At 40.1% G+C, this 144,179-nt stretch overlaps 1 protein-coding gene and 1 pseudogene across 2 annotated transcripts; both read right to left on the minus strand.

Moving 5' to 3' along the window:
• Positions 1-14,979: 14,979 nt before the first annotated feature.
• On the minus strand, positions 14,980-15,587 carry LOC127677381 (60S ribosomal protein L23a-like; annotated as a pseudogene).
• A 45,177-nt stretch (positions 15,588-60,764) lies between these two features.
• Kif20b (kinesin family member 20B) lies at positions 60,765-112,656 on the minus strand. 2 transcript variants are annotated; one of them, XM_052186799.1, is made up of 32 exons: positions 112,559-112,656; positions 110,480-110,627; positions 107,833-107,919; positions 107,637-107,753; positions 106,965-107,103; positions 104,932-105,116; positions 101,919-101,955; positions 101,252-101,473; positions 100,636-100,747; positions 100,045-100,116; positions 99,814-99,960; positions 99,372-99,534; positions 98,325-98,609; positions 96,971-97,110; positions 96,664-96,802; positions 95,429-95,537; positions 94,298-94,332; positions 89,796-89,937; positions 86,513-87,749; positions 85,874-86,012; positions 84,322-84,441; positions 82,536-82,596; positions 81,249-81,374; positions 79,215-79,342; positions 77,230-77,385; positions 71,623-71,799; positions 69,314-69,424; positions 67,469-67,666; positions 64,839-64,940; positions 64,333-64,480; positions 62,680-62,822; positions 60,765-61,009 (listed from the first exon to the last, which is right to left on the minus strand). In XM_052186799.1, the coding sequence occupies exons 2-32, from the start codon at positions 110,624-110,626 to the stop codon at positions 60,932-60,934; spliced, it is 5,202 nt and encodes a 1,733-aa protein (XP_052042759.1). In that variant the 5' UTR covers position 110,627; positions 112,559-112,656; the 3' UTR covers positions 60,765-60,931. The 2 variants fall into 2 exon arrangements, with proteins under 2 accessions (XP_052042759.1, XP_052042758.1); XM_052186798.1 differs by having other exon boundaries at positions 95,429-95,657.
• Between the last annotated feature and the right edge of the window lie 31,523 nt (positions 112,657-144,179).

Genomic DNA, 144,179 nt, shown 5'->3' on the forward strand with positions numbered 1-144,179 from the left:
AGCTCAAAGCTTCTCCCTAGTATACCTCCTGAACTCCCCAGCCTCTGGGTTGTGGTGGTCTCCAGGTTCCATCCCTCTGTAAAAGCCAGCATGTTGGAACTGCCTTCACTCTCCTGAACAGCAGCACCTCATCTTTATGCCTTTACCAAAGATCTTTCCCAGGGGTCCACAGTGGGTCATTTGGTGATGTCCTGATGATACCTTCAAAGTGAACCTAGAGTTCATCTGCATATTATGACTCTGAGCTCCCTCAACAAGCTGCCTCCTACACCTTAAATGTCCTCCCTCTATTAAATCTATGGAGAAATAACACAGGGTTTGTGAGGACAGCCCGCCACAATAGTGATGTCAGAGTCTTTGGAGACACCTACACTGAATATAGAGATGAAGACCCAAAAGCTATCTACCTAGGATCCATATGCCCTAAGGGGAAGAGAAACACAAGACTGGGTTGGGAGAGGGGACCCAGCTCTGAGGCAAGTGTGCTCTGAATGCTGTTTTGCAATGAGAAAACTGAGTCATTTCAAAAGTTAAAAAGCACTCACCAAAACCCACCTGGGAGCCAAGACCTGTCTATGGCCTTTGACTCCAGAGATCAGGCTCTTAGGTCTCTCACAATCCTCTCCTTCTGGTATTGTGAGGGGTTTGGTTTTATTGTTGTGATGGTGGAGGTGGAGGTGGTTTTGTGGTGTTTGTTGTTGTTGCTTTCTCTTTCTACTTTCAAGGTGTGTTTGTTGTGCTCAGTACTGCTAAGATGAGAAAGGGGTGAACAGGAAGTGCTCATGTTCTCCCTGATACTGAAAAGCTCCTAGCTAACAGGCCTGAGACGGACAGCAGAGAACAAGGGCCACAAGGACTGTTATCTCCTCGAAACTCTTTCGAACATCATCTGAGTTCAAAGAACCAGGAAGGAGCCTGAAGTGAGTGTAGCTCTGGCCCAGAAGCCCTTTGTATCCTAATCACTAAGTTCTTCTTGGAGTAGAGAAGTTAGGGCTGAGCCCAAACTACCATGAGACTTGCGGCCAGTTGATTATAAGTTCACGATGAGAATTCACAAGAGGTTATGATTCCCTGAACAGGTTCCAACCCCAAAGATTTATTATGTAATTCAAGTTTATTATCCTCATCTATGTAAAGCAAAGTGTTTGTTGATAAATTTCACTATATCACAACAAGCCTCAAAAGTTCTCTCCATTGGCTTTTTAGTACATTACACTTTTCCAGTGAGCTCATGTAATGACAGGCTTTCAATAAATGTGACAGGTGTATAACTGTCATAGTTATAAAATGCTCCCCATCCCCCATCACGCTAGCCTGAAAAAGAAATCAAGGTCACCATAAGAGAAGCAAAAGACAAAAGAAATGCCCTATTTCTCTGTCACCATTTCCTACCCACAGTAATGATCCAGCCCTGGCCTGCCTTCCTCCTACCTGCAGGTACTTTTTGGAAGTCAGTGAAGTGAACACAGGATTTCTCCTGCTCCAAGCACACATCTGTAGAGCGTGTCCTTATCATAGATCCATGATGTCTGCTGCCTTGGTCTTTAGCTAGACCACTCTTTTCCTCAGTAAAACAGGGATGGAGACTTCAAATTTATCCTCTGTGTGTAGTTGAATTCACATGTAAGAGAAGCCTCAGTCTTCACTGCTTGGCACCTTACACAAATTTCTAGGAATGCAAAAAACAGAGCCCCTCCTCCCTCAGCACTCTAAGTATTTTCCTGGGACTAAGCACATGTCCTCTCATTTCCTTTTTCCATATTTTAAATGATTTCCATGGATACTTCTGTAAGTGGATTCTCCCATGTATACCACCTGATAAATTGGTAAAACCCATAAATATGCTATTTTAGTTTGCTGTGATGAGACAATATGACAACAACAACTCTTATAAAGGAAAGCATTTAATTGGAGGATGGCTTACAGTTTCAGGGGTTTAGTCCATTAGCATCATGGTGGGAGCATAGCAGTGTGCAGGCAGACTTGGTGCTGGAGGAGCTGAGAGTTCTACATTTTGATCTGAAGGCAGTAGATGGAGACTGTGTGTCATACTGGGCATAGCCTGAGCATTGGAGACTTCAAAGTCCCCACACACACCCACACACACAGAGGCACACTTCCTCCAGCAAGGCCACATCTCCTGATAGTGCCATTCCCTGTGGACCAAACATTCAAACTCATGAGTCTATAGGGACCATACCTATTCAAGCCATCACATATGCCTTTGGTAAGACGTCCTCCTCCCTTCTCTGAATGAAAATTCACTTTCACTTGCCAGAAGAAGCAAGTCTCTGTGAACCTGTCTGTAAAGACCTGAGAGCTAAAGAACGCTATTTGAACAGGAAGAGAGGTCGTAAGTGAGGTAGGGGTAGGGATACAGTAGGGCACATGTAAAATGAGAGAATAGTAAGAGGTGGCAAGGTTTAAACAGAGATAGGGGTGGGAACTAGGTTTACTAAAACCGTTTATGGAAAAGACATGCCAACTTACTACTTTATAAGCTAATTTAATTTTTTTAATGAGGGTTAAAATGGAAGTACTCTGCATGGGTAAACAATGCTACTCCCAGAAGCCAAAGGTCATTATGAAAACCCCAATGCCAAGTATGAAATATGTCCCTGTGGTGTGATAACTGAAAGAAAGGTTGCCGTACAGCCAGGATACTGACCGCAAGAATGCAGTGCTACTTCCTGCCCAGGTTCATAAACCACCTGAATTCCCTCAGAGACCCTTATGTGCTGATTCTGTGCATCTCTATTCCTGCCCCTGTGGCTGTGATAATATACCATGACAAAGGCTGTCTAAGCACAGGAGGGTTAGTTTCAGTTCACAGTTCAAGGTCATAGTCTATAATGGCAGAGGCAACACTGAAGCGGGATCTCTGCTGAACTAGTCACATGGCATCCAGTCAAGAAGCAGTGAGCAAGGAGTGTTTGTGCTCACCTCATTCTCCTCATTCGGTTCAGGACCTAGTCCAGGTAAATGGTGCCACCTAGATTTGGGATAGGTCTTCCCACTTCAACTAAGCCAATTACACATGATGGCTCAGTGGTTAAGAGCACTGACTTCTCTTCTGAAGCTCCTGAGTTCAAATCCCAGCAACCACATGGTGCTCACAACCATCTGCAATGAGGTCTGATGCCCTCTTCTGGTCCATTTGAAGACAACTACAGTGTACTTAGATATAATAAGTAAATCTTAAAAAAAAAAAAAAAAAAAAAAAAAGGAAGATCCCTCAAAAAGCATGCGCACAAGACAACCTAATCAAGATAGACCCTCATTGAAACTCCCTTCTCAGGTAATCCCAGATTCTTCTGTCAAGTTGACCAAACAAAAACAAAAACCACCACCACCACCACCACCACCACCACAACAACAACAACAACAACAACAAAAATTAGCCATCACTCCATGATTTGAAAAGGCATGGAGGCTGGATTTTCCCCCAGCTTTCCCTCAGGAAACTCTGTCTTGAGGAGTTTGCTATTGTCTTAGAAATACAAACAATAGCTGTCAAATCAGTTTTTCCCCTTCTCCCTGCTTGTCAGGCACAGGACAGTAATGTCAACCCATATATTGCTGCTCAGTCAAGCTCTCCTCCCTTGTCCTGGGAAACACTTCTCCATTGACAAATATGCTCTACTCTGTGGTCAACTTGGTGTAGGACATGCTACCTCACCTCTCTCCTTAAAAATCCACAGAGAGCTGTTTCAGACTGTGCTCAGAGTTGATCCTGTGCCACAATTCCCAGTGCTGATCCTGTGATACAGCTCTCCATGCCCAAATACTGCCAGGAAGGATCTGGGCTCCCAGGGGTACTGGCACACCTGTGAGCATAGGTAAGACCACCACTTCTGTTCAAATTCCTGGCCCAAGAGTGATAGCCCAGAGCTATCAGGACACAGGAACCAAGGAACAGACAGAGACAGGATCCTTCCGGTTTCTGTCTGTACTCTGGAGCTGACCCTGTGTCACAATTTTCCATACCCAAATTCATCTTGAAGAGATCTTGTCTCCCAGGAGTACAGACACATCTGCTTGTAGGAGAGACAAGAAGACCAGCTACATCCAGAGATAGCCAGAGGGCAAGAGGCAAGAGCAAGAACAAAAGCAACAGAAACCAAGGCTAATTGGCATCATCAGAACCCAGTTCTCCCACCACAGCAAGCCCTGGATACCCCAACACACCAGAAAGGAAAGACTCTGATTTAAAAATCACATCTCAAGATGATGATAGAGGACTTTAAGAAGAACATAAATAACTCCCTTAAAGAAATACCGGAGAACACAGGTAAACAGTTAGAAGCCCTTAAAGAGGAAACAAAAATTCCTCAAAGAATTACAGGAAAACACAATCAAATGGGTGAAGAAATTGAACAAAGTCATCCAGGATCTAAAAATGGAAATAGAAACAATAAAGAAATCACAAAGGGAGACAACACTGGAGATAGAAAACCTAGGAAAGAGATCAGGATTCATAGATCACCAGCATCACCAACAAAGCACAAGAGATAGAAGAGAGAATCTCAGGTGCAGAAGATAACATAGAAAACATTGACACAACAGTCAAAGAAAATACAAAATACAAAAAGTTCCTAACCTAGGACATCCAGGATGCAACGAAAAGACCAAACCCAAGGATTATATGTATAGAAGAGAGTGAAGATTCCCAACTTAAAGGGCTAGGAAGTATCTTCAACAAAATTATAGAAGAAAAATTAACTAACCTAAAGAAAGAGATGCCCATAAACATATAAGAAGCCAACAAAACTCCAAATAAATTGGACCGAAAAGAAATTCTTCCCATCACATTATAGTCAAAACATCAAATGCACACACAAAAAAGAAAGAATACTAAAAGCAGTAATGGGAAAAGATCAAGTAACATATAAAGGCAGACCTATCAGAATTATACCAGATTTCGCATAAGAGATTATGAAAGCTAGAAGATCCTGAGCAGATGTTATACAGACCCTAAGAAAACACAAATGCCAGTCCAGGTTATTATACACAGCAAACCACTCAATTACCATAGATGGAGAAAGCAAGATATTCCAAGACAAAAATAAATATACACAATATCTTTCCACAAACCCAGCCCTACAAAGGATAATAGATGGAAAACTCAAACACAAGGAGGGAAACTACATCCTAGAAAATGCAAGAAAGTAATATTATTTCAAAAAACCCAAATGAAGATAGCCAAACAAACATAATTCCTCCTCTAAAAACAAAAATAAGAGGAAGCAAAAATCACTTTTCCTTAGTATCTCTTAGCATCAATGGACTAAATTCCCCAATAAAATGACATAGACATAATGGATACATAAACAGGACCCAGCATTTTGCTGCATACAGGAAACATGCCTCAGTGTTAAAAAAGACACTTCCTCAGAGTAAAGGACTGAAAAACAATTTTCCAAGCAAATAGTCCCAAGAAACAAGCTGGAGTACCCATTCTAATATCAAATGAAATCAACTTACAACCAGAAGATATCAAAAATGATTAGGAAGGACACTTCATACTCATCAACGAAAAATTCTACCAAGAACTCTCAATTCTGAACATCTATGCTCTAAATGCAAGGGCACCCACATTCCCACAATCATAAAAGAAACTTTATTAAAGTTCAAAACACACATTGCACTGCACACAATAATATTGGGAGACTTCAACACCTCACTCTCAAAAATGGATAGATCATGGAAATTGAAACTAAACAGAGAAACAGTGAAACTAACAGAAGTTACAGACCAAATAGATTTAACAGATATCTATAGAACATCTTATCCTAAAAAAAAAAAAAAAAAAAAAACTTCTCAGCACCTCATAATACCTTCTCCAAAACTGATCATATACTCTGTCTTAGTCAGGGTTTCTCTTCCTGCACAAACATCATGACCAAGAAGCAAGTTGGGGAGGAAAGGGTTTATTGAGCTTACACTTCCATGTTGCAGTTCATCACTAAAGGAAGTCAGGACTGGACCTCAAGCAGGTCAGGAAGCAGAAGCTGATGCAGAGGCCATGGAGGGATGTTTCTTACTGGCTTGCTTCCCCTGGCTTGCTCAGCCTGCTCTCTTATAGAACCCAAGAACACCAGCCCAGGGATGGCACCACCCACAAGGGGCCCTCCCGACTTGATCACTAATTGAGAAAAATGCCCCACAGCTGGATCTCATGGAGGCACTTCCAACTGAAGCTCCTTTCTTTGTGATAACTCCAGCCTGTGTCAAGTTGACACACAAAACTAGCCAGTACATACTCAATCATGAAAAAAATCCCATGCATCCTATCAGATCACCACAGACTAAGGCTGGTTTTCAATAGCAACAAAAGCAACAGAAATCCCACATACACATAGAAGCTGAACAATGCCCTACTTAATGATAACTTGGTCAAGGAAGAAATAAAGAAATTAAAGACTTTTTAGAATTTAATGAAATGAAGGCACAACATACCCAAACTTATGAGACTCAATGAAAGCAGTGCTAAGAGGAAAACTCATAGCTCTAAGTGCCTCCAAAAAGAAACAAGAGAGAGCATACACTAGCAGCTTAATAGGACTCCTGAAAGCTCTAGAACAAAAAAAAAAAAAAAAAAAAAAAAAAGCAAATACACCCAAAAGGAGTAGATGACAGAAAATAATCAAACTCATGGCTGAAATTGACCAAGTAGAAACAAAAAGAAATAAGCAAAAAATCAACAAAACCAGGAGCTGGTTCATTGAGAAAAATCAACAAGATAGATAAATTCTGAGCCAGACTCACCAGAGAGCACAGAGACAGTATCCAAATTAACAAAATCAGAAATGAAAGGGGATATATAACAACAGAAATTGAGGAAATTTAAAAAAAAATCAGATCCTACTCCAAAAGCCTATACTCAAGAAAATGGAAAATCTGGATGAAATGGACAATTTTCTAGACAGATAACCAAATACCAAAGTTAAATCAGGATCAGATAAACCATCTAATGAGTCCCAAAACCTCTAAAGAAATAGAAGCAGTCATTAGACATCTCCCAGCCAAAAAAAAAGCCCAGGACCAGATGAGTTTAGTGCAGAATTCTATCAAACCTTAAAAGAAGACCTAACACCAATACTCTTCAAACTATTCCACAAAATAGAACCAGAAGGAACACTACCCAATCCATTCTATGAAGCCACAGTTATGCTAATAACAAAACCACACAAAGACCCAACAAAGAAAGAGAACTTCAGACCAATTTCCTTTATGAATATTGATGCAAAAATACTCAATAAAATTCTTGAAAACCAAATTCAGAAACACATCAAAACAATCATTCACCACAATCAAGGTAGGCTTCATCCCAGAGTTGCAGGGATGGTTCAATATATGGAAATCCATAAGCATACTCGACTACATAAACAAACTCCAAGAAAAAGCCACATGATCATTTCATTAGATGCTGAAAAAGCATTTGACAAAAATTCAACAGCCCTTCATGTTAAAAGTCTTGGAAATATCAGGAATTCAAGGCCCAAACCTAAAAATAGGAAAAGAAATATATAGCAAACCAGTAGCCAACATCAAACTAAATGAAGAGAAGCATGAAGCAATCCCCCCAAAATCAGGGACTAGAAATGGCTGCCCATTCTTTTCCTATCTAATCAATATAGTACTAGAAGTTCTAGCTAGAGCAATTAGACAACAAAAGGAAGTCAAAGGAATACAAATTGGAAAGGAAGAAGTCAAAATATCACTATTTAAAGATGATATGATAGTATATTTAAGTGACCCAAAAAATTCCACCAGAGAACTTCAACAACTGATAACTTTAGCAAAGTGGAGGGATATAAAATCAACTCAAACAAATCAGTATCCTTCCTATACACAAAGGATAAACAGTATGAGAAAGAAATTAGGGAAATGACACCCTTCACAATAGTCACAAACAATATAAAATATCTTGATGTTACTCTAAACAAACAAGTGAAAGATCTGTAGAACAAGAATTTCAAGTCTCTGAAGAAAGAAATCAAATATGACCTCAGAAGATGGAAAGATCATCCTCGCTTATGGATTATCAGGATTAAGATAGTAAAAATGGCCATCTTACCTAAAGCAATCTACAAATTCAATACAATCTCCATCAAAATTCTTTTTTTTTGTTTTTTTAATGTTTTTATTTTCTATATTCTTTGTTTACATTCCAAATGATGTCCCCTTTCCATCAAAATTCTAACTCAATGCTTCAAAAAGTTAGAAAGAGCAATTCCCAAATTCATTTGGAATAAAAAAAAAAAACCCAGGATAGCAAAAACTATTCTCACAACTTCTGGGGGAATATCCATCCCTGACGTCAAGCTATACTACAGAGCAATAGTGATTAAAAATTGCATGATATTGATATAGTGACAGGCCGGTAGATCAGTGGAATAAAACTGAAGATGCAGAAATGAACCCACACACCTATGGTCACTTGATCTTTGACAAAGGTGCTGAAAAAAGACAGCATTTTCAACAAATGGTGCTGGTTCAACTGGAGGTTAACATGTAGAAGAATGTAAATTGATCCATTCTTATCTCCCTGTACAAAGTTCAAGTCCAAGTAGATCAAGGATCTCCACATAAAACCAGATACACTGAATCTAATAGAAGAGAAACTGGGGGAAAGTCTCAAACACTTGGGCACAGAGGGAAAGTTCCTGAACAGAACACCAATGGCTTATGCTCTAAGATCAAGAATCAACAAATGGGATCTCATAAAATTGCAAAGCTTCTGTAAGGCAAAGGACACTGTCAATAGGACAAAACAGCAACCAACAGATTGGGAAAAGATCTTTATCAATCTCACAATTGATAGAGGGCTAATATCCAATATATACAAAGAACTCAAGAAGTTAGATTCCAGAGAACCAAATAAACCTATTGAAAAATGGAGAACAGAGGTAAACAGAGAATTCTTAACTGAGGAAACTCAAATGGCTGAGAAGAACCTAAAAAATGTACGACATTCTTAATCATCAGGGAAATGCAAGTCAAAGCAATCCTGAGATTACACCTCCCACCAGCCTAAGACCAAAAACTCAGGTGACAGCAAATGCTGGCAAGGGTGTGGAGAAAGAAGAACACTCTTCTGTTGCTGGTAAGATTGCAAACTGGTACAACCACTCTGGAAATCAGTCTGGCAGTTCTTCACAAAATTGGATATAGCACTACCTGAGGACCCAGCTATACCACTCCTGGGCACATACCCAGAAGAGTCTCCAACATGTAATAAGGACACATACTCCAATATGTTCATTGCATCCATATTTATAATAGCCAGAATCTGAAAACAACCCTGATGTCTCTCAACAGAGGAATGGATACAGAAATGTTGTACATTTATACAATGGAATACTACTCAGCTACTAAAAACAATGACTTCATGAAATTCTTAGACAAATGGATAGAACTAGAAAATATCATCCTGAGTGAGGTAACCCAATCCAAATCACAAAAGAACACACATGGTATGTACTCACTGATAAGTGGATATTAGCTCAAAAGCTCAGAATACCCAAGATACAATACAAAGACCACAAGAAGTTCAAGATGGAAGACCAAACTGTGGGTGCTTCAGTGCTTCTTAGAAGGGGAAACAAAATACTCACAGAAGGAAATATGGAGACCAAGTGTGGAGCAGAGACTGAAGGAAAGGCCATCCAGAGACTGCCCCACCTGGGGATCCATTCCATATACAGCCAAACCCAGATGCTATTATGGATACTGGGAAGTGCTTGCTGACAGGAGCCTGAAATGGCTATCTCCTGAAAGGCTCTGCCAGAACCTGACAAATACAGAAGTGGATCTTCACAGCCAACCATTGGACTGAGCATGGGGTCCCCGATGGAGGAGTTGGAGAAGGGACTGAAGGAGCTGAGGGTGTTTGCAGCCCCATAGGGGGGTAGTAACAGGGTCAACAGGCCAGATCCCCCGGAGCTTCTGGGAACTGGACCACCAACCAAAGAATACACATGGAGGGACCCATGGCTCAGACCTCATATGTAGCAGAAGATTGCCTTGTTGGACATCAATGGGAGGAGCAGCCCTTGGGCCTGAGGAGGTTCCATGCCCCCACTGTAGGGGAATGCCAGGGCAGGAAGGCAGGAGTGAGTGGATGGTTGGGGGAGCACCCTCATAGAGGAAGTGGGAGGGGGCATGGGATAGGGGGATTTCCAGAAGGCAGACTTGGAAAGGGAATAACATTTGAAATGTAAATGAAGAAAATATCCAATTAAAGGAAAAAAACACAGAGAAATGTCTTAGAAATACTGCAAAGTGGTTTACCAAGCCTAAACATAGCCTAACCAGATATCCATCCATCCCCATGTTTTTCTGTTATACTACCTGTTTCACACATCACAGATCATAGGACACACCTTGGAAGTTACTGGTTTATGTGTTAAGTCTCTGTCTCCCTGTTTCTCTGTATCTCTCTCTCTCTCAAGCACACACACACACACACACACACACCATCATAATCATCATCATCATCATCTTCATTTCCCTATCCAACCAAAGTAAACTGGCTTCAAATTGGGCCCATGGACTTTCGCTAGAACAAATCCAGAGCACACTTTAATAAGAAAAGGAAACGGTGCCTGGGTAGTTTCTGTTGCATAGTCACACACACCCTTAATGAAAACTGTCCTCTTACTTGCCAACAAGGAGCTCCATGCTCAGCCACTACTGCTCTTAATCGCCACTAAGCCATTGAGGGCATAGCAGTTTCCAATGTAATTTTAATAATTGTTTGTTAGTACTTCTGTTTAATCAACAGAATGCCTGTCATGGCTGCACAATAAGATAAGCAGGTACCTTATGAAAGATGGCAGCCAGGTGACACCCACATACCTTGGAAGGCCATGGGTCCAGAGGCTGGGATGCAGGACACCTAACACTCTCCCCCAGTCCCTCTCTCTGTTCATCTCTGCATTCATTGCATCCATTCAACTATACTTTTGCTTTAACAAATGTCCTGCTCTCTCCTTCTTTTCCTTGGATGGCTTCTGTCTTGCATTACATAGAACAGACTGGCTTCTTCTGATTTACCAGTACATATGGAAAAAAAAAAAACAAAACTAGTCCAAGCTTCCAAGTTAAAGGTTAAAGTACAGCCATAGCCCAGCTGGCGGGAGCTCTATCCCCTGGCATGTTTGAAAGAATGCTTAGGATGTTGGGAAGAAAGGGTGGGGGGCAGAAGAGAGATGGAGTCATATCCACTGTGAGTCAAAAGAATAAATACCCTACATGTGGTAGTTAATCTTGAATGCCAACTTGACAGGGTTTAGAATTGCCAAGGAAATGAATCTATAAGCCTGTTGGATGGGGATTTTCTAGATTAAGTTAACAGAGGTGGGAAAAAACATTATAATGGTAAGTGGCACAATTTCATATGTTGGAGCCCCAGGTTGAATAAAAAGCTTCCTGCAGATGGATAGGATGGAAACATCTGCCTCATACATCTGGCATCCTACCTTCCATACCATGGTTTTCCCAAACGTTGAACCAAAATAAGCTCTTCCCTCCCTAGGTTGCTTTCACCGAGTATTTTGTCACAAAAACAAGACAAGCAACTAATACATAACCTATGTCTATTACACCTGAGAAATTGTTCAACAGACAAAAGACTTGCTCAGTTAATCACAAACATGTTATGAATTTCATGACTGTTAATCTAAATCCCAGCCTCAGGTTAGAATGTAATTAGAAATCTGTGAATGTGACAAAAATACATTCTCTCCCCTTCCAACTAAATACACAGACACAGGCAACTGGGAAGGAAGGAGGAAGGAAGGAAGGAAGGAAGGAAGGAAGGAAGGAAGGAAGGAAGGAAGGAAGGAAGGAAGGAAGGAAGGAAGGAAGAGAAGGAGGGAGGGAGGGAGAAGCCATTAGGCTAGGTGATAAGCATTAATAAGTAATAATTGTTCTACCCCCACATCAGGATTCTATATAATTCATATGCTAAGGACCAAAGTGTTACATTTTTCTGTGTATATTTCTCTACTTTTCTCCTTAAGCATTCTATAGTTATCTCAAATTTCATATAAGCAAGAACCTCCAGGAGAAATTCTTATTCTCTAAGATGTAACAACATGGTCCTAACATATCTCCCAACACAGCTCTGCCACCACTGCACACCATCTCTGTTTCTGCCACATAAAATGCCCTAACCCTCAAAGACCATGGGACATATTAAAGGTCATTGATTGTTTGCCTGAAATTCAAGTTCTACTGTATATTCTATTTTTACTTATTAAATCCTACCTGACCGCAGGTGTCCAGAGCCTCCTGAAGTCACTCTGTGCCATTTCTTCAGCTAGCCTAGGCCTTTGCTGTAGGCAAACTCATTCTCCAAGAATCGCTTCAAGGCACTCCAAGTGCCTTCTTCTCTGAAAAATTCTCCCCAAGTGCTTAGATGATCCTGTGGTGTTCTGACAAGTTTCTATTAACGGTTTTCAACAATAGATAACCTGCCTGTTTCTCCCACTGACCATGAGGTTATCAAGACCTGTCAGGCTTAGATGGCTCAGTACCTTCTTGCCTAGTATGTAAGAAATAATTAATGTTTGATAAGTGAACAAAATAACACATTTCTTTATAAATGTAGGTGCCAGTACCTAAGAAAAACTACCTTATGCCTATTTCCTTCTCGCCATTGTGATGCAAACCTTAAAACAGTATTTTTCAAATTTCAGGACAGTCCTCAGTAGGCATTCCTTGCCTCGTTTGGATGAACAAAAACCAACAGCATGAAAGACTGAAGCAGACTAGAAAGAGATGAGGAAATGGAAGACATAAAGTAGTATGCATAGTAAAATCTCCTTTTATGAAATGGATGTAAGTATCTGTGTGGTATGTGTACATGTGTATGTGTGTATTATGTATGTATTGTATATGTGTGTTGTATATGTGTATGTGTGTATATGTGTTGTATATATATGCATATTTGTATATATGTGTCATGTATGTGTATATGTGTTTTATATATATGTGTGTGTGTGTGTGTGTGTTCTATATGTATTTAGGTGAATGTTGCATGTATATTTATATGTGCCTACATTTGTTGTATATATCTATGTGTGTATGGTATATTTGTTCTATATGTAAGTGTGTATGTATATTGTATATATAATGCATATGTGTGTGCATATGTGTGCTTATATATGTGCATATATGTGTATTCTATATGTATGCATGTGAATGCATGTTGTATTTGTATCTACATATGTATATATGTGTATATGCAAATACTTACATTGAGTGTGTATATGTATATATTTTAAATGTGTGTATGCATTTATTCGATTTATATGTGTATATATGTATGTGTATGTGCATATGTGTGAATGTATATGTTTTATGTGTGTGTATATATGTTCTATGTTTATTTATGTATATATGTAGTTGTATAGATATATGTGTGTGTGATGTATGCGTGTGTGTGTGTGAGTGTGTGTGTGTGTGTGTGTGTGTTCGTGTGTGTGCATGCATGTGTATATGTATGCTAAGCTTCCTGACTGAATGTTAGGATTGACATATAAAAGCCCCTGCTGTTAAGAATATCAGGATGACTGTGATTAGCTGCTGCTTTTTCTTAAGGCTTCCTGGAACTCCCCCTTAAGGATCTTCAGTGCTTCTGCATTCTACCCTTCTAGATCTTCCATAAACTGTGTCAAATGTACAAATCATCTACCCTACATGAAGTCCTCTTTCTTCATTGTCATGGACCCCTGACTTAGGAGTCGTATTCCCCTTCCTCCTCAGTCATCTCACTTGCCATTCCCCGGAGTCTCCCGCCTCTTTGCTTTCCTAAAAGCTCTTACTTGAGCCAACTTGTGTTTTCATAACTTCATTACTCAGCTCGTTGTTACTACAATGAGCTGGCTGAAGCAGCCTACTTATAATAAAGAGTTTTATTAGTTCAACATTCTGGAAGGCTCAAGGGCATAGCATAACACTGGCACAGATTCAACTCTAGTGAGGACATTCTCAGCTGCATCCCATCATGATAGGTGCATGCATGCAGAGAAACCACGTCTCAGGAAGCCTTAGAGGACAGGCTCCAGCTTTCATAGCAGGTCATTCTCTTAAGAGTCTCCTCTAGCAGAACAGTTCCTTCTTCTGAGGGCAGGGCCCCTAGGTAGTGGAGCTTTCCTTTAGGCCTCACCTCTTACATGTTTGTACCATCTCACCATCCCAGGAACAAGTCTCCAACACAGGAACCTTTGCAGGGCATCACACATTGAAATCAAAAGAAGTCACCTTTGACAAGTTGTCTACCATTGAACACTGGATGGAAACAAGGACTGTGCTAGCAAAAAAAAAAGTAGGGGATTATTCTAAGACACCTGCCCAATCCAATCTGAGCATCATCCAAGCATTCCAAGTTCTTTTATTCCAAGAAAGCTGGAGCTCAATCCAGAGTCCAACCCTTCCTAGTAGCATCTGGGCAGTGTGTCCCCAACACTCACCAACACTAGTTAGTAAAAAAAAAAAGTTTCCATACACAAATATTTCTCTTCAGCCAAGCAGTGATTCTCTAAGAAACTCCTACTGCATCTTTCCATGTCCAGTACATTTTTGATAGGAGATTGGCCTAACTCCATACTTGAGTCTAGGGATTTCCAGAAACTAGCTTCTTCCTAGGTACTTACAATTACTCTATCCCACTGATTCCATTTCACAGAACATTAATAAAGAGCTAAGATATTCTGATCACAGTGGGTCAAGATGAAATTGAACTTCACAGGGCTGGAGTAATGAATGGCTCAGTGGCTAAGAGCAATGGCTGCTACTACAAAGGACCTAAGTTCATTCCCAGAACCCATAAGGTGGCTCATAACCATCTACACCTCCAAATCCAGAGGATCTGACACTTCTTTGTGGCTTCCACAGTACCAAGCATGCACATAAACACGCACAAGAAAACACTAATGCACATACATTAAAAATATATAAAGCTTTTTTTTTATGGTGAAAAAATGTGTATATTTAGAATTAGCCATCTGGACTCAGTTTAGATGATCCCAATCTTGTTGGCAACATCTAGAGCATCATAATCAGGAGCCAAGCGAACATAAACCTTTTTGTTTATAACATAAACAAACCACTGAGCCATTCATTACTCCAGCCCTGTGAAGTTCAATTTCATCTTCTCTTTCTTCTTTTAACACCTTCTTCTCTCTGTCAGGCTTTATCAGGGTGTTGACTTTGACCACGTCAATGTCATAGAGTTTCTTCACGGCCTGTTTGATCTGGTGCTTGTTGGCCTTGACATCCACAATGAACACAAGCGTGTTGTTGTCCTCTATCTTCATGGCTGACTCGGTGGTCAGGGAGAATTTGATGATAGCATAGCAGTCAAGCTTGTTTCTCCTGGCTGTGCTCTTTCAAGGGTATTTTGGCTGCCTCCGGAGCCGCAGGGTCTTGGGCTGCCGGAAGGTGGGTGACGTTCGGATCTTCTTCTTTTTGTGGCTGTGGACGCCTTTTAACACTGCCTTCTTAGCTTTCAAGGCCTTCGCTTTGGCTTCTGCTTTGGGAGGGGCAGGAGCTTCCTTCCTCGCTTTCAGCGCCATCTTCTATATAAAGCTTTTTTAATTGATCTGCAATCAGGAAGGGTAAATAAGAATATTATTCAGGACATAAAATCCCAAATATCCACTCTGTCCAGCTAATGTGATCACTACTTAACTACAAACATCTCTAGCCTCTGCCATATGGTATGGCCTCTTCATGAGTTTCATACTGAAATCACTGGTTCTGGAATTATTCCCTGCTTTCTGAAACATTCAGAGAGGGGGAGGAGGGAGAGACAGAGAAAGAAAGAAAGAAAGAAAGAAAGAAAGAAAGAAAGAAAGAAAGAGAGAGAGAGAGAGAGAGAGAGAGAGAGAGAGAGAGAGAGAGAAAGAAAGAAAGAAAGAAAGAAAGAAAGAAAGAAAGAAAGAAAGAAAGAAAGAAAGAAAGAAAGAAAGAAAGAAAGAAAGAAAGAGAAGGGAAAGAAAGGGAAGGAAGGAAGGAAGGAAGGAAGGAAGGAAGGAAGGAAGGAAGGAAGGAAGGAAGGAAGGAAGGAAGGAAGGAAGAGAGGGGGAGAGAAAGGGAGAGAAGAAAGAAAGGAAAAAAAAGAAAGAAAGCACGCAGGCAAGCAATCTTTTCCTTAATTTGTCTACAAGATCACCCACAAGTCACACCTTATCTCACTGAGAAAGCCCTTGTTTCAGGTAGTTGCTTCAAGTAGTAGATTCTGACACTATTATAAAATGTTTGGGGTAATTAGCTTAACAAAGAAAGAAAGAAGGTTATTTTAGCTAATGATCTAAAGGTTGCAGGTTTAGTCTGAGATCTGATAGTTCTGTCACTGTGGACTTTGGGGTATGGTAGCACACACAACAGGAACACTTGTCAGAAAGAAATCACTCCTCTCATGACTCAGGAAACAAAGAGAAGAAACTGCTTCCCACAATCCCCTTGGAGAGCAAGGGAAGAAAACAGCTCCCTCTGTGTCCCACTTCTTAATATCCACAATACCTCCCTGGGAAGCATGCCCTTTATACTTAGAGGCCTTTTACACACCCAATACCCAAATTGTGGGAGTTCCTTAGGGCATGCCTTCCTCTCCACAATGAGGAATAGACCCACTTACTTAACTACAGACGTGTTCCTAGTGGTCTCTGGCTGGAAGGCATCCACACTCCTACAGGAATGGCTCATCTATTGTACCCACTGAAGAAGCACTAGGGTCTTTGAAGTCCAGAAGAGTTCTTGTTTTTCCACATGGTCAAAATTATCTGAGTTATGTGGTAAATACTATTTAAAAAGCAGAGTGAGGAATTGATTTTTATACCAGCTACGTTACAACTGTCAAGTTTACACAAAGGGGATTAGGCCGACTGCAGCCTAAAGGCCTTTTTAATTGGCCACAGTTCTCCTAGGCTCATAAATGATAAATGTCTGAAAATGCTAGTCCCAGTTCTCTATGACTGATGCCAGTAAATGGCAAGAACTGGGAAAATGAATTTTTGTTTTGTTTTGTAAATTGTGTTGAAATTCTCTGCAGAGATTGAGCCAGTGACTCAATGTATTTCCAAACACAGTATCATCTACTCATGTTCTGTTTCATAGATCTCAAAGCTCTCTGACTACAGTTACTCCCTGCTCAAGGCTAGACTCATCAGTCATGACTAAAAATGGCATAACCATTGATGTTCACTAGCAAATGAATCCATATAAATTCTGAAAGCAAATGTGTTCTTGTCAAAAACTGGTACATATTCTTCCTAAACACACACACACACAAATCAAGTTCTAGCTTGTGTTAAATACTTGTCTTCTTGCTTTGACAAAGTACGAGAGAGAAGCAATGTGAGAAGAAGTTGTTTATTCTGACTCACAGTTTGATGGTTGAGTAGCAGGGATGTCATGAGAGCAGGGCCTGGCAGAAGCACAGGAATGGAGAAATATCAAGATTAAAATGAAGAACTGTTGTCAGAGAAATCACAGCAATATGTGTAATAGCACACAAGAAAGGCACATGAGATCTGTGGCAGAAGACAAGTGTAATATAAGTGACCTGTAAGACATACAGGTCACATACCTTTGATTTTGCAATATGGACTGTCCAGGCTCACTAGCCGACTTCCATTGGGGGGGGGGGGGCTTTCTCTCCTTCAATAAACTGTTTCTATTTGTATCACTATCCATATGCTCTGATCCAGTTCTTTGTTCCAGGACACAAGAAACTGGGAATCTAAGCCAATGCTCTGATCCCTGCCTATTACAGGAGCTGGAGGCAGAGAGTCACATTATAGAGCTTAACTAATTGTCTCCTATTTATTCCATCCAGGTCCTACTGTCCATGAAATGGTGCTGTGGGAGATCTCTGCTGTCATCAAAGCCAGCAAAGGTGTCTAAGAGAGTTAAGAAGGTAGTTCAGTTCATGTCTTAGTCAGGGTTTCTATTCCTGCACAAACATCATGACCAAGAAACAAGTTGGGTAGGAAAGGGTTTATTGAGCTTACACTTCCACGTTGCAGTTCATTACTAAAGGAAGTCAGGACTGGACCTCAAGCAGGTTGGGAAGCAGGAGCTGATGCAGAGGCCATGGAGGGATGTTTCTTATTGCCTTGCTACCCCTGGCTTGCTCAGCCTGCTCTCTTATAGAACCCAAGAATACCAGCCCAAAGGTAGTACCGCCCACAAGGGGCCCTCCCCACTTAATCACTAACTGAGAAAATGCCCCACATCTGGATCTCATGGAGGCACTTCCCCAACTAAAGCTCCTTTCTCTGTGATAACTCCAGCCTGTGTCAAGTTGACACACAAAACTAGCCAGTACAGTTCAACTCAACTCAGTAGCCAAGAGACTGAGTAGTTTATATATTCTAGGCATATTTAAGCACAGCACAATTTGGGGAAAAAGTTTCCTGGTGATAATTAACTCAATTTTATGTGCACAATAAAGCTTAAGACATGACTACACTGAAACTCTGTACAGGTCACATTTTCTATGAACATTCTGTAGGTTAACATTCTGTAGGTTAACTGAGAAAACAGATTCAAGACAAGGGTCTAGGGAAGGATAGGATTATAAATAAAATGAGGCAGACAGCTCAAAAAATGGTCTGGAGGAAGTATGGCCTTGGCTACAAAGGTCACTATTAACTACATCAGTTTCCAGCCTTCTGGGTGGAAAACAAGTGGCTGTACATCTTACCCTTTGAAGAGCAACCGTGTGTGTTTCACATTCCTGATTCCCCTAGTGATTATCTGTGAGCACAAGGACCTCCATGCCTCCTACAGAGCTACCACAATTAAAGTGGGTCTTTACATTTCTATTAACAAACTAGAAGCTCTCTCACAGATATGTCCAGAGATTTGTTTCCATGGCAGTTGTTTTGTTGTTTTTGGTGGTGGTGGTGGGAGTGGTGGTGGTGGTGGTGGTGGTGGTGGTGGTGGTTTGGTTTGGGTTAGGTTGGGTTGGGTTGGGTTGGGTTTCAGTTGAGTTTGGGTTGGATTTTGGGTTTGGGTTTTTTTTGAGACTGGGTCTCACTATATAGCCCTGGCTGTCTTGGAATTCACCAAATAGATCATACTGGCCCCTGAACTCACAAAGATCTTCCTGCCTAAACTTCTCCACTGCTGGGAATAAAAGCATATGCCACTGTGCCTGGAATTCATGGTGATTCTAAATCCCATCACATTAGCAATCAATATTAGCCATCTTATGAATGAAGTTTAAAGCACATCTCCCAAAATGTGTCACTTTGGCATAACTTACTCATTTGAGCTTAAGGTAACTCAAAGACGTAGGTAGGTACAGGGAACAGTACTCTCCCTTCCCCACTCTCCTGAGATTCATCAGAGCAGGAACAACAAACTTTTCTAACTGTCCCATATCATTTATTGGCTTCAAACAACAAATTGCTATCCCTAGAATTTCAATAATCTTTCCTTTGGCTTCTCATTTCCCTACAATATTGTCCCTTGTTAAAATGCTATATAAACCCCAAGTTCTAGATCTCCAACCCCAAGGAGTTAGTCAGCACTGAATACACCCAGACATAAGCATACATCACATATTAGTAATTTTTCTTTCATGCTTGTTAATCATCTTTTGCTAATGTAATTCACTAGTCCTTGGATATCAAGTATAACACTGCGAGACAGGGAGCTTTTATTTTCTTCTATGCCTAAGCATACATGTAATAATTCACTCAGTTCATTCATAGGAATTCTAAGTTCTTCCATCCATGGTCTAATAAATGTATTAGTTCGCATTCAATAAACAAGTGGTACTAAATGTCTTATATGTGTATTCCCTGTCTTATCATCAAGGCATCCAAGGAGAGTGCACATGCAGAAACCAAAACTAAGCAACATTTTCAGTATAGACTAAACTGGTTCCCCATCCCCCAGTTCACACAATGAATGAGCGCTAGAGGGATGGATGAATGGTGAAAAGCATGTTGCTCTTGTAAAGGACTGGAAAGTGATCCCAGCACCCACATTAGGCAGCTCATAACCTCCAGGGAATCTGATACCCACCCAATTCTGGATTTTGCACACACTTGCACACACAGACACACAGACACAAATGTACACAAACAGACAAAATCTTTTAAAGAAATTTTGTCTGCTACCATTAAAACAATACATCCATTAATGTTAGTAATTTTTCTGATCAGTGGAGTATCCCAAACAAGTTTAAAAACCAAAGCTTGTTGAAATGATGAAATGTCTTGGTGTAATAGTATATATTTTCCTATTTTTACTCCTTTCTTTTTTTTCCTATCATCAAACTTTGTTGAATTGATGTGAAGACTTAAAGCAATAACCCCCTGCATCTTTACCTATCCACTCAAAAATATCTCAGCCTGCCTTTCCTTCAACTCCTTGGAAAGATAAATCACATCAGCTAAAACCATATATTATGTGCTGCTGTAGCTGTTATGGTTTCACTGAGAACAATCTGTCGAACAGCCAAATGCCCTTCAAAACTGAGTTTCTAAAAACATGACTTCTCAGAATTACCCTCACAATGATTTTCAGGCGATGAGTTGCTGTGTTTCCCACCAGGTATTTCAGAAAATCTGAAGCCATCTGAGTCCATCACTGATCAACCACAGATAATACTACCAGCTGCTATTACTTATTGGGTGCTTGCACTCCCCCCTCCCCCCCTACAGGTGCTGTGCCAAGAGGATTTATATGTGGAATCTCATTTTACCTTTTCAACACACTTCATCACAAGAAATGTTTGGTGATTTCCTGGGAACCCAGTGGCCAGCCAGGGAGAGAGCAAATCAGTGCTCTGCTCAGCCTTCAGTAGAGAGGCTTCTTCCTGCATCGGATAGAAACAAATGCAGAGACCCACAGGCAGAGCATAGGCAGGGAGTGAGAAACCTCAGAACACGCAGCAGCCCTTAAAAGGATGTCTCCACCAAATCTCTTCCCTAGACCTCAGGGAACCCTACAGAAGAGGAAGTAGACAGAGTTCTAGAGCCAGAGGAAAACAGAGGACACGAGGGAAGCAAGGGCTAATCACAACAGGACAGACGCATACGCAAACTCACAGTGACTGAGGTGGCATGCACAGGTCTGCACCAGATGTGGTCTTAAAGATGAAAGAAGTGGACACAGGCCCACATCCCTAACCCAGAAGCTATTGCCAATGGATAACCACTTGCAAATGAAAACTTAGTTTTCTCCTAGGGAGTCTCAGGGTGGAAGCAAACTACTCTTAAGGGTAGGCTGCATGCCCAGCAATAGATGCCAACAGAAAATGAACCCAGTGGCATCTTTGGAGGTTGGCATCCTTGCCTCCTCCCTTTCCCCCATAGGATTTCAGTATCTATTGTGGCTTCTAATCTTGTGGGGGTTTTGTGGGATTCCTGAGTGTGTCTCTCTTTCTTGTGCCTTCTCTTAAGCTATTTTCCTTCTCTTTGTTATGCCCTATTGCAATTTATTTGGTTTTGCTTCATTTTATTTTATTTTATTTTATTTTATTTTATTTTATTTTATTTTATTAGCATCCCTTAGATGAGTGTTGGTTTTCTAATGAGAGACAGAACGGGGATAGATCCAGAAGGAAGAGAGTTGGGAAGGAACAAGAAGGAATAGATGAGGAGAAACCATAATCAGAATATATTGTATGTGGGGGGAAAAGTTCATTTTTATAATTATTTTATTTGTTTACATTTCAAATGATACCCTCCTTCCTGGTTACCCCTCCACAAACCCTCCATCCCATTGTCCTCTCCCCTCTCCCTTTTGCCTCTATGAGGATGCTCTTCATCCACTCACCCAGTCCCCCCTCACCACTCCAGCATCCCCTTACACTGGGCCATCAAGCTTCCACAGGACCAAGTGCCTCCCTCCCATTGATATCAGATAAGGCAATCTTCTGCTACATACATATCTGAAGCCATAGATCCCTCCATGTTGGGATCTCTTTGCTTGGTGATTTAGTCTCTGAGAGCTCTGGGTGGTCAGTTAATTAATATGGTTCTTCCTATGGGCTTGCAATCCCCTTCAGTTCCTTCGGTTCTTCCCCTAGTTCTTCCACTGGGGTCCCCAGGCTCAGTCCAATGGTTGGCTATGAGTATCTGCATCTGTACTGGTCAGGTGCTGGTAGAACCTCTCAGGGAACAGTCATACCAGGCTCCTATCAACAAGAACTTCTTTTTGATAAAAGAAAAAAGAAATGTTTGGTTGTAAATAGGAAAGATTCAGTCCCTCCAAAGTCTTTTATATAAAAGGCAAATAATGGACGTATGTACTCAGAAGTCTTGGGATACAGTTAGTTGAGCATATGGCTATTTCTACAATATACACGGAGTTATCCAGACTTGATCTCTCCACTCTTAAGTTGCCCAATTCTGAGGCTAATACCCATTTGTTATGAGATACATGTTCTTATATCCTAGTAACATCCTAGCAAATAAAAAACTGCTCAGGACTGAACTGTGTCTTCCTAAGTTCACATTAAGTCCTAACCCATACAGTATAACAGAAGTGACTTTTGGGTATTAGATTAAATGGTTTATAGAGTCAGAGCTTACTCTGGTGACCTATGTCAGATGGAGGTAACAGAGGACGTTGTTTCTCTTTTTACCTTGTAACGACATGGTGAGAAGGCAGCCATCTTCAAATTAGAACAAGGGTCCTCACCATAAACTAAGATGGACAGCTCCTTCATATTGGACTTCTCAGCCTAAGAAATCATTCTGTTTGAGCAACCCAGTCTGTCATATTTTGTTATGCCAAAAAGCACAGGCTCAACTAACTGACTAATACATAAGCCTTAGGATGTCACTCCACCAACCTTAAAAAGAGGTCCTAGCGTTGACTATGATCTTGTTCAGGCCACACGCCCACCACTGACAAGCATTAACAAGCCCAAATTACCTGCTGTTCCTTTATCTGGAACATGAAGTCAACCTTACTTCAGTTGTTCGCACCAAGTTAAAGAGAGGCATTACTAAGTGCAACAAGAAGAAGAAATGTTATTAAAAGAAAGGAAAAAACTATACAAAGTAAATAGAACACCATCTGGTAACCTAGGATACTATGAGGATGGTACTGGCATCTTTCCCCATTTGCAAATGGAAACTGAGACTGGGGGAGGTTAAGCAGTGCTAAAAAGTTCCTATCTGGTAGACAGGGGATAGACTCACTTCCCATGTATGAACTCAGAGCTAATATATGGTTTATTACCAACTCCCTAGACATGGGCTGTAGTGCTATTTGAAGCCTCTTCATAGCAATGTGCCACACCAACTCCAGTGTCGTCTGTGTGACATGACACTCATCATCATGGTGAAAGGGAGATACGTGTCCTTTGGGACTATGCTCCCTGGAGGCCTCTAGCAGTGTGTCCACCCCTGGCCTCGAAAAGGGCCTTGAGGTGCTCCAAAGGCAATGCGCTTCCTGGGTTATGGGTTCTGCACTGTCTTTCTTCGCATTATTCTTATTTCTTTATACAGCAGGATCCAAGACAACAAGCTGGTTAGTTGATAAAGGAGGATTTGTTGTTCTGGTGGTAGGAAAAGAGGATGTGGTGGTTATGCCTCCTGTTTCCAGTCCTGAACTCAGTGAACTCATGATGAACCTTAGTGAAAGAAGGTTTTGGAACATTTCTCATCAGTGACCGCCTTTACTACCACCTTAGTATTTGCTGTCCAAGGCAGTACAGAGAGCTCTTGTAAAGAAAGTGTACTCATTCCTAAGACATTCTGAATTTTGGTAGCAGTACATAGGAATGGGTAAAAGAAGGCTTACAGCATACAAATTGGCCTGAAGGCCCAGGTTCCTCTACTGATTAATAATGAAACTTCAGTGAGTAACCACAAGTTAGATTCGAAAGCCACATATCTAAGGTTCATGACCATAGTCTGCTTTTGACCATGGTTCACAGGGCAAGAGTTCCTGTGGGGACCATGACATGTCTACTTACTGTTCCAATTAAGATGGAAATGTACCTTGCTTAGTAACTGTTTGAGTGTTCCTGGAGGTGTGCCAACCTCAATATGTTCCTTGTTGCTGTATTATAAAAATGTCTTGCTAACACTCCTCCACTGCTGGTGGGGCTGTAAGATGGTACAACCACTTTGGAAATCAGTCTGGCGGTTCCTCAGAAAACTGGACATGACACTTCCAGAGGACCCTGCTATACCTCTCCCCTAGGCATATACCCAAAGGATTCCCCGGCATGCAATAAAGACACATGCTCCATTATGTTCATAGCAGCCTTATTTATAATAGCCAGAAGCTGGAAAGAACCCAGATGCCCCTCAAATGAGGAATGGATACAGAAAATGTGGTATATTTACACAATGGAATACTACTCAGCAATTAGAAACAATGAATTCACAAAATTTTCAGGCAAATGGTTTGATCTGGAAAATATCATCCTAAGTGAGGTAACCCAGTCACAAAAGAATACACATGGAATGCAATCTCTGATAAGTGGATATTAATTAGCCCAGAAGCCCTGAATACCCAAGGCACAAATCCCATAACAAATGACCCCCATGAAGAAGTATGGAGAGGGTCCTGATCCTGGAAAGGATTGATCTAGCCATGGAGGGGAATATAAGGACAGAGAAAAAGGAGGGAGGTGATTGGAGAATGGATGGAGAGAAGAAGGTTTATGGGACATATGGGGAGGGGTATCCGGGAAAGGGGAAATCATTTGGAATGTAAACAAAGAATATAGAAAATAAAAATATTAAAAAAATTTTAAAAAAAGTAAAGTTGCAGCATATTCAAACTGCTTCTGGTGTGTTTGTCTGTCATTACCTTGCTGCACCTGTGCTCTCCTGAGTACCAAAGCCCTGATTCTGCCCCGGTCGTGACTCCCCTGGCTGGGTCAGTCCGTGGCAGCAATGAGCTCACTTCCCTTCATCATTATGATGTTTACAATTTCTCTAGAAATTATAGATTTCTTAGAAGGCTAAATAAGTAATATTTTAATTACTGTTACCAAAACTATATGTGACTGTTATCAAAAGATTTAAAAAAAAAACATTCCAGCCAAGACAAAAATAATAATAATGACTTTTCCGGATGGGTTACTGGTTCATTCATCCCAATAGCATCTCAGCAATCCACACGGGGTCTAATTTGCCCCTTACAGTCTTATTAAGAACTTCCCCAAGCATGTCAGGGGCTCTTTCATCCACGAATATATCAAAGCATTTCTAACCCCTTACTAACCCTTGACTTATTATTCACTAGAAGAAGTGCTATTTCTTACTTGTCCTAAACATTTTTTAATTATTCAATAATCCATTGTGATGATTGGTATATGCTCATCCAAGGGAATGGCACTATTAGAAGGTGTGGCCCTGTTGAAGTAGGTGTGCCACTGTGGGTGTGGGCTTTAAGACCTTCATCTTAGCTGCACAGAAGCCAGTCTTCCACTAGCAGCCTTCAGATGAAGATGTAGAACTTTCATCTCTGACTGCACCATGCCTGCCTGGATGCTGTCATGTTCCTGCCTTGATGATACTGGATAGAATCTCTGAACCGGTAAGCTAGTCCCAAGTAAATGTTGTCCTTATAAGAGTTGCCTTGGTCATGGTGTCTGTTCACAGCAATAAAATCCTAAGGAAGACATCCATCAAGTCAATTAGTGCTATCCATGTGCTTCTGGCTATGAATCCATCCACCAATGCATGATTGACTAACTAGAAGTCACCTCCTTGCATAAAACAGAGGTTTTTTTTCACCTAGTAGTCACTAACTAACTTTAGCCCCTGAGTTATGGGTGAGGGATCATATAGCCCTTTGCCCTCTATGTTGAAATTTTGATTGGCTTGATCTAGCACAGGTCTGATGTAGTTTATGAATTCAGCTGCTGTGAGTTCATGTGTTTATCAATGTCCAGAGTACACTATTTGGCTCTGGTCCTTATCCTAAACATTCTTCACTGAAACTGCCAAGAAACCAGCTCTCTGTTTCTCTCTCTCTCTCTCTCTCTCTCTCTCTCTCTCTCTCTCTCTCTCTCTCTCTCTCTCTCTCCTTCCTTCTCTCCCTCCCTCAGTGTGTGTGGGAATGTGTTCAGAATTTGGTGAAAGAGTATGTTTCCGTATTCAAATCATACTGACAATGATCTTTTAGACTAGTTGGGCATCTATCTTCCTATGCATCCCCTTTTTTTTCTCAGGCTAAATCTTGGACATTTAAGCCTATTAGCCTATCCTCCTGAGAAAGCTCTTCGATGACCTCCTGCCCAAAACAGGCTTCCAGTAGGGGTGTACTGGCTAGTTTTGTGTGTCAACTTGACACAGGCTGGAGTTATCACAGAGAAAGGAGCTTTAGTTGGGGAAGTGCCTCCATAAGATCCAGATGTGGGGCATTTTCTCAATTAGTGGTCAAGTCGGGAGGGCCCCTTGTGGGTGGTACCACCTTTGGGCTGGTGCTCTTGGGTTCTATAAGAAAGCAGGCTGAGCAAGCCAGGGGAAGCAAGCCAGTAAGAAACATCCCTCCATGGCCTCTGCATCAGCTCCTGCTTCCTGACCTGCTTGAGTTCCAGTCCTGACTTCCTTTAGTGATGAACTGCAATGTGGAAGTGTAAGCTCAATAAATCCTTTCCTCCCCAACTTGCTTCTTGGTCATGATGTTTGTGCAGGAAGAGAAACCCTGACTAAGACAAGGGGGCACTAGACTATCTCAGCATCTCAGGTTCAGATCAATTAGAAATACCAACCAACAAAGGGTGAAAGAAACAGTGGAAAAGACAAAAGTGGTTTGCTAAGTTATATGCAGTTTGCAGGATGCACAACCTAAGGATTTATAATAAAGCTGTGTTCTATAATAGAGATAATAGTCTGGAATGTGCAGGAGACAAGTCAGTTCAGTTTTGAGCACGTCCCGGGGCTATTAGGTTTATTGCATTCTGCCTCAAGAGCACAAGCCAATCAAAAATCCATTCCTTGTAGGAATGTTTGATAGGGATTTTTTTAAAGAGAGAAAAAGAATAATAATTAAAAGTTATTAGCTTGTTTAATGCAAATAAACAAGGTAAGTAAATGAGTCATTTGCCAGAATAAAACTGTTCATTAATGTTTACAAGAAATTTACTCAAGTATTTTACTGTGGATAACAAAATAACATTTTCTGAAAACATTCCTTTAAAGGCAATGATTATAGAATTCATATGGTAATGTTAGGATTTAGAACTAGCATGTAAGGGTGGTTCTAGCTATCAAATTTGCAGGCAGACAAGTATTTAACTTTAAACTTTAATTTATTCATGTGTAAAATAAAGGTAATAATAATTGTTTGGGGGAGCAGAAACTGATAAGTAATGGCTTGTTCTTAACATTTTCTCTGAACTTTTACAATCAATCATTTTAATAGTTACTTTCTGTCCTAATATACAGTCATATGTATTATTAAAGTTTATTATTTAAGCAAATCTATTAAAAATTGTCATAGCTCCCAGTGTGGTGGCACATGCCTTTAATTCCAGCACTTGGGAGGCAGAGGCAAGTGGATTTCTGTGAATTCAAGGCCAGCCCAGTCTACAGAGATGCCCTGTCTCAAACAAACAAAATCAAACAAACAAAAAGAATAATAATAAAATAAAATTTGTGATAGCATTCTAAAGTACACCTCCATTTACCACTCACCCATTTCAAAGTCCTGGGATAAGTTTAAAATTCAGAAAGTGTTTAGATGCCAGAATTTTAGGCTGTCTATTTAAAACATAAAAGTTTCTCGCACTTTCAGAGAAGTCAAGCAAGACCCTAGGAACCAATTCAGTTCTGCATAGATTTTTAAGATGCAAAAAAAGCAAGAGAATTGCTCAATACCCCGCTGCTATGGTAGCTAATATAATAAACAAACTAGGGACAGAGGAAATCTCTCTAGCACTCAGTTGTTCAGAGTTCTTGACTCATGGCTGCCTCCAAAATGGACAAGTTCCTGGAACTCTATGTCACCAATGAACATTTGGACCAACTCACCAAAGAAAATAGACTTTGTTCCTCATTTCTATTCTCAAGCCTGGGTCTGAGGATCACAGAAGACTAAGACTAGTGGGCTTCATTTAATAGTAAAGCCCTCAGTAACATAAAGAAATAAAGGGAAACTTTACAGCATTGTGTGGGCCTGTGAGGAGCACCCAGGGCAGCCAGAACAGAAACATTGCCAGGCATCTATATATTCATATCAGGTTGCTGTTTAACACAAGCAATGTCAAGACTTTAAAATATAAGGTAAAGGAAATTTCTAATCAGAATATGAGCATGGTGTTTTCAGTACAGAGTTGGACTTTTCTGCTTCAGAATCGATGAGTCGTCATCATCATCCATTCAACGCTCAACCTATTCAATGCTAATTGATCATCTGGGGCAGGTCCTAGACCCAGTTTCTCAGGGCACTGGACAATGTGAAAGTACTTCTAAGCATTACAAAAACCACTAATGTTAATAATGTGCCCATATTGAATGACACTTTATTTTTCCCATCCAAAAAGGTGTGGGGTGATTTGACTCCCTAAGTGGTGATTGTTGCACACTTCCTGGTGCCTGGCTGCCTTGAGCAAAGGACAACCAACCAAGAAGCCAATGAGATTACCCTCAAGGAAGGACTGTCTGCTCTAAAACACTTACAGATGCTTTGAGAAAGCTACATAGTGATCACGGCTGCTTGCTGCCAAAGAATAACTCTAGCTCACGAAGCTATAGCCCCATCTGTGACTATTTCAAACAACACACACCAGACTTCTTACTCTCAGACTACCACAAGTGTTGGTGAAATTAGGACGATGCTGCAATTGCTTCTACTAAGAACAGAAGAAGAGCAGTTCTCTTTGTAGCTCGGCACTGGCATTAATACAACTGGTACAAAGGGAACAATGTTATGTTTGGAATGAACACAATCCTTCATCTGCATGAAGTTCTGCTGCCACTGGTGCAAACATTCTGGGCACATAAGCAGGATAGATAGCTTATTTTGTGAGCTGTGTAAAAGACACCCTCCTGCATGTGCTTTCTGGTGTTGCAACATGAAGCCTAATAAAACACTTCTTTGGGGGAGGGGGGTTGTTTTGGTTGTGGTTGTTTGTTTTGCCTACTTTTGTTCTTTGTCACTAGTAGAGCAGGCTAAGGTGGAAGCACGCAGGAAGGAAGGAGCAGGGAAGAGAGTAACAGTGTTGGCAGCTGCACCAGCAGGGGCAGTAGTGGTGGCAGAGGAGACAGTAACAGTAGCAGCAGCTCTGCCCTAGGAGCAGTAGCAGTGACCGTGGCAACAGTGATGAGGGACAACTGAACTGTTGTGGAAATGCACAGAGCCGATAGACCTTAAGGACCCAGAGTCTCAGATCCCTTATATTGAGAAGCTAACACCAGCTGCTATCAAGGACAAGGGAACTTCGAAAACAAGGGCTGAAAGCTTCGATGCTAGATGCCATCAAGATCTGGAGAATCCTGAGGCAGGCAAGATGACTGCATAAAGCCACTTGCTGTGCAAACCTGATACAAACCTGATGAACAGAGTTTGTTCCCTGGTGAGAGCCAACTCCACAGCTATCTTCTGCCTTCCATTCATGTAATCCATAACATGCAAGTTTGCATGTGCACACACACATTAATAATAATAATAATAATAATAATAATAAATTTGTAAATTTTTCGATATAATTTTTTATTTACATTTCAAATGATTTCCCTTTTTTTATTCGATATATTTTTTTTATTTGTAAATTTTTTGAGCATTATAATCTAAAAATGTAGGCCTAAAGTTTTAACACTGGCATTTCTTCAAAGACAGGGAATCCTGGTACCTAGACCCAAAGACTGTAATATTAGCACCTGCCCAAGGCTAGAAAATACCAACTCCTTGGTATCCACCTCAGTTTCTGTATTAATACTTCCCTCTGTTTTGTTTATGGTTTTTGAAACAGAATCTTCTCATGTAGCCTTGAATGGCCTGGAAGTCACTATGTAGACCAGGCTGGATGGAAATCTCTTTGTAGACCAGGATGACCTCAAATTTACAGAGATACACCTGCTTCTGGGGCTAAAGGCATGGGCCACCATATCCAGCTTTATATAATGAAATCGGGGTGGGGGGAAGAGAGAGTGGGAGAGAGAAAGAGAGAGAGAGAGAGAGAGAGAGAGAGAGAGAGAGAGAGAGAGAGAGAGAGAGATCTGCCACTACCACTCACTGTTGCTAGAAGTTGGAAGCCAAAACATTAACAAGTGCCTCGGACCAAGTCATACTAATCTCACACTCCTCAAAGGCTTTGGGTTGGGATTTCAAAAGAACACTATGGCTGCCTTGCTTACAGCTGTCCATCTTCAAGCCAGGATGGTGCCCAGTGAGCAAAGTTCCAAGGTAGAGCTGATCATCAATATATTTGATTATAATTGATTATTTGAAATTATGGAAGACAAATATGCATCAGATGATTAAGCAAACTACTTATTTTGACTACTATAATAGGAATATGTTCATTTAGTAAAAGAAATGAAAGGGAGTCTTCTATGCAGCTGGGTAAGCAAAAAATGTCTTCCACAGGTCTTCTGGGAGTCATGAGGAAGGATGGTGATGAAAACTCAGCTTGGAATATGTGAGAGCAGAGTGATCCTTTATGGTGAGCTACATCTAAAAATGCAAAACAGCAAGAGGAATTTTCTACCACTCCTACTTTCTGGGGAAAAGGCTTTGGAAATAAAGTTCAACATTCCAATAAAGTACGTAGAGCAGTCAGTGAAAAGACCAAGAGTTCATAATAGGAACATTTAAAGGACAAATGTTGCCATTTAGAATGAAGACAAAGGACAGCCCCACTTAGGTTGCCATCAGCAGCAGTGTCTTAGGGTTTCTACTGCTGTGAAAAGACACCATGGCCACAACAACTCCTATTTTTAACCTTGTGTTAAATGATTTATTTAATTTTATTGTATGTGCATTAGTGTGAGGGTATCAGATCCTCTGAAACTGGAATTACAGACAGCTGAGAGATGCCACGTGGGTGTTGGGAATTGAACCAAGGTCCTCTGGGAGAGCAGCCAGTGCTCTTAACCACTGAGCCATCTCTCCAGGCCCCACAGCAACTTTTATAAATAAAAGGAAGCATTTCATTGAGGCTGGTTACAGTTTCACAGGCTTAGTCCATTATTGTCACCTCAAGAAAACTGGTGGCATGCAGGTAGACATGATGCTGGAGAAGGAACTGAGAGTTCTACATATTAGTCTGCAGACAGCAGAAAGAGATGATGTGCTCTACTGAGCAGAGCTTGAGACCCCAAAGCCTTCCTCTACAATGACAAACTTCCTCCAAAAAGGCCCCACCTCCTAATAGTGTGGGCCAAGCATTCAAACACATGAGTCTATGGGGCTCATTCCTCTTCAAACAACCACAAGGCGCTTCCTATCAAATCTATTGCTACCAACACTTCTTGTCTGGTATGACAGGTCCTTGTGAGTCTCCACAGACATATTGACACTCTAGTGTCCTTTTCCCTTTTCCTGTGTTACAACCATCCTTTCACACTTTAATGTTTGGTCTGTGTAATACATTATACCTGTCTACATTTAGAGACTCACCTATCATTGGAATCCATTAGCACAGCTTCTACATTTTCTCAGCAGTTGCTACTCATCAATTTTCCTTCTCTATAATAGCTCAGCATTAGGTGCAGATGTGGGAGGCTTCACTGGGCAATCCTTTCACTGAATCATTTATAAAGTATTAAATAAGACTGGCACAGGCAAATCCCTGAGGACTCTCACCATATTTACACTTCTCCTTTATAACAAATGTGCCTTTCTACTCATTTTGCTTCCTGTCTGCAAGCCAATTCTTACATCTGTAACAAAATATCCTTATCCATCCTACCCTGAAAACAGTTCTCATTAAGCTGCACTTTGGAGGTTTTATAAAGCACAAAATGCCACCAGGGGACAAGGGTAATTCATAGTGAGTTGATGTGACACCATCCTCTTCACTGTGGCATTTAAGAACCATTTAACCTAAAGGTTAAACATTGTCCCCAAGACACTCAAGCAGATGGGCAGCATATCTGAGGTCCAATACAAAACTTGGAGCCCAAATCTCACCAATAAAATGTGTCAAATAATATTCGCTTTATATTAGTAGAAGGGGTTTCAGAGTTCTGATGATTCTGGTCTGAAAATGCACCCACTTAGGAATGGTACTTCCTTCTGAGTAAGGCTTTTCACTCTGTTTTGTAGGAACCTTGGAGGACTCTATGCAAAATCCATGTTCTTTATATACATGAGTCAACGATAGATTAATTTGCTGAAATGAAATTGGCCTATGTTGGTTCTTCACTATTTACTAATTAATATTCAATAGCTACTTCTTACATAGGGTTCTCTGCTATCCCTATCCCTACTGAAACAACTCTCATTCCTTGAGCATCTCCCACTGTGATGTATTTGTTTAGTTATGTAATTCTCAATTCCCAGAATCTATAAGCCTATTTGTGTCAAGGAACGTGTTGAATCCATCTCTAGATCATTAGATCCTGAGTTATAACAGGCACATACTACATAACTGAGTGAGTAAATTAACAAATGCATAAACACATAAGGCACACAGCACTTTCCCCCAAACCTTATGTCACCATTGAACTTGAAGAAGGAAGTGGAAGGAGGCTAGGTTTGAGGCAAGCTGCCGAATGGTCTTTGTGTTTCAACTCAAGAAAGCCAAGAGCACTTACCTAAGTAAGAAGATATATCTGCACTCTTTAAATAGTAAGTTTCTAGCCCATTTCTCTAATGCACTTCAGTGCCCTCTGATAGCACTGCTCAGGGCAAGGACTCTCATGTCAATTCTGTGTTAATTTCCTTGGTCTTCAATAGCAAGGCATCATGCACTGCTGCGTGACTCAAACAATAGATATTTGTTTCTCAAAGGTGTAGGGCCTGGATAGACCAACACTAAGAAAGCAAGCAGGCATGGTCTGCCCTAAGGCTTTGCTCCTTGGCTCACACCTTCTCGCTGTGCCTCCACATTTCTGGTATTTTCCTTCTTTATTCAAAAGGCATCAGTCTTCTTGGACTAGGGTTCTATCCTGATGATACCCATTCAACCTTTATGACCTCTTTAAATAATCCGTTGCCAATGGGGCAATACTGGGGGTTAGGACTTCCATGTGTGAAATGGAGGGAACATATTTCGGTACATAACACTATTCTGCCCTCTCTCCACAACCTCTGGGTTTAGGTTCTAGAATGACTTCTTTCCCATTCTGAGTCCCTGCTCAACCCAAAGAAGAGCCCTCACTTTCAGAGAAGCGTTCGTGCATTTGCTTCTATTCATTCTGTGCACACTTACTGTATATGCACTGTGTGTCAGGCCTTTGAAATCCATCCATAAACAATGTCACAAAGATACCTGATCTCAGTAAACAGCCATGATGGGGAGGGGAAGACAAACCATACACAGAAGAAAGCTTTAAGTACTCTGTAAGAACAGAAAAGACAGTAAAAGACAATTGTCTTACTTAGGGTTTTCATTGCTGTAAAGAGACGCTATGACCAAGGCAACTCTTATAAAGGACAACATTTAACTGGACCTGGCTTACTTGTTCTGAAGTTCAGATCATTATCATCATCGTAGGATGCATGGCAGTGTCCAGGCAGGCAAGGTGTTGGAATAGCTAAGAGATCTACATCTTGTTCTGAAGGCAAACAGGAGAAGACTGGCTTCCATGTGCCTAAGAAAAGAATCTCAAAGCCCATTCCAGCAATGATATACTTCCTCTAACAAGGCCACACCTATTCCAATAATGCCACACCTCCTAATAGTGCCACTCCATGGGCCAAACATATTCCAACTACCACAAAGGTGCTTTGTAATAATCCAAGAAAGCCTCACTGAGAAAGTAACATTTAATTAAAGAAGTAAAATAGATAAGGTGAAACTTAGACCCTTTAGTTTGTTAAAAAGTAGATTCAGGGAACTTGAGATAGCCCCTGGGCAGCTATTGACTCTACTATTAGACGTTCAGTGCAGCACCAAGACTGTTGGACAAAGGCAAACACAAAGGACTTTCCTCTAGGAGAAATAAGGCATATATTTGACATGTATGTAGGTGTGCAAACATAACATATTCTACACATCTCTAAATTGAAGGTTAGTTTTCAGCAAGACAGCATTTTAAAAATATTTGAGGTACTGTGGAGATGGCTCAGTGTATAAAAACAGTTACTGTGAAAGAAAAGCAGTCTGAATGCAAATCTCCAACAACTGTGCATAAACTGAGCCTGGCCAGTGTGCTTATAGCAGCAGAGTTGGGAAGGTGGAGATGGGAATTTTGAGAACTCATGGGCCTAACCAAAATAGTGAGCTTCAGGTTCATTAAGAGATCCTATCTCAGAAAATCAATGTAGAGAATGAGGTCTTTAAAAGGTCTTCCTTTGGGCTCTGAATTTCCTACACATAGGCATGTGCAACTACACTAATGCATGTACATATGCCATGCACACAGGCACATGCAATGCTTGAAACTATCTTCCCTTAACCTCTTCAAGCATTACGCTTGCAGCTTCCTGATGCAGCCAGTTTGGCATGACTGACTCTCCACCTCAGCTTAGGATAATACATTGCTTCATTTTAAAGGTAGACTGCCCTGAGATAGCCTACTTTTCCAGGACTATTCCAGGAAAAGTTTACTTTTGATAGGACTTCCTTTTAGAATGCCTTGTGTGCCTCAGAGAACAGGGATTTGATCCAGCAGAACCCAAGATACCTCATTTAACACACCTTTGCTTACCTGCCCTATCCCTCCATCCCACACCAACACAGCTGCAATGCCCTTCCTGAGCTGGACTAAGTTTAGAGAGACTTCTTTCTGACTATATGCCTCTGACCTACCATTTCTTAGAGGATTTGCCTTAGGTCTGCTGTAAATTTCTTTCTCATCCCAACTCAAGAACTTGGGAGGCAGCTTTCTGAAATACTATTATCAAAATCCATCTCCCAGTATCTTGGGAAAGGTAAACACTTAGACAAATATAGATGACTTAACCATGCGGATTAACCTCTCTTTTAAAGCCCCCCACCCAAACACTTGTCTAGTAGCCAGTGGGACCCAGCATTCAACACCCTCTAGCCTTTGGTTCTAGAGGGGTTGACTTCAATCTTTCCCTCTTATTGTACTAATCTGTATTCTGTTTAAAACAACTTTAAATCAAAGTCTCCTTTGTGCAGGGATAAGGAAAGGTGGGAAGTTTAATACATTAATAGCTATTTTACCTTACTGAATATATGTTAAAACTTTAATTTGAATCCCATAATAACTATCTAGAGGCTGGTGTGTCCTGCTTACAACTTCATCCAATGGAAAATCAGTAATTGTTCCTTCTAATGAACAGCCCTCCTGCCCCAAAGCCGTACCTGCTAATATTACCCTGCTTCTCCTCTCTGTAGTCAATGCTGGCTCAAGACAAATAACTTCATGTTTTTTTCTATGACATTTCTTATTATAAAAGATGTGCTTAGCTTAGGATCTAGCAAAGGTTTTTCTAACTGTTATAATAGGCTTGCTACTATAAGATAAAAAACATCATATCTGGTTCTTTTTCTGACTTACATCTATAACAGTTCAATAAATCCTTTTATCTAAAGATCACTTAGTCTCGGATCTATTTCTTTCACATGTGTTTAAGTCTACTCAGGGAAGAATTTTTTTATCTCCTCCTCATCACAGTCCTCTTCTTGAGACTATGGACAATGCCCAGTCTGTTTTTCACAGGCCAAGAGTTGTTTCTTTCTGGGCCACATTTCCCAGCTGCTATTGTACAACTTAACTAACAGTCTGGGTGATGTACTTCAATTCCTTTTTCATGAGCAGACAAACAGGAGAGCAGACAAAAATTACATTATTCCACGTGAAGATTCACTCTTCCTTTATTTCTTTTTATCTAACATTCACTTTATCCAGAGTTCAATTTACTGTATGTACACAAACAATTCCATTCCTGAGTTCTAATATCCTGTTCAAAACAAATAATTTCTGCCTTAGCAAAGAAAACACATGAAAGAGAGGTTCTTATCCTGACTGTGCCACTAACCTGATTAGCGTCAGGAAAGCTATTACCTTGCACCAGGCACACTTCTCTAAAAGATTAATGGGAATGCGGAATGAGAACACAGCTTCTCCATTTCTTAGTCCTGTGTCTCACTAATTGCCAGGTTAAGTAAACAGATTCCCACCGTGAGATGGGCCAAAGCCAAATTCCTCTGAGGAGAATATTTACACAAACATGGGCCTCCTGTTGCTATATTGATCATTTTCTGTGTTTAAACTTTGCAGATGTAGAGTTCAGAATGCATTTTTATTGCAATCGTTTGCAAGTATGAGGGGGAAATACTTAATCCTATTAGTGACTAACATTTGTAATAATCTTACTGGCATGTACTTTATTGAGACAGTGACTCTGAAACAAAAATACTTTGAATCCTGGTGAGAAGACATTATAGTATGAGGAAACTGATTTAAGAGAAATGAGAAATTAGAAGTAAATAAGTTTTAGTAGTTGTATTTAGATGTAAACCTTGGGTTTGCATAACTTATGTAACAAAAAAGAGAACAGCCTCTCTCAAGACCCAGTCTTCCTCTGCAATAAGCGCCTCGGCTCCCTTCGAGTTTCTCCAGGCCTCAGTCCCTTACTCGCTACTGTTCTGTTATGCAGAAAAGGGCAATGATGAGAAGCCAACGTGAGTGTGTTAGCGGTTGGTCCTGCGCACTGTGTGTTCTGATGCTGATCTCTATGCCCAGACCTACAGTCTGCATGCTCAAGTATCTCCCAACTCAGTAGTATGTAAATTTATTAGGCAGAGGAGATGGGAAGCCTGGACTTCTGATCCCAGGCAGGGATCTCGGGGAGAGAAAGGGAGAGGAGAAGGACCACAAAGAAGGTAGGCAGAGAGACCAAGTGGGGAGACCAGGAGGTGGCCGGCCATGAGGCAGAGGGTCCAGGAGGAGTCAGGACGAGCAGGTCACCAAGGGATTTGCCATGAGGATACACAGGGAGCAGAGCAAATAAGAGCAAGACTCGGACTGAAGGTAAAGGACCGTGTGGCTGTGAAATAGAGAGCTGAGAGAGTTAGAACAGCTCAGGGCCTGCCAAACCTAGGCTTGCAATTTCTTAATAAACTTAATGGGTCTTTATGACAATTTGGGTTGGAGGGGGGGGAGCTTGAACTAGAGAAAATAAGAGTTTCATGCTTAAAGAATGGACTACCTTGGAGTCTAGATTGAGAGACAAGGGGAGGGGTGATTTGGTTTGGGAGATGAGTAGAAATGGAAGCAACTTCAGACTAACCATGAGGATTATTTTAAAGGGGGCAAAGAATAGGTCAGATATGAGTTCAGCTACACGTTAGAAATATGCTTAGATCAGCATAGTGGCATATGCTCATGACTCCAGCACTTGAGAGGCAGAGGCAGGAAGAGAAGGAGTTCGAAGCCAGCCTAGGATATATAGTAAAATCCTGTCTCAAAAGGTGGGGAGATGGAGATGAGGGAGATAGCTCAGACAGTTGGGTGCTTGTACTAAAAATATGAGAAGCTGAGTTGGATCTCCAGTGCACACAAAAGTCAGGTGTGATGGTGCAAACTTGTCACACAGGAGTAGGGAGGTAGAGGCAGGTGGGGCTTACTGGCCACCACTCAGCCTGGTATAATTTGCAAGCACCGGGTCTCAGTGAGACATCCTGTCTCAATTAAAATTAAAAAATATGATGACAAAGGAACCACCCAAGGCTGACCTCTGGTATCCACAAAGACATGTACTCATATGCATCTACACACACACACACACACACACACACACACACACACACACACACACACTAAATAGTAAATACAATCCTAAAAAAAAAAAAAATTCAAAATGCAGTGAAAACTCCTAAGTACCACACTTCCGCTTTCTGTCATGACAGCAAATGCTTAATACTGACAGTTCTCATCTGCTCTCCCAGAGTGTTGTTACCTTAGGAACATTGTAACTTTATTTTTTTTCAAAACCTATTTTTAATGATGGCTCTTAAACACTTTAATCTCCTTTGCAGCCCACCACCCACCAGAGGTAGCAGAAAAGAAAGGATATGGGGGTGACGGGACACGGACCTGTTTAGAAAGGTTGTTTGGAGCAACTCCTGTCTGTGTTGTCTGGAAATCAGCAATTCAGTTTACAAGTTAACAGCGGCAGCTCGATTCACTCACAAATACTTCATGGATATACCAGTAGTCACGTTTAGTAGAACTGGGTTACCAACAGCGCTGACACGAACTAGTAGAGAGAGCCAGGCCTCAGCCTCAACAGAAGTCAACATAAAAGACCAAAAGGAACTACAAGAAAAATTCTTGGTTGTGTCTCTCCCAGGGAAACAAAGATCAGCAAAGACATGAGACCCACAAGCATTGTAGAGCTAGCTCTTTAAGCAAGCCTAGTTCAGCCCCCCATCACTATCCCTGGAGTTCCTATTTATACCCTCCAAAGATCACGTGTCCTCCATGGGCCTTGCCTCAACACCTGTCTTGTCTCAGCATGTGCATCTGTCTCAGCTGACATTACTCTGCCAATCAGACCAAGTCCTCGAAAGCGACAAAAACTACAACACATCATCGGAAGTTTTTTGGTGCATTTCTCACCATAGAATCCTAACAAATACAACTCAACTACACAATGTAAGACAGACCAATACATATATGTTGTTAATAAAGAATCCTTCATCTCGTGTCCTTTCAAGTGCTTGCTTTAGCAGAGCATCTGTCACCTGTGCCTGCTTCAGCTAAATGTTCCTTCATGTGTTTGGCCCTGCAAAACACCATCCAATGACTTCCAAAGAACCCTTAAATTTCTACTTCAGAGCACCACTCTTCAGGTGTTTGAAGCATATAACTTAAATCCATGCCCCAGAGATGACTCTAACGACTGTCTCAATCTTAGAAAATGATAATACAAAGGATGTTAGCATTGCCTTTTCCACTAGTGAAATGAATGTCCTTCCAGATATTTGCATTAGATAAAAACACTATAAAGGCTCTTTGTGTGTTTGTGGACTGAACTAAAAAGACCTAGGAAGAGCAGTAGTCTCTGTTCTTTCAGACATACTCCAGGCTTTATCCTGGATAGAACAAATCCTGATTCAGAGGACTCTTGCCTTGGCTTGACTTTAAAGTTAGTTGAACCTGCACATTTACAGTAAATTGATTTTTTTTTTATAACAGCGCAGGAACACACAATGAAGATGATCTATCCAATAAGTGATGTCAGGACAACTGAATAGCCACATGTAGAAGAATGAAAATAAACTCTTATCTTGTCTCATCGGTCAAGATCAACTCTAAATGGATTAAGGGCTTAAATATGAGACCTGAAATTGAAATTCCAAAAAGAAATATAGGGGGAAAGCTCAGTGGCGACGGTATACGCGAATGGATTTGGAAATGTGATTCAAAGGCATAAGAAACAAAATAGAAATATGAGATTATGTCAAAGTAAAAAGCTTATCCACAGACCAGAAAAGAATCAAATGTGAAGAGTCACCCCACAGAGTGGGGGGAAGCCGCTGGGAATCATGTATCTTACCAAGAGTTTGTATTCAAACCACATGAAGAAATTGAACAAATAGCAAGAAAAGCTATTGTAGAGATGGGCAAAGAACGTGGTTAGACACATACAAATGGCCAACACGAGATTTTAAAAGGTCCTCAGTATCACCAGAGAAATCGCACTAAAATATCACCTCATGCCTTTGATCCCAGCACTTGGGAGGCAGAGGCAGCAGATTTCTGAGTTCGAGGCCAGCCTGGTCTACAGAGTGAGTTCCAGGACAGCCAGGGCTCTACAGAGAAACCCTGTCTCAAAAAACCTATCACCTCATCCCTGTCAGATGGCTTTTAGGAAAAGAGTGCAGAGAAAGTGAAATCTTGCATACTGTCACACAGAATGATCAGCGGTCTCACACTGAACACATAGCCACAGGAAACAGCAACCTTGTGTAGAAGAGTTGTGAAAGAACAAAGGTGCTGATCATTCTGAAAGCTCTAATGCTTCACTGTGGATATCTGATGGATAACTAAAAACAGAATAAAACTCGGGCATTTCTGCCTTCAGTGCGTATCTGTCTCCTCTGCCTTAAGCTTCAGAAACCTGCTGATCTTATGCACATAATCATACTAATCGTTAAAGGTACATTAACTTTACGTTGGTCATCTTCTTCCCACAAAATTAAAGGCATGAAAACAAGAGCAACTTTGGCATTATTGGCAGATCTCCGAACATCAACTTTGACAACATCCTTCTCCCAATCCCAGGGGGAGCTTCCAGAAGTCTTCTGCCATGACCTGAAACATTCCAAAAACAGCAGGCAAAGCTTTGCAAACAGACCACCTCCTTCCCTGTAATGAGGCTGCCCCCTTTGAGTAGAAGCATTTATCTCATGAGAGTGAGGGCTTGTCTCTATTCCCCAGAATCACAGTCCTCTTAGATAAACATCTCTTGGATCATAGTGAGACTGTCATTCACACAGCCAGATAGAGCAATTCCCTTTACATAGAGATTCTGTGTCATCAGAACTGAGATAAGGGTCAACCCTCCCATAATCTGACCAAGACTGCTTGACTGCACACACTTCCAGCCTTCCTTCTTCTCATACATACTCTTAGAGTATTAAGCCAGAGCTCAGTGGCTAATCTGATTTATTTATTTAACAAATAAATCTTTTTTAAAAAGAAAAAGAAAGTGTGTATGTGTGTGATGTGTGTGTGTGTACATGCATATATATGTATGTGCATGCATGTGTGACACAGTGCTATTCTGTTTTTTAAAAGACACATATGAAGTATTTACAAAAGCAAACCACAGAATCAGGGCATACAATGCTGGATACTAAGAGTTGTAACTGGAATTGACTGGGTAAATACTGGTCAGAGGACACACTCTCAATTCCATAGGAGGAACATTTTTAATAGACATATTAGGCAACATGGAGACTGCAGTTAGCAGTTTGTTATAACCTGAGAAATGCTGAGGGGTTTAGGTATTCCCATTATTTTAAAATGATTATTTTTGAGAGGTAATTGAAGCATTAAGAAACTTTATTCAGTACTTTCGCAGTGTATATATGGTTTTTAATATGCTACAGAGATGCAACAAGATGGCTCAGTGGACAAAGACCTTGCAAGTCTAGTGACCTGGGTTTGATTAGCATAATTCACATAAAGGAAGGAGAGAATGGACTCCATGGTTGTCCTCTGACCTCCACATGTGTACTTTGACATGTACATCTACACATATCACACACACACACATATATATAACATAAACAAATATGCTATATGATGTGTCTATACTTTTCATAATTACAAGTGAAATATGAAATATACTAAACATATTAACAACAATGCATAATGAATCCAGCTTCCAGGATACCACTTTTTTTTTCTCATGACCATCTACATCAAATTTGATCAAGAATTTGAAACAGAAGAGCTGACCATGTGGGAGCCATCTTGTTACCCATCAATATGTGGCAGAGTTTGCTTGGAAAGCTAACTACCACCATAGTGCACTAGGCAAACGTAAGGAGGATGCTTACAACCCTCACCAGCTTCTAATCCTAAGCGACCACTGACATTTACCCACAAGACCTTAATGACTATGCTTGAGCAAATTAGTTTGAATCATTTCACAGCAGCTTTGTAAAGCATTCCAACTGGGATTTAGAGTCTTAAGGACCTCCCCTGACTGCAACTGTCCACAGTTCTATAGTTTATCTAACCCACGTGGTGCAGCAACTCCCGAGCCAATAAGCAGTTGCACAATAATGAAAGACTTCCATATCTTTCAATCTTCATTTTGACATTAATTTCCATCAACAGCAGATCCAGGGACTGACTAAATTTTTCTAAAGCCAGCAATCCCCAGTTCAAAGGTATTATTAAACAGTGAGGGCATAATTGGTGTTAGTAAAGAACTAACACCAATGGAACTCAACATAAAGGCCCCTAGGAAAGCAGGATTTGTTCTCTTACCTCCCCATCCAAAGAGGCTCCCGTGAATATGCCACCCGAGGGGCTAGATCTATGGTCTGAGCAATGGTGCTGGTCGACTCCCATCTGCCTTACTTGTCCAGAAAGAAAGGCTGTTAGTGCTGACTCCTGCTGCTCTTTTCCATGATGGAGTTCTTTCTCTTGCAGCAGGAGCTCAGCCAGAAGAAGACCAGCTGGAGACCAGCAAATGGGTTTTTAACTCTCTTTGGGGACCTCTCAGTGACAGGTGGAGGTACTCACACGAACTGCTCATTTTGTTTCCATGGTAACACGAAGCTGGTTAGACAAGCCATGTTAGCATTAACTAGAACTACTCCATAGGACAAACTAGGTCTCCTTTTTAAGTAGGGGCCTAAAATTCAACTCAGAGCAGTATTTATTTTATTGAACATTTACTACAGGACAAGCACTACCTTAATACAAGTACAAAGATAGATAAAATAGACATAATCGTTGTCTTTCTATAGACTGGTACCCTCCTGAAAGGAAATAGCCAAAGTACACAGACCTCTGAGAACACTGGACCATTCTAAAGACTTTCAATTTGCTCTATCTGTTTCCATTACTAAGCAACAGGTATGGGAAAGATCTTCAAAAAGACAGATTAGAATTCCACACCTATCATCTGGTCCAGACAGAGGTGACCACAGTTTACCCAATGACTGTCACCTGGTCCACACAGAGACCACAACTAACCCAATGACTGTCACCTGGATTGGACCAAACTGACCATAGCTGACTCAATGACTGAGACCTGGAGAGAATAGAGGTGACCACAGCTGACCCGATAACTATCACCTGGATTGGACAGAGGTGACCACAGCTGACTCGATGACTATCACCTGGATTGGACAGAGGTGACCACAGCTGACTCGATGACTGTCACCTAGATTGGACAGAGGTGACCACAGCTGACTCAATGACTATCACCTGGATTGGACAGAGGTGACCACAGCTGACTCGATGATTGTCACCTGGATTGGACAGAGGTGACCACAGCTGACCCGATGACTGTCACCTGGATTGGACAGAGGTGACCACAGCTGACTCGATGACTGTCACCTGGATTGGACAGAGGTGACTACAGCTGACCCGATGACTGTCACCTGGATTGGACAGAGGTGACCACAGCTGACTCGATGACTGTCACCTGGATTGGACAGAGGTGACCACAGCTGACTCGATGACTGTCACCTGGATTGGACAGAGGTGACCACAGCTGACTCGATGACTGTCACCTGGATTGGACAGAGGTTACCACAGCTGACTCGATGACTGTCACCTGGATTGGACAGAGGTGACCACAGCTGACTCGATGACTGTCATCTAGGAAAGTTGATCTGCATACTAGGACAACTTTTGTTCACCTCACTACCTTCACTGACCTACCACAACTTGCATCCTCCTGCCTGCAAGCAGTCACAGTTCCTCTATTTCTTGGTGTAACCCAAAATGCTATTAAAACCTGATTTGACACTCATACTGAGCACGAATAGGCCCTATGTTTGGGCACATAATAAAATCTGTTATTTTTTCCCAGTTAATTTTTAAATTTCTTCTTTAGACTAAAATTAATCAAAGCATCAGAGGCAAATGAGACATTTTAACCCTTCATAGCAGGTGTAAACAGAAATGGGTAATAAGCATAGCTAAGATAAGGAGCAAGAACCCGTTCTTCAGAAGTAGACTTTAACTGCTAATGATTGACCGTGGAATTCACTGTCCTCTCACAGGACCCCTTCACCCCTCTCAGCTTGGCATGGCCAAGAAAAGGCTCTCAAAAGCACAGAAGTCAGTAATGGGAACTCCCAAGGGTCTCACTTCCTCTGAACAGCACTGGAGGGCAAGAACAGTAAGTGTTGATTACACTTATAACCATGAGCACAGCAAAAGTATGTGCACAAGCCTTCTATTTCTACAGTGTCTCTGCTGCCTGGGTTAAGAAATAGGCTTCATGTTCAAATGGATAACAGGGATTTTCAGATTCTTACAATTTGAGAAACATTGTAAAAGCAGAAAAAGTTCAGTTTATAGCTAGTTTTCTAGAATGACTAAGATTAGAGTTGTGGCATCATACCTAATTTCTTAACTCACATGAGTCAAACTTTGTAAATCCAGCCGGCCTCTCTTCTCAAAATGGAGGAAACACTGGCACCAAGTCGCATGTTTGCTATTAGTCATCTGTTGTATAATTATTAATCTATTTTTTTTGTTTTTAATACAGCCTGACTGCAGTTTCCCCTCCCTCCATGTCTCCCATTCCCCAAAACTTCCCTTTCCCCCAGATCCATTTCCCTTCCTCCTCCATTCCCCTTCAGGAAAGAGCAAACTCCCCAGAATAGTCACTGAATATGACTTAACAAGATACAATAAGACCAGGCGCAGACCCTTGTATCAAAGCCAGGTGAGGCAACCCAGTAGGAGAAAAAGGTCCCAAGAGCAGGTAAAAGAGTCAGAGACACCCAACTCTCTTATTTCTTTTAACATGGGTGTGTTGTTATCCAAGCTGATTATGTTAGGAAAAGATTAGCCAAAGCATGTTTGACTAAGAGGTTGCTTCCTGAGCCACAGCATCTCTAATATTTGGCAGAAATATCATCCTTCACACTGCATCCAGTTGAGGGCACAGTCCAGTTTCTTTGAGCTTGCTGCCAAATTACCTATAAGCCTGAATTCTTCAAAGACATGCTTACTAAGACACACTTCCTCTCTGTCCCACATTCCATCACGGTGTTTATTATCTGCCTTGGGGGGGGGGTCAATATTCTCAGTTCAGTTTGGGAATAATTGTGCTCCTCGTGGCTGGCCACTGAAGGCACTGGCAGAGTATAAGTAGATGGGTTCCAGGCCCAGCTCTGTCTGGCATTCAGTAACCCTGAGTCCTTGAATAAAATTCACTTCTTTTCCCTGAGCCCCGTTTCTTACCTGAATATAGGAGAGCAGATATGACTTGAGGCAGTCATAAATAACACACAATCATGAAATGTACCTTATTTTTGTCAATATTTCAATGTCTCTTTTATGAGTGTTCATTTGTTTTCAGAGGAAACACAACTAAATATAAATCAATGCAGAAAACTTAACCCGGTAGAGCTTCAGGTTTAAAATGTCATCTCCAAGGGTCTCCCAGATGCCATACAACTGTCCCATTTCATCACCTCCATGTTCTCTCAGCTGCAGCTCTCTATACCTAGCACTCAGAGATTCCAGAGGCAAAGCAAGACTTAGTTCACATCTCTTGTGTAAGACCCACAAAAACCGAGGGTGCCCCAGCACCCCACGCCTCGGAAGGCAACACCCAAATCACTTGCGAGAAACGATCTTGATGCAATAACATGAGGATTTCTTTATTCCAGAATTCTGGGTTCCACGGCCATACATCGCGCAGGGTTAGAGGACTGTGGACCCCGAGTGCCGAATTGCTACAGCTTTTATAAGTTTACAACAAAGCCCTCGAATCACAAACCAATCATTTCTTAGCATGGAGAGCCCGCGAAATTCGAGCCAATTGATTTGTACCACTCCATAGTTTTTAGGCCAATCAGTTTAAATTATTGGAGCCCACGCTCAGTGGACCAATTAGTTTCCTATTTTCTTGGATGTCTATAGCTGCGTGAACTCCTGGATAGGGGTAATGGTATAAGCAGTTTACAGAAGCAAGATAAGCTTAGCTCATTTCCAGTTACCTTATGGGGCCAGGATCACCTATTCAAGGCCTTTCTGCCTAGCTCTTAAAAGACAAGCTCTGGACTGTGACCTTTTACCTAGTTTCTAACAAAGAGCACAAAGAGTGAGCTCTGGAATGTGAAGAGTTTGGGGCTCCTTAGAAGGCTGGAGTTAGGCTGTATTTTCTATTCTTTCAGTAGCTCTAGGTTTTATGACTTAGTTCTGGTTTCTATATTTGTCTGAGAGAAAGAATCAAGAGAAAATAAGGGTCTCTAATATTTTGTTGAAGTTTTGTTTCTATTGTTCTTCAGGAATACTTGTCTGTAAATTTGTTATTGTTTTTCTGGTCTGTTTCATTTATTTTCTCTCTAAACTTCATTGTGTTCCTCTTTCCGTTAGTTTTGGACTCCCTCTGTCTTTTTTTCCCAAGTTTCCTGGGTTGTAAAATTAGGGCTTTTATTTTTAATACAGACACTGACTACTATAAAGTTCCCTCTCAGAACTACTTCTGTAAGCTGGGCGTGGTGACGCACGCCTGTAATCCCAGCACTTGGGAGGCAGAGGCAGAGGGATTTTGGAGTTCAAGGCCATCCTGGTCTACAGAGTGAGTTCCAGGACAGCGAGGACCACACAGAGAAACCCTGTCTCAAAAAAGCAACAACAACAAAACAAACAAACAAATAAACAAAAAAACTCCAGTGGTTAGAGCACTGACTGCTCTTCTGGAGATCCTGAGTTCTGTGCCCCACTCCCACCCCCCAGCTTTTGAGCGGGAATTCCAGACCTCAGTGCTAGTGGAGCTCTTGAACCAAGGTGGTGAAGTCCATTGTCCTTCAAGGATGCAGTTTCCGGAGAGGAGCCAGCCACCTGCGATTTTGTGGTTCCCAGCCCTGGGGGGGAGGGGAAGGGTTTTTCCCCCACCTTTAAATTTGGAGTTCCCTATTAAACATTGAGCCTTGATTAGAAATATATTATCTTGGCTCATTATTTCTCTCTCAAGCCCATTCTATTTCAGTTCCAACTTTCCTTCCAGGTGACCTTGCTTCCCCATAGCCACAGGCAGCTACAGAGTTCAATTCCCAGCAACCACGGTTCACAACTATCTGTAATGGAATCTGACGCCTTCTTCCAGTGTGCATGAGAACAGAACACTCACTGACATTAAATAAATAAATCTTTAAAAAAGAAAAAGAAAAAAAAAAAAGAACTACTTCTGTCAATTCTACCCATTGTGGTCAGTTGTGCATTAGAATTTATTTTTAGACTCCTTAAATTTCTCTTCTAACTTGATTCTTCAGGAATATGTTACTTGTTTCCATACATTTGTGAATTTATTACTGTTACTAAGTTCTGGGCATCTGCTTTTGTGACAGGAAAAGATGCTTATAATATTTTGGTTACTTTAAGTTGTTTAAAAGTTGTGTTGCAAAGTAATAAAGACTCTGAAAGATATTCTGTGTGCCCAAGAAGAATGTGCATTCTACTGGGTAGACTGCTTTGTATGTGCCTGTTAACTATATTTGATCTGAAGTATATTACTGGGTAGATTATTCTGCCCATGTCTCTTAACTGTATTTGATCTAAAGTATATCCCAAGCACTGTGGTTACTTTCAATACTTTGATCTTCTTATGGTAGAGTATAGAGAGTTACAGTGTCAGATACTGTGAAGATTACTGCACACTACTTTACCCATGATTTTCATATTTTCACGGTGTTTTTCTACCACTGTCTCATGTGCCGTCATCTGAGCTTGAAGGGATCTCTTTACTATTTCCTCTAAGATGTGTCTAGTGATGATAAATGCCCTTGAAGTTTGTCTAGAAAAGCCTTTTCCATTCATATCTTGAAGGGTTTTTTTCAATATTTCTAATGTATTATCCTACCCCGTTGAAGTAGAAAATCAAGGCAACAAGCAAATAGTGGAAAAAATTCTGCACAAGGCAGACTATGAACAGAAATGGCGTCAGGGGTTGAGCCAGGACAATACATACACTCACTTCACCTGCAAGACCCCAACTCCTAAAGTGTCCATGACTTGCTGGTAGTCTATTAGTCTATTAAGTAATCAACCCATAAATGAATCAGGCCATTCGTGAGGTCAGAGCTATCATGATATATATATGGAACTGAGACTTTAATACACAAGCTGTGAAGAGACATTTAAATGTAACAAAATAAGATGGAGACAAAGCATCCGGAAGTACACCCATGTGTCTCCTGCAGGGTCCTGTATACTTCTTTCCTTCCCTCCTGCAGAAAAAGACTAAACTCTGTCTTTTCTCAATTTTGTGAAGCTGGTCTGAATATAAGGAAATAAAATGAAACTTCTCTCTCTGTGGCTAACTGTCCCAGGAGACAGAGCAGTCTTGGTTATTCTGAGCTTCTTATGAGGTAAGACAGAAACCACCTCACAGAGACATCCTGAAATGTGGATAGTAAAATACCTAATAATTTTTTCCTCCCCTGTGGGAGAATAATGTCAGGTCTCTAACTGCTTTCAATTTCACAATACCAGTTGTACACAGAATGGGGTTCCCTGGGACAGCTAAGAATAAAGGGAAATGCTAGGTGAATTTGTAGCCCATCTGGAATCCCAGTACTTGGGAGGCAGAGAGGATTCGTGAAGCAAGCTTTACTCCTAGCTATTCCAGGGAAGATGGAAATGCACGCTTCAAAGTGTACTCCAAGCGTCCAAACTGCCACATGCACTCACTAACCTCATAGACCACCCAGCACCCACAGAAGTCACAGGCTGGGGCCATCTTCTCCATACTGAGCTAAGCCAGCCTGGGAAAGTAATTAATACCGGTAATGTAAAAATGTTCTTTTTCACATAACCATGGGTGTTCCTGCTTTATACCTTTCTAGGGCACCTCTGTTTCTGAGCTGAATTCTGAACTTGATATTTTGTTTGTTTGTTTTGTTTTGTTTTGCTTTGTTTTGAGAGAAGGTCTCACTCTGTTACCCAGGAGAGACTGGTACACAACCGATATAGCCTATACCACCCAAGCTGGCCTTGAACTCTTGGCAATCCTTCTGCTTTGGTCTTCTGAGTACTGGGAGTTTAGACATTACACTTGGCATAATCTTTGTATTATAGACAAATTAGTGTGTTTTTTCTCCATCTTACTGATACAGAAACAAACAAACAAAGGATGGAAAAAGGACTGGCCATTATAAGTTGTCAAAAGATGAACCCAAATGGTTACCTGGGAATTGTCAATCTCTGAATCATAAGGGAAATGTAGTAAACTGAACTGTTGCTGTATCTTTCAAAATATTAAGGGAAGAGGCAAATAGGCCTCATAAAAGAAGATAGCAATGGAGGGGCTGAAAGATAACCAGAGTTTGAATGGCTCAGGAAGAGAGACAATGAAAGTAAGGGAGGGAGGGAAGGGGGAAGGAGGGGAGGCAGGGAGGCAGGAGGAAGAGGAGGGAGGGAGGAAAGGGAGGGAAGGGGGGAAGGAGGGGCCAAAAGAGGGAAAGATCAAGAGAAGGAAGGAAGAAGGAGTGGAGAATCCCACAGAGCAAGGAATAGCAAGAATGTGATGAGTAAATAAGAATAATGACCAAAGGAACCTGGAGACTTTAGACCTACAAGTTATCACATTGTTAGATGGCTGATTTTAAGAATGGTGAATGTGAAAGAGAACGTGTGTGTGTGTGTGTGTGTGTGTGTGTGTGTGTGTGTCTGTGTGTGTGTGTGTGTGTGTGTCTGTGTGTCTGTGTGTCTGGTGTAGGGGAGTGGATTGTGCCTGTGCATTCACAGGAGCCAAAAGAACATGTGCCCACAGCTGCTTCTATCACTTTGCACCTATTCTCAAGACACAGGGTCTCTCCCTGAACCTGGGGTTTGTGGTTTTTCTGCTAGGCTGCAAGTTACCAAGTCCCAGCCATCCTGCTAGCTGTGCCTTCCTTAGAGCCAGGGTTACAAGTGTTCACAGGACCATACCTGGCTGTTATGTGAGTGCTGGGCTCCAAACTCTGCTCTTCAAGACTGCGCACCAAATGCTCCTGACCACTGAGCTATCTCTCTAGCCCACAAAGAATGTTTCTTGAGACAAATATTTCCTGAGATAATCATCCTAAGGTTGAGCTAAGGTGTGGTGTTTTTCTAGAAAATCAAACCAAACATTTAAACCAATCACATAAAAACACAGATTAAAAATAAGAAAAGGAATCACCTGCTGATAAGTGTCAGAAAATAATTTTTAAAAAACAAGGTTTGTGGAAAGGAACAAAAAATTATGAGTTGAGTCCAGTGTTTGCACATCTATTTTTTAAGCTGTAAGCAATAAAATCTTAATACAAAGTAAATCTTAATAAATAATAGATATTATTACCTCTACACAAAATTTAGCTCACCTACCAAATATATAGGTGAGTTTTTTCTCAGTAACCCCCCCTTCACACTATGTAATATATTGTTCTACTTATAATAAACAATCAAAAACATGTGTGTCAGGCAAGTAAATGAAGTAAATAATTCAGAAAGACATGTGTAGGAAATATGTAAATTCCTTTGGCTTTTTCCAAGTACAACAGCAGCGTCCCCTAGGTCATTCATGAGGCAGAACCCCATCTGGTAGAAGCCCTGAGGATAGGGATACAATTCTATCTTTTATTACAGAAACATCCTACTTTTTTATCATGGCTTTATACTGTGACACCATATGCTGACTCTCTCTATAGGTAGGTAGATAGATAGATAGATAGATAGATAGATAGATAGATAGATAGATAGATATGTATATGTATATATATTCTTCCCTCCATCCCTCCCATTGAGAACGAGTTTTCCAGTTCTATGAACAGCCCATGTATTTGGTGAAATACTCCTGAGGTGGACCAGGGAATAGCTATTATTTTGACTATTCTGTTCGTTGAATACTCATAGAAAATACCATTCTGGCTAATCAAAATGTAGAACTCTGTGTGAGGTGGCTCATGCCCATCATCCCAGCTACTAAGAAAGCTGAGGTAAGAGGGTCTCAAGTCTGAAGCCAGCCTACATGACCACTCAGCAAGAGCCTGTCATAAAATGAATTTTTTAGAGGTCTGTTTCTATAGCTGGCTGGTGGAGCGCTGCCCCCAACCCCCAGTTTGATCTTGCATGCTGAAAACTTAGACATCTTTTTTTAACTAAGCCGCTTGTCAACACTCCACTGCCATTGCTATTTCACTTCCAATTTTTACTCAATTGTCATTTGCATTTGTCAACAGCAGTGATCGATGAGCCCTGACTTCCATTCCCTGAAGAATCGAAGGCTGTGTCAAGGAGGGTAACGGGGCAGCTTCCATTTTCACACACGGTTCTGTTAAAACAACAAAAATTCTCTCTGTAATAAGGTGAAATGTTAAAATGTACATTTTGGCCCAGAAGTGTCAATAGGGGCAGAAGTGTTTGGCAGATGGCCTCGTATTTACTGTCAGGCATTTAATTCATGCTGTTTAGGAATAACAACAGCAGTAAGCAAGGATGTTGAGCTTCCAAACTCTAAGCTTCATCTAAAGGGTTTGCTTGGCTACAAAGGCCAGCATCAAAATTCAACATTACAAACGTACTTACAGTAGTAACTCCCCAGTGATGGATCTATTAGGAAATAACTTATCCCCAAACAATGAGATTAATTAACAGCAGCTTTCCTGTTTCCTTACAAGTTCAGACCTAGACAGTCTTCCCTGGCATAGGAGTGGTCACAAAGGAGGGACCCTACCTGGCCTCTCTGGTATCCTGTTACAATAGCCTTTGTCTTCATGTTTGTCAGCTTAGGGAGAATTAATGATGGCAGATGCACCTGCAAGCATCCTGTTCCCAGGGGGATGGGGCAAGAAGAATGAACAGGGAAGCAAGGGAGAAAAAGTTCTAGTGTGAAAAGTTTTGCCATTTTATATGATTTTCCCCCCACCTACATAGTGTTAGCTGACTCCATTTACAAAGTGGGGGAGGGGCGGGACTTGCATTTGTGTGTTTTACTTTTATGCTAGAGGTAAGCAAAAGAGACAGGAAACTAGCACTCACAACCAAGTACTTGAGATCAAAACTGACCCACATTGTTACCCACACATGCTTCTTAGGTTCATAAGGAACAGAGTCTTAAGCTAATTAGTTTATTTGTACTAATGCTGGTTGCTAGCTTCAGAATTCTTGAGGTAATCATATTTTCATGTTTTCTATTGCATAATACATGAGCAATGATATTCTTCACGTTTCCATGGTCTGTTTCATCAAAATGAGCTAAAACAAGAACTGATGATTATATAGATCCCAGTTCTGGCAATTGAGTGAATAAGACTTATTTTAGCCAAACTAATTTTAAAATTAGTTCCTAGAATAGTCCTCAGTAGTAACAAGAATTACCTGGTATGGAAAGAAATAGTATTGAAGATAATTTTTTACCTTCCTTCCTGTAGTTTTGCCCTGTTGGTATGTTACATAAATTAGAATTGGTTCAAATGCAGAGTCAGAAAACAGACTGTGGGAACTGGTCCAGCAAACAGTGTTCTGTCTCCATCTGGTGGATGATGTTAAGGCTGCAATGTCAGCTGACAGTTTGCTCCTTCCTGGTCTAGTCAATGAGCAAGGCCAGGATTAAAACTTGCTTTGTGGGGTCAACAATGGGGTGATAAATAAAAATCCTTGCCTGACAAGCTGGGTTCTATCTCCAGATCCCACCAGACGTCTTCTCTGGGTCATATAGTCACACACACAAGCATACAATAATAAAATGGAATTTTTAAACTTGGTTTAAGTAACCTGCTTCTTTCTCACCTTACTTTTTCCCAGCTGATTAGAGATATACTTAATACTGGTGTATCAGACACATAGATGATAATATTGAGATCACAACATATCCAAGATGCATAAACCATTATAGTTTATGTTTCATGAGCACATGCCTTATTTTATATATATTTTATATTTTAGGATATTTTTATTTTATATTGTATATATTATATTTATTTTATATATTTTATATTCTAGGAGATATTTCAAATTCAAATGGTCACTATTATCAAGTCAGTTTTGATCACTCAGTCTTTATCATGACATATGCATGACTGCTATAAAATTTGTATTTTACCATATATATGATTTTATGTATTAAAAAGATAGTTGGCATTAGACAGTTCTGAATACTATGAGAACCTAAAAAATTAATTTATCATTAAATTAATGAAAAGGAAGATGTGATTTATGTTTACAACATACATAAATGTTGGAGAATTCATATCCAGAACGTAGAGTTCAGGAGATTCAAACAGATAATAAGAGGACTGTGGAGATGGCTCAGCAGCTAAGAGCACTGCTTCCTTTTCCAGAATACCAGGGTTTGATTCCCAGCACCCAGATGGCAGTTAACAACTGTCTGTAACTACTCTCAGTGGACCAGACAACCTTTTCTGGCCCCAAGGACACTGAGACACAGACATACATACAGGGGAAAACATCCCATACACATAACAATAAATTATAATTTTTAAGCTAATAAGAGTTTGAAAGACAGGCTGTCATGAGGCTGTTAAAGTGGGTCTGTGGGTAAAGGTACTTGCCAGGCAAGCCTGGGGTCCTGGGTTTAACTGTCAAAGCCCATGCAAAGGTGGAAGGGAAATACTGAATCCACAAAATGGTTCTTACACTTTCATGTGTGTTCATATCAAACACACACACACACACACACACACACACACACACCAAGCATACACATACATACATATATATACATATATACATACAGCATGCACATACACAATAATAAAATACTATCAGTAATCAAAGCACTACAAATAAAAAAAAAACACAATATATAATCTGAAACATGTTCAGAATATCTAAAACCAAAAAGACAATACTAACCCATGCTGAGCTAATGCCACGACCATATTCCACTGGTAAAGATGAAATTTGGTACAATCGTCCTGGGAAAGTGTCCAGTGGTAGTTGTTAAATTTGAGCAATGTTATGCCTTAGCGATTTCAACTTCTAGGTATGTCTACAGATATGCAGAGAATGTTTATTTGGCAGCATCGCTTATAAATACTGAAAGAAACCTAGATGCCTAAAAGCCTCCTCATGGTAGAATGGATCAGTCATGCTATACACTCATATGATGTAATACTGTAATAAAACTAAAAAGATATAACTTTTTAGAACAAATGTAGGTTTACCCAGATGAAGTCCAGCAGTGAATGCACATAGTTTCAGGCATTCTTGGTACTGGAAATCAAAATAGCGATTATCTTTAGATGAGAGAGAGAGAGAAAAAGAGAGAGAGAAAGAGAGAGAGAGAGAGAGAGAGAGAGAGAAAGGTTGGGCATTGGTAATTTTATACATTTTATTTTTTTAAACCAAGGTGCTACTCAGAATTTTGTAAATAACAACAACAATAACAACAACAACAATAATAATGATGATGATAATAGATAAACAAGTATTCTTCACATTCTCACCTTAGGTAGGGCAGCATTAATCTAAGAGCTATGCACCTCTGAACTTCACCTGTCACTCACTGAATGATCTAGTTACAAAGCAGATTTTTATCAAATAGTCTAAGAGAGGGTCCACAAAACTCTATATTTCTTGAAAACTCCAAGATGAGCCAGTGAGATGGTTCAGCTAGAAGAGCCGCTTGGTCCCAGCCCCGATGACATGACTTCCAGTTCCACGTCCTACAAGGGGACAGGCATGGACCAACTCCTTAGAGCTGTCCTTACAGAGGACATATACATCTGCACACACACACACACACACACACACACACACACACACACACTACTGCAAAGTGAGGGTGACCCTGGTCCATCACCACACTTGGAGTACTGAAGCCCTGGGGCAGAGCTTTCCTGTTATAGGAAAAGTAAGGTATCGCAAGTTATCGAGTATCACTAACAGCTGCAGTTTAATGATATTTTAGATTTAAAAAAAATACTGTTGGGACCTTTCTCTTGCTTAGTCAGAATTTGCTCTTAAACATAATCCCATATGTTTATGTTTACTAAAATAAATAGCTAGTAGATGTACAATGCACAAGCTATACATCAAGAGCACTGTCAACACTCCCTCTTAATTCAGGATGCCAAAATATGTCAGGAAAGATGGCTTGGTAATGAACACAAGATGTTTGGCACTGTCCAGGATAAGCTGCACTTAGCAACTGGCATCTCTTCTGGATTGTCAACTGCAGTGGCTGGCAAACTTTCTACATAGGGCCAGATGGTAAATATTTTAAGCCTTGCAGACCATAGGGTTTCTATCATAACCGCTCAGTTCTGCCAGTGCAGCACAAAAGGCGCTACAGACAATATGTACATGATTGAGCCTATGGGGGGAGGGGCTAATAGATCCCTTAGTCTACTAGACATCATCAGTAATGATACATAGTTTATCTGCAGTTTCCATATAGTTTTAAGAAACCATCCTAGTCAAATAGTGATCCAGATGTATAATTACATCCTTTGGGAAGCTAAGGAAGGACAGGCAGGAGAATGGTGTGTTGTAAGCCACGCTGGCTGAGCTACCTAGTGAGATTCTGCCTCAAGATGAGGAAAGGAGAAGAAATTAGAGTGGAGGAGAGCAGAGCAGAGTGGAAGGGGGCATAACAGGAACGGGGATGGAGAAAGGATGAGATTAAGCTGTACCTCAACCGTGACATTTTTATGTTTTTTTCATAGCTATTCACTGTCAAATAATTTCATCAATGGCAAACAATGGGCAAGAATTCCAAAGTAAATCATAAACCGAAGTGTCAACACAGGGAGAATCTTGTTCTATAATTTTCATCCTCCTTGTGGGATGCTGGCCTATCTGCCCTATCACTTCACAAGATTAGCAACTACCAATCATTGTATTGCCAAACTGGCACAGAAATCAATTATATGAATTTAAATTCCATATAGCACTTAATCACATTGAGTTTGCACTATAAAATTCATTTATTTTACATGGATCTATACGAATAGAAGATACGGCCAAAAAATGTAAATGAACTTTTAAATTTAGGCAGACGTAATGGTGCATGCCTTTAATCTCAGCATGTGGGAGGCAAAGGCAGGCAGATCTCTGTAAATTGGGGTCAGCTTGCTCTACATAGTAAACAAGGACTATGTAGAAGAGACACAGTGTCAAAACAAACATAAATACATACATACAAAACCATACAAAAAAGACTACAGTTGGAAGGTAATCCACTTATTGGTCATACTATTTTACTGTACACACAAAATTTGGCTATGTTAGCTCAGCCCTCCCAAAATGCTGTCTTTTAAGAAAGAGGTCTCAGGCCGCAGGGTCAGGAATTACTCTTCCTCAACTCATTTTGGTCTCTTCTGGGGGTTGGTAGAAGAAAAGCAGGGAGGAGAAAAGGTCTTGTGAGCTGGAAGGCAGAGAGGGTGATTCTGTCCCAGGATTGAAGTGTGCAGAGCACCTGGTCTTAATATCCTGCTGGGTGGGCTGCCTGCTTTGTGGGCTGCCTGCTGGGCTCCTGTGGAGAAAGCTCCCTGGCCTAAAAGCTCATTGTAGCTGATTCCACCTGACCTGCTGGAGACATTTGTCTCGCAGAGAGCCTCCCATTGTAGGAAGGGCAGACAAAAGAATTGCTATCCCAACAATGAGATTCAGTCCAGGGGATGCCTGCCTGAGTTCTTTTAAATCTCTAGCCTGATAAGGATACTGACTTAGAAACTTAACCTGGGTAGGGTGGATGTCAACCAGAGATGCCTGGATCTCTGGACCCAGAGTCTCAGAGGTACCAGAGCTGCTGGATAGTGGAAGGAGGGACAGAGGGACTGTCCTGCAGTGCAACACAGGGAGGCAAGGGAAAGGGAGGTAGAGGGTGGACTGGGTGTGGCCAGAGTGTGCTGAGGAAACAAATCTCCTCTGTGGCCTTTTCTAGGGCTATGAGGTCAGCAATAGGACCATCCTCAGGGCATCCATCATCACTGTCATCTGATGGGGAAGGCAAAGTGTTCTTGGTGGGACACAGCTTAGAGGGACCCAAGCACAGGCTGATAGCAGCTAAAATGAGCAGAAAATGGAGGAAAGGGGTTGCTTTCCTCCCTGGCTCTCTCAGTAGGTGAAATGGGTGACTTGAGGCCACATATTGGGGTTGTAGATGTCTCCTGCTACCTACCTTCCAGGGGCCTGCCGCAAGGCCTCTTTCCAAAAGAAAATAGCCTCTGGGTCAGTTTCATGCCTCCTTGAGTTTTGAGTAGTGCTAGTAGCCCTGATCTAGGATTTCTTTAGATGAGACGAAGGGTTTTCCATGATAAAGGTTGGAAATGCCAAGGCCTAAAGTGAACCATGGCCAGTGGCATCATGGGAGATTCTTCAAAGTCAGCCACAAGCCTGCCTGTAAATTTCAGAGAAACTGGTGACCACCCTAAGGCTTTTAAGTGGCCATTGCAATCTGGATTTTTTTTTTTTAGGAGAGAAAAAGATAGGTGTTATGGCTGACATGTAAGGGGTCCAGGCAGAGGGCTGGTGGCCTTGTACCAAAGCCTAGGAGTCACTTGGGCCAGAAAATGTTAGTTGCCCCCTTACTGTACCCTTGAGATAGCATAAATCTAAAAGACAAAAGACTGCTCGCCCTCCTCACAGGGAGGTAAGAAGAGGGTGGGACTGATACCTCTGTCCTGTGCCAGCTGGCAGCCTCTGCCCCGCACTGTGGCTCCGTTCAGGCTCTGCTTCTCACCTGTTGTGGCTCAGGTGGTCAGAGGTCCAGACTGGCAGATCCTGAGAGAAGTGAGGCAGGAGCAGCCAGGAGCAGAGACCCCAGGTGGCTGTGAGGGTGGGAAGAATTTTTATTGGAAATAGAGTCTTCTCTCAAACAATCCCAACCAGTTTCCCCCATCCTCCACTCCTCCCAACTAGCCCCACCCTCACTCTCCCCCCACATCCACTCCCCCTCCATTTCCCTTCACAAAAGAGCGGGCCTCCAAGGGACAACAACCAAGTATGACCAAAAAAAAAGTTACAAGACAAGGCAAAAGCCCTCATATCAAGGCTGGACAAGGTGACCCAATAGCAGGAACAGTCCCAAGAACAGGCAAAAGAATCAGAGACACACCTGCTCCCACTGTTAGGAGTCCTGCAAAAGCACTAAGTTAACAGACCCGTTCAGGTCCATGCTCGGCGCTTCAGTCTCTGTAAGTCCACATGAACCCTACTTAGTTGCTTTGGTGACCCATGCTCTTCTGGTGTCCTCCTTCCTCTGATTTCTATAATCTTCCCTCCTTCACTTCTGCGGGGTTCCCCTAGCTACAATGGGAGGGGCCCAGTGGAGTGTCTTTAGAACAACAGAATTGATCAGCCCCTTTTTTCCCCCATTTTTTTTTATATTTAACTTTTTTTCTCTCTTGTACTTTAAACTTCCAGGAATGGTAGCTCATGCTGGAACTCTTAGGCAATCTGCCAAGTTCAACCTCAGCTCCAAGCATGGGCTGTCTGGCCATTCTATTCCATTCTACAAATGACAACAGCGCACTCTTTGTTTGGGATACCCAAATAGGCCTTACTGTGAATAATGAGGAGCAACTGTCTTTCTGGAACTCACAATGAACACACATTAATGCTCATAGTAGTTAGGTTTGGAATACAACTGCTTTGATGAAAATAATCCCTAAAGATAATATTTCTCCCAAATAAAGCACTGAAAATATTTTTTTTCTTACTGGAATGGTTATAACAATCAATTAAGCAATGTTTAAAAACAAAGAAACTGTAGTTTTAGATGTTTAAATGTGCTTACATTTAAAAAGCCTCAGCAGGCAACAATTTTGAGGTTTCTGCGCATTTATGAGCTATTAGTGTTTGTGTTAGAGTGTTTGTGTGGCTATTAGTTCAACACACACACACATTAGATATATCACAACAGAAGAAAACCTCAGATCCAAGCTTAAAGTTTCTTTTTTAGAAAAGCAGTTTAGACTTTGACTCTCTCCTCTCTCTCTCCTCTCCCCCCTCCCCTCTCTCTCTTTCTCTCTCTCATCTAAGTCTCTACTTCTAATATTTTCTTTTCCAAGAAGAAAAAAAAGGTCCAATCCTTGCATTTTATGAAACAGAGCTATTCTAATGAAGTCCAAGGGTCCTTCCTAAACACACGCTTCAGCAAATAAATCGCCGTGCATACCGACTCCCCAAATCCTAGCTACAGGTAAAGTAGACATGTAAAATTAGTAAAACCTCCTAACCCAGTCGAAATGAAAAATGCCAGGGCTGGCGAGATAGCTCAGAGATTAAGAGAATTTTCCTGGGTTCAATTCCCAGTACCCACATGAAGGCTCACATCTTTAACTCTAGTTCCAGAAACTCTGACACACTCTTCTGGCCTCTGAAGGCACCAGGAAAAATGTGGTAAACATGTGTGTAAGCACCCACACACATAATTTTTTTCCTTTATTCACTTTACTTGCTAATTTTTGGCACCCTAATTTTTGGTTGTTTCTTTGGAGTCACCCACCTTCTCTCACCTGAGCATCCAGGGGATCCTTCATAAAGACACTCCATGAAGACGAAGTCTGGGTGGTCCTAAGTTTTTCACTGCACATTGTCCAGCTGTAGATCTCTGCTGACTCCCATCTTCTGCAAGAAGAGACTTCCCTGCCTAATTATGGTTTTCTTCATGTGAACAACATGTAACTTTGAAGTTTAGTTTACTTCAGAAGAGACTTTATATCACTTTGCTCTTGAATCTAAGAATATCCTTTCCCAGGATTTTTTTTTCCTGTGTATTATGTCTTCAGTATTTTAAATTTCTTTATGTAAGTCTCCAAGTTTCTATCAAATGCACTCACAATACGCTCCCACCCTCAGCTCCACCTCACTGTATCCTGCTTGTGGGTCAGGATGTAAGTTCTCAGCTTCTGCTCCAGTGCCATACATGCCTGCTGCCACCGTACTCCCAACCATGATGGTCATGGACTAACCCTCTGAAACTAAAAGCCAGCCCCCAAGTAAATGCTCCATTGGTAAGTTTCCTTCGCCATGCCTCTTCCAATTAGAAAACTAAGACATGTAAAATTACTTACTCTCTTCCCATTTCAAATGTGCAGTCATCTGAGACTAGTCTCATCTCCGATTCCACTTCTGTACCTCAGTTTATCAGCCTTCCACTTTGAGTCTATATTGTGTACCCTCTAGTGCTAACACACAATAACGGGTCTTTGCAAACAACCTACTCATCTTGAATTTTAAGGGCAAAGCTGCTTTTGTTTGCTTTAGAACGTTTGTTATTTTCTTTAATCAAAAAGTACTCTGGGGAGTAATGGTGCAAGCCTTTAATCCTAGGACTTGGGAGGCAGGTGGATCTCTGAGTTTGAGGCCAGCCTGGTCTACAGACAAGTCCTTCACAGAAGCCTGTCTCAGAAATCTTTTTAAAAGTATGATCTAGTTTGCTCCCAGCACCAGGTGGTTTCTATACTTCTTACTGGGCTCCTCCGGGTCCCACTTCCGCTGCCATGCCTGGAATCTACAGCCTCAGGTATAGCTGAGGAGTCAATTGTGATTGTCACCTTCAATGGGGGAAGCTCAGAGCCTGTGTAGCCTGTTGCCTGCACTACCTCACAACCCAGACAGATGGAGCCCTACTCTTATGAGATCAAGCAGTTCCTGAACAATCCTCCCACTCAGCGTGACCTATCCCTGTACAAGGATTTCAGCGAGGCCCAGGACAGGCCTCCCTGCCCTGAAGAGGCCTAGGACATGGCATTGTTCTTTCCCCAATCCCTCACTGAGAACTGGACGTGATCAGGGTACCTACAACTGAGAGCAAGGAGAGGACTTCTCACCCCACAGATTAATAAGACATGAATGCCAAATTAAAGCGCCTACTTTAGACCAATGTGTGTATGTATATTCCGGCGCCATCAATGTGACTACCTGAGCTCAATCTCCAGGACCCAATTGGCAGAAGGGAGAGAATCAACTTCTATCTAGATTCCTACCGGTTCCCCTCTGACCTCTACATGCGTGCCATGATAAGCACACAAGCAAGCAAGCACACATACAATAAAGAAATTAAGAGCCTTATAAAGTATACCAGTGTATTATTGATATATTTATTGAATTAAAGTTATATATAAGACACCAATCTGTACAGAGGTACTTCATACACCATAATATATATATATATATGTAAATTTTAGAACTTAGAATTTACAATGACTGTGAATATAAACTTTACACTGAAACAGTCTGTCTGCCAACACAATTTATTTGGCTGTTCGTGTTCGAAGCCGTCGTTTGAGAATCTGATGATCAGTTTCTTTCACTTTCTGTTCCATTAAAATCTGAAATTAAGAATTTCAGTTTTTCAAACATAGGTAATTAATCACTGACTATAATATATTCGATTTCATTTTTTCTAAACAAATATATGTAAAAGAAAACAGATTTTGTAAAAGATTCATTCAAGATCTAATTCAAGAATTAAAAAGCCTATAGTCTGTACCAAGGCAGATCTAAGCTTGAAATATTTACTAAACTATTTGGACACACATACCTCAAGCCAGTTTTACGTGATCAGCCATCACAGCAGTGGGGGTCTAAGGTTAGAGGAGAGCACACTATATTCAACATGGCAAAGCTACTCTGCAGACATGGGAACCTTCCTTCGATTGAGAGGAGAAACTACACTGCTCAGATGGGAATGTGACTATTAGAACAGTACATGAAACAGACTGTGGTAACTGACACTACATCCTTTCTAGGTGCCTTCTGGTGCCAGCCTTGGGTTTGAGAACTACTACTGCAAAATCAATACTCCGAGTTTTTCTTTGTTACTTTCTTTTCAAATCTCCTATTCTTCTACCTTCACTTTTATCCACTAATCAAATGAGAACTTTTCCTGTAACAGCTCTCATGGGGACAATGAATCAGTGACAACAGCCTCCTTTTCTTAAGAAAGGACTACAGGAAGTCAGGCATGCGGGCACATACCTATGATCCCAGCAACAGGGAGGCTGAGGCAGAAGGAACCTTACAAACTTGAGGACATCCTGGACTACATAGTGAGACCCTATCTAGAAAACAAACAGGACTAGAGAGCTGGCCCAGTGGTTAAGAACACAGCTGCTCTTGCAGAAAACTTGGAGTCAGTTTCTAATACTCACATGGTAGCCCAATACCCTCTGTAACTCCAGTTTCAGGGGTTTCAATGCCCCCTTCTGTCCTTGAAAGGTACTGTACACATGGTGCACATTCCTTGCACACATGGTGCACATTCATACATGCATATGCACAAAATATTCATACACATAAAAAAATTTAAACAAGAAAAAAACAAAAACATGAAGGCTTAAAGAAAAATGAGAGAAAATGGTGAAATATCAATTTTGTATTTCTAACAGGTAAATGAACCCAGACTTAAAAAACTCTTGTAATAATGAGTGCACAGGGAGAATAGATTCTAGAAGTAACTAAATTATTAGTTGTGATCTATTGATGGAAATCTTACTCTGGTAAAAATTTCAAATGTCACTGCATGATGCATGTTTGTATGTGTGTGTATATGTAGGTATGTATGTATGCATGCATGCATATTTATATGTATATATACTATACATTATTGCGGTATTTATATTTAAGTACTATAAGGCTAATGTACCTGAGACCAAAAGTATAACACCTATCTTAAGAGAGCTAAAGAATTTAAGGCCACAGGAGTTGGAGAGATGCCTCAGAGGTTAGAACACTGATGGCTGTCACAAGATCATCCACATGGCAGTTCAAAAATGTGTGTGATGCTAGTTTCACAAGATCCAACATTTTTATGAATTCTACAGGTACTAGCATGTATATGGTATACATATATATATTATCCCAAACACTCAAACATATTAAAAATAAAATGATTTTTAAAAGAAATTTAAAAAATCATAAAATCCAAATTGTTACAAATACTTTGGAATTAGAAAATGTATATAGTTTTATACTGTTAAAAAATAAAATAGTAGCTTACCACTTGGCCAGATATGTTGATGGGAGATGAAATTTCATTTCTGTATAATTTCCGTTTGGCTTTTTTTGGCTGGGACACATTTTCTTTACTTACTTCTACCATTGGTAACTTTGGAGAACTCATTGTTTCAATTATCTTTTTGGCTATAAATAAAAATATTAAGTTCTTATGTTAATTTTCTAACTGCAAAGGTTTGAAATTCTTAAAAAATACATAAAAATCAAGAAGAAAAACAGTACACTATATACCTGGTGACCATGGTGACAAGAAATGACTAGATAATTGATAAACACATCCAATAACATTCAACAGAGAAAGGGAAGAAAAGCAACAAAGTATCACTGAGACTCTAGCACCTTTAATGACTTAGAGGTCTGCCCACCCTGTAAATTAAAAGTAAGGTGCTAAAACCAGGCATATCACACGCGCACACGCACATGCATACTCCCAAAACCTGGGAGGATGAAGCAGGAGAGTTTGAGTTTCAGGCTAGCCTATGCTATACAGGAAGACCTTATCTCAAAAACTCAAAACACTAAATAAACCAAATATATGAATAAAGTAATATGGTAGAAATGCTTTGGTACCCATGTCAAGATGACCATATACATTCCAACTCTCATGTGCATGCACATCTACCACACACCTAATTCACAGTGGATAGATTTTAGGAAACAGATTAGAAATTTTTTTTAATTTTCTGAAGCATTAAAGGCACTAAATCAAGAAACTCTGGCAACCACGTTAGTCTTCACAAAGTACTTTCCGTCTTTTTTCAACCCTGATTCTAGTCTTTCCTTCCCCATCTTCCCCACTTTTGGTCTCCAATTTATCTTACTGCTCTCATTCAGGTAATCCCACAAAACCTCTCTACACACTCCCTCCCTGGAATTTCATGTACACTGTATACTGTTTAAATACTCTATATTCTGCCAGTATTAAAACAATTCCCTGTAATGAATATGCACATATGTATGTATGTATATAGATATTCATAGTACATATTTAAACAAAGGCATATTATACAACATGTCACTGCTCCTCCACAGTCTCTGCATGATTGCCACACTTCAATAATGGACTGTGGTGTGCCAATAAACCCTTCCTCCCCCAAGTTGGTATGGTATGTATGAGTGTGTGTGTGTGTGTGTGTGTGTGTGTGTGTGTGTGTGTGTGTGTGAATAGTTAATATTTACAGTATGTAAAACAAAAACTAAACCACTGCACAATACTAACAGGCATTACCTCCAAAGGGTGGAAGGGTACAGCCCTACATTTCTACACCCATAATCCATTCCATCCCTGAAAAAGCTTTCCCAAAGTTCTGTTGTCATTTTGATTGGCTGTCTTTCTCCTCCAATACTGCCCAAACATTTTATTTTACTTCTGCTATATATTATAATATATAATAAATATGTTACCTTTGTTCTATCTAGATCAGTTACTTAAATGTTAGCTTGTCTACTCCAATAAATAGTAAACATGTAGAAACATTTTTTTATCCAATTCTTCCCACAGTATGACACAGAATAAGACAATGCCTGCCTGCCTGCTTTAAACATTAGACTGACTACACTGTTACGTGTATGTACAACGAGACATTAGAAAGCACTCTGCACATATGAATAAAGGTCATTTAACTATTCCACAAACCTTTTGACTGAAGAATTGTTGGAGAATGTTGCAAGAAGTCTCCAAATTTCTGAAGTGTTCCCTCTCTTTTTTTAGAGGCTATGTTTCCACTAACTGCAGATGCCTTGCTTCGTAAGGCATATCTTTTCTTAGATGATAGACATAAGTCCTAAAAACAAACACTTTGTCACTGAGAATGAAAAGGGTTACAGGGAAACAGTTATGGCCACTGTTAATTAAAGGAATTTGGAATTTAGTTCGTGTATTAAGATTGAGGTCCTAAACAATGGCAGAACAGGCTAACAACTTGTGAGTAAAGTGAACGTATGAAGAAATGACTGCTAATGGGCAATGCTAAAGGTTATATCCCAGTATGAATTACATATGTAAAAAATTTCAACCAGTTGTAATTGGACACAACTGTAATTGGACATAAGAAAATTACTTCTCAAAATCTGACATCTTAAATCTAAGTTCCTGCTTTATCATGTAAACTACAGAAATGGTCAACCAGAGGGAGGGCAAACCTTTTGTTCCTTTTTGATAGAGGAATTTCTATGCTCTGAAACAGGAAACTTTACATTACTTCTGGGTGTCGAATTCTTCTTATTTTCACATTTCACCAAGTCCTACAAGTAATGAATGTAGTAACAGTACTGGTTACTTTATTGATAATAATTTCTTTTGATTCAAGAAGAATGTCCGTAAATGCTACATTACTAATCAGGATAGTTGTTCTTAAACAGGGGCAGCTACTATTCAAATATCAGTAGCAATGTTGGAAGATATTTGGTTGTTTTTGCTAGAGAGAAAGATCTTATTGACAATTAGTGGGTAAAAGCCCAAAATAAAAACCACAAAGCCCAACAAAAAAGAGGCCTCTAGCTTAGAACCATGAGTTGTACTGAGGCTGAGAAACCATGGGTCAACATGTGATCTTAGCAATGGGACTGCCTGAACTCAATGGAGAGTCTTCAAGAACATTTCACCTGAACTTTATGTGTTCTACATAATCATTTCCCATCTCCAAAAACATACATGCCTAAGATTTCTCATTGAAATCTGGCAGAATCAGAAGAAAAATAAAATTTCACAAAGGGAAAATAGGGAAATAAGATACCATCCCAGGGCTGGAGAGGTGGTTCATCTCAGCAATTAAGAACAATGACTATAACTATTCTGTAGCTGAGTGTGTTGGCACTGGCCTTTAATTCCAGCACTTAGAAAGCAGAGCCAGGCAGATCTCTGTGAACTCAAGGCCAGCCTGATCTCCACAGTAAGTTCTAACACCCAAGGCGTTCGATGGAAAGAGATGTCAATGTAAAGAGACCCTGTCTCAAGAAAGAAACAGCAAAAATAACACTTGCTCCTTTTTCAAGGACCAAGGTTCAATTTCCCTGCACCCACATGATAGGTAATAACTTTCTGTGACTCCAGCTACAGAAGACCTAACATCCTCTTCTGGCTTCCATATGGTACACAAACATTTATAGGCCAAACACCCATCCACTTAAAATGAAAACAAATAAATCCTTCTTAAAAAAAAAAAAAAAAAAGAGGCCAGGTGGCAGTGGCGGTGGTGGTGGCAGTGGCGGTGCACCGGGAGGCAGAGGCAGAGGCAGGCAGATTTCTGAGTTCGGGGCCAGCCTAGTCTACAGACTGAGTTCCAGAACAGCCAGGGCTATATAGAAAAACCCTGTATCGAAACAACAACAACAAAAAGGGGGGGAAAAAAAACTTGACATAGGATGAAGCATTTCAGAGCAGGGGTGTATTCAGTGAATGTAACTGCTGCTCTTTTAGCTCTAGTCACAAGAATACATGAAGTGAGGAAAGGACAAGGAGAGCAGCAGAGGAGAGATCTCAACCAAACATCAGAATCCAAGTTACCAAGTAGAAGGCACAAGGTCATAAGCAAACTGCATGAGGGGCTTAACAGTAATCGTGGGAAGCAAATAAGGAAAGATTTATTTGCAAGGCTGGACCATCACATTTGGAGGGCTCAGTAAAGAGCTTCTGGGAGTGTTTAATGGAATAGAATGTAGTACTGTTGAACAGATTTTTCACAGGGGCCCAAGAGCTGACTTATTACAACAGTGAAGATGTAATGATATCAGATAAAATTTTCACATTTCACCATTATAAAACTATAGCATCAGAAACTCTTTTCTGAGATATAAATGAACATCTACAAGGTGGGTTGCGGGGAGGGGGGGGGATTGCATTTTAACTTTCTTCTTAATAGTAGAAGGAAAAGATGTACCAATGAAATGACAATGTAGTAGAGATGATAAAATTTAAATATTAATAGTATTTAAAATGTGCTTCCCATTGGTGGGAAAAACATTAAAAACCTAAATACTCAAGGCACTCTATGTATCACAGGGAAGCTATGCTCAACAATGTCCAGTCAGGGTTACCAGACAGACAGACAGGCAGGCAGAGAGAGAGAGAGACAGACAGAAATATAACTACTATTTTTGTTCTTTCACCAACGTGAAAATATATTACTCTTTAAAGAAGTAAAAGAAAATTGGGGAAAGGTTTTTCCAGACATGTTAAGCTTAAAACAAGTAACTTTAAAAGTAAATATAATTATTTATTATATACCTCCCAGAGAAAGAGAGAAAAAGAAGCATCTTTAAAAGCACTAATGCATTGCTTCAGAGAACTAAGGATCAGAAGGTTTATGGGACTCTCCACATTAATGTGGCTAAGATGCAATACAAAGCCCAGCAGCCCAACATCCGGAAGCCGCGCTAACAAGTTGTAAAAGCTTTTAAACAACCACTACAGGAAGGTCCGAATTCTAATACTGGCTGATGGAAAAGAATTTATTTTCCAAACTTCCCATGACCATGAAGACTTAAGATTTTAGTTAAATGACATCAAGCAAGCTTGTCTTTCAGTCTCTCTTAATTTCTGTATCAGACATTTCCCATCCCAGTGGAGGTGATGTAACTAGTTTGGAACACACTAGTATGCTGAAATAGGTGTCTGGTAAAATCCAGCATCATGTGACCTACTTCAGATGAAACATGTAAGGAATAAACAAATGAGCACAGCTTTCTGAGGACCACGCAGCTCCGGTCTCTAAAGTGAGTTCTTAGGAACAGAACTGGGCAGCAGGCATAGCTCACTATCCATGACTACTGACCTCCTCCACATCACCACTCTTCCTCTTCCGTGCCTTGGAGATCTTAATGGTGACTGGTGTGGCACACCCAGGGTGCTTCACTGCCATTTTGTTTGGCTGCAAAGGTGTAAACTGAATCTCCAATTCAGGTTTTGGAAATCGAGTACTTTGTACATTTTCTGTTGACACATCACAAGAGTCAAGAACTACAGATCCGTCCTACAACAATATAAAAATGGGAGAAGGTATCACTTACTTTTGTAATGTGGATCTATAAATCACACAGAATCAATTTTCTAAAACGCTGTTTAAGATGATGACCTGAGAAAGATAAAGGACTATGTTGGGCACCAACACAAACAGACCGACATATCTACACTCTCCAGGTTATACATGGTATATTAAAATGGGAGAAAATAGGATCATGGTTCACTTCCTAATACCAACAAGTAAGTTGGAAGCAATTTAAGAGACTAGCATTGCCCAAATTCTCATGAACCTAAGAGAGAGAGAGGTAAAAGTTTACTGGATCTTAAAACCCACTAAGACAGAAACACCCAAGGAAAATTTTGGTATTTTAAGCATGCACCCCAATTATAACAAATGTAATCTAGCAACAAGTTCCCTATAGCTTTCTTCATTTAGGTAAAGAGTCTTTCATTCTCCGTCCTTTGAGTGATTTCTGTGGCTACTGAAGATTACAAGAGAACATGGTTCTAAAGAGCACAATTGCCCACCCACCCCCCATTGCTTTCCGGACACTTCACTACTGAAACGTCCCTAACCCAGGTCCAGCCACTAGCTTGGGCACTATGCAAAACGTGTCTCTCGGCCTTTCAGCCTCAGTGATGATACCAATCTCACAATGACAGTAAACAGACACAGAAGAGAATGCCAAACTTGATTCTTCTAAAACTACAAAATAGACAGTAACTGCTGAAATTATTAATAGGAAACTGGAACTAAGAGATTTTAGGACAAGCTATGAAGTCTATGGGGAAAGTCCTGTTCCATCATATATGAGCAGCAAGCGGAAGAGCAGGACTGTTGTCACGCTCCTGTGCTCTCTACTCCAGCCTACAGCATCCCAAGCAAGCGGCTCCTTCTATCCTTCTGATGATAAAACTACTCTCTACTGGAGGAACTTCTCTCCAATATTCCTGACTCCATGCAAATGACAATCATGTCTCATTTCTGTTTGTGCCCTTAAGTATTTCTCAAAATTCCCAATGCTGAGTAAGCTTGATACATTTTTTAAATAATTGAAATATTTTAGGTAGTATAGAATATTATTTATGTACTTCATAATCCAAACTGAGGAAGTCTGCTTAAATACAAAACCCTAAACCCAATGGAGTTCATTCTAAGAGCTTGATGGGAGTTATAATAAATACAATTTCAATACAAAGTATAGTGACAACGAATATTGACCTTTATCTTTTACGGAATCTATTTCTGACCATCAAGTTTATTTTTATGAACATTTTAAGGAGGAAGCAAAAGTCCATAAGATGACCTGAGCTTCATCCCCACAGGCTGCAGAAGAACAGAGTCAACTCCCAAGTTGTTCCTTGGCCTCCACATGCACCATGTGGCAGACATACTGCCTGACCCCCTTCCCTCTGCCCCCAAAAGAAAAATTACCAAGAAACTAAAATAGAAATAAGTAAGTAAATAAAAGACAGATGTAATTCTGGAATCTACTTTCTCAAGAGCCTCTAATTTTCCTTCACATATATCAGCATATACATAGTTATGTAGCAAGGTCCCTACAATACTTGATTACATTATACTTGTAATTATATTTGCTGATGATTCCTAGCAGGTAAAGAGAGCAAAGAACTGGCTGTATTACTGAACACCAACCTCTGCTGTATTCCTAGACATTTCAAACCTTGTTGACTGAGGTTCAGTTTCAATTCCACCAAGGTCAACTGAATCATTATTTTCAGGCTTGAGATTCATGCTTTGGTTTTCCTAAAACAAGAAAGCATTAAATAAGAAAATCATTTTTAATCTGAAAAAACAATACCATATAAAATTTTAAAGATGAAGCCGTGCGCAGACTGATTATTAAAGGTGCAGACTCCCGTAAACCACTTTTCATTCCCTCAGCATTCTCATCTTTAGACCCAGGAAAGGCTGGGCAACATAACAGCCTCTTCTCAGTCAGTTGGAGACAAAATCTGAAAGATTGAACCTGCTTGCCATTTACTTTTTTATAACTGTCTAGTTAAATTTGGAAGAATCACTTTTAGCTGGGCATGGTGCAATCATGCATTCAGGAGGATGCAAAGGAGAGTCATGAGTTCAAGGTCACAAGAAGACCCTGCCTTTAAAAGCAAAAAGCAAAGGGATGGACAGGTGGTTCAGCAGGGAGAATCTACTGGATTTCAGCTATCACAACCTGAATTCAATCTATGAAACCCAGAGTGGGAAGAAAGAACTGAGCCTAAATGTTATCTTCTGACCTATGTAGCTGAGTGTGGGCATGTCTGCATGCCTTCTTCTCTGTTCTATTTTCTTAACAAAGTGACAGACTAGGTTATGTTAAATGACATACTCTCTACTTAGTTGGAACTTTGAATCCCAATTTTGAAAGAATAATTTTTGAAAACCTAGAGGTAGGTTAGCAGGATGGCTTAGCAAGTGAAGACGCATGCCGCCAGGCAAGCCATGTCAGACTGACCCTGAGTTGGATCCTGTGACCTACACAGTAGAAGACAAAACCCAATTCCTTATGTTTCTGCTCTGACCTCCAGAAACATGCTGCGGTCTATATGCGCACACACACACACACAGACACACACACACACACACACACAAAATATATGTAAAAAAATAAAAATAAAGCAAGAAATCTAGAGGCAGATTAGTAAAGCAACTGCAACATTAAGAATAGAAAAAAAAAATAGTATCTAAATCTTTTCTTACAAACCAGTCTTCATGCTGCTTTCCTTTGAGATAGGGCCTATTCCAAAACACTACTTATGTGACTCATAAAGAAATATGACATGGGCTGAAGAGATGGCTCAGTGGTTAAGAGCATTGACTGCTCTTCCAAAGGTCCAGAGTTCAAATCCCAGCAACCACATGGTGGCTCACAACCATCCGTAACAAGATCTGACTCCCTCTTCTGTAGTGTCTGAAGACATCTACAGTGTACTTACATATAATAAATAAATATTTTTTAAAAAGCTTATATAAAAAAAAGAAATAAGACATGTTTTAACTTAATAAATTCCAATATTTATCATAGCACAGTCATGCAAATGTGCCCATGTCATCTCCTTAATATTGGCAAGTAACAGAGATTCTACTTTGCATTCATATGGAGAGAGAAACTCCCAAGCACTGTCTTCCTTTGTAATAAGAACTGTACTTAACTAACTTGATGATGCTAAGAAGACAGTGTTCACTATTTTATTGATTGGTTTATTTGTTTTTGAGACAGTCTTGCTCTGCAGCCCTGCCAGGCCTGGAACCTGCTATGTAAACCAGGCTAGCCTCAAACTCAACACAGATCTACTTCCATCTGTCTCCCAAGCTTCAAATATAAGGATGTGCTGCTATCTATAAAAGACAAGCTCCCCGCTTAGGATTTCCAACACCAATTAACAAAGTAATTGCTTTGCTAACTCCTGATGCCTCTCTATCACTATACTTACTTTAAAAATATTTTATATCTTCACATACAAAAATTAAGGGTGGGACAGAATGAGTGCATTGGTGGTGATCCCTTTATTCCTAGCAGGTATATCTCTACAAGTTCCATGACAGCTAGAGCTATATTGAGAACGACCACCTCAAATTTTTTAATTAATTAACTAAATTTAATTAAGGGTGGGTCTAATTATATAAGACTTACCAAAACTTGATGCTGAACCACCTTTCTACATTTTCAAGATAGATTAAGATAATCCTAAATTATAGACTTTTAATTACTTAAATCTGGGAAGAATGAAAAGTATCAAGAGAAGTTATGTTTTAGTCATTGACTAATCAATTATAATAATAAACTCTAAAAAAAAAAAATCAAAAACCATGAAAAATATCCAAAACACTACAGCGTTTGGTTTCTCTCTGATGTACTGAGTGTATAGAGCTGAGAAGTAATTGTGAGGATGCCTTATGTTCAGCAATGGTTGGGAAAGAAAGAGGAAGTATCCACTCACCGTCCCCATGCGCTCTGCGGCGGCCTTCCTTAGTTCCTCGATTTCTTCATCCTTCTGCTGGCAGCTGGAGAGCAGAGCCTTCATCTGCTCCTCTACAGCTGTGACCAGCTGGTCCCGCTCTTCTCTCCACTTCTGAAGCTCACTAGTTTTCTCTGTCAGCTGTGCTGTCAGTGTTTCCTGGTCAACAAGCACAAAAGACACACACTGATGTGCAATGACACAGGTATGAAATGCCAGAATGGAACCCATTACCTAGTTTCCCAACCTAAAAAACTAACTAAAAAATCAAACATAACTCTTCATAATCTAAGAAGATACTATTTTATTAAATTTAACACATGAATAATATATATATTATACATTCATGTGTGAATAAAATGCTTATAAAATACAAAACGCCATTTTATATTTTAAGTATATAAGTCAGGAGTTGCCCACACCTTTAAGCCTAATACACAGTAGTCTACACAATGAGTTCTAGGCCTGCCAAAGCTAATTAGTGAGAGACTGACTCAAAATAAAAAATTTTCTATAAATCATATTTGTTCTTATATTACCTACACAAATCAGATTAACGATAAATTCTTTCAATAAGTAATTATAACTATAGCTGAGCTGTCTCTTCAGCTCCCTACTTCATTTTCCTATTTTCAGTTATTATGAGGTGTGCCATGTTTTACTATAGTGTTATTTTTTTATTCCAATATTAGAAATAATATTATAGAATACTATAATGTGATTTTTTTTGATCATCTCCTTAGATGCAGAAAAAGCATTTGACAAAATACAAGATCCCTTCATGTTTAAAGTATTGGAGAGATCAGTAATTCAAGGCTCATACTTAAACATAATAAAAGCAATATTCAGCAAACCAACAGCTGGAGAGATACTTGAAGCAATCTGACTAAAATCGGGGATAAGACAAGGATGCCCACTCTCCCCACATCTAATCAATATAGTACCCGAAGTGCTAGCTAGAACAAAAAGACAACAAAAAGAGATCAAGGGGATACAAATTGGCAAAGAGTCACTATTTGCAGATGATATGATAGTATACATAAGTGACCACAAAAATTCTACCAGAGAATTTCTCCAGCTAATAAACAACTTTAACAAAGTGGCTGGATAAAAAATAAACTCAAATAAATCAGTAGCCTTCCTTTATACAAATGATAAACAGACTGAGAAAGAAATTAGGGAAACAACTCCCTTCACAAAAGCCACAAATAATGTAAAATATCTTGGAGTAACTCTAATCAAACAAGTAAAAGATCTGTATAACAATAATTTCAAGTCTCTCAAGAAAGAAATCAAAGAAGATCTAAGAAAATGGAGAGATCTCCCATGCTCATGGATTGGCAGAATTAACACAGTAAAAATGGCCATTCTACCAAAGGCCTCTACAAATTCAATGCAATCCCCTTCAAAATCCCAACATAATTTTTCAAAGACATGGAAAGAGCAATTCTCAAATTCATCTGGAAAGGCAAAAAGCCCAGAATAGCGAAAACAATTCTTAACAACAAAAGAATGGCAGAGGGAATCACCATCCCTGATCTCAAGCTTTACTACAGAGCAATAGTGATAAAAACTGCATGGTACTCATACAGAGACAGACACATTGATCAATGGAATAGAACTGAAGACCCAGAAATAAAACCACACACTTATGGACACTTGATCTTTGACAAAGAAGCTAAACATATACAATGGAAAAAAGAAAGCATCTTCAGCAAATGGTGCTAGTCTAACTGATTGTTGGTATGTAGAAAAATGAAAATAGACCCATATTTGTCACCTTGCACAAAGCTCAAGTCTAAGTGGATCAAGGACCTCAACATAAAATTATATACATGGAATCTAATAGAAGAGAAAGTGGGAAAGAGCCTTGAACTCAGTGCCACAGGGGGAAATTTTCTAAACAGAACTCCAATGGCACAAAATCTAAGATCAAGAATTGATAAATGGTCTTTCCTTCAGGCTCTGCTCCACACTTTGTCTCTGTGTATCTCCTCCCATGGGTATGTTGTACCCTATCTAAGAAGGACCAAAATATCCACACTTTGGAAGCTGGAAGTTGGAAGACCAGCAGTCTCAATTAACCTGGACTCTCGAGATCTCTCAAACACTGGAACATCAACCAGGCATACACCAACTGATATGAGACCCCCAACACATATACAGCAGAGGACTGAAGGATCTGGGTTTAGCCAGAGAAGATGCACCTAATCCCCAAGAGACTGGAGACCCTAGGGAGTTTAGAGGTCTGGCAGGGTAGGGGATAGGGACATCTTCATGGAGACAAGGGGGGCGAGGAGGAGGTATGGGATGTGGAACAGTCAGAGGGTGGACTGGGAGGGGAAATAAAATGTGGAGTTTAAAATAAAGACAGACAGACAGAATATTAAAAAAAAAAAAAAAAAAAAAAACCACTGGCTGCTTTACTAAAAAACTTGGGTTCAATTTCCAGCACTCATACAGCTGCTCATGACCATCTGTTACTCTAGTTCCAGAGTATCTGGATCTAGGATCTCTGGCCTCTGAAAGTACCAGGCATGTACACACTACACAGTCATTAAGTGTAGAATACACATACCCATAAAAGAAAAGTAACAAAAGCCGGGCGGTGGTAGCGCACATCTGTAATCCCAGCACTCTGGGAGGTAGAGGCAGGTGGATTTCTGAGTTCGAGGCCAGCCTGGTCTACAGAGTGAGTTCCAGGACAGCCAGGGCTACACAGAGAAACCCTGTCTCGAAAAAGCCAAATCCAAAAAAAAAAAAAAAAAAAAAAAAAACCAAGAAATTAATTCAAGGAAAAATGAACATTAAAAAATTCCTTTGTACCAGGTTCAAACAAATGTGAAGTACTGTGTCAGATTAAAGGAAGCACATAGAAAATCTAAATGTGAAAACTGCTAGCATCTCTGGGGAATAACCTGGAAAGAGTTGGTGCAGCTATCATTAAAACGTAAGTCAGTCAACACTGAAAGTTTCTAGTTTCAATTGCAGAGGAAAGTAAGAATCTCTACAGAACAAAAAGCCAAAGCCCAGAACCCAGTCCACGCTTTTTCTTTCTAGTGAGAGGAAATGTAGGCAGAGGGCCAGAGGCACAGCTTAAAACAGCCTCGGAAAACTCTGCTCTGTGCTCTCTGTATCAGGAGAGAGAAGGGAGTCCAAAGTCCTGTCAAGGCCACTGACAGCATCAGCAGAGGGAGGAGGCAGTGGTCTCCCTTGCCTCTTGACACACCACCAGAACCGTTACAAATGAAACAAAACAAAAACAGTTCTAAAAGCCCCGTGTAGTCCACAGTTTGGCCACCCTAGGCCCTCTATGAACCAGAGCAAGTGTTACAAGCTACTCACTGAAACACGGCCTACAGAACACTTTTAGCCAGAAGGAAGAAACTGAACCAGAAAAACACAGTATTCAAAAGGCAGAAATGTAGTCTGAGCCATCATCTGCAGTGAAATACAGACGGGGTCAGAGGCTTCAACCATCAGGGACCACTCTAGGGTGGACCACTATCAACCTACGCTACCAGGGAAGGACTTATCCAGAGGAGTGAGGAGATTAGGAATTTGGCCAGTGTCAGATCATGAAGCCAATGAATGTTTATGCCTTTAGGCATAAACATGATTTGCCACACAGCTGTGGAAAGGCAGCATATAATAAATAAAGCTGTCACCTTCAAGTTGGAGAAAGAACCCCTAGAGTTCAAACTGAAATTTGTATCAGGCACGATCATGGATGGCACTTGAGGAAATACTAACTAAAACTACTTTGAGATTTTATATTACCCTGGGTCAGAATGTCATGTGTAAGGGCCAGCACAAAAATAAGTATCTAATTAAATGAGAGAAATCTCAAAACTCAATGACACACCTTGAGGTCTTAGGAAAACTAAGGCCATGAGATGCCTCAGCAGGCAAGCCTGATGGCCTGAGTTCAAACTCCAGAATCCACATCATGGAGGCAGAGAGCTGATGCCCTCAAGATATCCTCTGACCTCCATGCAGGAGCTGTAGTGTGCACTAATGTGCATGTATACACATATATGCAAGTGTGCATAGACACTAAATAGAAGATAATTTAAAAAATAAGTCATTGTCTAGTTGGAAAGAGGTGGAGGCAGAGAGGGAAGGAGAAAAGGAGAGGTGAAAAAGAAAGGGAGGGAGAGAAGGGAGAGAGGGAGAGAAGGGAGAGAGGGAAAGAAGGGCGCCAAATCCAACCTGAGTAGACAATGCAAACAAGGCCTGACAAACCCTCAGCTCACCAAATGAGAGAGAAATACACACATTTAAGAGGGAAAAAATGTAAATGAAAAGGTAGATAATACAATAGACATCAATGCAATAGGATTAAAGCATACCTCAAAGAACTGTATTCTAAATTAGAAAATACATAAGCAGAGACATGTCTAGATACACAGGAAGAGAATATAAACAATTTAATCACTAGCTTTTGCTTATATCAATGATAAACAGAGTGAAAAGGGAAACCAGAAAAACAATCCCATTTGCAATGACTTTAAAGAAAAATAAAAACTAAAAATAAACCTAACCATGGAAGTGAAAACCCTCTGCAATGAAGATGCTTAAACACAAAGAAACTGAAGGCACTCGAACACAAAACCTCGATATTCAAGTATCAGCAGAACTAAGGTTGTAAGGTGCCACGTCACCAAACATAATCTACAGTTTTAGTCCAACTTCCTTCAAATTCCAATGACACGCTTCACAAATTGGGAAAAAAAAAATCTAAAAATCTATGTGAATCTAAAATTCACATAGAACTTTACAAAAGCTGACAGATAACCAAAGCAATCCTGAGCAGAAGGAAAGAACTGGAGAAGTCTCAGGTCAGAGCCATGACTGAACAGTACCATCCTTGCTCAGCAACACACGTGTTTCCACAGGGAATAAAAAAAGTGGACAAAAGAGGGCACAGACTTAAACTCACATAGCTACCAACACCGAATTTTTGACAAAGGTACTAAAACACAATAAATAGACAAACTCAGCCACTTTAGCACCAGGAAATCTGGACAACCAAGTGCAGAATAAAAATGCTAAGACTCTATTTCTCCCATCCTGCACAAAAATAAATTCAAAGTGAATCAAAAGGCCTGAAGCTCTGAAACACTATAAAATATAACCATAGGCAGTCTTTCTCCATTAGTGCATGAAATAATCTCAAGAACTGACAAACAGTATTATAAAAAGGTAAAAAGCTTCTGTGAAGAGACAACATACAGAATCTTGGCTAGCTATACATCTCACAAGATGATTACTATCTAGACATAAGGAACTCAAAATATTAAACACATGCAAAAAAAATTAAAAATCAAACAAACCCCATTTGGGCGCTTGAGAACAGTTTGCTAATGATGAAAGTACAGACAGCCAGTAAACATGGAAACCGTTAAGCATCCTTAACAAACAGAGAAATACAACCAGGCTTTTCCCAAGTGGCTAAATGAAGTGAGAAAAGGTAGGAAAACATAAGAACGAATGTCACAATCAAATGGGGGAGGGCTATCTCACAAAAGTAATTTTAACAAACCACGGGGAAAAGATGAAATACACCCAAGAATCCCTGCCACCAACCACTTCACGCTGTAGCTTTAGACAGCGCTCCCTGTCTTCGGCATATTTTTTCATCTCCCTGTTTCGTAGATTCTCTGCTTCTTTTGCTTGAGTGGTAAGGACGGCTTTTTCTTCTAACCACTTCTTTCTATCACCTTTATATTTCTCTTCAGACGCCTGGGTAAAGATAATAAAAGTTATTTTCACATGGCAAAGGAGTTAGGTTTTAATAATATCTACGTGTAACCCATCCAGTTCACCTTTTTAAAAACTATCAAACAAGTAGTTTTTTTCTTAAATAACAATATGAATTTACTTCAGATTTTTAAAAGAAACATTAACTGGGCTTGTTTTCACTTATAAACAATATTTTCCTATGAAGTCCCTTCACCAACAAGCTTAAGACAAACTAAACAATTGACATTTCTATAAAGTTACAGTGACTCAAATATTCCTAAACGCCATCACGCAGTTCCAAAAATAAAACACAAAATTACCTATAACTTGTATAATTTGTAAAAGGAACACTCAGAATAGATGCTCAGAGAATATAGATTAAGTGATTTTCAAACTGAATTTCATAGATCTAATTTCAGACATTGAAAACCCAAAGAAAACTCCAAAACAAAACAGCACTCCATATCAGAATAACAAACTTTATGACATAGGAGGTTATATTATCTCAAAAAAATGCAAATACAGCAACAAGTAAAAATCTTAATATGGCTGATGACTTGTCACAATAAATGGATAATTGTGCCACTTGCTCCTGAATTTTCACAATGATAAAGATATACGCTAAAGTATTTAATTAATCATTACAAAGAAAAAGTAATTTTTCCTCTTATTTTAGTAACTCAGGGCACACTCCTTGAATCACAGCACTTAGGAGGCAGAGACAGGTGAATTTCTGTGAGGTCCAGGAATGCCAGAACTCCAGAGAGAAATCCTGTTTCCAAAGGGAGAAAAAAAAACAAAAAGCAAAAAAACTCAGATGCAGAACTAAGCATGGGGCCACACCCCCATAATCTGTGTATTTGGCGGGATCGAAGTCCAAGGCCCTCTTCCATATATATATTTCATAACTCATATATACGTTTCATGCTAGCCTCTAGGAATTATTAAATACCACCAAAAAAGTATTTCTTTCCCTAAATACTGTATTCTATATACAGTATATTAAACCTGAACAAAAATACATAAAAATACAAAATAGGTTTCTTTTACATAGCTTATTTTCATGTTTCATTGTTCAGATATATAACATTACTCTAATTTGATAATCAAACTTGGAAAAAGTTAACAATAATCAAAGTCTCCCAATGGCTGTCTCCTCCAGAGCTATATCTGCTAATAAAAAGTGGAGTAGAAAAATATATTCAAAGATAGGAAAAGCAGTGACTTAAAAATTCTATATAGAGTCAGGGTGTGAGCTTAGGAGGTAAAAATGCTAGCTTCAAAAGCCTTACAACTCAAAGACAATCCTACAACTTATGCTTTAAAATAGATATGGTGGCACACATCTGCACTCCCAGCACTCCCACGACAAAATGGGAGGCAGAGAGAGAACTGCCCTCAACTTCCTCGTGGACCAGCTGGCCGGGAAGACACTGCTGAGCAGCATAAACAACTCCTGAGAAATGTCTTCTGACCTCCACGTGCTGTGGCTTGTGAGTACATGTACACACGTATACACACACACACCCCAAGTCAATTACACATATAAAAGAGAAAGTTGAGGACACAATCAATGTGATTTCATTAGCTCATTATAAGTTATGTCTTGGGAATTTTCCCCAGGATATTTTTCAAAATGCACGTCAAGTTTTTTCTCTTTATTACTAATCCCCATGTTTTATTTTATCCACAAAACTAGTTATAAAATACAAAATGCTGAATTCTCTTACCAGAAATACAATGGCCCAATACAGAAAGCTGCTAGAAGGGAGCGGGAGGGAGGGAGGGAGGGAGGGAGGGAGGGAGGGAGGGAGGGAGGGAGCCGATACCTGCAGCTCGTCCTGAAGCGTCCTGAACTTCTTATTAAGCACATCCATGTCATCCATGGGTTCTGTCATTAACCTTTCATTACTTCTAGTTTCCAGATCTTTGAATTTTTCTTTCCATTTATCCAATTCTGATTTAAAGGACAGACAAATGTTATATGTAGCAATATGGCTGACCAAAAAGAAAAATCAGCGGAGCCCAAAATACTGACCAAGATGGCACTAAAATTATTCCAAATGCTGAACTTTAAGGCATCTCACAAAATTCTTTATGACTACTTTGCTTGTATGTATGTATGTATGTTTGTATGTATGCATGCACGGATGTGCACCGCATGTGTATATGCATGTTCATCATATATATGTGCATCACATATATGTATGTGTATCATACATGTAAGTATTTATGTATCACACATGAGCCTGGTATACAAGGAAGTCAGAAGAAGGTGTCAGATTCCTGGACCGGGAGATACTGATAGTTATTTTTCTTTTTTCTTTCTTTCTTTCTTTTTTTTTTTTTTTGGTTTTTTTGGATTTGGTTTTTTCGAGACAGGGTTTCTCTGTATAGCCCTGGCTGGCCTCGAACTCAGAAATCCGCCTGCCTCTGCCTCCCAAGTGCTAGGATTACAGGTGTGTGCCATCTCCCCCCGGCTGTTACTGATGGTTATAAGCCACCTTGTCAGTGTTAGAAACCAAACCTGGGTCCACCATTTAAAAAAAAAAATCATTTTTTATGATTTTTTTATATGTTAGTATACTGTAGCTGTCTTCAGAAACTCCAGAAGAGGGCCTCAGATCACGTTACAGATGGTTGTGAGCCACCATGTGGTTGCTGGGATTTGAACTCAGAACCTTCGGAAGAGCAGTCAGTGCTCTTAACCAGAGCCATCTCTCTAGCCCAAACCTGGGTCCACTTAATGGCAAAAATGCTCTTCATCTCTGAGCCCTCTCTCTAGCTGCTGTTACTAAATCCCCAGTAAACAGAAACTACAGGGATTTCTCATGTACCCAAAGATTATTTTTCCAAATACAAAGCATAAATTTATTTCAATCTGAAATATCGTATAATAATTCTTGGGGGTCTCAAAGAAATAAAAATAAAAAATTAAAGGCTATAAAAATAGCTAGAAAGTATGAAAGCTTCATCCACCAGTACAGTTCAAGGGCTTACAGAGTACTCAGGCTGACAGAACACTAATGTGCAATCACAAACATGCACAGTCACCACCAGCCATTTCCCAAATGTAGATAATGAGGCTAACTCAGCAAATGTACAAAATTCTATGTAAAAAGTGTCATAAAAATAAGTATATACATTCCTTCCCTTTTGTACCAGACTATAACTAGCTTAGTTATTAGCAAGTGTTAACAATTTTCTACACCATAGAAAAAATAAAGTGTTGATAGAAATGGAATCAGTATCCATATGTACAAATAACAAACAAATTAAAAGCTTGTAAGTATAAAAATCAATCAAAGCTTGCTTTCTCTTTACAGATTTTTTTTTAAAATTTTATGTGGATGAGTGTTTTGTCTGCATGAATATATGTGTTCCATATACATGCCTGGGGACCACTGAGATCAAAAGAGGTACCGGATCTCCTGGAACTGAGGTTGCAGAGAGTTGGTTGAAAACCACCATGTGGATGCTAGGACCTGAACCTAGATCCCCAGAGCTCCACATGCTCTTAATCACTAAGTCTCTCTTTAGTCCCACCATGCAGTATTCTTATTTCTTCATGATATACAATTTTACTCAGAAAAATTTTTTCATCACATTGGGAAAGGCAAGTATAAAAGCATTCTTTTTTTTTTTTTTTTTTGGTTTTTTGAGACAGGGTTTCTCTGTATAGCTCTGGTTGTCCTGGAACTCACTCTGTAAACCAGGCTCTGCCTCCCAAGTGCTGGGATTAAAGGCATGCGCCACCACCGCCCAGTAAAAGCATTCTAAAACTATAAATTATTATAAACGGCACTACTTTAGAGAAGGAAGAAATCAGGAAAATGAAGCTTTGAGATGCAGTTGCTGTGTACCTGCGGCTAGCCAGTCAGCTTCCTCTGACTTCGCCTCGAGCACCTGGTCCTGCTCCACCTGAGTCTGTTCCTGCTCCACTAGTGTCACACGCATATCTTCAATCAGCTTCTCCTTAGCACTGAGATCTAAAGGTTTGACAACAACATCACAAACAACTCAAAATAGTTTGAAAAAATTCTAAAAATGTGTACGCTGAAAATAAAACAGAAATAATCACTGAAACTTAAGACTTAAACACAAAAGGTATATCCATCACCAATGAAAGATTTTGTTAAATAGCATTCTTCCCAATTAGAACAACAGATTTAACACCATCACTACTAAAATTGCGTATGTTTTTATGTAGTAGTGGGCAGACTGATCCTAAAATCCATGTGGCAATGCCCTGCACCTAACAGAGCCAAGACAACTGCAGATGACACTCATAAGCGGGAGGACTCACATCTCAGTCTCAAATGCATCCACTACTTCTATAATAATGTGAACGTACCATGAGGACAAGTACAACAAAAATCAGAAATCAAACACCAGAAAATAAACTTATCACATTCATAGTTTATATTTTCCAACAAAGGTACAAAGATAATGAGGAAAGGGAAAGAATATGAAGGTCCCTTCCCAGCCTCCAGGGATAACTGAAGAAGGGACAGGAAGGCCTTGTGCAGGATGCTATGCATAAGACCTTTGCAAAACCAAATCAAACCAAATCCCATAGCGAAATTGGGCACAAAGCCCCACCCCTAGTTGAGAAGCTCTTGCCAACTGCTGCCTGCTGGGAAAGGAAAGCTCAGTTCTCTCTGAGAGGCCAGCACCTGCTAAGTCAGCCTGGCTCCAGCAGAAGCCCACGCCATACCCAAATCATACACAAGAAATAAAAACTGACCTTGGAGAAAGGAAGGAAGAAACGAAGGAAGGGAACAGGGAGGGAAGGAGGGAGGAAAGTAGAGGGGTAGAGAAAAGGGAAGAGGGAAAGGGAAAGGGAGGGGAGAAACAAAGTTGGGATGGGCAGGAAAGGTAGAATGGATCTGAGAATTGGGAGAATGAAGATCAAGACACATAGTGTAAGATTCTCAGAGAACTAATAAAAAGGATTTTTAAAAGTTCTGGCCATTACCAAAGAATCAATATCACACTGAGTATTACTTAATGTTTGTCTAATAATGATAATTTTAGGTTTATTAAGTTATTCAGCAGAATTAATCATTTCAACAGTTTCAAAGAAAAATGTTAACTTATTATACTATTGAATAGTCAATTTAATTCTAGAACAAGAACTTGGTTCTGACCTTTGCACACTTTCTCATACTGTTGTACTGCTTCTTCCATTTTCTGATTACTTAACTGCTCCTAAAAAATTAAGGAACACAATTACAGGCACACAGAAATCAATACTTAATAGTTGCTAATAGTATGTTGTTGGAACATGGTCTAGGAAGGAATTGGAAGAAAATTCTTAGTGCTTGTGAGAACACTCCAAAAAAAGGACAAAAACCTTGAGACTTCCATTCCTTTAAAACCTGGAATTCTTCCTGGAATGTGTTTTGTGCTCCTCTAAGGTACAGTGCATTGGACTGACTTTACTTCAGATTATTCATTATTATTTGCTGTTGTTATTCAATGAAATGTTTTAACTATCCTTTATATATATACCTCTGTGGAAAAACATGCTCTTGCCATGTGCGGTTTGTATACACCTTGTATACACCTTGTGATTGCATACAACTTGACCTCATGACAACTTCACCCATGTGACCTTTCTTAACGCTGAAAATATAAACTGTCTGAGGCTCTGAATAAATTAAGTTATTGCATGAGACTTTAGTCTCATTCACTGGGTTCATTTTCCCAAATCACAAAGCCTTTAGAATAGTGACTACATGGGTCTTAATAGGACATAGGTGTGGTGGCATTTAATCTTCCTGAGCTCAAGGACAGCCAGCTATAATGAGACACAGTGAGACCCTGTCAGTGTTGGAAAAACATCAGAAAGTGAAGTGAGTATGACAGGACAAGTGAGCACAGCATGGCCAGGCCTGGAGCCTGAGCTCTGTTTCTGAAACACAGAATGGAGGAAGGAAAGTCTCACAGGGCGCCTGTCCTCTGACCTCCACACGTGAAGTGGGGTATACATGTGCTATGACATGTGCGGACACACCTTTACTCATACATACACATGCTAACATAAATAAACGCAAATGGTTTTGACTAAAAATACAGACAACAATCAAAAATAATATGCTTTTAATCTCAGTTCTGTCATTATACCTACTCAGAAATGTGTTCTCACATATCATATAATGTAAAATCAAGGGAAATGGAAGTATAATGTATACTCAGAATTTTTCAAATCCCAATTATTAAATATAAACTATAGAAAACATAGAGCCCTCTATCAAAAAAGCGGTTATAAAGTTGAGAAAAGAATCAGGAGTCCTAAGGGAAAGTTCAGTAGGGAAGCAAGGCCTACAATTCTAGTTATAGCATGTCTGGTCCCCAGGACTACACTCTCTATTCTCATCACCATCTGTAGACCAGTGGCTCTCGACCTTCCTAATGCTGGGACCCTTTAATTCAGTCCCTCAAGTTATAGCGACTCCTACCATAAAGTTATTTTTGTTACTATTTCACAATTGTAACTTTGCTATTGCTGTGAATCACAATGTAAATATCTGTGTTTTCCAATAGTGTTAAGGAACCCCTGAGAAACAGTCGTTCAACCCTAAGGGGTTATGACCCACAGGTCTCTGAGAACTGCTGCTCTACAATCTGTTTGAGGATGAATTATTCAAAAGAAATGATCAATCTGGACTATAATAACACTCTATCTGGACTTAAACAAACAAATGATCTGATGGCAATAGGGTCTGGTGGCTAGTGCTTATAATCCTGACACCTGAGAAAAGATGGCAGAAGAATTTGCCATGAGGTCAACGCCAGTCTAGACTACAAAGTAACACCCTATCGCAAAGCAACAACACAAAACTTAATACAATAGATAATACCATATTTTATCGGGCAATAGAGTATTACAGCAGAATAGAATGCAAGCATCATTAACAACACAACCACTACCTTAAGTTGCTGAATGGTTCGTTGTTTCATATCTAATTCCTGAGAATACTGGTTTTTCTTTTTCTCCAGTTCATTAATTTTAACTCTCAATAATTTCTCTTCATCACGCATTCCAGATACCTACAAAGCATAATTTATAAAGTAAATTGAACATTTTGAGCATTTTTATTATTGTTTAAATTATATGGCCATGTCTTCAGGGAACATGCGCTTTAATCTCATCGGAAAAGAACTAATACTGTGCTCCATTACTAAATGGCAGAAGTTTAGCTTGTTTTCTATCTCCGACCTAAGCATGCTTTCCCTAACTCATTGATCTTCCTGTCACCATCTTTACAGCCCCTTTGCCCCAGAAAGTGGCTTCCTGCATCACACTGTCAGTCATACGGCCAGCTTCCTTGTCAATTAAACTCAAGCACCATTACTTTGGTGGTCCCCCTTTTTTTACATAGTAGCTGCCAAGATGTACAGCTTGCCTGATGAGGGAAAGGAAGAAAAGGGAAGGAGATGGGGGGTTGGGGAGAGGAGGGCTGGGCTCTGAAGATGCTTTCAGATTTTTTTCTTTGATTTTGAAACAGGTTTTCTGTCTGTAGTCCTGGCTATCATGGAACTTCCTCTGTAGACTAGACTAGCCTTGAACTCAAGAGACTGACCTGCCTCCAGGATGCAGGGATTAAAGTTGTTCATCACAACACCTAGCAAGATGTTTTCAATTTTCATCAGAAGATACAGAGGTGGGGGTGGGGGGGTGGTACAGAGCAAAGGAAAAATAAAGGGCAAGGAAATAATCAGTCACATGAGGTACCTCCAAGGAAAATGACTTGAAGAAATAGAATGGATTTTTTTCCCTCCCTAAAGATTTCTTTGTATGTTTCACACTTTGAAATTGTGGAATTAATTTCCTTTTTTGAAATTATGTTAGTCTATAGTCATACCACCCTGAAGGTGTCAAATATCCAAATTACAATGAAAATGTGTTATAAGTCACTCTGCCTAACCTAAATATTAGTTTCAAACAAAGCTACTTTCTGTTTTTGTAGAGAAACATGAATTTTATGTTTTAAAGACTCTAGAACTATATATAAAGCATACAATATGAATTTTATTCTTTTTTTTTTTTTTTAAATCAAGTCCTGCCAGGCAGTGTTGGCACACGCCTTTAATCCCAGCACTTGGGAGGCAGAGGCAGGCGGACTTCTGAGTTTGAGGCCAGTCTGGTCTACAGAGTGAGTTCCAGGATAGCCAGGGTTATACAGAGAAACCCTGTCTCGGAAAAAAAAAAAAAAATCTAGTCCTATAAAGCATATATATTCTGTACTGTACATATTGGCAGGCGAGGGCCATTTCCAAAGCTATTACATTCACATATTTTCATGCTAATTTCATTTGTGTTAGCTGCATTTTCTTTTGTAAAATATTAGCATTCATCATTTTAGAGAAAAATTCAAGTTTACAGATGTCCTTTTTAATCCTAAAATCTACCCTTAAACTTGGAACCTAAAGAACATTTATAGCATACCAAATGGCCCACACTGCTTTTCATATAACTCACCTCCCTCTGTACCTGCTCAATCTGCTTTTTGGCATCAATGAATTTCTCTTTTAGCTCAGTACAATCTTCTTCCTTCCTCTGAAGGTCTGTTTTGAGATTTTGAATAAGAACAGAGTTTGTCGCAAGCTCCTCTTTCAATCTAAAAAGAAGAAAGAATCACAAACTGCTTGTCTGTGGTGAGGCACCATTGGCTGCTTAGGATCACTGGGAGAAATGGCAGCATGTGTCACAGAATTACATCTTTTTACAACACAGAACATGTAAACTAGCAGTGAGTGCTTCAGGGGGTGTCATGGGGAGTAAGAGGAGTCGTATGTAAAATTTTTGCATAAAATTGTTGTTTCTAAAGGCTTATATGAAGAATGTTCAAGTGTTTCTCTCACTATATATGCTATATTCTACCAAATTAATTGATGCCCATCTAATTGTACAAAAGTTACAAAGAAACATGAAAGCTTGGAACCAGATTACTTAGTGAACAGAGGAGCTTACTGCCAAACCTCATAACCTGAGTCCAATTCCTGGGGCCCACATGTTACAGGAAATGGACAGACTTACAAGTTGTTCTTTGACCCCTACATACACATGCAGGTATGCACAAACACACAATATAAGATGTTTAAAGAAGACTTAACTCACTTCTCTGTCTCTTGTCTGCTAATTTTATTTTCTTCTTCCTTTGACTGAAGCAACTGTTTTGTATCATGCAAATTATTCACCAACTGTGTGATTTCTTCTCTGAACTTGACTTCCTTTGCCCTTAAATCTTCTGTGCTTTTGATGTGATCCTGGTGCTTTGCTTCAACTTCCTTTAGATTTGCTTCCAGCTTTAAGATGGCAGATTCCTTCTCTAAAATGCTTTGCTCTAACTCAACTAAGCGTTTACACTCATCTTTCTGGGTCTCTACCATCACTTCGAGGTCCGTTAACTTTGCCTTATAGCAGGTAACATCCTGGGAAAGCTCTGAAAGAGCTCGCTCTTTTTCTGCTACAAGCTGTACCTGAACTCCGAGACTGACACTTTTCTCTTGCAGTTCTTCTCTGAGCTGCTGGATAAGACTATCTTTCTCCTTCAGCTGCTCATCTCTGTTCTTACCCTCACTCTCCTGTGCTCGGAGTTCACTGTTCTCGTCCCTATATCCTTTTACTTCCACCTGTAATTTTTCAATTTGTTCTTCTAGTTCCTGAATCTGATGAGACTTTTTGGAGGAAGCCTTCACAATCTCTTTACATTCTTCCCAGATGGCTTCAATACTGGAGTGGAAGGAACTTTCCCTGCTAAGCTCCTGAGCATGATATTCTTTAACCCATGTGCTTGATAAGTCACTACCAGGAAGCTGTTGTAATGCGTTCAGCAAATTATCCCCTTTAGCACTACTTGATAGATCCTGGAGATTGAGTAAATCTATTTTTGAAATACGAGAAGGTGAATCAAGCAATCGCAATTCATCTATTTTTGTTTGCATTCGTTTTATCTGTGAAACATTGCTCTTGATAGTTCTTGCAGCAGTCTCCATCTCCTGTGACAATTTCAGGATCCTGTCCTCCTGCTCCCGGTTCACAGCTTTCTGTGTATGGAGATCAGCAACTGCAATGTCGTAATTGGCTTGGATTTGCTCTACCTCTGACCTCAGGGACGAGTTCTTTTCTTCGAAGAAACAAAGTTGCTGCTGCAAACTCACAACCTGTTTATTTAATTCTCCTTTTTCCTCCTTTTCATTTCTGAGTTCGGTCTCACCAATAATTAAAAGTCTTTTTAGCTCTTCGTTCTTTTCCTGCAAAATTCTATTGCCTTCCACACCTTCTGAAACAGACTGTTGCATTTCTTCCCTTTTGTTTTGATCTTCGGTGATGGGTGGACTAATGAGTATAAGCCCTTTAAAAGAACATTGGTACTGTTATTAATCTAGCAAAACAAAACAAAAACAAATCCCCAAACAAACAAAAAAAACAAAGTAAAACTTGCATATAAACCAACATTCACATGCCAGGAACATCATACTTCTGATGAAAAACTGAAATGAACTTTAAAAAAAAAACAAAAATAACTTTTATATAAAAAGTATAGCTCTGAATCAGAGTTGGCAAAAAAAAAAAAAAGTTTCAAAGAGATGGCTTCTACTTCTGGTCTCATCATGTCCAATATTTATTATTTAACTTTAATCCCAGGCCTTTATCTAACATTATGAGACAGGGAATTACAGTGAAATTCTAGCAACCAACTGCGTCCTGAAGAACAGTTTCAAAGTAAAGTTACTATGTTAGTGATTTACATACTGAAAATCTTAAATTTTTAATAGATAAATATAAAGAGGGGGTTAACATTCTCAGAATTTATACAGTATCAAAGGTAGGACATGCAGCTCCACCTTTCACTAACTAAACTGTTACATCCAAACTGTTTCCTCAGATGGAGAAAGGAACCAGTGCTAGTAGCTTTACAGTGCTTTAGAGTTAGGACAGCTGTTAGCAGAATCCATGCAGAAGGGCTCATATAACTAAGCATGAATGCAAGGCATGTTTGTAGGCTTAATGTCTACATTTCTAGGATAGAGCTTGCTCTGCTGGCTTTCTCAAAGGCTAGTGCTAACAGGCTCAAATGAGAGATTCAGTTGAAGTGCTTGCCATGTAAGAAGGAAAGCCCAAGATTGATCCCCAGAACCCACAGGGAAAAAGCTGAATGTGATAGCACACATGGGAAATTCCAGCATTGGGAACACTGAGAAAAGTGGATGTCTGGGGCTCTCGCTAACTTGAGTCTAGCCTAATCAATGAGTCTTCTTTCCTTAACTTGTTCTGTTCAGCATTTGTCAGAGCAGTAATAAGACCAAGATCAATCTATCTCATTTACTATGGATTAACTTAAAAGCTCACTAGATACAGTTTTAATTACGTAAATAACTTTAAATTTGTAGTATCTTGAGCTGGGTAGATGGGTCAATGAGAAGAGCACTTCTTGGAGAAGTTCCGTTTCCAGTACCCAGGTGGTGGCTCACAGCCATCGGTAGCTGCAGCTCAGGGGATCTACTGCCTTCTTCTGGTCATGAGGGCACCAGGAACACACAGAGTACACACAAATATATGCAGGAATACTCAGACATAAAAATAAATACATTTATTTTTCAAAGCATATAATTTATGATGTCTTTTTAACCTAAAAAACATTTGGTGTTGCCTATTTGGTATTGGTACAGCCTCTCCTTATCTCTTTTTATTTAGTTTTTATTGTTCTGTTGACATATGTAGCATAGGAAGGCCTCAAACCCACACACATTCAGGTCTGAGCATAGGGCCACAGGCACACAAAACATCCAGCTCCTAACCCCTCTTTCGTAAAAGCTGCTGAGCAGATTTTCAAAATTTTCCTATATATGCAACTGATATTTTGTTAATGATTCTTAGTTTACTTTAAAGTAAACTAAGAGACTAGCAACTCTACAATCTTAAGGATTTGCCCTTTTTAACAAAGTTGACCATTTTTTAAGTACATCAAAAAAGTTTTCAATTTACAGTAGTATTTTTGAAGAGACTTTCTTCTATCATTTTAAGTACAGCTCAGGTACAGGTTTGTTAGTAATATTTGTCCCAAAGTCTATCAACTATACCCCATTTGTCCAAATGCATAAAAAATGATGAGTGAAAAAAAACAATGAGAACAGATTTTGGCAAAACCACATCCTTTTTATGAAAGTGACTTCTACCTATTAAAAGCACAGAATGAAATATGAGGCAGAGATTGATAAAAGCTCACCATCTAAACTCCTGCTGATTAAGTATAAGACAATTTTCCATGCACATATTCCCTGACAGATTAGAGCATGTCAACAAACCCTCAGGATGGTTGGGCTTCCCTCACGCCTGCCCTCCCTCGGTCAGTCAGTCCTGCGTAGGAGGTCCCTGGAGGTAGCTAATGAGCCAGTACCTTTCTTTGCTGGTGGCTCACCAGGCTGAAGTCCATCTTCATTTAATCTTTTCCTTTCTGAATGTGTCTCGGCTCTACCGTCCTGGGGTATTTCACTTGTTTCATTACAAGTTGACTTATTGCTGATTAGAGATGTATCAACCTAAAACAAAATTCAGTATGTTCTCATGCAGAAAACTACGAATATAGGAACTACCCACACTACCTCCCATCAGTCTATTCTCAAATTCTGAAGTACTTTGCATGCTGTTTACATCTCACCCTAAAATACCTGGTGTCTCTGGCAGCACAAAGCATTTAGATAGATATCATTAACATCACCCTGAAAACATACTGTGCTTCAGCTGTAATGAGAAACCTTACGTTGCCAACGACTCAGGAGACTGATGTGGGAAGACAGACCCAGCATACAAGCTCAAGACCAGCTGATCAATACAGTGATAGCCTGTCTTTAAAAAATACTAAGCTTACACTAAAATAAAGAAAAAAGTGTGCTTGAAATCAAATACTAACGAAGTATCACATACACATTTTTATTAATCTAGGTTCAATAACCTATCATAGTAATTGGTAGACAGTAGATGGTGGGTTTTGCCTGAAAATCACTTTTGATTTCTCATGCTGATTCCCTTACCTTATTAAAATGAGTTACTTCCCTCAGAACAGATTCTTAAATCAGAAAAATAAAGTAACATAAAAATTTCTTAAAGAACAGACATCTGTGAGGTATAATACAGAGCTACCCCTGCCCAATTATCAAACTATTAAGGCCCATCCAGCTTGGAATATGCCTCAGTGGCAGGATGTTTGCCATTATAATGTATGAGGCTCTGAGTTGTAGACTTAAAATATAATAACATATCATGTTCAGATAAATCAGAGAATAAAGATTGGTACTGAATATACCTTTCTATTAAAATACAAAGGTCTCATCAGTAACCATGAGATGTCACTTTTGCATGTTACAATCATTTACAAGCATGTATGGTTGCTTCAACTCCATGTACATTTGTGCACCACATGATTAGGGCTGGCAAAGGTCAGAAGAAGGTATCAGATCTCCTGGAAGATGAGGTATGGATGCTTGTGAGCTGCCCTGTGGATACTGGGCAGCAAGCTGGGGCCTTCTGCAAGAGCAAGTAGTCTTTACCACTAAGTCAACATTCCAGCTTTCTAGAAAAGCATTTCAAAGAAAGCAGACACACAGGGCTAATAGTTCACTCTACATATTATATATAGTATTATCCTGCTTTACATCCCTATAGTAGAAAATAATTTAAAGATGTTTTAATTTAAAAAAAAAAAACTATAAAAGGCTTCTAAGTAGCAAGATAGCTAAGCAAACTCTTATCATAAGCCTGACAGTCTGAGTTTGATCTCTGAGGCCCATGGTGGAGGAGCAGAACTGACTCTTCCTGCATGCTGTCCTCTGACCTCTTGGCAGACAACATGCCCATGCCATGTTAAGACATAAAGGACAAACGTATAATCCTCACCTAAACCATCTGAATAGGAAATCTGTACTTATGAGATGCTAAAAATCATAAGGGACTCTCAAGGTCATTGTATATAGCTTCCTAAAGAAAACATATTTGTATTAAATACATGAAAAACAGTATTTTATTCTATTTAATTTCATGTTTTGGACCCATGACTCAGTACCAACCACCATTATCTAAATATATCCAAATTTCTGTATCTTCAGAATCCCTTCCAACTAGCCCAGGTTAAAACCTACAGTATGCTGGATAGTTTTTAATGCCAACTTAATATATGCTACAATCATTTTGGAAGAGAAAGTCCAACTGAGATAATGTCCCCACATGTTGTTCACCGGGCAAACCTGTGCAGCATTTCCCTAATGCCTATCTCAAAGCAGCTGCTGATACCACCTCTCGGTCCTGCGGTGTATAAGGAATCAGACTGAGGAAGGCACTGAGGAGCAAGCCAATAAGGTACACTCCTCCGTGGCCTCTGCATCAGTTCCTGCCTCCCGATTCCTCTCTTGAGTTCCTGCCCTCACTTCCATTGGTGATAGACTATAATGTGAAAATGAAAGCTGAAATTCTTTCCTCCCCATGTTGCTGTTGGTCGCAGTGTTTTATCACACCAACAGAAACACTAAGACAGCCAGTGTTTATGTATTAGTCTCCTTCTCAAATACAGAGTACTGTCTGTGTACTTAAGATACCATGTTTTAAAACAGTTGAATGTCCTCTTTTACATTTTCAACAGTTTAGATCTGTGCAACTAAATAAATTGAACTCAGAGGCAGGATAAAGTGATTCTTTCTTATGTAAATTACTCTGGGATGCATATGCAATTTTAAAATATCTCAGTCAGAACCAAAATGTAAATATCACTATCTAATTAAAAAGACACTTTATAAAGTTAAATTCTTAAAATACTTTAAAATGTGTTTTTCATATATTAGACTCTGAAATGTATTGACAGTGCCACTCCTTTAAGTCTACCTCACAACTCTTAAATGCTCCAGGCTATATATAACCTTTATGGTTTCAGAGGCAACTCACTATGTAGTTTGGTTACCCTGAAACTCACTATGTAGACGAGGCTGGCCTCGAATTCTAGGGATCAGCCTTCTTTCTTTGACTTCTCAGTGGTGGAACTTATGGAATGTACCCCAAAGACGAGCATATAGAACTATTTCCATTAGAAAGAAAAGGGCAATGATTGAATGGAAAATATATGTGGAGAAAACTAGAATGTAGACATGATGCAACATTAGAATACTTCCAATTTTTAAACAAAAATAGCCAATAGTAACACATTATCTAGTATGATCTTATATTTTTATTATTGCTACTTTTACAGACAGGGTCTCAGATAGCCTAGGCTAACTTAAAATTACTGATTCTCCCTCCTTCACCTCCCATGTACCGGAATTACAATTACCATATGTCACACAATATTACAATTGCTTTAAAGAAAATGTTAGTTGGGCATGAGTTCATGTTTCCAATGCTAGCATGAGAGAGGCTACACCAAGAGGGCTGCCATAAAGCTGAAGTCAGCCCAGGCCAACACTGTGAGGTCTGTGAGGTCCTGACTTTACAAACTATATAGATTTTAGACGGTGTTTTAGAGGGGTAGGGGTGTGTGTGTGTGTGTGTGTACGCATATAAGAGAACCAATACAATAGATTAGTTAAGACAAAACCAGAACACCTAAACCAGTCTTCCTGGGTTTGTTCTTTGACTTTCAACTATGTCATCCTATACAGGTCATTTAGCTCTAGGAAAAAAAAAAAAAATGACAGAAGACACAAGTCTCTATTTCAGTACTTGGAAGGTTAAGGAAAGAAGACATAATGTCCAAGTCCTAGGCTACATAGCACACTGGAGGGCATTTTGAACTATACAAGACCCAATCTCAAAAGAATAAGCAATAAACACATCTGTATGATGAAACTGTTGATATTTAAATGAGTTAATATAAAAAACACCAGCTAAGAGTGCTTGGGAAAGTATATATATGTATATGTATAATGTATACACGTGTATTTATGTACATGCATAGGTATATACATATGTGTGTGTACTAGAAAAATAAAGAGGAATTGCATAAACTCACTATGTCTAAAAAGTACAGTTTTGACTATTCAAATATTAGTCACATCTGATCATATCTTTTGTAAAATATTTTGCTATTTAACAGCTTAAGTAAGTTAAAATTATAAGACGGACAGGCAAAGTGACAAGTTCCTAGTGTTTAACTCACTCTAGGTCCACACATACCTACAAGTATGACCGTTAAGTTTCAAATCTACCTAGACCCAGCATTGGGAACTATCTGACCTGAAGTTAACAAGCTCTGCCATCAAGCAGAAACAGCCTCTGGTCAGACTGTACAATACTCAGTCCACCCCACACTAAAAGCACCATGCAATTTGATAAACATCATCATCAATCCACTAATCAAACCACTATAACACAAAACCAAAAGAATATAATCTAGTATATAGTGACTGAATTAATTCCAAGATTACCCAATAAGACCAAAGATACAATTCCATTTTTAGAATATTTTAAAGAATGGACGTTCTACATATACATAAATCACAAGATTTGAAGAAACTTTCTATTGACCAACACTGAAAAGTAGTGTATAGGAGAAAACAGTGCTGAGTTGCTTTTATACATTTACTTTTATTTGCAATAGTGTGTTTGTTTCGGTAAGAAGTAGGTGTGTGTGTGTGGAGGGGTCTGTGTGTGTGTGTGTGTGTGTGTGTGTGTGTGTATGAGTTTCTCTGGAACTTGAGTTCTGTGCCATCCGTGAGCCATCTGATGGAGGTGCTGGCAATTTAATGTGGCTCATTCTGAACTACTAGACCCAGCTCTACAGACCCAACCTCTGCATTCTTTACAGTACCCTCCTTTATAGCGCTTTTGAAAACTATTTGAAAATAAGTATACAGACATAATTTACTCACTTTATTTACTCATTATATTCTTACCAAGGCAAAGTAAAATTTAAATTACCTTACTTGATGTCTTGAGTGCCTGAACCGAAGAGTCTGTAAAGATAAAGAATATTATTAAGAAAAAAAATCTGTGCATCTAAAAAGAAAAAGAACCCTGAATGAAGCACAGCTATTAAATTACATTAAATTCAGAAAAAGAATTTTGTCAATGCTAATATTAAACTTCAAAATATGTTTCAGAAAAAGTCACTTTCAAAATCTGGAGTAAACTGACAAGCACATGCAAAAAGTAGAAACATATTTAGCACAGAACAAATAGGCAGCACCCGTCTGGTCCGCTTCACAAGGGGCCACTGAATCCTACCTCTCTTCTTTCACACAATAAAGGGTAGAGCACCTCACTTCTCATAAAACACAAATGTCACTATGTGTGTGTGCGTGTATGTATGTGGGTGTGGGTGTATGCAAGCACATAAGTGCATGACTTTCTTCCTTAAAGATCAAATGAAGTATCAGTTCAAAAGACTGACCCTCTATTCTATGTAAGGTTTCAGAAAAAATATAAATGAACAAATTTAATTTCTTAACAATTTTCATTATTATTTCTTATAAAGACTCTTGTTTTATTTCTGGGTTGCTTCTCTTGTTTATTTGCTCTCGTTGTAAGAAGTGTTTTCTAATAATAAACATGACTTTAGTTACTTTGTGTGTACATATATACCTACACATGTGGGTCATGTACACGTGTACCTGTAGAGCACCGAGATCATCCTCCATGCCCTTCCTTAGGCCTTGTGCACCTTGCTCCTTCTGAGCCACAGTCTCTAGCTGAGTTTGTACTGAATTAAGCAAGGCTGGCTAGTCAGCAAGTTCCAAGACCTGCCTCTGTCCATGTCCCTAGCACTGGGATTACAAACACATGCCACCATGTCCAGCTTGTTTTGTATAGTTTGGGAACTCAAACTCAGGTCCTACTACCTGGCACCAACTTTATTGAGCCATCTGCCCGGTCCTAAAAAATATTTATAGCAGTAAATCACAAAACAAATAAATATATTGAACTTTGTTATATAGCTTAAAGCATTTTTTGGTCACTACAGTTAAAAACTTGCACAAATCCCTATACTCACCAACTACAGGTTTTATGTACTCATAAAAACCCAAATAAGAGTAAAATACATGTACTTACCACTGTCTCTATTTTTTAGCTCTTCTTGGGCTTTAATTAATTCTTCTTTTGTTTCAGCTAATTCTGCTTTAACTTGATTAAACTTTAGCTGCAAACAGGCAATAGCTTCCTGGGGATCGACAAGAGATGTAATATACAAATGAGCAAGGGCAGCCTGTTTCTTAATATCAGTGACATCATCTTGTAGAGAATCAAAAATATCTTCAACTCCTACATAATTATGAGCTTCCTAGAAACAACAAAAACCACATGTCTGACATTAACAGTGGGCTTCACTACATGTGGGCATACCTTAAAGATTCTTTAAATTACATGACCCGCCTCCCCCTGCAATTATACAAAATTTGTGTTTTAATATTCATTTTTTAAAATGTAGACTACAAAGCTTATTTCCTCAGAAATATATCATAAATCTTAGTATGTTATTACAGAACAATCTGATCATCTAGTCCCAGTATGCCTCTAATCACATATGGAACCTTATGTGGCAGTCCTACATTTCACAGACAAGTCCACATCACCCAGGATGCAGTGAGAGAAAGCCGGGAGCTCTGTGGCCACGGCATCCAGTGGTTAAGAAACAAAGCACACTCAGAGAGAACTCAAACAATCCCTTGCAAATGTCCTCAGCAGCTGCAGTGAGAGCAGCAAAACTCATCAACTTTTCTTGAGTCATTTTCCAACAAATCTAAGACTTTTCATAAACAAGTGTTTCTGATTTGATCAGAACAGTTATATAAGGGACCCTTTACAGGCTCCTTTGCATCTTTAATTTTTCTTCATAAACTTTAAAACATTTCTGAAAGGAGTATTCTGTAAGCCAACAAAATGACTGCTGCTGCCTATAAGCAACAGTGACTCAAGAAAAACTGAAATGAAAACAAATGCCACAAAAATGTAAGTTTTTCTAAAACCAAAAGTTCTGTTCAAACTGTACATCTAGCAAAGTGACACACTGTTGTCTGTCATCTCAGTACTCAGGAAGCCAGGGCAGGAAAAATGGGAGTTCCAGACCAACCTGGGCTATATAATGAGAGTCTGTCTCAGAAACACAATCCAAAAACTCTACCTATTTACCTATAACTTTCCAATAATATATGCCTCATTATAATAAAGCCATAAAGTACTGTTTTATACACTAATATTTCATAACATTAGCATTTCTCATCACTGATGTGGAGTATTAAATCCTGGTACCAAAAGCCTCATTAATTTTAATATTTTCATTGACATACTTCAGTTTCAAGTTCTCTGTCACAAATTCTATTTGTTGGTTCATTTTGACTGTCACATTTTCCAACCAAATCTTTGAAGATTGCCAAGCGACGTTCAGCGTTTTCTTCTAACAGCTCTCGTTCATGAAGAAGTGTCTCCCTTTAAAACAAATTAATTCCATTAAGAGAGCAATTTAATCATATGTAACATCTATTTGTATAAAGTCATCACTTTTAAAAAATCCCATAATATAAGTTAAGAAATAGCTATTAAATAAATTAAAAAAATAAACCTCAATTCTTGCCAGGTCATGAAGAAATAACTTACTTAAAATCAGCTTCCCGTTGGCTCAAATACTGAGTGAATTCCTGTGTAACTTCTTCTCGGATTTTAAATTCCAATGTTAACTTTTCTTTTTTTTCATTTATTAGTCTTTTTTTCAAGTTTTCTATTAAATCCAGCAGTTTCTAAAATAAACACGTATAGTTCACAGAAAAAAATTAAATGCCAAGAGAAATATATCAGACTGCTCAAAGATAGCTATTATAATTTAGTCAATTATAATTGTGTCCTTTTTAATGCTACTAAGACTTGAAGAAAATTAAGCAACTATAGAGTCCTTAACCTGAAAAACCAAGTATGACTCTCCACATTTTAGAAACAAACCTATACAAAAAGAATATTTATCTTAAAGATAGCTCTATAAAAAGATGTTTCACTATCTAGCAAACAAACATGTACTATAAAAATCAGGACATGTATTTTCCACTAAGAACTGTTCAGTAGTTATATTTTCTCACTTTATCCATATAACTCCATGAGTTTGATAGTACCACATTTCATAAACAGAGAACCTAAGGACCAAATCTATAAGAAATGGTAAAGGCTGGGTCAAAATGTCTTATTCCCTGGGCATGGTAACCAATGACTTTAATTCCAGCACTCAGAAGGAAGGGGCAGCCGGGCTGTGGTGGTGTACACCTGTAATCCCAGCACTTGGGAGGCAGAGGCAGGCGGATTTCTGTGTTCCAGGCCAGCCTGGTCTACAGAGTGAGTTCCAGGACATCCAGGGCTATACAGAGAAACCCTGTCTTGAAAAAAACCAAAAAACAAACAAACAAACAAACAAAAAAAGAAAAAAAAAAAAGAAGGAAGGGGCAGGTGATCTGTGAATTTCAGGTCAGCATGGGCTACATAATGAGACTATATATAAAAACAGAAAAAGTATTGTTAGGGAAAGGAATATGACACAAAATATGCAAGCATGAGGATAAGAGTTCAGACACCACCCCCACCCAAGACCGACCGACAGACAGACAGACAGACACACACACACACACACACACTACAAAGCACATATTTCAAAGCCCAGGGATCTTGAGGACTAGTGAGCCAGGTTTATGCAGCAGCAGTGGACTCAAGAGCTTGTCTCAAAGACAGTAGAATGCAAGGACCAAACCCTGAGACTGTCCTCTATCTCCACATAAGCACCACAGCACAAGTGTGTGCTCCCTCACTCTTACTCTCTCTCATATAACACACACACACTTATTCCAGACACTGACCTCTGACCTCTACATGTACATACTCACTTGATCACTTACACACACAAAAAGAGAGGGCATCAAGAATGATTCCTAACTTCAAAACAAATAGGCCAAGCAGAAGTTCTTAACGCTACCTTGTTCTTGTGATCTGTGAAGGCTCTGCATTCCTCTAACGGCTTATCAGTATCTTCATCTGTAAGTTCTGTTTCCATGTTTTCTGTTTCTTCATTTTCTTCTAAGTCCTCAACCAAATCATCATTTTCAACCACATCTTCTAGAGTATTTTCCCATGAAACGGTTTTTCTTTTTACGTTTAGCATTTTATTATCCAAATTACTATCTAGTGATACATCTTGTAAAGATTTGATAGACCCAAAAGATTTCTCTTGAGAAGAACTTAAAGTATCTGGAACATAGACCTGTTAAAACATCCAACGTGGCTTTTACAAGAGAAAAAGAAAATATTTTTTTCATTGAAATAATTTTTTGAGTTTCTCACCGGAGAGCATCAGCCTGGAACTCATCTGCCTCTGCCTGCCAATACTAGGGTTAAAGGTGTGAACCACCCCACCCAGGCGAACTTTATAAAGTAGGTCAAATGACAATTTAAATATTAATGATATGCAAACATTTTCAAAGGAAATTAGCATTTCTGAATGAACCTTTCTGTAAGAAGTCTACTTTACATGTACTCTGAAGACAGAGAAGCCTTTCTGTGATCTCTTCTGTATTGTCTCTGGCAAAGAAGGATCTCACTCCTAAGCCAGATGGGTGGCAGAGTGGGCAATTCATTCCATAATTACCATGAATCTATAGTGTGGTTATCCCTAATACATAAGTGTAAATGTCAGTTTACTCCTTTCAGGGACAAAGTTAAAGTTTTTCATGTTTTCTAGTAAGTTCAACAATCACAATTTTATTTTCAAATACTTCCTAGTCTTAAAGTAACAGACACAAAATATTACTTATGTCACAGAACCATTACCCAGGCATGGTGGCACACACCTCTAGTTTCACACTGAAGAAGCAAAGGTGGGGGGGGGGGGTGTCTGCAATTGCTAGGTCAGGCTATTCCCCCTCATGCCAGAAGAAAAGAAAAAAAAAGAAAAGCAAACAAAACACAAAGTAGTTAATGCTCTATAAGATGTTCATACATTTAGCACAAATCTAAATACTCTCACCTTTTGTGCAATGGTTGAGAACTTCAGGACATTAAGTGTCTCATCATAGGCAGAACCACATTGACTAATATTGATGATCATACATATTTTCCCTTTTCCAGTGAAAAAACTTTGGAAATAGTGGGTCAGTTTACTTTCTCGGAAAGGCACATGCTGTTGAAACCTATGGGAAATGTTGAATATACAGCAAGTTAAAATATATTTCCATGTAAAGTTATGTAGGGTTATGAATATGACTCAGTATGAGAGCTCTTACCTAGTAAGTATGTGCATGCACCCACACCCACACCCACACCCGCACACGTGCACACATGCACACACTTGCTATGGAAAGAAAGTAATCACTACAAGTTATTGTATAAGAAACAGGTTTTCAGAAAGTACTTTCTGAAGAAAGCAAAGTTAACAGTTTACAGGGTTTGATATTTACACTAACACTTACTTTGACTTTTCACTGTTCTTCAAAACATTGATACACTTTCCCAGAGTCAATAAAGAAGTGTTGATATTCCCAGCCTCTCTTAACCTTTCACCTTCGTTTTGTGTCTTCATGCTTCGTTCTGAACCAGCAAGATCACATAAAGACAATCTAAATCAAACCCCCCCAAAGAGGTTACTATAAAACTTTTCAAAATGTTTCAAAATAACTACAACTTTAAAATGTTCAACTTACTCACTAACTCGTGTTACACGAGGTATTTCAGAATCTTCTATCTGTAATATTCTAATGGTGAATATGCTGTGACTAAAAAGAGGAACACAAAGATCAAGTATTACCATCCATTTCAATCAACGCCCATGTTCAATGAGACACACATCTAAAACTGCACTTCTTTACACTAGTTCCATCTATCATCCACCAAAGATAACATTTTTGCAACTAGCTACCAGACATGCCAACCCCATACTCCACTCACCCAGGCCCGCCCAAATATCTAGCATCACCTTACCACCTGCCAAGCCCCAATTCCCTCCAACCATTCCCTCTTGGCACTCCAAATTTCTATTATTAATAATATCATGTGTAATAAGATTCAATATGTAGCAACTCATGAGGATAAATCAAACAGATCTAAAGTTCAAGGCTAGCCTGGGCTACTGAATGGGACTGTTTAAAAATAAGTAAAACAACAGCTGGAGATAGGCGTAGGTCAGCAGTAGAATTGACAGTACCTACTGGTCACATTCATCTAAAACAAGCTTCTTACATTTGCACAGAGGACTGTGGTTTTCTCAGGGCTGTACCCGAGGGTTCAAGACTTACCTTCTACTGGAAGCATTGTTCAGTTTGGTGAAGGCAACACTCTGATGCTTCACTCCTAGTTTTAAGAGTCTATATGCTTCTTTAGAGTCAGATACCTGGATCCATTGCAGATCTTTAACAAATAAAGAAGATATGCACTAGTTTAGAAAAAATAACATTTGTGTTACAGTATAATCTTTGCAAAATATTTTCCTAGCACCACATTAAATCTTTCTTCTGGTCACACATCCAAGAGCACCAACTGAAGCTACTTCTTAGTCCACAAGACATGTAAAGACAGGCTATAAAGACACTTAGTATTTAAGTTACGCAGGCACACACAGAGGACAGAACATTTAACAGTTTCAAATACAAAGCAAAATAGTGTAAAGAACATCCTGCATTTTATCACCACAAATATAATTAACATTCAAATAAATTGATCATGCTAGACCCTCTTCTACTCAATTATAATAAACATAAAATATACTTACTTCCAAAGTACAAACTTGTTTTTTTCCATTAATAATGGATAAAAAAAATTAATTAAAAAAAACCTCCATTTATTGCCTATACTCATCACATAAACCTAATAGTACACTTTGGAACAACAAAATTAAAATGGTCGATAACATACCTTTTATAAAAGAATAGCCCTTTACATCTTGGGAAAGGCGTAGCATTTTTCTCTTTTGGAACTTAGACACAGGAACAAACAAATCATAAATACTTTCATTGTAAATCTCAAAGAAAGAAACCCACACAGAATATTTTATATTATCCACATTCAGACTAGACTGATCACAACTGTTCATGGAATCTTCAAATTCTGGGATAGTCAAAGAGTTTGTTAAGCGCCCTATAACAACAACAAAAAGGCATAAAATTAAAACCTTGACTAAATATGAAACAGAAATCTATAGATCATGACTCCTAAAATCCTTCATCTCTTTACCATTTACACTGAAACATTTTAGCAAAAGAACAAATATTTGTGGCAATCAAAGCTTAGTTTCTTTTAATCTTACTTGTTTTGAAGTAAGGAATCAAATACAACTTAATGCAAATGATCAAAAATATAAGAGCAATTCTCTAATTAAATATTAAAGTAAAAGAACATTCATTCATGATACTAAGTATAAATGAAACCTTACAGCTACTCACAGTTCATATAGCTTTGAAACATTTTGTAGGTACTGTAGGTACTACATGATCAAAAAAATCAACAGAGTGATTTTGAAAATAAAACCTTTCAAATATATTTCAAGGCAAGCAAATGAACATAAGTGAGAAAGAATCCTTACCACAAAGAATGTCATAACTGTCATTATGTATGGTAACCTAAAAAAAGAAAGAGTAAAGTTAAAAACACTTTTTAAAGCAAAATATCTACTATTTTAATCACCTATCCAATTAAGCCATGAACAAATTCATAATCTTTCAAATACTGTTGGTGATAGTGTTGGGTTTGGTTTGGTATTTTGAGCTAGGTTCTTATGAAGCCCAGAATGGCTTCAAATTTGCTAATGTATGTATGTATATTTATATACATATGTATACACATACATATATCATATAGCATTTGCATGTATATATACATATATGTATATATATATATACACACATATACATGCAAATGCTAATACATTAAATAAAATAAACAGAAGTCTTTAATAATGTAGAGGTAAAGGAGGATCTCACTATGTTTTCCAGGCTAGTACTAAAAACATGGACTCAAGAATCCCACTTGCCTCAGGATCTGGAATAATTTATAACTACAGGCACAGTGACTACTCCTAAAGTCTTAAAGACAAAAATCATTACTATTTTGCAAGTTCTAATTAAAACAAATTAATAGCTTTCTAATCTTTAATAGTAAAAATATCTGAAATCTTAAAATCCAGAAAGACAGAAGATAAACTAATTTTAAGATTCTTAGCAACTAACACGGTACTATCTTCCACAAAACAGTACCCCTCCATAGCATAGCACCTCTACAGCACAGCACCTCACAGGGTATTCATTTTTCTTATTTATCAGTCTGTATTATGATTTGAATGTTCCCACTAAACTTTATATTGAAAAATAATCCCCACTATGAATTATTAAGAAGTGATAGGCTAGCCTGGCAGTGGTGGCGCATGCCTTTAATCCCAGCACTTGGGAGGCAGAGGCAGGCGGATTTCTGAGTTCTTCGGATTTCTGAGTTCGAGGCCAGCCTGGTCTACAGAGTGAGTTCCAGGACAACCAGGGCTACACAGAGAAACCCTGTCTCGAAAAACCAAAAAAAAAAAAAAAAAAAAAAGTGATAGGCCAGGCACAGTGGTTCCTCCTTTAATTTCAACACTGGCAGTTAAAAGCAAGCCTGGTCTACACAGCAAGCTCCAGGCCAGAGCTGCTGTGAGAACCCTGTTTCAATTCTGAGGAAAAAAAAAGAAAGAAGTGATTAAATCACCACGGCTCTGGCCTCATGGATTAATCCATTTATTAATCAGTGGATTAATGGTTTATCTCAAAATTGGTGAGCTATAAAAATCTGTTTGGCTCTGTACCTGCCATGTGATGCCCTAGATTACCTTGAGACTCTGTCCTAAGTACCCACCAACAAAAAGGCTGAAAAATTTGATAAGCTCCTGGATCCTGGATCCAGAATCAGTGAAATGGTTAAGAGGGTACAGCACTTGGTGCCAAGCTTCAAGACCCAGTAAGATCCCCATGGCCCAAACAGTAGAGAAATCAGACTTATCTAAGCTTTCCTACCTTGACAGAACCAGAGACAGAGACAGACACACACAGATACACACACACATATTTAACTTTAACAAAAAGTTACATATTAAATAAACATTGATAAAAAAAAATCAACAAGAACAAAAAACAAATCAAGGCCAGGGAGACGGCTCAGCAGATGAAGCACGTGCTCCACAAGCCTGATGATCTCATTCTGATCCCAGAGCCAACAGAGAAGGAAAGGGCCAACTTTCCCAAGTCATCCTCGGACCGCATGTGTACCTTGGCACACGTGCACCAGCATTCTCACATACACAACATACACATAAAAAAAAAAAGTCTGTGTGTGTGTGCGCACACGCGCGCGCGCATACATATTTTAAGAAAAAGCAAAATATACAAAAGAGAAGCCAATGACAGTGTGGAAAAGTTATAAGCCATTGCTAATGCATTTAACTTTTGTGTTTTGCTTAACTGGAGTGTCTCATACATGCTAGGCTAGCCCTCTGTCTCCACACTAAATCTCCAACCCTTAGGACTTATTTTAACAAATGAGTTCTTTAAAAAGAAGAAATCAAACGGCAACACACACCTGAAATTTCACAAGAAAACCCTAAGATCCACTAACTACCTCATTTACAGAGAAACATAAACAAAGGCTGAACTGAGACCACTGTCTAGGCGTCTAGCTACAGACTAGAAGTTGCTCTCGGGGCCATGCTTTGGGCACACACGTGTAATCTCAGCACCAGAGACCAGCAGCAGACAGACTGAGCATCAAGGGCAAGTCAAGGCTATATAGTGAGATTGTGTTCATAAAAGGAAAAGAATCTGCTCACGCTGGAACTCAGTTTACAGAAAGTCATAGGAAATATATTTGAAAGAGGACATCTACTCACTGAAGCACTGACTATAGAAGATTCACCAATATGAAATTAGTTTTTAAGCTAATTTTTTAAGGGAAGTAAGTAAGTTGAACACAAACTTAACTGCTCGGAGACACAATGATACAGAGTACTAAAAGATTTAAGTCAGGTTATTGAGAAAGTATGTTATTTCTAAAAGAATAGTATTTCACTTCTGTTTAAAAGAAAACTGTATTCTGCATGTAACAAAGGGGGAGTGAGAATATAGCTCAAATCACCAGTATCAGAAAAATAAAATGTGAAGGCACTGCATATGTGTGTATCCACTCTCCGCATGAGGCAGGAGTGCGGTGTGCCCAGTAAGTTGCGCACCCAGGATGCAGAGGCAGGAAGACCACTAAGTGGAGGTCAGCTAAGCCAGCTAGGGAGCCTGTCATGAAATCGCCTTTCATTTCATACATTCTTTTCTTTAAATTTTCTTCTTTGTATTATTTTCAAATTAATATTTCATATGTTCAAAGAATACTAATTCTATAACAAAAAAGACCAATATAATTTACATTCCTACTTAGTATTGCCATTTGCTGCCTTACATTATTTTTTCAAAACCAAAAACCACTATGACCAAAACCAGATTATATATAATACAAGGTAAAATTATCCCAAAGTTTACAAAAAATTTCATGAGTTTGATATTTTATGTACTAAAATACTGGTGTACCTCTTTAATTTGTCGCAGCAATGTATTTTTGTTAGCACTTTCCTCTTTCTCTTGATTGGATGATAATTTTAAGTATTCTTTACATCTGTGTGGTTTGAAGCTCATCTTCGTATATAGTCTTTCCTGAAGACTATCAAACAATACATTCAGTGTTCTAGGCAAAATGCCAATGTTTTCTTCTGTACCTATAGAAGGACAAAAGCAACTTTTACACTACCTAATAAGCAAGAGTAAAAAGGAAAAATGCAAGAACTTAAAAGAATTTTAAGGTTTCTATCATTTTAGTCTTTACTGTATTGTCGACATATTCTGATCCGAAACCCAGATATTATATTCAGATCTAGTCCTAATATAATTTCCTATCACTCATAATTACCAAATGAAAATACAAAGTTTCTCATTTAGTCCACACTTAATTCTCTAAAGCATATCTTAATTCTTTTTTTTAAAGATTTATTGTTATATGTAAGTACACTGTAACTGTCATCAGACACCCCAGAAGAGGGCGTCAGATCTCATTACGATGGTTGTGAGCCACCATGTGGTTGCTGGGAACTGAACTCAGGACCTCTAGAAGAACAGTCAGTGCTCTTACCCACTGAGCCATCTCTCCATCCCATATCTTAATTCTTAACATGATTTTACTTTCTATTATATGTATAAAATAATTGTATACATATATTTGAATTAAATACCATCAGCAACATATATGTGACATGTTTTAAAAAGTTAAAAGGATATCTAGATAAGATGGCTAGTTAGAAGTAGTCTCTGTGTAACCAGGTTGAGGAGAGTTAGGACAAGAAAATGATAGGATACAGTAGGGAGGTGGTGTAACTGTAAAGTGCTTGTCCAGCAACAAAACGGACATCAGTGTTGAGAGAAATAAAGCAAATATAGAAACCAAGTGTATCTCCTCTCCTATGCAGATCTAGATTTAAATTAAGAAAAAGAATTTCACTAAAGTAGGGAAAGAACTGTGAAAGCAAAGAAGAGAAATGAAGAGAAGGCAAAAACAGGGGCTAGAATATATGTAACTACGAACATATGAACCATAGATCTGTGACATGTAGCACGCAAGCAGAAAGACAGACTATTGAGAGAAGGAAGGAGAGAGAAGCAGCAGGCACTAGGTGAGTGAATAAAGCAGGGTAAGTGGAAACAATGTATACTCACACACACACACACACACACACACACACACACACACACACACACACACACGAGAAAGTGCAAAATGAAACCAACACTTCCATTTTGCTTTCTGAGATAAGGTCCCATTATTTAGCTCTGGCTAGCCTGGAACACACTACATATAGAGCAGCCTGCCTCTGCCTCTAAAGTGCTGGGAATAAAAGAGTGCACCAATACCTCCAGCTCCAATACTTTTTACATTAATATGTTTATAGGTCTTAAAAACATATACACATAAGCAATATTTAACACTCAGTAGGTTATGTTTATATATTTATTCATATATTGTGGTTTGAATAGGAATGGCCCCATAGACTCATACGCTTGAATGCTTGGCCCATAGGAGTAGCACCATTACAATATGTGACCTTACTAAAGGAAGTGTGTCATGTAAAGGTAGGCTTTGAGGTCTCAGAAGTTCAAGAGAGTTCTCTTTCTGTCTGCTGAACTGAATGTGAAAACTCCAAGCTCCTTCCTTCTCTAGCACCATGTCTGCCTGCATGCTGCCATGTTTCCCACCATGATGATAATGGACTAAACCTCTGAACTGTAAGCCAGGCCCAATTAGTATTTCCCTTCATAAGAGTGCTGTGGTCATGGTGTCTCTTTACAGTAATAGAAATTCTAAGACACACACACATATATACATAATAATAAAGAAAATGAGGTCATGAGTTGGAGAAGGAGTAGATATAAAAGAAGCTAGGAGAGAAAAATGATGTGGTATATATAATAGAATAGTAAAATTAATAAATATGGACAATATGATGGAAATATTACTACATCATTGGGAATACTGAATTAATGGTTCATTTTTAATCAAAATAAACAATATTTACCTTGAAATGTATATGTTTTTCCAGAATTGGTCAGCCCATATGTGAAGATCAGTCGACTGTGTCCTTGTAAGAGGTCCTTTACTGGCTGCATAATGCAACCCAGGAAGAACTCTTTCTGTGAAGTTTCAGGTCCAAAAACCTGTAAGACCATTTTAGGATATAGCTTTTAAGAAAATTTGTGCTCCAAAACTAATGAACATTTGTTTTGAAATATTTATTTAAAATAATTATCACATCTCTACCACAAAAGTACACTGACAGGTATTTAACTGCTATCAAACAAACGTTTCGGCTGCCAAGATGATTCAGTGGGCCTGCCAGCAAGCCTAACAACCAGAGTCAAATCCCTGAGAGCCGCAGGGCAAAAGAGAACAAAGAACCCTGCAAGCTCCTCACATGCATGCCACACACCATGCACACACGGTTAATAAAATTTAACTAAAAAATAACTCTAAGATAGAAATCTCACACACACAGTTGGTCAATTTTTTAAAGTTTGAAAAAAGAATTGAATTAGAATAAAAAAGGCAATAAAATGATTTATGATCAATACAATGATTTACTCACTTCAAAGAACAAGGAGGGGGTGTTTTACATGTGCAAGGCCCTCAGTCTACTACCTAGGTCCCTCACACACAAAAACTTCCTCAGTATCCCAGGGTACTTCCTTACCCTAGAAAAACTGAATTTCTGTGCCATCTGTCCAGAGCTCTTCTCACTTAAGTGGCCAAGGATGCATTGAGGGTCTTTGAGCAGAATCGTCTGTGAATCCAGAACTTGCACACAGCCCTAGAAAACATGTCCACAATAAGAATTTCATTTATGAATAAAAGCAAAACATTAAAATCTAGTCAAATTCAACACAAACCTCAACCTCATGTTCTTTTTCCGATTGTGTAAATGGTCTTATTCGAAGACAAACTTGGAGGTAGTTTTTAGATCCCAAACTGTCTTCCTATAATAAAACAAAATAAAACAAAAACTATTTAACAAAGAAAAGTACAAAACATAGCTTTTCAGAGATTAACTATCTTCATACAGCTGATTATATAATAATCTACAGAATTTTTATTCAGTCACTAACCTGTATTGGCTTTGTTTCTTAGTGTTTCTACAACCAAGGTCTTGCGATTATATAGCTAAGGCTAGCCAAAGATTTCAATTTTTGTTGGTAGTGGTGTTGTTTTGTTGGGAAGGGATATCTGGGCTAGCATGTGGACTTTAGAGACCAACCTTCAGGAGGTGATCCTTTCCTTCTATGTAGGTCTTAAGGATGAAACACAGATGTTAGGCATTAGCTATTCCCACTGAGACATGAACCAGCTACTAAATTGTGATTCTCAGGTACTGGGATTGCAGGCCTACATCATTATACCCAGCCCCTCCATGTTTAACTACTTTATACATTTAAAAAAAGAAAAATTGGCTGAGCAGTGGTGGTGAGAACCTTTAATCCCAGCAGTTGGGAAATAGAGGCAGGCAGATTTCTGAGTTCAAAGCCAGCCTGGACTACAGAGTAAGTTCCAGGACATCTAGGACTACATAAAGAAACCCTGTCCCTCCCCCCCTCCCCCCCCTTCCCCCCCCACCTCAAAAATGAATGAAAAATGGGGAAGAGCTGGAGAGATAGTTTAAGGATTAAGAGAGTCTAGTGTTCTTATAGAGGACCTGAGATCAATTCCAGCATCAACATTAGCTCACTACCATCTGTAACTCTAATTCCAAGATCTGGCATCTTCTGTTGCCCTAAAGCACCAGACAAACATAACATATATATATGCAAAACACTGATACGAATGTAATAAAATAAATCTTACAAAACAAACAGATAAATACAAAAAGCTTTTAACCTCCATAGGTGAGGGGAAGGGAGAGGGAACTCAGTTGTGACAACTTGGTATGTAATTTTAGGAAGAGATTCAGGAATTCAAGGTCATTCTCAGCCACATAAAAGTTCCAGACAAGAAACAACACATCCCAGAACTCCAGGGATGTGGAGACTGAAGGGTGGGACGAGGGAGAGCTACAAAGAGAGATCCTGCCTCAAAAATGAAAATAAACTTTATCCTAACTAGATAAAGTTCACAGAGATATAGAGTTTGGGATTAGATAAGTATTGAAGTGGCTTCTTTAAACCATCTGTGTGATATTCTATTTCTAAATTTATTAAAATAAGATGATTCTATTTAAATAAATTTACCCATTTAAATAAAAAAAGTAAAGTTTTTTTTAAAATAAAACTTAATTCACATAATTCATTGACTTGATAAAGGCCATTTACAAAAATAATTAATCATGACAAAAATGAAATAAAATTTTTAACAACTCTATTCAACATTGCACTAGAAATATTCCTACCCAGGCCAATCTGAATAAAAGACAGAAAAAGAAAGCACACCCAATTACAAATGAAGATGTCTTCTTGTTGACATAAACATCTACCTACAAAATCTGAGTTACTAAACTATTAAAGTAGTTCAACAATGTAGCGGAATACAAATTAATACATAAATTCTAAAACAGGAGAAATTAAAGAAGCAAGCCTAATACATAGCTTGCTCGGTGTTTGGAATGCTCAATGCTGCTATGATGAATGTTTTCCAAACCGATACACAGATTCAGTGCATTCTCAATTAAACATTTTCTTCCAGAAAGTCTAAATGGAAAAACTGAAACTGATTTTAAAGCCCATTTAGAAAAGTAATGAATGAATTACATAGAAAACTACTAAGCAACTTTGAAAAAGAACCTTGACTTGAATTTTTTTTTCATGTTTCAGGAACTTTCTACTATCAGAAACATGTACTGGTGGCACAGGCTGAGAATCTTCAGCTGAGGATTTCTCTGACTCTGCCTTCCTATGATCCTATCAGCTATTTTCTGGATTAGAAGTAATTTTTTTTTTGGAACATTTGCATGACAATGGAGACACCTTTCAGTTCCAGCACTTTGTAATGTTCAATTCCAGAATTGCATAATAAAGTAATTATTACAATCAATTAAGCCACATGAATATTCTACCAATAGCTTATCCAGCAGAGAATTAAAACCTGAAAATGTTTTATTGTTTATGTGCTTTAAATGGCTACCAGGTTAGGATAAATACATGCTAAGTTGTTCAGGCCCGCTGTTTTGAAAATGAACTCTTATTTATTACTTTTGCCCCAGGACTCCAGTGAAAAGTTAAAATACAGATGAGCAGTTGGTGGTATGTGCCCCTGATTCCATTACTCAGGACTCAGAGGCAAGCAGATCTCTCTAAGCTCAAAATTCTATGACAGCCAGAAACCCTGTCTTGGGGATAAAAAAAAAAAAAAAAAAAAAAGAAGAAGAAAGAAGAGGAGGAGAAGCAGCAGCAGCAGCTGCAGAACCACCACCACCACCACCACCACCACCACCACCACCACGACAATACAAGTCTGCTTTAAACCTAGAAAGTTTATTAAACTGTTTGTGAAATAAACACATGTTCCCTGGAGCACAATAATCAAATGTTGTTTTTACATTGTACTTACCCCAGGGTTTGAGGCGACTAAGGAAAACTCATGAGAGAGATCAAGCTTAATACCATCAAAATTGACTTCTGAAGGTCTTGCAATTGGGTCAGCACTAAAGACATAAGATGGTCTAGGCAATCCATCTTGATTCAAATGAGATTCCATTCTGCAAGAAGAACAGCAACCTCTTTAAGCAGCCTTAATAAATCAGCATGTAAGCCACCCACAATTTGAAGTCTACGCTCCTGGGAATTTAAACATAATTGAGTTAACAGACTACCACGCATAAACCCTGGGTTCCATCCCAAGCATAAACAGGGTGTGATGGCATGGGCCTACACTCCCAGCACTAGGGAGGTGGACCAGGAAAATCACCAAGTTCCAAATCATCTTAGCTACATAGGGTGACCAAGGACAATCTAGGCCAAACACCTTTGTCTCAAAGGGAAAAAAAAATTTAAAATGTGCTAGACAGGACAGCATGAGCTCAGACCACCCACCCAACAAGGCAAAAGTGGGTAGATCTATGAGACAATCTGATCCATATAGTGAGGGCTTGTCTCAAATTAACCAATTAATTAACATAAAAAAATAAAGTCTACAGTCCAACCCACTACTTCCCCACCCCCTCCCCAAAAATTGGATTTCAGAGAAGGAAAACATTGGGCTGCTTTACTTACAGTATAATGACCTATGAAAAGACAAAAGGCCAAATTATATTTATAGATTCTCAATATACTAATATTGAACATTTCCTACAGCTATTTGTGTGATCCAACTTTTTAAAGATTTATTCATTTTATGTATGAGTACACTGTCGATGTCTTCAGATTCACCAGAAGAGGGCATCGGATCCCATTACAGAAGGTTGCTGGGGATTGCACTCAGGACCTTTGGAAGAGCACTCAGTGTTCTTAACCACTGAGCCATCTCTCCAGCCCGAGAACCTTTTTTTTTAGATAGATATATCCAAAGACAAGTCATGAACAAATGCAATTAGTAAAAGACAAAATTATGACATGTTCACTTGGCCTGACCCTTCTCTCAGAAGTCAAAGGACAGAAGAGAGCACGGAGTGACTCAAGATCTTCTGCTGTTTTCATTACTTAATATCTTCTGGAAAATGTTGCAAACCAAATTTTAACATTTAGGACTAAAACTCAGTTATCTGCAAAATAAATTCCTATTTGATTCTTTTTTCAGATTATAATTAAAAAGTGAAATGATGCATATAAACTTTACATGTAAAATAAGAGTATTGGGTCTTATGCAGTAGGTCTTATGCAACTCTGGGTACCTGAGGTACCACAGTCAGGATCTCCAATAATGATGATAATGATGAAGAAAATCAGTAACTGACACATCACAAGGTTTCATCTGAATATTGTGTAATATTCATCACTGAACTATTAAACCTGAATTGAACATCAAATCCCTATAAGGGAAACCTGAACGCCCCCTCCAAAAAAAATTAACATTTAAAATGTTTTAAGAATCTACCAGATGCACAATACCGGAGAGAAAAGGTCACCTATCTCCTAATTTTTCAAAGAAACAGATTACCAATTTAAGTAAAGAGACATTCATCTAAATTTGTTTACTCTTCACGGCAGGCTCAAAATACGGACCAACAGAAGTACTCAACTAAAACTGATTCATTTCCACTTTCTTTATATACACATAAAAACTAAATAATCTTATTTTATAGCCGCAATGTAATGTGACATTAAGAACAAAAAAATAATTAAAAAACCCACTGGACTGGATCTAAAAAGAGACCTTGTCACGTGACAAAACAACTACTCGCCTCCAGGATTCAGGCAACCAGATGTGACAAGTCTTTTTGTGTGTAATAAAACTAGTGTCTGTGAATCTAACGTGCACCTCCTGTAACAGACCAGGAAACCGAGGCCTAGACGGAGCACAGTCTTCCGCGCCTAACTACCTGAAGGTTCGGCTCAGCCCCACCTTCACAGCCCAGCACCTAGACTGCGGGCGTCACGAACCCCGGGAACGCTGACACGGCCGAAGCGTCGCTGCTTCAGACGCTCTGTGCAAGCAGCCACCCTCGGAACCCCCAAAGCGTCAGCTCCTCACCTGCGGCAATCGCTCGTCCCTGCCCGCCTCCCCACGAGCGGCACCAAATCCTCTCGGTTTTCAAATTCAAACAATGGCGGCTAGGCACCGCGCTGAACCCTGGGAGTGGGCGGGGCTTCCGGAGAGCCCTGGGGGCGGGACTGGCTCGCGGCCGAGTTTCGCCCACGCTTTCCGAAAAGGCTTTCAAATCCCGGCTCCGCTGCTCCAGGAGGCAGGGAAGGTTGACCATGCTCACCCCATGCAGTCTTCGAGCAGAAGCTGGGCCGTAGGGAAGCCCCAGTACACCATTGGGGAGGGCGGGGAGGGGGCAGTGTTAGAAGCACAGTTTGGGGGCAGGACAGCAGGAGCAGGTTCAGGGGTCCCCCCTCTCTCCACGTGATCATGGCCGGTCTCTGCTTCTCTACTCCTCTCTGCCTCTACTGCCCCCATAACTCCCCTCCCCATGCCCTAAATAAACTCTGTTCTCCTATACTATACAGTCGTGTGTCCGGTCCCTCAGAGGGAAGGGATGCCTTGGCATGAGCCCGCTGAGGCACCCCCTTCCCCCACACCGCCTTAAAATATATTCTCACACCTATTTCTCTTTTTATGATCACAACAGTCTCGTTCTTTCTTTTTTAAACCCAGAGTCCAATTGTGACCATCGACTGGGACATGTCAGCACTACCAGGGACCACACCCTTAAATAAAACCAATTCTCCTTTTTAAATAAAGTAACTTGAAACAGCGCTTAATAAAAAACTGGGAAATCTTAAATATGGAGTATCTATTAGGTGGCATTGAGTCCGTTTTAAACAATGCATACAATAAGTTGGTGATTGCATATAATAATAATACTCATTTTTTATTATAATTTTGAAACAAGGTCTCTGGCTGGCCCTCAACTCACAAAAACCCTTCTGCCTCTGACTCCTGAATGCTGGGATTAAAGGCTTGTGCCACCCTGCACAAACAATTGCTTGGGTTTTTTTTAATGTACTTGATGAGCTGTTTACCAACAAAGTATCACAGCAAGTACAATTTACCTTTTTAAAAAAACTGAAAAAAATGCATAAAACCAACACAGAAAAAAAAAAACCCGAAAAAAGTAATTGTTGACTCTGGGTGAAAGATTCATTATACCTTTCTTTCTTTCTTTCTTTCTTTTTTTCTTTCTTTCTTTCTTTCTTTCTTTTTTTTTTGGGGGGGGGGGGTTGGTTTTGGTTTTTGATTTTTTTGAGACAGGGTTCAGGCTGTCCTGAACTCACTTTGTAGACCAGGCTGGCCTCTGCCTCCCAAGTGCTGGAATTAAAGGCGTGTGCCACCACCGCCTGGCGTATGCCGTTCTTTCAACTCCAAAAAATATCTGTAAAGTTTTCCCAAATGAAATGAGGTGCTATAAGGTCTGAATGAATGAGTCTGAATCTTCAGTATGGCACCAGCCAACCTCTCCCCTGTTCAGGTAGTAAATTCATCTCTGGGTACCTCAAACAGCAGGTTCTTTCCTGAATGTGTGGTGGTGTTCTCCATACCTGAATTCTCATTTCCACATTCAATAGCTTGTTTTTGATTTTTGGTTTTTGTTTGGGGGTGGGGGGGAGGGTCCTTTCTATTCTCGGCAACCACCTGGTGGCTCACAGCCATCTGCAGTGGGATCTGATGCCCTCTGCTGGAAGGCAGGTGTACTTGCAGACAGCACTGGAGCATAAGAAAGAAGTCACAACTTACTTTGATTTTTATGAGATGACTCATTGGTTAAAAGCATGTTTTGGGGTTTTGTTTGTTTGTCATTTACAAAAAGCCTGAGTTCAATTTCTAGCATCCACTTCACTCAGTTCACAACTGCCTGTAACTTTGGCTCAAAGGGATCTGGCAAAGCTTTGACCTTCACGGGCACTCACATGTAGACATATGCAAATAAATAATAATTTAAAGGTGTTTTTAAAAATGACTTTCTTAGGTAATACTTTGTTACCTCCTGTTTTTATTTTCAGGTTTAATTATGTTTTATATTTACTACAACTGTCAATCATGAGACCTGGTTCTTATCACTACCCTCTGATTCTTCTGAGGTATGTTTCTGCTTACCACTGACTTATCTTCAAGAACCCTATGAATACGTGGCAACCAAGTTAAGTATTTGTCCATCAGTAGCTGAGGGCTGACTGGGCAGTGGTAGTGTACCCAGGTGGTGGTGAGTAATCAGAGGATAAGGCTAGACCAATAGCCTTAATTAGCCATAGTACTGATGTGGTTTTTTTTTTTTTTTTCAAATAATACTGGGCTGTTTTCAAGATGAAGAACATAAAATCCAACCTACATCTCTTCTGAAATGTCATGCTTGGAGAAGTAAGAGTCAAAAGGCTTCTACAGGGACTAGAGAGCTGGTGCAGTGATTAAGAGCATTGACTATTCTTCCAGAGGTCATGAGTTCAATTCCCAGCAACCACATGGAGGTACACAAGCATCTGTAAGGGAATCTGATGCCCTCTTCTGGTGTGTCTGAAAACACACCAGCTACAGTATATTCATACGCATTAAATAAATAAATAAATAAATAAATATGAAGAAGAAGGAGGAGGAGGAGGAGGAGGAGGAGAAGGAGAAGAAGGCGGCTATTACAGCTGCACCAGTAAGAGACGATAATGTAAATTTGGAAAATGGCAGAGGAGAGGAAGAAAAGGAAGATTTGAGAGCTGCTTTTACATTTTTCTTTTCTTTTTCCCCACTTTGGTTTTTTGTTTGTTTGTTCATTTTTGAAGCAGTCTCTTTACATATACTGGATGTCCTAGAAGTCACTATGTAGACCAGGCTGGCCTCCAACTCTGATATCCACCTGCCTCTGCCTACCAAGTATTGGGATTAAAGGTGTGTGCCACCATACCTTGACTACATTTTTCATTTTTGTACCCATTACTACATTTGGAGACACAGAGGCAATATGAAAGGAGAGAGCATATGAAATATCTCCATTTCAAAGAATTTTATCTGAACATTACCTTTAAAATGAAAAAAAAAAATAAGTTCAAGGCAGATTTCTGTCATATCACAGCCTGTTAGTAAGGCTTATCTCCAAGACAAAGGCAGTCCGAAATGTTTCAGATTTTCAACATATGTAAAAGTTATGCACAGTGAGACCCTATATTAAAAATAAGTTAGGGACACTTAAAAAGATGATTCACCAGTTTAACATTTGTTGTTCTTACAAGACTCAAACTCAGCCGGGCGTGGTGGTACACACCTGTAATCCCAACACTTGGGAGGCAGAGGCAGGCGGATTTCTGAGTTCGAGGCCAGCCTGGTCTACAGAGTGAGTTCCAGGAGAACCAGGGCTACACAGAGAAACCCTGTCTCGAGAAAAACAAAAACAAAAACAAAACAAACAAACAAACAAACAAAAAAACCCAAAGACTCAATTCCCAGCCCCCCACAGGATGGTTTGCAACTGTGTGTAACTCCAGTTCAAGTGGATCCAATTCTTCCTTCTGACCTCTGCAGACACCAGGCCTTTTGGGTGGATACATATATGCAAGCAAAACACTCATAGAAAAATAGATTAATTTTTTTCAAAAGTTATATTAACAGTATACTATAGTCTCTTTGCACTGTAGAACACTGTTAAGTGTATAGTCTTATAATCCCAGCACTTTGGAGATGGAAGCAAGAATATTAGAAGTCTGCGGGTGGTGGTGGACACGCCTTTAATCCCAGCACTTGGGAGGCAGAGGCAGGTGAATTTTTGAGTTGAGGCCAGCCTGGTCTACAAAGTGTGTTCCAGGACAGTCAGGGCTACACAGAGAACCCCTGTCTCAAACAAACAAACAAACAAACAAACAAAAAGAATATTAGAAGTCCAAAGCCAGCTGGGAGGTGGTGGCTCTCACCTGTAATCCCAGCACTCTGGGAGGCAGAGGCAGATGGATTTTTGAGTTCAAGGCCAGCCTGGTCTGCGGAGTGAGCTCCAGGACAGTCAGGGCTATACAGAGAAACCCTGCCTTGAAAAAAGCAAATCCAAAAAAATTTAAAAAATTAAAAAAAATAGAAGTCCAAGGCCAGCCTGAGCTCACTAGACTCTGTCTCAAAAACAAAAAACAAAAACATCTGATGGTGAATTTTTTTGTGCACTGTGTATTCAGATGTTGTTACTGTGGAAGATCTGGGTGCTGTCTAGACTTTGGTATTATCATTATTGTAAAGGATTTCCTGACTTGGTATTTTCTAAAACACTGTTCTCCATCACCTCTGACTAAAGAGCTGATCTCTCTACAGTTGGGGAGGACAGTTAAGAGGGAACTTTCGGTACCCGTGGCAGGGCCTCAGGTGGAGAGAGGAAAGAGTCCAGTCACCAAGACACTTGCTTTGTTCATTGACTCTAGCTGAGATTCCAGGCAATGAGAATTATGGAGCCTGAAGTGGCTACCTCTGGTAGCCAGGGAGGACTGTCAGTATAGAAGGATAAGGACACCATCCTACCCACTAAACTTTCAACCCAAAATGTGTCCATCCGACAAGATGTGCAGTGATAAAGATGGAACAGAGACCAAAGGAATGGCCAGCCAATGACTGGCCCAACTTGAGACCCATCCCATGGTCAAGAACCAATCCCAGACACTATGAATGACACTCTGTTATGTTTGCTGACAGCAGCCTAGTATAACTATCCTCTGAGAGGTTCCACTCAAGCAGCCAGTGGAAATAGATGTCGACACCCACAGCCAACATTAGATGGAACTTGGGGAGTTTGTGGAAGATTTAGGAGAAGGCTTGAGGATCCTGAAGGGGACAAGAACTCCATAGGAAGACCAACAGAGTGAACTAACCTGGAACTTATGGGGCTCCCAGAGACTGAACCACCAACCAGAGAGCAAGCATGGGCTGGATCTACACCCTCCCTCCACACAGATGTAGCAGCTGTACAGCTTGGTCTTCATGTGGGTCCCAAATAACAGGAGCAGGATCTTTCCCTGACTATTGTTTCCTGCCTGTGGATCCCGTTCCCCTCATGCCTGGCCTCAGTGGGAGAGGATATGTCTAGACTTTCAGATACTTGGTGTACCAGGGTGAGTTAATATCTAGGGGGGTGGGCCTCCCCCTTCTCAGAGGAGAAGGGGAGGGCAGATGGGGGAAGAAGCTGTGGCAGGCAGAAGCGGGAGGACTGTGAACAAGGTCTAAAGTGAATACAAAAATAAATTAATGAAAAATAAAATTAAAGAGAGTTTATATGCAGAAGACAATAACAGGTGTTAGCAGAAAACTGAAAAGCAGCTTGTGAATAAGATTCCACTAGCTTACTAGAAAGACAAATGTACCTCAAAATCAAATAAATGTTGTTTAAGTTGAATATATAAAAAAAGAGAGGAAGGAAGGAAGAAGGAAGGAAGGATGAACTTTTGGTAAAGGTTTGTCATAAGATTGCAATTCTGTCACAGTCTCAGGGTCTAATTCTAGTTTTCTTGGTATTCCCACATTTGTAGTTCTTCAAAAATAAAGTTTTGTTCTGAACATTTGTTCTGAAAAACTTTGTTTTATTATTGCGGAAATCCGTTTCTGACTCTGCACAGGATTAGTCTCCTTGACAATAGTTGAAGCAATGAAAGCTGTCAATCATTCCCACTACCCATTCTAGTTCACAAGTCTCCGAAGGGCACACAAGACCTTGGTTCCAAAGCAGCTCTTCACCTTAAGCAGAAGGTACAGAAGAAAACCACCACAAGTTTTTATGTGGTTTGGTTAATTTATTTCAGGGAGCTACCCCTAAACTAATGATTTATACTGTTCCTGTAATGAACAGCCAGATATTTTTGCTCCCTGCAACTCTACACCACAAGAAGAGGTCATCCTGATCTACATAGAAAGTTCTTAGCTACAGCCGAACTGTGATACCCCATCTGATAACAAAACCAAAGCAAACCAAAAACAACCAACAACAACAACAACAAAAACAAAACCTCAAAAACGATAGTATACTTTCCTTTTATAAAGTAGGGAAAATTATAATGAAGGAAGCATTATATCGTTCATGTGTGGCAGAGTGTGTTGATGTAAAGAGAAAATGGGTAGGATTTTATGATCAAAGAGACAAATGACATCTTTGCTCTGTCAATAAGAAAGCTCTTAGCAACAATAGTGCTGTGTTAGTGTAAGTCAGTGCCTCAAACCTCCTAACCGCTTGCCTGTGTGCCATCTGGGTACAGAAAGGCACACAGAGAACGACTGCACTTGATTACCACAACCTAGAAGAAAAGAACAATGTTGCAATAGTATGCATGTGTTTACACATCGCCACAGATACAGCCTATTATATTTTACACATATCCTATATTTATTTTCTAGGAGTTTTACACACTCCTAGAATCACAGAAATAGACTTTACTGTTTTTGATGCCCTCCCAAACCAAAATAAAAAACAAAACAAAACAAAAAAGACCAACCTCCCCCCCAAAAAGACCAACAGCAGCAGCAACAACAACAACAACAACAACAACAACACCAACAACAACCTTGGCCTCGTACCTAACGAGAGAGTAGAGAAAGGCTTGGGAGTAAGGAAACAATCTTCAGGGTTGTGTAATAAGCCACTACATTAGCATTTGATAAAGATACAAATGAATACGAAGATGGTGGGAATGAGGAAGGAAATTTGCTTGATTTTTCAAGTCAAAATTCATAAAGAACTGCAAGAAACACATACAAGAAAAGCCAAGTAAATTAAAAGTCTGAGTTCTCAAAGCACCTGGTTTCTGAATGTCTAAAATGTATTTCAATTTTGGATTTAATAATTCTGAGTCATATTTAAATGTACAATTTATGAAGCAGTTAAAAAAACCAATTAAATGGTAATTAAACCAAAAAAATACATAGTAGCACACACCTATAATCCCAACACTTGAGAGACAAGGGCAGGAGGATTGCCAGGAGTTTGAGGCCAGTCTAGACTACTTAGTGAATATCAAGCCAGCTAGAACTAGCTAATAAGATCTTTTTCCATTAAAAAAAAAAAAAAAGATAAATTGGTGAGTGTAAATAACGGGGACGCCAGAGACAGATCTGAAATGAGTTTTTCCTTCGTTTTGCCTCATTGATCACTGTAAAGCAGTAAGCAATCACCAGATAAACATCAAACACTTTTTGTTAATACAAAAAGGAAAATCTATACTCAGAGATTTAAATTTAAACTCTAGCCTCATCCTCAGCTGCCATGGTGGTTTACACTTTTAACCCCAACACTCAAGAGGCAAACAGAACTCTGTGTTCAAGGCCATCCTGTTTTATATAGCAAGTTCCAGGACAGCCAGGGCAACATAGTAAAAACTTATCTAGAATGAAAGAGAATTTCAAGATTTGCCAAGATATCTCCATGTTTTCAGCATGAGGCTTAGTGACTATCAGTCACATAAGCCAAGAATGTCAGATTCCTTTGCTAAATAATATTCAGACTATATTCCCAAGAAGTCTGTGTTGGACTTCTCCAAGCTGTGACAGTGCCTAAGAGAAATGGTTTAAAGGATGAAAGATTTGGGTTCCCAGGGATTCCAGTATATAGTCAGCTGACTCCCTTGTTTTGGGGCCCAAAATAAGAAGAGCATCATGGTAGGAGGGTTTGATGGCAAAGAGAGAGACAGACTCACCTCATGATAAACAAAGTGAGACTGACAAAAAACTAAGTCAAAATATGCTCTTCAAAGATAGCCAGAGTGGCCTACTTCCTCCAACCAGGTCACACCCCCAATAGCCTGTTTGGTTTGGGTTTTGTTTTTTAAATAAATTTATAATGGATTAACCCGTTGATGGAAGTATTTTCCTCATAATCTAATTAGATCTCTGTATTAGTCAGGGTTCTCTAGAGTCACAAAACCTACGTGTAGTCTCTATATAGTAAGGGAATTTGTTGATGACTTATAGTCTTTAGTCCAACTCTCCAACAATGGTCACCAGCAGCTGTGGATGGAAGTCCAAAAATGTAGCAGTTGCTCAGTCCCACAAGGCAAGAAGGCTGGGCAGTGGTGATGCACGCCTTTAATCCCAGCACTTGGGAGGCAGAGGCAAGTGGGTTTCTGAGATCCAAGCCAGCCTGGTCTACAGAGTGAGTTCCAGGACAGCCATGGCTACCCAGAGAAACCCTGTCTCAAAAAAAAAAAAAAAAAAAAAAAAAAAAAAAACCAACCAACCAACCAACCAAACAGGCACGCATGCGAAGAAGAAAATCTTCCTTCTTCCAATGTCCGTATGTAGGTCTCCAGCAGAAGGTGTGGCCCAGATTAAAGGCTACCTCACCAGGATCTGGGACTTGTTTTGTCCCAGATGACCCTGAACTCTGAGATCTCCCTGTCTTAATCTTCTGGAATTCACAGCCACTATGTCTCAATATCTCCATGCCAAGATCCAGGTCAGAAACTTGTATCTTTCAGCCTCCAGATTAAGATCACAGGTGAGCCTTCTAATTCTAGATTGTAGTTCATTCCAGATAGAGTCAAGTTGACAACCAGGAATAGCCACTACAATCCACCCCTTGTCAACTTGACACAAATAATATCTCATGTCCACATGAAACAGTAACAAGGTTATGAATATGTGTAACATGATATAACTATTCCTCCTACAATTGCAAACACATTTGTAAATTTATAATGGGGCAATATTCCTTGGGAACATTCTTTTAGTGTCTCAACTTAAATACCAATTGATGCTAAAGAAATTGGAAAAAAGACAAATGTATTCTTACCTAAAGAAGACAGAAACATTCATATTACTTTATAGTCCTCATTTCTGCAACTGGTTACATGACCTTAGCTGGTATTTATAACTACTTTCCCCTGCTACCCATTCTGTATTTCCTTCACCCTCTGCAAGCACCTCAGCACTTGGCTCTTTTCCCGGAGGAGTGACCTATACCTTCATTCCTGACAGATCTGTGCCCTTTGTCATCATGCTTGGATTAGGCTGTTGTAGGTTCCAATTGACTTTAATCACAGGACATGGTAGTACTACTAAAAGACACCCTAAGGGATCTCTTGCACTTCAGACATAATCCTGCTTACCTCCATTGTGGAGAGGCAATCCAATTTCCCCATGGTAATCTGGATCTATCACTCCTCCTAACACTGTTATTCCTTTCTTAGCCTGTTGGTTTAAGGGCATTAGAAACCCAAAATGACCAGGGGGAAATCTGAGCTTCCAGTTCAATGGAATGTTTGTTGTAGCTCAGGTAGGAGCACTCTCCCCTCTAGAACCAAAACTTCTAGGCCAGCAGAACCTAGAGTTGTGGGGACAGGAAGCAAAAATTTTCCTAGAGGGTCACTAGGAGCCATAATGAGTGAAAATATTCCCTTTTCCACCCCTTGATTCCTGGACTCACGAACTATGAGAGAATCTGTACCATATACCGGATGTTGATTCAAAGCATATACTGCCTTCTGAAGAACTCTGCCCCAGCCCTCCGTGCTGTTGCCACCTAATGGCACTGTAACTGTGTCTTCAAAAGGCCATTCCATCTTTCTATCATACCAGCTGCTTCAGGATGATGGGGAACATGGTAAGACCAGTGAATTCCATGATCATGGGCCCACTGTCGCCCTTCTCTGGCTGTGAAATGAGTTCCTTGGTCAGAAGCAATACTGTGTGGTATACCATGACGATAGATAAGGCATTCTGTGAGTCCACGGATGGTGGTTTGGGCAGAAGCATTTTGTGCAGGAAAGGCAAATCCATAACCAGCATAAGTATCTACGCCAGTAAGAACAAAACATTGTCCTTTCCACAGAGGAAGTGGTCCATTGTAGTCAACATGCCACCAGGTTGCTGGCTGGTCACCTCAAGGAATGATGCCATATCTGGGACTCAGTGTTGGTTTCTGCTGTTGGCAGATCTAGCATTCAGCAGCAGCTACAGCCAGGTCAGCCTTTGTGAGTGGAAGTCCATGTTGCTGAGCCCAAGCATAACCTCTGTCTCGGCCACCATGGCCACTTTGTTCATGTGCCCACTGGGCAATAACTGGGATGGCTGAGGAAAGAGGCTGACTATCCACATCTTATCCACTTGATTATTGAACTCCTCCTCAGCTGAAGTCATCTTTTGGTGAGCATTTACATGGGACACAAATATCTTCACATCCTTTGCCCATTTGGAGAGCTCTATCCACATATTTCTTTGTTAGATGTCTTTCTCACCAATGTTCCAATTGTGATCTTTCCATGTCCCTGACCACCCAGCCAATCCATTGGCTACAGCCCATGAGTCAGTGGACAATCATACATCTGGCCATTTCTTCTTAGAAACAAACTGTAATACCATATGTACTTCCTGAAGTTCTACCCACTGTGAAGATTTTCCTTCACCTGTATCTCTCAGGGTTGTCCCAGAAAGGGGTTGTAATGCTGTAGGGGTCCACTTCTGGGTGGTGCCTGCAAAACATGCAGAGCCATCAGTAAACCAGGTGCTAGTCTTCTCTTCTTCACTTAACTGGTCATAGGGAATACCCCATGAGGCTATAGGCGCATGCTTGGCAGCAGATGGCATTGTAACAGGAGTAGAAAAAATAGGCATCTGATGAACTTCTTCATGCAACTTGCTTGTGCCTTCAAGACCTGCTCTGGCCCAATCACATAAATACCACTCGCCATTTTTACGGTGTCAGGAACTGTGCCCTCCCCCGCCTCCCCTTGGGTCTAGCTACAATCTAGACTTTGAGGTTCTGACCCATTTTTCTCCTATGAGCCCGTGGCTCCCTGTGAATACCTGTGAACCACTAGCTAACACCTGAGCTAGCCTGGAGCTGTGCGCTGAAGTCCTTTGGTCTGCCAGACCTACAGTTTCCTGAATCAAGCAGGCTACCCACTGAGCAGTGTGGAACAGTGGAGCCAACACCCACAGAGCTTGGGGGAAGAGACTCACAAAAACACCAAGCCAAATAAACCGGGTGTCTCGATCAGCAATTTGGTTGTCCTGGCCTCTGTTCTTTTTTGCACCCCCCCCTCCAATCTATTCCCAGCTTCTCTTCCAGGGACCCAGTTGGGCTCCAAAATCCCAAAGCTCTCTTCTGTGATTCACCTACAGGGGCCTGCCAGAGGCTCCAAACAGCATCTCTATCTGCCACTGACACTTCAAGTACCATCAGGTCTGTTGGATCAAGTGGTAGAGCAGCCTGCATAGCAGCCTGGACCTGATGAGGAGCCTTCTCCTGTTCCAGGCCCCACACAAAGCTAGCAATTGGTAAATAGTAACCTGAGTGACACACCTAAGTGAGGAATGTGCTGTCTCCAGAATCCAAATAGACCCACTCAACATTGTGCTTCTTTCTTTGTGGTGGGAGGGGCCAGGTGCAATAACTTATCTTTCACCTTAGAAGGAATATCTCTGCATGCTCCACACCACTGCACTCCCAAGAATTTCACTGAGGTAAATGGTCCTTGAATTTTGGTTGGACTAATTTCCCATCCTCTGATATGCATATGTGTTACCAATGAGTCCAAAGTGGTTGCTACTTCCTGCTCACTTAGTCCAGTCAGCATAATATCATCAATATAGTGCACCAATGTGATATTTTGTGGAAGAGACAATCAAAATCTCTTCTACTAAGCTATGACACAGGGCAGGAGAGTTATTATATCCTTGAGGCAAAGCTGTAAAGGTATACTGTTGGTCTTGCCAACTGAAAGAAAATTGCTTCTGGTGGTCCTTATGGACAGGAACTGAGAAGAAGGCATTTGCCAGGTCAATAACTGCATACCAGGGTCCAGGAGATGTGTTAATTTGTTCAAGTAATGAAACTATATTTGGTACAGCAGCTGCAATTGGTGTTGCTACCTCATTTAGTTTTCAATAGTCAACTGTCATCCTCCATGATCCATCTGTCTTCTGCACTGGCCAGATGGGAGAGTTAAAGGGAGATGTGGTGGGAAACACCCCTGCATCTTTCAAGTCCTTAAAAGTGGCAATAATTTTTGCAATTCCTCCAGGAATACGATACTGTTTTTGATTCACTATTTTCTTTGGCAGAGGCAACTCTAAAGGCTTCCATTTAGCTGTTCCAACCTTAACAGCCCTCACTCCACAGGTCAGGGAACCAATGTGAGAATTCTGCCAATTTCTGAGTATATCTATCCCAATTATACATTCTGGAACTGGGGAAATGACTACAGGATGTGTTTGGGGAACTAATGGACCTACTGTAAGTCAGCCATCAGTCAAAACCCCATTAATCACCTGTCTTCCATAAGGCCCTATTCTAATTGGAGGGTCACAGTGTTTCTTGGGATCTCCTGGGATCAGTGTCAATTCAGAACCAGTATCCAATAGAACCCATTAAATCTGATTATTTTTTTTCCCCAAGAATACAGTTACCCTTGTAAAAGGCCATAGGTCTCTCTGGGGAAGAATTGGAAAAAGACTAACAGCAAAACATTTAGGTGTCTTATCAAGATCCTTCCTCAGTGGAACCCAGACACCCTTAATTCAAGGGGTTCTGGATTTGCAAACTGGCTCAAGTCTGGAAATTGATTCCCTGGCCAAGTTTGTCTTTTGCCACGATTCACTGTAGTCTTTCTTTAATTTGTTTGAGAAATTTTCTACTTATACAGATCAAACAGATATGCAGTAGGTGTCCTATCTATTTCATGCCTGGAAACACCATGACTGGATTAGCCAGTACCAAAGGTCCAAAGTAACTATGCCATTGTAAATTTCACCTCTCCTGTGCTGACCATTATGGGGTATGTCACTATAAACACTGTTTTGTCTATGCTGTCCATTAATTATGATCACCTTGTCTCTAGTGTATCAATGCTGCCACCTGGCTCTTGTTACCTTGGGGCCCAATTAAATCCATTGAATTTAATTCATCTAATTAAGGTCTGGCACAAGGAAAAGGGCAAGAACAAGATTCTTCAAATGTGCTGGTGCACAAACTCACAAGTTTGTGTCTTATAGGATTGGCGAAGGGCATATCTTCTGGGCCTCCCCATTGTGGAAGATTAGGTTTCATATAATATATCTACTCTAGCATTGCAATTTCCCTAAGCTCTAAAATCCCTTCATCAACACTAAGCCAAGGGATATGGGGCATCTCCAACTCCTTTTCAGGGGCCACCTTTTGATAAACACTTCAGCCAACCATTCAAACAAATTTCTGACACCCTTTTTTTTTTTTTTAACTATGTGAGCTTCCATATTAAACCTAGAATCTCCACTCAGAGGGCCCATGTCAACAAACTCAGCCAGCTCTAGTTTTATGTTCCTTCCACCGTTATATCACACCTATAAAATTCATTCCCACACATATTCCCCAGACTTCTGCTTGAAGGAGCCAACTCATTAAACTCCTTAGTAGTATATCATACTTCCTCATAGACTACACTTTCTACCTCCCTCTAGGGGCCTATTTTGCCTTGAGTCTAGCTATAGGTCTAGAAGAATCAGTATTGTCTCTTCTGGCATTTTCTTCAGAAAAAGTCACTGCTGGTTTATCAGACTCTGAGGGATTAATTTCCTCATGTGGAGAAGGCATTATTTAAAGGGCTGAGAGTACTCCTTCCTCAGGTGGGGCAAACCCTTGAGAATATGAAGATTCAGCCAGGCAGTGGTGGTGCACGCCTTTAATCCCAGCACTTGGGAGGCAGAGGCAGGGGGATTTCTGAGTTGGAGGCCAGCCTGGTCTACAGAGTGAGTTTCAGGACAGCCAGGGCTATACAGAGAAACCCTGTCTCAGAAAACAAGAGAGAGAAAAACAAGAGGGGGGAGAGAGAGAGAGAGAGAGAGAGAGAGAGAGAGAGAGAGAGAATCTGAAGATTCAAAATTCTCAGCTTCAACAGGGTCCTCCCACGCACTTGCATGCCAAGTTATAGGATCCCATTCTTTGCCAGTTAATACCCTTTAACTGCTGACACCCTCTGAGGCTGAGACTTGAATTTTTGCTGTAATTCAGCCAACCTTATAATGAGGCCTTCAGTTGATTTTCTGCAACTTGAGCTCTATGGCTGCTGTACAGAAGATTCTCTTCAAGGACACGCTTAGAAACCTTTATATTGTTTACTTGCATCTGGAGCTGTTCGATTTTATTATATAACTCCTTCTTTTCCTTCATCATTTTTTCCCCAGATTCTACGGAGATACCAGCCATCATTTTCCATTCCCTCCCCCCAAATTTGGAGAAAGTTTTGTACACCAAACCACCTAATTCATCAAGATAATCAAAGGCATTAGCTTCTTTAAGCTTGAAATATAGTTTCAACCATGGGTCTTCAATATTCTCCAAGCTCCCGGGAGGGAGAGAATCGGGAGAGGTTTCAGTAGTTGAAGGTGCTGGTTAATTATCAAGCCAACTTCAGATTTTTAAAAGATTCATTCTTACACTTCTGCTCCTCTAGAACCACTTCCAGTACCAACTTCTGTATTAGTCAGGGTTCTCTAGAGTCACAGAATGCATGGGTAGTCTCTAAATAGTAAGGGGATTTGTTGATGACTTACAGTCTGTAGCCCAACTCCCCAACAATGGTCAGCAGCAGCTGTGGATGGAAATCCAAGGATCTAGCAGTTGCTCAGTCCCACAAGGCAAGTAGGCAAAGAAGGGAATCTTCCTTCTTTCAATGTCCTTATATAGGTCTCCAGCAGAAAGTGTGGCACAGATTAAAGGCTACCTCGCCTGGATCTGGGACTTGTTTTGACCCAGATGATCCTGAACTCAGAGATCTCCCTGCCTTAATCTTCTGGAATTCATAGACACTGTGCCTCAAGATCTCCATGCCAAGATCCAGGTCAGAAACTTGTATCTCTCAGCCTCCAGATTAGGATCACAGGTGAACCTTCTAATTCTAGATTGCAGTTCATTCCAGATATATAGTCAGGTTGACAACCAGGAACAGCCACTACAATCTCAATGACTATATCCTTCAGCTGAGAGCCAAGCCTTCAAGCCTTAAGCCTCAGAAGACACGCCATACATGAATCACAATGAATTCCAATTTCTAAACTTCTAAACTAGGGGTTTTCTCATGTCCAACATGTCCCTAGTCTCTACCTAAAGCTTTTAGTATTAGATTATGGACATGTAGCATTTATCTTAGCCGGGGCCATTCCATTCCATTCTTCATGTTCATTTTTGCCAGTGATGAAAAATGCTTTCTCTGTATACTCACTGTTTAGTCATTTAGAAATGTTCATTCATGCCCACCATAGCAGCCCATATCTGTAACCCCAGCAGTTAAGAGGCTGATAACCTGAATCTGGATTATATAGTGACACCCTGCCTCAAAAAAATAACCTGGGGGTCAGGAGATGGCAGAACAGACAGGGAAACTTGACATAGACTGATGACAAGAGATCTTGATCTGGAGAACCCAGCTTTGTTCTCCACCAGAGAACCTGAGAGCTTGTGTGTGTAAGTGTGTGTGTGTGTGTGTGTGTGTGTGTGTGTGTGCATGCATGTAGGCGGGCAGCCAGTTGGTGTGCACCTGGTTGGGGAGGTGCACACGTGTAGTTTGAACCCAGAATCGTGTTTATGCTGGTAAAACATTCTATCACAGAGCGATACCTCCAGAAACTAATCATTCTCTTGGAAAAAGTTCAATTTATTTTATTTTATGTATATGAGTGTTTTGTCCACAAGTATGTTTATTTACCATGAGTGCACCTGGTACACATGGTGGTCAGAAGAACCAGGGGGCCAGATCTCCCGAAACCTGAGTTATGGAGTGAACTACCTTGTGAATGCTGGAACCAAACTCTGCTTCAACAACGCTCTTAATGACTGAGCCCCCATACAAGACAGCTCTCATTTATCATAAATAAATCATAACTAGCATTGCTATTATTATTACTAAACTATTATCAAATAAGCTTAGGCTTGCCTAGGTACTAAGACTGGCTTCTGCCATTTTTGGCAATTTCATATTACGGAAAAATCTTTTCAACTTAAAGAATAAGGCTGGCAAGATGTAGACAAAAGCACTTGCTACTCAAATCTAAATAGAAATCTATGTGCCGATCAAGCTCCAGGTGTTTCAGGACAGACTGGAAGGAGCAGCAGCTGCAAAGCCTCGGGAGCTGCCCTGTGGCCATTCTGACTGAGAGCACAAGTGTGTGACCCAAGGACTTGTCTGGTTTATCATCCGAATCCAGACCAGTCCCCTGTCCATCCCTAGTGTATAAGACGTCCTTATCCACGAGGCAAATGCAATGTATCCCAATAACAGAATCTGAATTATTTTTATCTTGAAATGTCCACATGACTTAAGCTTGTGGGAAGGTGTGCATGCCAGGAATAGAATGACAGCTTTATTACAGAACACTTAACTGCAGCAAATCTGGATGTGTTCTCAAATTGAAATCAATACATTGTGTAAAAAAAAAAAAAAAAGATGTAAGAGGGAGTGACTTTCATGTAGATCTAATTTTTTATGAATTTTTAAATTATATCCACTCAAGCAATAATTTCATATTTCCAAGGAAGACGTTTAATTCTAGTTTTAATTTTTATTAGGGGCTGGAGAGATGTCTCAGTGGTGAAGAGAACTTGCTGATGTTGAAGAGGACCTGAGAGCAGTTTCCAGCATCCACATGGTGGCTTAGCTGTAACTCCAGTTCCAGGGGATCAGGCACCTTCTTCTGACCTCTGCAGGAACCGGGCATGCATGAGGTGCACACACAGACATATATGCGTTCAAACACTCATACACTTTAGTAAATACTTTGGACATACCCTATATGAATAAATATTAGAAGTATAAAGAAATATTATCCTGAAGATCTATCACCCATAGACTCCCAGATCTCACCATTAACATCTGACCTGCTTGGTTTTATTTACGTGACATTTCCCATGTTTCATATTATAAAATAAGTAAACTACAGCCATGGTGACAAAGACCTGTAATCCCAGTACTCTGGATGAGGCAGAAGGATTTCCTGAGTTTGGAAGGCCAACCCAGGCTACAAATGCACTGCAGAATGAGTGGCATGCACTGCTTCAAGCCACTGAGATCTGAAAGTCATTTTCATATAAGCTGTACTCATGTCATGAATAAAACCATGAATGGGACCTTGAAGTAGAGTGTTACTAAAACAAAAATACAAAATAGGCTGGGGGCTGTTGGCATATACCTTTGATTCCAGCACTCAGGAGGCAGAGACAGGTATATATTTGTGAGTGCAAGGCCAGCCTGGTTTACAGCTGATCTAGAGCCTAGTGAATTCCAGGTCAGGGATTCACCGGCAACACAAACTCCATTTGTCTCCATTTAAGGACTGGGCCTGATTTTTTTTAAAAAAAAAAAAAAGGCTAACAAACCAGCTTCAGGTAAAGATCATAAGTCCCAGAAAATAAGTCATAAGACACCAGCTCTAGGAACAGGCAATAAAACTCAGAACAAGATCATAAAACCTCCTCCCAAAGAACAGCCTGGGGATAACCACAAAAATGGGGAAATTTCTTATCTCCAAATGGGCCATCTGCACACTATTTCATCACATGGTCAAATGCTCAGGATATCGGAATGTAGACCACTGATCACCTGTGACCCACCCCCCAGCACGAACCAATGAAATTTTAGAATACCTAATCCTTCTAGAGAGTTCCCCCTGTTCCCTATTAGAAGGCCTGTAGGCCTAGTGTCTGGGGTCACCATTTGAAAGAATGGTTGACCCCTGTGTGCTGGTTGGTTTTGCAGAATAAACGCTCTTTGTTTTTGCATACTGTGAGTCTGGGATCTTCCTTCTGCAGTTTTCAGACCCTTACAAAACAAAGAAGGTGACACTGGCTAGCAGTTAGTTATAGGGGAAAAAGAGAAAGCTGACAGGAGAGGCAGAAAAGTTGGCACTCTGTGATCTGCAGAAAGCACTTGGCAGTAATTGTAATAATAACTTAGAAGGAAAGCCATATGCTTACTGATCTGTCAGGTCCAAAAGAAGCAGCCACAGGAGCCAAACCATTCGTGTATATTGGCTACCGTTTGCTAGTCAGTACTGGCAATTTGCAAAGAGGAAATTGGGAAAATGATGTAAGTTTGGAATCTTACACTAAGCTACTTGTAGATCTCAAATTGTAGGAAATTATACCGAAAAGAACTTATCGCACCAAAAGCCTGTTCTACACTATACAGCAGAGAGCACATTAGACTTGTGGACCTCCTGTAGGTGCTGGAAATATCACAGGGCCTGCCAGTAAGCTGCATTATCAAAGAGGGGGCACATTGAAACAAAACAAAAAAAGGACAAAAAAGACTGAGAGTAGATCAAGAAAGCATTGAGGAAGAGGAACTGTTTCTGAACACAATGTAAACGCTCACATTTCTGAAGAAGCTGTGTTTCTGAAGAAAACAAAAGTCTGGAATATATATATATATATATTCACCTATGTTTTGTGATCTAAGAAGCAGTCTTTTAGCTTCTTTAGGTCAGTGGCAGTTGATGTCTTTCACTTTTCTTTTCCAAATTGGACACTGAAGTTGTCACTCCATGCTACTATATATTTGGGAATAAGGAAGGAAGGCAAAGGAAGTAGAACAAGCTTGGTTTTGTTTGTTTGTTTGTTTGTTTGTTTTCAAGACAAGATTTCCTCTGTGTAGCTCTGGCTGTCCTGTAACTCATTCTTCAGACCAAGAAGATCTGAGAGATCCACCTCCATCTGAGAGATCCACCTGACTCCGACTGCCGAGTGCTGGGATTAAAGGCACGCACCACTACGCGTGCCTTGAGATTTCTGCCTTTTAAATCAATCTATCAGAAAGAATCACATGTGTGTTAGATGAGCAGGTCACATGTTAAACAGCAACACCCAGGAATTTTAGTTGAATACCGTGTCTTTGAGTAGTTTCCTGATAGTCATGGTGGGAAAAGGCATTCAATGTGTGGGGAAAAGGAAGAAATATTGGCTGAAAGGAAAACATAGTAGAGCATGTTCATGAGTTTTCCACATCCATTTCTTTTTTTCCTCCTAGGCATTAAGTTAAACATTTCTCACCTGTGCTATAATTAGCTGAGGGCGAAGGGCCAGATAATTTAGTTCAGGCCAATTAAAACTGAGTCAAGTTGTTATATGGTAAACTATTCTGGTGGTTTGAATAATTATGACCTCTAAGCTCATGTGTTTTGATGTTTGTTATCCCAAGTAGTAGAACTGTTTGGGAAGGTGTGACCTTGTTGGAGAATATGGTCTTGTTGGAGGAGGTGTGTCATTGGGAGTGGGCTTTAGGACTTCAAAAGCCCGTACCAGGTAGAGTCTATGTTTCTCTATGTGTCTTTCTCTCTGTGTGTCTCTGCCTCTCTGTGTCTCTGTTTCTTTCTCCCCATCTCTGTCTCTGTCTCTCTCTCTGTTTCTCTCTGCCTTTGTCTCTGTCTGTCTCTATCTGCCTCATGTTCATGGATCATATTTAAGCTCCAAGCTACTGTTCTAGCACTATGCCTACATACCTGCTTCCATGCTTTCTACCGTGATAGCTATGGACTCACCCTCTGATTCTATAAGCAAGCTATCAATTAAATGCTTTCTTTTGTAAGTTTTCTTTTTCTTTTTTTTTTTTTTTTTTTTTTTGGTTTTTTTTGGATTTGGTTTTTTCAAGCCAGGGTTTCTCTTTGTAGCCCTGGCTGTCCTGGAACTCACTTTGTACACCAGGCTGGCCTCGAACTCAGAGATCCACCTGCCTCTGCCTTCCAGAGTGCTGGGATTACAGGCATGAGCCACCACCGCCCAGCTTTTTTTGTTTGTTTGTTTGTTTGTTTTGTTTTTTTGAGCCAGGGTTTCTCTGTGTAGCCCTGGCTGTCCTGGAACTCACTCTGTAGACCAGGCTGGCCTCAAACACAGAAATCCACCTGCCTCTGCCTCCCAAGTGCTGGGATTACAGGCATGCGCCACCATGCCCGGCTCTAAGTTTTCTTCATCATCAGGGTTCTTCATAGCAATAGAACAGTAACTAAGACAGATATAATCCTAAAAACATTCTACACCATCTTTGATGCTTTTTTCCCCTACCTCTCCCTTACTCAAGAGAGTGAAACATCCAATAGTTCTAAAATGATTTTAGTTCTTAAAACCCTGACTTGACCACACTGAACAACAAATGGACTCCTCTAGAATAAAGACACTAAGATGTTGGGATTATTAACAGAAGTTTGGGCTGTGAGATGAGTCACCTGAACCCACATGGTGAAAGGAGAGATCCAACTTCCACAGGTTGTCTACTGACTTCCACACTTGTACCCTCTCTCTCTCTCTCTCTCTCTCTCTCTCACACACACACACACACACACACACACAAATATAGAGATAAATAAATAAAATGTAATAATAGAAGTTAGTGTGTGCTTTGAGTTTCAGGGGTGGGGGTGGAGTTTTGTTTGGAGAGATGGTCTTTCTAAATACCCAGACTGCCCTGCCTTGCCCAGCATTGTTTGATCCTAAAAACCTAACTGGGGCTATGAAGGAATTAAGAAAGGATAGTCATATATACGGAAAAGGTGGGCTGTGTATGCACTCTGACTCAGTCACCAACTACACAGCAACCCAGAACCTCATCTGTTTATTATGTACAACACAGGGAGGGGTATCTGGTCATAAATGGTACAAAAATGATTTGGTTGCTTTGGTCAATTAACATAGGCTCATGGGCTTCTTTCCCTATGGTGCTATACAGCATTTATAATGATCACATTAGAGACCCTATGGTATTCTCTCTAACTGATCGTATTTTTTCAACTGCTCGGACCTCTTAAGCCTAAAGCCCGGCTGCCCTTAGGTTTTCCCTCCCACTGCTCTCTTGCCTAGACGGCTGCAACTATTCCCTAACTGGTACTCTGGTTGATGATGGTCATCTATCAATCTGTCGTGCAGCACATAGGATCCAGACCTCAAATACACTTCTTCAAGGACTTTGCACCTACTCTCCTTTAGAGACCAAACCACAGCTAATTACCCACACAGATCTTCAGGCATGAAGCCTCATTATTAACTCCAAAGATGGGTCCTTTAGGGAAAAACTTTATTTTAATGAACTTTCAAAAAAGTTACTAGGGGTTAGGGATGTAGCTCAGTTAGTAGAATCCTTATGGCCTTCATAAAGCCCTGGATTTGATTGCCAGTACTGAATATAATTAGACGTGGATCACACCTATAATCCCAGCAATCATTTTTGAAATGTAGTCAGAAAAAAACAAGAGTTCAAGGCCAGCCTGGACTATATGAGACTCTCCTCAAAAACAGAATAAATCAGGGGCTAAAGTGATAGCACTGTCAAGTGCTTGCCAAGCAAGCTTGAAGACCAGAGTTCAATCTCCAGTGTCTACATAAGAAGCTGGACTTGGTGGTACTCGCTTATCATTGCAGTGTTGGGTAGGAAGAAACAGGCCGATCTCCTAGGGCTTGCTAGGCAGCCGACCTAGTCTATCGGGCTAACCCTAGGTCCCAGTAAAAGACCCAGTCTCAAATAAAACAAAGCAGATAGCTTGAGGAAAGATATCAGAGTTGGACCTCTGACCTCCACATGCATGAGTATTACACATGCATTACACATGCATACACATACATGTGTATACATACCCATATGCAAAGCTCATAAAGTGTCAGGAGGCATAGTGACTGGCTTGTGCCTCTAATCCTAGCACTTGAAGGCAGAGGCAGGAGAATTTCCACTTGTTCAGGGTGAACCTTAGCTATAAACTGAGACCTTATTTGGAAAAAAAAAATAATGCCCTGAGGCTGGAGAGTGACTCGGCAGTTGGAGTTGCAGTTGGAGTTGCTCTCCGGAGGACACAGGTTTGTTCTCCAGCGCTCGCATGGTGGCTCACAATCATCTGGAGATCCAGTGCCCTCTTCTGACCTCCATGGGCACCAGGCACACACAAGATATGCTTACATATATGCAGGAAAATACCTATACACTTAAAATAAAATAAATAAATCTTAAAAAACACATTTTTAAAAAGTATCCTTTCTTTTATATTCTACCAGAACTATGTATGATATGTACAAAGTCTGCCAACTGGCATTTCTAGCTACCTAGTAATCTTTCAAATATGCCCCATACTTTGAACCATGCAAGCCCCCAAATGTACCCATTTTCCTTCTGTTATTTTAACCCGATTGCTTTCTTCTATATTTGAAGGTTTCTGAAATAAAATACCCATGCCTCCTGTTGCAAGAAGCCATTGCTTTGGAAACAACTCTCATGCTCTGCCTAGGAAATAACTGTCATCCCCACCTGCTGCGGGAGCCATCTTGGTTCACTTTTATATCTCTGCAGTGCTTGTTTGGGATCTGCACTTAGTATCACGTACACACATTGTGCATTATATCCATTTATGTCAATATCCTCCCTCACTTTTATATCTCTGCAGTGCTTGTTTGGGATCTGCACTTAGTATCATGTACACACATTGTGCATTACATCCATTTATGTCAATATCCTCCCCAACCCTACCTCACTGTGCACTTTCTATGCTCCCTGACAAGCATGGAGTAGTGTGTGTATGTGCACGCTCTCTCAGGTGTGTGTGTGTGTGTGTGTGTGTGTGTGTCCCCAGCCAGAATAGCTTTCCCTTTTCTTTCTTTTGCCCACACATGTGGCAAATAGCTACTGATTCTTTTAATGCTTGGTATTAAATATCGCCTCCTCCAGGGAGTATCTCTCGCCCTCCCCATAAGAAGGAAAATGCTCCAAGCTCTCTACTCCAAGATGAGTGTGAATTCCCCCACGATCCTACCTCCTCTTCCCACACCAATTCCACGCCTATCACTCTCACCCCAGTAGGAACGGTGTTCCTACCACTGGTTATTATTTCTACCACTCCAACATCTGTCACCAGCAGGTTCCAATAAATACTTTTCTCCAAATCAACAATTGTAACAGTGGCTAATTGGACACAATGTTCCAGGCACTGCCCAAATTGCCTTTCACATGCCACCTCTGTCTTTTAGCGACTCTGTAAGAAAGATATTGTCAATAAGGTCATGACCATTTTAACGTTGAGAAAAGTGAAACAGAAAGCGGTTAGGCAGCTTGCCTTAAATCATCTCACAGGTAGACAAAGATTTGAACTAAATGCCATTTCTATAATCACTACCCCCACCCCAAACACACATCCTTTCATCATAGACTACAGAGATTACCTCCCTTTCCCTTCTTTCTTTTGAAGTTGGCTCAAGATAAATGCCGGAAAAAATTTAAAGACAAGTGATAAAATAAAGACATTTTTCTGGATCTTCTTATATCCAGTGACAACTTCACTTAACATGTCGCTTTGCGCCAAGGAGATGAAAGTTTGAAGGGCACCCAGCAGCCCTGGCAGATATGGAGCAATCATGCAGGTCAGGTCAAGTGCACTGAGTGTCCTTCAAGGGCAAACAGCTGGTCATCAAAGAATTTTGCCAGCTGGCCCAGTGTTGCAATGTATTTTAACATGTAATGCTTTTCCTTTGATTGAAAATAGTTTTTATTCTCACAATATATCCTGATGATTGTCTCCCTTCCCTCTACTCCTCCCAGTTCCTCCCCACCTCCCTCCCTATAAAATCCACTCCCCCTTTCTCTCTCATTAGAAAACAAACAGGCAGACATGGCTGGAGAGATGGCTCAGTGATTGCAGGCACTGACTGCTTTTCTAGAGGACCTGGGTTCAATTCCTAGCTCCCTCATGGTAGCTCATAGCTGTCTCTAGCTCTAAGATGTGACACCATCACACAGATATACATGCAGACAAGCCACCAATGCACATAAAAATAAAAATAAAGTATTAAAAAAGAAAGAAAGAAAACAAGCAGGCATCTAAAGAATAATTATGAAATAAAAGCCAGTGGTGGTGCACGGTGGGTTTAAAGCTTTCTTTAATCCCAGCATCTGGGAGGTAGAGGCAGGCAGATCTCTTGGTTGGAGGCCAGCCTACAGCCCCTCTGCTGGATGTAGTTGGTAAACATCTTTTCCTACTCTGTAGGTGGCCAGTTTGTCCAATTGACAGTGTGCTTTGCTATGCAGAAGGTGTTTGGTTTCATGAGGCCCTATTTATTTTTATTACTTATTTATTATTTTTATTATTATAATATATAAATCTATTTAAAATATTTTTATAGTTTATTATTTATTATTTGGGAATTTCACATCACGTGCCCTCATCAATTGTGCTCTCTTCCCATGTCTGCCACCCTTCCTCTGTGACCTCTCCCCACATACACACATGAAAAAAGAAGAAATGGGGGGGGCATCTATTTTGTGTGGTCCATATAGTCACTGGAGCATGGTCAAATTCCACGGGACCAGCCACTCAAGGGAGTGATGAGTATTCTCCTGCATCTGCCCCAGAAGCCATCAGCTAAAGAAGTCTGCTCAGTGACAGGAGCATAGAGGGGCTAGTTCTAGACGTTCAACCAGAAGTTATCAAAAAAGATAAGGAAAGACGCTTCATACTCATCAAAGGACAAATCTACCAAGAACTCTCAATTCTGAACATTTTAACGTTTTTGGTACTTTAACTATGTTGGAATTCTAAGCCTAGTATGGCAGGGGTGCTGGGCTCCAGTTCTGACATATTGTCAGAGTTTTAATTGTTTGTGTTTTTATGCTGCTGTCCAGGTATCTGCGTTTCAGAAGATCGTAAGTCTAGGTACTGGTGTCTGGTCTTTGTTGGGAGGGTGTTCCTCGGTTTCCATTATCCTCACTGGTTCTTAGGAGGGTTTTGGTATCTGTGTGTTGCCTGGTGGAGAGTTCTTCCGGGATCCTGATAAGTGTGGCCATTAGGGATTCTGAGTAAAATGTATTTCTGGGTAAGGTGAGCTGAAGCTTAGAACTAGAAATGAGCTGAGGCTGGGAAGCTGAGGGAAGTCCCTGGAAGGAAGAAATCAGGGTGTTCCACCTGGATCCTAATTACCTGGGGACGAAGGCAGAAAATAAAGAGAGACCACACCAGGTAGTCTGCTGCAGTGCTGGAGAGGAGCCTGGGGACTGCGTGTGGAGGAGGAGGGGATGGAGAGTGACAATCTGAAGCTCCCTTACCTGCTTCAATGGCCTGCTTGCTTCTGTAGCAGCTTGGCCGGTGGGTTTCCAGAGCAAGCCTGCTGGAGTTGGGGGCTGGGATATCACGATGAGTAGGAAGGAAGGTAGAAGACCCTCTGGAGGGAGATGGGAGAAGAGGAGAAGGAGGCCACTGCAAGTGGTCTGTACAAAAATGGGGGTGGGACTGGAGGACTGGATTTGAAGAAGAGGAGGGAGAGGTGAAGATCTGTAATTACCCTCTCTCCTTCCCTGACTGGAATATTAATATAATTCTTTAGGGTAAAAGAAGAAAAGCACTTTTGTGTTTCTTCTCAAAAATATCAAATATTGGTGTGTGGGGAGGGGGAGACTCTTAAAAATAAAAAAAAAACAAGAAAAACAAAACAAACAAAAATCAAAAACAAAATAAAACAAAAAGACAAAACAAAACAAAACAAAAAAACAAGAACAGAAAGAAGAAAGAAACTGTCCAAACATTAACAACTAAGAATTTAGTGGCTATAATGTTTGGACATGGGTGGGTGGGGGAATTATATCACAGTGCTATAGAGTTTGTCTGGAGGTCAGAGGGGGGGCACCAAGAAGCACTTTCACCCATTGAGCCACCTCTCCAGGCTTTAGTGTCCATCTTTTATCAAAACAGTAAAAAATAATACATTTTTGATGCTAACCCCACCTAAGTCTAACTACTGGCAGCTGCCCTGCTGTGAGGACAGCCAAGCAAAGACGGCATATGGGCTTAAGATGATGACCTGTCAGCCCAAGGTGCCCAGCCACTCAAACCTCAGACTTTGGTATGAAAAAACTATCTAGGCCATTTAAGTGTCAGTAGATGTGATATGGAGAGAGAGAGAGAGAGAGAGAGAGAGAGAGAGAGAGAGAGAGAGAGAGAGAGAGAGATTCGGTGTTGCCTTTGTCCGCTTCAATTGCTCTAAGAAGTATGATGGAGTAGGTAGCTTATGAACAAGTTTGTTTCTCACAGATCTAAAAACTTCAAGTCAGCGAGCTACCAGCACAATCAGGTTGTGCTGCAGATCCCCCATTTCCTCAGTCTTCAAATGAAGGAGATGAGGAGCCATCTTGGCTATTGGTCTTGTTCGTGAAGGTTTCCAGCCTTACGGTTTATAATTGGCTTCTAAAGGCCCCATCATACTGGCAAGTAGAACATTAAGAACATGACAGCTCAGTGATTGCCACTGAGCCAGACCAACCATTTGTAGCTATTTCAGAACCCCCACTAGTCACCATGGATCTGAGACTGAGCTGTTCCTGCCGAGTCCTTTTCAAATTCCAGACCCCACAAAAACAGCATAATAAATGTGACTGAATGCCACAAAAATAGGAAGTGGAAAAACACAGTTTTTCCTGCCATGGAGTCCCAAAAGATATTTAAATGAGAAACACCTGTTGAAAATAAGTTCAAATACTACTGTGAAATGAAAACCACAGAGGAACATTGTTACAAACTGAGTTCTTCCGTTGGGCCCTAACACCCCAGGCTGAAAATCAAGATTAGTCTGAACTTCTAAGCCAACAAGGGAGAGACTAAGATATTTATTTTTACCTGTTAAAAAAACTAGGATGAGAAAAATGAAATCAAATTTCTCCAACTGGGCAATCTTAATTGGCATAATAATGAAGTTCTTCCTGACTTAATCCTTACACAGAACCTGAAGTCAAACCTAAAGTAACCCAACAACAACAATAATAATAACACAAATCACCTTTGTCTGTTTCCTGGGCTTAAAATCAACTTCTGCTCACTTCACTGGAGCAAATTTTCTACTTTATGAAGTATTGCCCAATTCTGTAATTAAAAATAAAACCAATAAAAACGGTTAAGCAGAGTTGTGATTTTGCCTTCTGACATTACTCTAGTTGAACTGGCTCCTATGTTGTCTGTGTGTGTGTGTGTTTTTTTCTTTCTTTCTAATATCGAAAAGCAGTTGGTCATTACTAGCAGACTTTGATCTGTAGTCACATGTTTAACTTCTGCAGGGCAGCTGGTCTTGGAGGAGTCTGGCCCAGAAGTGAGGGAGTGAGTGGTCTGTAAAAGCTGGAAAGTTCAAGATAAGCTCTTCAAAGATGAATTGGAAAGTTAATTGGAACAGCGATAGAATGGGCTAGGGGAGAAAGCAAAATGTGTCTGGATTCCAAACACAGATGGAAAGCCCCTCCCTCTATTGTTAAAAGAGGAAAGAAGTAGATCAACAGATTTAGGGCGTTCTAGTTTGAAAGAAACCATTTTAAAGCAGGAAGGATTTCTTTTGGTTCACAGCTGTAGAGGTTTCAATCTAAGATTAGCTATATTCATTGCCTGCCTGAGGCAAGACAGAAGAGTATAGCTTGTGGAACATGTGGCAGAGACTTCTTTCTTATAGTGGCCAGGAATCAGAAAAGAGAGAGAAGGTAACCGGGCAAGGTACCCTTCATAACAGGTTCCCAAGAAACGTTCAATGCCAGCCACTGCAATGTGTTTACCGGTTCATGCTTCTGTCTACCCAGACTTGGAGCCCAAGTCTAGAAATCTGCTGAGATTACTCTTGCCAAAGTCACCAATGACCTTCAAGTTGCTAGCTGCCTTGTCTTCTTTATTATTTTAGTTTTCATTTTTTGTTTTTTTAAATTAATGTATTTATTTTAAACTCCAGATTTTATTCCCCTCCTGGTCCACCCTCCGACTGTTCCACATCACACACCTCGTCCCCCCTCCTGTCTCCACGAGGATGTCCCCATTTCCTCCCCCAACCCCATCAGACCTCTAAACTCCCTGGGGCCTCCAATCTCTTGAGGGTTAGGTACATCTTCTCTGATTGAACCCAGACTCACCAGTCCTCTGCTGTATATGTGTTGGGGGTCTCATATCAGCTGGTGTATGCTGCTTGGTTGGTGTTCCAGTATCTGAGAGATCTCTGGAGTCCAGCAACCTCAGGAGGTAGGCGGTTAGGGGGACCATTCAGAATGTACCAGAGACCAGGAGGTGAGAGACTCTCAGGACTCAAAGACAGGGATCTTAGATGAAATGCCCACTGGGGAGAGGGAACTTGTAGAATCCACCTCCAGCAGAAAGAAAAGGGCATCAAGTGAAGGATAGGGTTGCCATCCCACCGTCAAAACTCTGACCCATAATTGTTCCTGTGTGAAAAGAACTGCAGGGAAGGATTTGGAGAGGAATCTGAGGAAAAGAAGGTCCAGCGACAGGCCCAAAGTAGGATTCACCTCAAGGGGAGGCCCCAAGACCTAACACTATTACTGAGTGCTCACAAAAAAGGACCTATCATGACTGCCCTCTGAAAGACTCAACAAGCAGCTCAAAAAGTCAGATGTAGATATTTGCATCCAATCAATGGACAGAAGCTGCTGACCCCTGTGGTTGAATTGGGGAAAAGCTGGAAGAAGCTGAGGAGGAGGGTGACCCTGTAGGAGGACCAGCAGCCTCAATTAACCTTGCCCCGGAGGTCTCTTAGTTTTCATTTTTTATTAGTCTTTCAGACAAGGACTGGCTATGTAAGCCATGGTGTCTCGGTCCTTGTGCCTCAGTATCCCCGGTGTTAACACAGATAAGCACCACCAGGTTTGGCTTCTCACTCCATGGTAACTGCTTGGCCGCATTGTGCTCAGTTGAACCCTAATCGCGCCTCTCTTGTCCTTTGTGATCCCTTACAACCCTAGTTTTCTGATATTTTAAAATAAAAATCTTCACATTCAATTTCTTGTGTCATTTAGCACCAGGTGTAAAGGCTGATGATTCTTGGCATTTCCTCCTGGGTCCTCTTTTCTACTTAATTTTCTTCTCTGGATAATCTCAGTTTATAGGAAGCTTTAAACATAATACTTTATAAATTAAAAGAAGAAGAAAGAGATGGTAAAGGGGCAAGACTCAATATTTCTTTAAGTGTTTGTTAACAATTTCAAATATCTAAAAACTAGAATAATATAAATAAATAGCCCTTCATGGATTCACCATGTAGCTACAATAGTTATCTATTTGTGGCAACTTGGTCTTTTTTTTAATCTACTGATACTGCCACCAAAATTTCCAGCTCCTCCTATTATTTTGTGATACATTCCATACATGCTGTCATTTTTCTCTGAAGCAATTTTTTTTTTTGTCCAGGATCCACTCTGTTGTCTAGGCTGGCCTTGAACTCATAGATTAATGTGGTTAGCCTACTTCATTCAGAGTATCCAGAGTATCTGGGTCTTCAGGTATATATACTGTAGCCCCAGTTAGCCAATAGTTTAAAAAAAAAGAAGATTTTTCCATTATAAACAAAACCACAATGTTATTACCACACACAAAATAGCAATATTTGAAATATCAACTACCTCATACTTAAATTTTCAACTGACTTGTGAAAGTCATAGCTTTATAGTTAAAGAAATATTTGCAGTCTAGGAATGTCATTCAGATGGTAGAGTGCTTTCCTATTATACACAAAGCAATGGGAGGCACAGCACTACTGAAAAACATATGTGGGGACTGCAAGCCTGCTTATTGGGAAGTGGAGGTAGAAGGATCTGAAGTTCAAGGTCATTGTCAGATCATAACAAGTTCAGGATAACCTGAGTTACATAAGATCCTGGTTTTTCTTTTAGTTGTTTCTTTTGTTTTGTTTTGCTTTTTGTTTTAATACAATTGATTTGAAATTTCATTCAATTTATAGGATCTCCCTTTACTTTTCTTTCAATTTGATTTTGAAAATCCTTTGTCTTGCAGAGTTGTCAACTTCCTGGATTTTTCTGATCATATCTGTATTGTGTCCTGTATATCTTGTCTATAATAGTTACAACTACAGGGTTAATTAAACTAAAATTTGGGAAAAGAGGTTTGCTTTTGCCTCTTTTTCTTCTTTAGCAAGAACATTTTTTCAGAAGATACTGTGTTAAAACTATTTTAGTCAGCTTTCCATCATTTGACAAGGTATCCGAGAAGACAGATTATAAGGGGGGAGACTCATTTTGGTTCCTGTTTAGCAACTCCAGTCCATGTTCCCTGTGTTTTAGCAATTCCAGCTTGCTGTTTCCTGTCCTCTTTTATCCTATCTGAACCCCCAATCAGTCAGAAGGATGGCATCACCCATATTTAGATTAAGTCTTTCCCCTCAGTTAGTCTTGTGTGAAAACACCCTCACAGACACACCCAGAGATGTGACTCCTGCAGAATCTAAATCTAGTCCAGTTGACATGAATATAATCAACCCAGTGATAACCAAGCCACTAGCATATGAGTCTGAGTGTGAGTATCGGTTCATTTAAGATCCAAATCACTAAGATCATCTCAAAATACCTAATACATGGCTACTTTTCTTTTCATTATATCAGTTTCTAAAGACTAATATCTAAATAAATATCCATTATTTACTGCTTTTGATGGTTTGTCTTTTGACAGAGGGTCTCTCTCCATAGCCCTGACTGTTTTGACACTTACTCCATAAACCAGGCTTGCCTCAAACTCACAGGAATCCACCTGCTGATGCCTCCATAGTGCTGGGATTAAAGTCCTGTGCCAGCGTGTCTGGCCTATTTATTTATTTATTTATTTTTAAAGATAGAGTCACACTATGTAGGCCTGGCTGACCTCAGACTCACAGAGACCCTTCTGCTCCTGCCTTGGGCCTAACAAGATTAAAGTCATGCTCCACCACTCCTGGCAAAAATCTATTCCATTTTGTGGTTTTGAGATGAGGTTTCACTCTCATAGTACAGACTGGCCTAGAATTCACGGTGTATGCCAGACTGACTCAAACTTGCTCAGGTCCCTTGCTGCAGTTTTCCCAGGCCTGGGATTACAGGCATTAGTCACTACGTCCTCCTGAGAGATTCTTATGAAAGTGGACCGGTAAATGGGCTTGAAGTATAGAGAGAATCTCTTAAGTACTGTATGGATACATCAACCTATCAATTAAAACACACATGAACACACACACACACACACACACACACACACACACCCTATAGGACAAGGTAGAATAGAGGGTGGGATATCGAATTTGAAAAATGATTCTGGGATAGAGCCAGGCAGGGGAGGATGCGGGAAGACAGATGCATGATGGCTGAGCAGAAGTAACCAGCCATGTGGCAGAACTTAGAGAAACAGGATGGCAAGTCTGTGAGATAGTCAGAGATCAGCCAAAGCTTATGGCCTAGGTATTTGCAAATATATATTGAGTCTCAGAGTCCTATTTCGGGAAACATAGAGACAGGGTAGAAAACACCCTATACATAGGAAGGACTTCTAATATGGTACTTCCAGACCCATTCAGGGATCTCTGATGGTTAAAGAAATAAAGTTTGTAGGGCAAAGGAATTCCAAAAGAACGAAAACGTTCAGTTGCACAAAAAGCCCGGCTCTTGACTGCCAGAGCTTCAAGTATGACCATGCCTGAGAGCAGCAGTCAGAAGCCACACAAAGATCACAAATAAACAAACAGGACAGAAAGTTTTGATAGTGTTTCCTGGATTGGTTACATTTCTCACCTTATTTGCAAGCGCACAGTCAGTCGGGCAGGGCTCAGTCGGCACTTCGTATACGCTGACACTCCAGGACGACAAAGACTGAAAATTCTTATAGCTCATTGGAAGATGAGAAGGATGAGCACTAGAGACACGCTCATTTGAAGTCCGAAGCTCCTAGTTGTAGGTATGGAGCCTCCTTGGAGAACAACACTTAAGAG

Source organism: Apodemus sylvaticus, chromosome 1 (assembly GCF_947179515.1).
Source record: "Apodemus sylvaticus chromosome 1, mApoSyl1.1, whole genome shotgun sequence".
NCBI classification, from domain to species: Eukaryota; Metazoa; Chordata; class Mammalia; order Rodentia; family Muridae; genus Apodemus; species Apodemus sylvaticus.

What these genes read in the sequence shown, in the direction of transcription:
- Kif20b (XM_052186798.1), bottom strand. Translation starts at nt 110,626, where the DNA reads ATGGAATCTCATTTGAATCAAGATGGATTGCCTAGACCATCTTATGTC. An exon ending in AACAATTCTTCAGTCAAAAG is followed by an intron (nt 62,823 to 64,332) that starts GTTTGTGGAATA and finishes TTTTATTTATAG; the next exon opens with CCAAAAAGATAATTGAAACA. An exon ending in TCAACATATCTGGCCAAGTG is followed by an intron (nt 61,010 to 62,679) that starts GTAAGCTACTAT and finishes TCTTAATTTCAG; the next exon opens with ATTTTAATGGAACAGAAAGT.